This window comes from Bombyx mori, chromosome 6, assembly GCF_030269925.1.
Source record: "Bombyx mori chromosome 6, ASM3026992v2".
Taxonomy (NCBI): domain Eukaryota; kingdom Metazoa; phylum Arthropoda; class Insecta; order Lepidoptera; family Bombycidae; genus Bombyx; species Bombyx mori.
In genome coordinates, this window is record NC_085112.1 from 14,668,840 (window position 1) to 14,813,018 (window position 144,179).

The 144,179-nt window shown below is 42.0% G+C and overlaps 5 protein-coding genes and 1 long non-coding RNA gene across 6 annotated transcripts; 2 read left to right on the forward strand and 4 right to left on the reverse strand.

Annotated features, from left to right (window-relative positions):
* Positions 1 to 2,878: 2,878 nt before the first annotated feature.
* On the reverse strand, positions 2,879 to 9,813 carry LOC100862798 (acyl-CoA Delta-9 desaturase). Its single transcript, XM_004933762.5, has 5 exons — positions 9,649 to 9,813; positions 7,734 to 7,864; positions 6,406 to 6,611; positions 4,926 to 5,111; positions 2,879 to 3,342 (listed from the first exon to the last, which is right to left on the reverse strand). Exons 1-5 carry the CDS (start codon positions 9,782 to 9,784, stop codon positions 3,093 to 3,095), a joined length of 909 nt encoding a protein of 302 aa, XP_004933819.2. The 5' UTR covers positions 9,785 to 9,813; the 3' UTR covers positions 2,879 to 3,092.
* A 13,179-nt stretch (positions 9,814 to 22,992) lies between these two features.
* On the forward strand, positions 22,993 to 34,062 carry LOC101741037 (acyl-CoA Delta(11) desaturase). Its single transcript, XM_062669222.1, has 5 exons — positions 22,993 to 23,129; positions 24,343 to 24,473; positions 25,884 to 26,089; positions 26,422 to 26,607; positions 33,593 to 34,062. Exons 1-5 carry the CDS (start codon positions 22,994 to 22,996, stop codon positions 33,840 to 33,842), a joined length of 909 nt encoding a protein of 302 aa, XP_062525206.1. The 5' UTR covers position 22,993; the 3' UTR covers positions 33,843 to 34,062.
* Positions 34,063 to 39,076: 5,014 nt separating this feature from the next.
* On the reverse strand, positions 39,077 to 45,034 carry LOC101743669 (acyl-CoA Delta-9 desaturase). The gene is made up of 5 exons (XM_004923511.5): positions 44,874 to 45,034; positions 43,043 to 43,173; positions 40,713 to 40,918; positions 40,192 to 40,377; positions 39,077 to 39,536 (listed from the first exon to the last, which is right to left on the reverse strand). The coding sequence occupies exons 1-5, from the start codon at positions 45,007 to 45,009 to the stop codon at positions 39,287 to 39,289; spliced, it is 909 nt and encodes a 302-aa protein (XP_004923568.5). The 5' UTR covers positions 45,010 to 45,034; the 3' UTR covers positions 39,077 to 39,286.
* A 3,695-nt stretch (positions 45,035 to 48,729) lies between these two features.
* Positions 48,730 to 50,962, forward strand: LOC105843006 (uncharacterized). The gene is made up of 2 exons (XM_012697834.1): positions 48,730 to 49,201; positions 50,601 to 50,962. The coding sequence occupies exons 1-2, from the start codon at positions 48,730 to 48,732 to the stop codon at positions 50,960 to 50,962; spliced, it is 834 nt and encodes a 277-aa protein (XP_012553288.1).
* Positions 50,963 to 59,645: 8,683 nt separating this feature from the next.
* On the reverse strand, positions 59,646 to 72,073 carry LOC101743818 (acyl-CoA Delta(11) desaturase). Its single transcript, XM_038011744.2, has 5 exons — positions 71,921 to 72,073; positions 63,976 to 64,106; positions 62,670 to 62,875; positions 61,390 to 61,575; positions 59,646 to 60,128 (listed from the first exon to the last, which is right to left on the reverse strand). The coding sequence occupies exons 1-5, from the start codon at positions 72,054 to 72,056 to the stop codon at positions 59,879 to 59,881; spliced, it is 909 nt and encodes a 302-aa protein (XP_037867672.1). The 5' UTR covers positions 72,057 to 72,073; the 3' UTR covers positions 59,646 to 59,878.
* Positions 72,074 to 94,849: 22,776 nt separating this feature from the next.
* On the reverse strand, positions 94,850 to 96,195 carry LOC134199073 (uncharacterized). The gene is made up of 2 exons (XR_009973428.1): positions 95,800 to 96,195; positions 94,850 to 95,150 (listed from the first exon to the last, which is right to left on the reverse strand). It is a non-coding gene; the product is annotated as an uncharacterized LOC134199073 (long non-coding RNA).
* Between the last annotated feature and the right edge of the window lie 47,984 nt (positions 96,196 to 144,179).

Below are 144,179 nucleotides of genomic sequence, written 5' to 3' on the forward strand. Positions count from 1 at the left end.
CTCAGTAAAATGGTGGTCATTTACTGAAACTTTTTCAGTGGACTTTTTGGAGGATCACGAGAAGTTACGTCCAGCGGCTTTGTTTCATTTTCCCACATTTGTGCACTTTCACAGATATTAAACAGTTAATAAACCACCATTATTACACATTTAAACCCGAAGAAACACTAAATAGACAAAATAAAACAAATCACACAACTTCACCCCTCGCGTTCCCGCCAAAAAGCCCTTCTTGACATCTGTTGTCAAATTGAAAATAGATTAAATATTGTTTGTCTTTATTAATATTTTCTATAGAGTAGTCTATGCGAAATTTGTGATTATAGAAGTATAAAATACAATAATAATAGTGTACAAACATACAATTCCAATTAATTATAGTCGAATTTCGACTACTGCGGGACCTCTAGTCATTTTAAATACACTATGGTATCACCCGTCTATCCGTCATATCTGATCCCTTTGTACATGCGTCCACCATCGATGCAATAAAAATTAAAACACCTCTCTTTGTGTTTCCACTTTACATGCAACATTTCTTGTGAACATTCCATCCGAGTCTGAAGAGAGCTGCCTATCCAGTGCTTCCTGAAATTCCCCTGCGGTCAGTGGCCTCTTAGCTATGCCACATTCATGTGTGATGCTAACCACATATTACCACCTGGGCTGAACGTTTTCAATAACAGCATTATTTGGATTCTCAAAACCACGGGAATCCGTAAAGTTATACTGAATGCACCATCATTCGCTGACTAAAGTAAGAAACGATATAATTGTATATAATTGATTGATTACATCGCTGACTCTGCGTACTATGAGTCGAATACAAAATAATTGGAACAGCAGGCTTCATATTCGTCATTGTGCCTGGTACAAAGTACTAACTCAATTCGAAGATACGTAACTGATTGACGTCGCCTACCAAACATCAAGTTTGAATTCTTTCATCGCCTTCATATGCGACAACCGTGTACAGTAGCCGTAGCCACGAGAACATCTAACAAACTAAAAAAAACGACTAAATATCAAAATAAGAAACAAACCACAAATAATTAATCCCATAGCATCGGGGCAAGTACTTGTAAAAAATTGTACAAAGATTAGATAAACTTTTTGTGATGTGTCCAAACATGACGCTGTACAATTTCATTATTTGTTTTTCTTTTATTGTTCTAATAAAATATTCTGTTTTTTATTATTATTGTATAACCGTATAAATAAAATATAAACCTGTAGTAGTAACATGTCTGAAAATAATGCTACAATCTATAAGAAATAATTTATTTGTGGAGCATAGCCGAATAAATCATATCCTCTGACTTAAATATAAACAGTCATCAGTATCATCAAATGGGACAAAGATTTATTTTGAAAAGCAAAGAGTAACCACAATATTTCGTGATACAGACCCGGCTACAAGAATCAGAGCAATCAAGTTTTATTTTAAAAGTTCAAAGAAACATTTTCGGAATTGCATTTATCATACTGTTTGAATTTAGAAAATTATTGTTTTTTTTATTTATTGCTTAGATGGGTGGACGAGCTCACAGCCCACCTAGTGTTAAGTGGTTACTAGAGCCCATAGACGTTTACGACGTAAATGCATCACCCACCTAGAGATATAAGTTCTAAGATCTCATTATAGTTACAATGGCTGCCTCACCTTTCAAACCGAATCGTACCACTGCTTCACGGCAGAAATACGCAGTGTGGTAGCACCTACCCGCGCGGACTCACAAGAGGTCCAACCACCATGCTCCATGAAGCTAAAACAAGCTAGAGGACAGATGGGGTTCTTTAGAAATTTGGCTATAGTATTTATGTGGAATCTTAGGCATGTAGTGTGGGCAGAACACCAGCCAGATGGTCAGATCTAGTAAAGAAAGCGATTGGTGGTAGTCTATGCCATGCGGTCCATGCCACACATGGCCGAACACTATGGAGGTAAGTTCACATGCGGTCGCGATTCTCAAAAGTGCTGGGAAAGATTGGATACGGAAGGCGGAGGATCGTTCATTGTGGCGGACTATGGAAGAGGCATACATCCAGCAGTGGAGAGATACAGGCTGATGATGATGATGATTATGGTTTCTCTACTATACTCATGGGAAGGGATTGAGCACTGTCTTTAAATGAAGTAAATGTTATATCAAATTAATTGTAAGAATACTGGTAGTGATTCCATTTAATAACTAGCAGATCAATACTATCACTCCTGGAAATACCATGCGGTAGCACTGGCATGACCAAATTTGTCCGGCTTATGATGCAAAAACGATCATATGATAAATTTATAGCTAATTTGACTTTATAATGAGTTTCAGTAACTGAAATTTAAAATATCTTTTATTTTATTTTTTTAAGTTATAAATAACTAGCTAACCCGGCAGACTTCGTAGTGCCTCAATCGATAAATAAAAGACCTAAGCTTTTATATAAAGTAAACTCAAAACAAACAAAAGGAGAGGAATATTTTTATTTAATTCCTAGCATTTTCATATTTGTATACCTTTTAAATCTTCTCTGGACTTCCACAAATAATTTAAGACCAAAATTAGCCAAATCGGTCCAGCCGTTCTCGAGTTTTAGCGAGACTAACGAACAGCTATTCATTTTTATATATAAGTATATAGATGTATGATGTAAATATAATAACACCACTTAAGCTTAATAATAGAAAATTTACAATTCGTCCCTGGATACAGAATTAATATAAGATTTGTACTGTATTTCTATACTTCGTTATGCTTCTACCGTAGCTACAGGAAGTCGGATATTCGAAAGATATTTTTTTTGGCTCCAACAATTTTATTATTTTTTATATTAATAATTTTCAACAAAAATGAAATAAAAGGTTTTGAAAAAAAAAATTCAAAGGTGAACCGGCTCAATGCTTTATTAAATAATAAATAGATACCATTAAATATTATTATTTCTGCTTTTTTTTCCTACCTAAGCTGATAGATAGCCTTGAGAGGCTATGTATGTTGTTTGCTTAGTCATCAGTTGCTACGAAGAATCTTCTGCGCAAGTTAGAAATATTTTAAAATGACATACGTAATTTTGAAAATCACACAAAAATCGGTCAAAGTTTAATTGTGAGCTTTAGACCCATCACCCCCTAGCTTGTCACGAGCCGCCTCGATCATTTCTGGACTGGCTTGCTTGAGGTCATACGTCCAACCAATCTTCTCGAATGTACTGATTATCTTTGTGGATAGACTGAAGAAATCCATAGTTTCTGCTGCACGAAAGTCGAATGGGAAGACATGATGAAAGTTGTGATAGCCCTCGCCGTACGTCAGGACCGAAACTAGAATATTCTCTGATGCTTCAATGTTTCTGAGGAAAAGTAATATAATAAAAATACTGCTGAATCAGTCTTATCGTACGATTTTTATCTAAATCATTAATGTAGCTATTTTACATTGAAATGATTCAGATTTTTTCTTTAATTATATGAAAACTAACTGAGGTGTAACTATACGGGTAGATACCATCCCGCCTGCCGCAATTTAATCGTGCATTGAGAGGTCTGAATGGTTTTTCAGAAAATCGACTTTATCTCAAGCTGAGTGGCGGATTTCACGTGTTTATGTCTATGGGCTCCGACAATCAGTTTGTATCAGGTGGGTCGTGAGCCCGATCACCCTTCTCCTCCACCAATTGTGTTCCTCGTATCTGAGGTTCCGGACCGCTTCCATGCGTCGCTTTCGTCCTCACGATATGCTGCCTTCTCATCCTGTCGTTTGTCACTCGGAGAGTATCGCGGACGGTGGAATCAAGCTGCTTTCAGACTACGCTTTACTATAGTGCCATGAAAACTATCTGCGGAGTAACTAAACGGATAGATATCATCCTGCCTGCCGCAATGAAATCGTGTCTGGAGAAGCGTGATGAGTGCCATCGCAGCGGTTGTTCAGTAAGTCGACTTAATGTCATAATGTGACTGGCGGTTTTCACGTGGTGATATCTATGGGCTCCGATAATCACTGTGTATCAAGTGGGCCATGAGCTCGGTCACCTTTCTCCTCCACCAATTGTGTCCCTCATATCGGATGGTCCTGACCGCCTCCATCCGTGGCTTTCGTCCTCACGAAGTTCTGGCATCTCATCCTGTCATTGGTGGACGTGGACGTGGATGAGCTCAGGGCCCACCTGATGTTAAGTGGTTACCGGAGACATCTACATCGTAAATCCGCCACCCACCTTGAGACATGAATTGTAAAGTCTCACTTCTATCAGTACAACGGCTGCCCCACCCTTCAAACCTAAACGCATTACTGCCGAAATAGGCAGGGTATTTGTACCTGCCCGTGCGAACTTACAAGACGTCTTGAGTCTTGAGTAAATACGCAAATTTTAATTTTGCAAGTTTGATTTTTGTTACACGATTTTATTCCTTCACCGTGGAAGTCAATCGTGAAAATCGAGTACGTGTTTCATTTGAAAAATTTGTATCTACCGGCGGGATTCGAAAACCGATGCATCGCTACATACGAATGCACCGGACATCTCATCCTTTATGCCACGGCGACTTCAAAATTACAACGAATAAATATTTGGTTAAAGGTAGGTTTACTCACACGTTGGGGTGGGAGCCGGCGAAGGCGGGCCTATGGCGCGCACATGGTGGTACCTGGGTCCCCGCCCAGCCGGAGTGGAGGAGCTCGTTGGGGTTTAGTCGGTAGTCGTTAAGCTGGGCGGGTTTGGCGAGAGCTGAACTTAGCCCAGCGCGCCTTTCTAAAGGCGTAGTCTCCGTGGACCAATTGGTTGAGGGCGCGGACCTCGGTTCGCGACTTCTTCCTCTTTCTTCCACCGGAGGCGCGGAGTCCGACATAACCCGGTCCGACCCCCGTCGGCAGGGTATCCGTAAAGACTAGGATTCCCCATCGATACCAAAAAAAAAAAAAAGGTTTACTCACACGTTATAAGGTTTATAGCCGTACATATGAGCCAAACTGTTAACAGTCAGTTCACAATGCAGCACGTAGAGATACCGTATGAAGCATTGCCAGGCAACAGCGCACTTCCAATCTTCCCCGATCAAGAAGATGTTCATTAATGTTGGTATTAGAAAACAGAATAGGATTGTTAATTGATTGTGGTATCTAAAAAGAAAGAAACACCTTTATCACATTTGTGTTTCTGTAGGGAAAATCTTTTAAGGTACTTTCCCCCTAAACAATGCACAATGTTATCTGTACTTAAGGCTTTTGCGTGAAATTCATAAAATATTTTTGAATGGTGTCTTCTTCATCCCTCATTTTTTGAATAAAACATGTCTACTATGCCGGTATGTATTTTTTTACATAAAAAAATAAGTAATGCAACTTCGGCTACTCCCATATAGTGCATGTTCATAGTGTATAGTGTAATATTCAAAATAGTTTTAAATAAAAATCTCGTTATCGTGTTGTAGAAGTACCGTGTTATATGAGGGTTTGGGGAGTTTTTTTTTTTTGCGGTGTTGGCAGACGAGCTTACGGCCCACCTGATGGTGAATGGTTACCGTCGCTCATGTACTCAGCAATGTCAGGGGCAGAGCCAAGCCGTTTCCTACTGTTTAATACTCTCCACAAGCCTCGTTTGAAGAAGGACATGTCATAGCGCTCGGAAAACACCGTGGAGGGGAGCTCATTCCATAGCGGGATGGTACGTGGCAAAAAAGACCTCTGGAAATGCACTGTGGATGACGTAGTGGCTCCAGGTAGTATGGATGAACTCTACTCCGGAGGCGGGCGGTACGATGGTAAAAGCGAGATGTCGGTATCATCCCAAACAACTCCTCAGAGCACTCCCCATGGAACATACGGTACAGAATACACAGGGAACCGAAGTCTCTCCGCAGACCCAGAGGTTCCAAACGATCCGTAAGAATGGGATTATCGACAATCCGAACGGCTCTTTTCTGTATGGAGTCAAATGGAAGTAGCAGGTATTTGGGAGCCCCAGCCCAGAGGTGGAAGCAGTACTCAGTACTCCACGCGAGGCCGGACCTGTGCTTTGTAAAGCAAAAGTCTTTGTCCAGGCATGAAGTACCGCTTCGCTCTATTGAGGACTGCCAGCATTTACCCCTTACTTTTCGTGTTAGAGTGGAACTGTGTTGTAAAATATCGTGTTAAAGGAGGGCTACCTGTATTTTGGAATATTCAAACTAAACTTAAAGCAGGCTTTCGCATTAATTTGTGTAACGCAAAAAACCATTTGTGTGTCTTCTTTCATCAAATGAGATATTTAGGAATATTCAAAGCCAACATTGGCTTGACTCTCGATCTTTTTACTGGAAAATTCTCCTAATTTCTATCTATCTTTTAGGTTTATTGGCAAACATATTCCTTATTATTATTATAACATCCAAGACACAGCTTAAATATAAATTCAAAGGTAAAAGTAATATCATACTTATGTTCAAACATCAAATGAGAATCGCTTTCTATGTCACTCATGTCAATCAGCTTTCCCTTCGTAAGGACACTTTCGTTCTTCTTCACCATCAGCCATCCTATGTGGGAGAAGAAGAAGCCTCGTTTCACGTTGTGAGGGTCGGCATCGGTGTCAGCAAACTTGTGATGGAGTCTGTGATCCCTCACCCAGTTGTATATTGAATTCTACGGTGGGAGACAAAATTGAATCTTACTTACTTACTTTTAGCATACATATACGAAGTCCAACTGTAATTAAATGGAATTAGGAGTCATGGCTATCGAGTTTAGGTTCATTACAATTATTTATTTGCAGTCCATTGTACACACAATCACATTAATTATCAACATGAAAAAACACAGTTCTCTTGTCACTTTCACAGAACTGCTGATGAAAAGGATATTAGAAAATATCTATTAAAATCTATATGCATAGAGATCCACTAAAAGAAAGGTCTGCAAAATTATAAAACAGCATAAGATATATCAAGAATTATGCTACTGTAATGAGTTGTAATAATACTTATTCATCTGAAGGATTGTGGGCATACCAGACGAGTAGCACACGAGTTTCCAAATCATTTAACAACTATATAGCCACTGAAAGAGCTCGTCTAGCTTATATTATTCTTGTTACAATAACTTCAACAATTGATTTTGAAAATCAATAAACAAAAATTGCTACCCGAGTAAAAGGATGCCGTAGTAAAAATCAATTAATCTTATTTTCAATTTGGTGATCGCGGTTAGAATATGAACTGAAGAAAACACTAAAATTATATTTTTTCGATTCTTTTTTCTATCAGCCCACAGACGTCCACTACTGAACATAGGCCTCCCCCAAGCCTCGCCACAAAGACCGGTCCTGCGCTGCTTGCATCCAGTGGATCCCCGCGAACCTCAATAGATCGTCGGTCTATCTTGTGGGAGGCCTATCCGTGCTACGTCTTCCCGTACGCGGTCGCTACTCCGTATCGGACGGCTTAATGTTAGAAGATTCTATACCTCTTCTTCATTGTTCCCTCACTGTTGAGGATCGCGACCGAATGTGACTTTCCTCCATTAATATTTGGTCATGTGTGGCATGGACCGCATGGCATAGACTACACTAATCCTTTCTTTACCAGATCTAACGATCTGGCTGGTGTTCTGCCCACACCACATGCCTTAGATTCCATTACATAAACACTATAGCCAAATTCCTAAGGAATCCCATCTGTCCTCTAACCTGTTTTAGCTTCATGAGTCAGGTTTCAGCTTAGGCACTCTATTATGGTTCAAATAAGATAAAAACTAGATGGCAGTTACCTGGCCACTGCTGCAGAAGCAAGCCATCAAGAGCAACTTCATGGGTGCTTTGGCTTTGTATGATCGATGCGTCCACAACCTATGCACACCGCAAGTAATACCTGCTCCAGAGACAATTATCATAGAGTAGGCTGAAACAAAAAAAATACGTTTGTTGCTGTGAAAATTAAATCTTTGGGAGAAAGAAAAATAGTCTATAAGGCATTACAGAGAAATTAAGACTTTATGCTTATAATATTTTTTTGTAAGAAATTTCTTAATATTAATATTATTATTGAAGGTTTAAAAATCATAAAAGTTTTTTATTTGAACTTTAAAAAAAGCAAGGATGCCGGTCTTGAATCACGAAATATTGTGGGCTAAGAGTACCTTTTTAAATTAAAACTTTGATGATACTGATAAAAGATGTCTGTTTATATTTATATATAACTAGTCAGGTCATAAGTATTGTCACACAGTAAAAACTTTTCTTTTAGAATGCTGGCCACAAAAATGTTTATTGAATTCGAAATTCGAATTGTTCATGAAAATAAAAATGTATACTTTTAGAATTTTACTCATTTTTAAATATGGAGTGGACGCTTAAAGAAGACCGTGTTGCAGGTATTGCGTTGCATCGTTGCGGTTACGCGCCAATTCAAATTTTTCAGTATGTTAAAAATTTGAATTGGCGCGTAACCGCCTTTTTAACATTCTGAAAAATTTGAATATAACCAAAAGATTCGTTTATCGTACCATCAAACGATACAATGAAGACTCTAGTGTAGATGACAGGTCAAGAAGTGATCGCCCTCGGTCTGTTAGGACTCCAGCAGTGATAAAAGCTGTGAAGGCGCGAATTCAAAGAAATCCCAAACGTAAGCAGAAACTGTTGGCCCTTCAGATGGGGTTAAGCAGAACCACGGTGAAAAGGGTGTTAAATGAAGACTTAGGGCTTCGGGCATATCGAAGAAAAACAGGAAATCGTTTGAATGCTCGTCTAATGGACCTGAGACTGAAGAGATACCGCGCTTTGTTGAAGCGGTACGCGGGAAAAAAATATCGGGAAATTCTTTTTTCGGATGAAATAATTTTTACCGTAGAAGAGAGCTACAACAAACAAAATGATAAGGTGCACGCACACAGTAGTGAAGAAGCGAGCAACCGTATTCCGCGTATCCAACGAGGCCATTTTCCATCCTCGCTCATGGTATGGTTGGGAGTTTCTTATTGGGGCTTAACAGAGGTACATTTTTGTGAGAAAGGTGTAAAAACGAATGCAGTTGTGTATCAAAATACAGTCCTGACGAACCTTGTGGAACCTGTTTCTCATACCATGTTCAATAACAGGCACTGGGTATTCCAACAAGATTCGGCGCCAGCTCATAGAGCGAAGAGCACACAAGACTGGCTGGCGGCGCGTGAAATCGACTTCATCCGGCACGAAGACTGGCCCTCCTCCAGTCCAGATTTGAATCTGTTAGATTACAAGATATGGCAACACTTAATAAGGCAGCCGCTGATATTGACATGGACCTCGTTCGTGCTGCGATAGACGACTGGCCGCGCAGATTGAAGGCCTGTATTCAAAATCACGGAGGTCATTTTGAATAAACTTTAGTGTCATAAGAATCTATGTTTTGTTAAATTCATTTTGGTATATGAATGAATTGTTACATAATGAATAAACTTGTTTCAATTATTTTACATTAAACATGTGACAGAATTTATGACCTGACTAGGTATATACAATAACAATAAAAAAAAACTTAATAAATAAAAGTGTTTTTTTTTTCGTATTTTCAAAATGACGACTGAACAGTCTCTTCTAAGAAAAACAAATAACGAAATCGTACAGCGACATCAGCCGAATTTGCACATTGTGTTGCCCAATCCACAAACGAATTGGCTAAAAAATAAATCAAGAAACACTTACCAAATAAAAATGTTCCTAATTTTAGGGGAAATGCATATTTGCTACACCAATATAAACCAAAAATATGATAGAACGAAATCACTAATAATGAATCCCATTTAATTTTATTTTTGAAGACAAACATTTTCGTGAACATTTTGCTCAAAAATTCTCATTCTGCGTTTTGTTTCACGCATTTTATACATAATTTAACTTGAGCTCGCATTAGGGTTCCACAGTGCGAAAATACTAAACCGTCTAACACGTACGTGAAACATTACACACTGCATATAATCCATTAAAGCATTCACAGCACGCTACAATGTACATATCTGTCAATTGTTTCTATTAAATCCATTAGTTTGTATTTAGCGGTACTGATTCTAAAGCATCCTAAAAACATAATCATCATCATAGTCGGTTGCTCTTGGCAGAGCAGTCGTGGTCATATGTAATTCTTGTTTATTAAAGCCTTGACAGATGTTATCCATAGTTTGGGAACTGAGGCTTGCCGCACGCACTCGTTAGGTGGGGTTTCAGTAAGGTCTTTCACCTGATCAGTCCAGCGCATGGGGATTCGTCCACGAGATCTCTTAGAAATCTAGTCTTTAAAATACAGAATAATAATAATAATAAACTTGACAGAATGAATTTGACTCACTCGTTGGTGCAGTATTTAGCGGCCCTGAATATTGTGCCGAGGATAGCGGATTCGAGCAAATATTGTGTACTGAAAAAGCTTGTTTGCTCTTTGTTTGGAAGTTTATTATCTATGTATATATCGGCGCAACCCTGCTATTATAGTAAAGAAAGCGATTGGTGGTAGTCTATGCCATGCGGCACATGCCACACATGACCGAACACTATGGAGGAAAGTCACATGCGGTCGCGATCCTTAACAGTGAGGGAAAAATGAAGATGAAGTATAGAATCTTCCAACATTAACAGGTCCGATACGGAGTAGCGACCGCGTACGGGTAGACGTAGCACGGGTAGGCCTCCCACAAGATAGACCGACAATCTATTGAGGTTCGCGGGGATCCGCTGGATGCAAGCAGCGCAGGACCGGTCTTTATGGCGAGCTATGTCCAGTAGTGGACGTCTGTGGGCAGATAAAAAAAAGTATCGAAAAAATAACTAGACCAAATTAAGGACCTCGGGTTCGGGAACCAAGTGAGTACAGTAGTTAGTTAAATTTGTATTTATTTAAATTAATATAGGTAGTGTAAATAGTCAAATTATTTAATAACCACTCAGTCAAATTTCTATAAATAATTTAAATAAATTAGCGTCGTAATTGTATCAGCCAATTGGAGTTGTGTAATACAGATTATAGTTGTGGACACTACCACCCGTATCTTTAGTCGTTTACACGAGCTTAACTCGACTCGACTCAACCTCCAACGCGCGTTTTGGTATGATTAGTCATAAAAATTAACTTCACTCAAACGTCCTTGGAAAAATTTCCTAACCGGAGTGAAGTAAGCGAACTGTCAAGTCAAGGTACGTCGCGACGTACCTTGAACGTTCCTCAAGGCTGGTTTTCTATCAATGTCCAAATAGTATGTGGACCGCAAATGGAAATATATGATATTGTTGTGCAATGGCCTGGATCTGTGCATGATTCCCGCATATTTTGATAATTAAATTTTGATAATATTTATTAATAAAGTAAATAGTTCGAAGTTAGACATTTGAAACTCTTTATTTTATTTACCTACATAAGAGTCATATTTTGCTTACTACCTGATAAATAAAGTCAATGCGATTATAAGTTTTAAGTATTTATATAATAATAAACTGGTGGTTGTGGAAAAGTACTTCAACAACACGATGCAATCAAAATCACACAAAAGCGGCGAATAAAAATACAAGCCGGGTCCGAAATCTAAAATAATAATGGGTTAGAAAATAAATAATTCACTTTCAGATTTACCGCACGCACACATATTTACGAATAACTCAGCAATCAAAACATCAAACAAGTTCATCTAGTGTCAAACAGACAACGGCAGCTTGACTTTGACATTAAACAATGACCATAGACTACAGAACTCTATGGGTTTGATGCTAGCTTGATCAAATTTTCATCATTATTACCTCACTCGAGGACTGTTGAGGAATATTGTAATGGTCGACTAAAAATACCAAACTCGAGTAAGTTTGGAGGGAATTCTCGAGCATCATCGGATGAGTTAAGAGTGGAGGACTATTTTACGAAACGTCTAAAGATACGGGCATAAGTCCATGTTTAATTACCTCACTCATAGGATTAAATCCTTTTAACTCAATTAATTATAACAGATTAAGTAAAAAGATTAGATAATTCATTATTTTTGTATTATAGTGTGGAAAATCCTTAATTTATTTTATTTTTCCTCTTACAATAGTTTAGAACCATATTTTTATTTAGTTATAATACCAAGCCATTACGAATGATTCGACTAGTAATGCTACAACATTTTATAATGTACATTTTATTTTTGACATTTTATAATTTAGAGTTAATGTAATAAAATACCTTGTAAATTTAAACACACTTTATATTTGCACAATTGGACAAATACCCACCAAGGTCGGTTGTGTCGCCTACGGTAGAAGCCGATAGAGCACAATCATCGTCATGATAATCGCCTTATCGTTGCCGCCGCTGACTACTCCCCGAATCCTGATCACGCAGGAGCCAGTCACCGTCGACGCCCTAGACACGTCCTTACGGATCCATCAGATCCAATAACCTTTGCATTAGACGCCTTCAGCTCTAACACTAGGAGCAGGCTTAGGGACCTCGGTAACCGTACTCGTCGAACTCGACAAAGAGTTCGCCGTGCAACCTAACCCATGAATCAGCTCGCTGAGTTTCTCGCCGGATCTTCTCAGTGGGTCGCGATTCCGATCCGGTAGTAGATTCATTCGCGAAGCAGCTACTCTTGAGCTGTTAGGTCTCCTTCGGAGGCGCTCGGGTAGCTGTTAGCAAATCCCACCCCTCCTGGCTGAGCCTTTGCTCGCCCACCTGTCCTGGTGAAACTGGAAAGGCCTCCGGGCCAGCAGTAATCCTTCAATTATAAAAAAAAAAGCACAATCACGTAACTGCTAGTCAAACATCCGAATCCGAAACTGAGTTCGACGCATTATATTCCTTCGGTTCCTCCTCCTCGAGAGCGGAGGTCTTAACCCTTATGATCACGGTGACATCATAAATATGTGTCGCGTATTCGCTTAAATCTATTTCATCTCTAGTCTTTCCGTCTGGGCTTTGCCAGGTCCATTTTCTAAGGAGTCCTTTCCTGAAGAACGAATTAATCAAGAAAAGTCCCCGCGACTTGAGAAAATTTACTAGCATTCGCCCTCGGGTATTTCTAGAGCCAACATCATGGGGTCCTAATACAGGTTCTCTGCATTCTCGTATTCCTACTTTCACGTTGAAATCCCCCTTCACTACGGCATAATGGGTCTTGGTAGTCCGTTCAATGGATTTTACGATATCGTCGTAAAGACCCGTAGAACACCTGGTGAATCGCTCAACACGAATGCACCGGACGACTTGTGCTGTGTCGAACTATTGTTTTAATTTTTTGAATATAATTCGTATAACGGTTCGCGCGTTGAAGATTTCAAATAAAGTATTAAAATCAGGTATTATAACACAAAGATATATGTTAAGTGGTTACTGGAGCCCATAGACATCTACGACGTAAATGCTGCCACCCACCTTGAGATATAAGTTCTAAGGTCTCAAGTATAGTTACAACGGCTGCCCTACCCTTCAAACCGAAACGCATTACTGCTTCACGACAGAAATAGGCAGGGTGGTGGTACCTAACCGCGCGGACTCACAAGAGTCCTACCACCAGTAACTACGCAAATTATAATTTTGCGGGTTTCTTTTGTATTACACGATGTTATTCCTTGACAATAACACAACTTATTAAGAACATACAAGCTACTCGTATGGTATGTTTCTGTGCGACGCTAAAAGAGTTGTTTTCTGCCAAGTAGTTTTGACGAATAAAACAGACAATATTCTAACACAATTGAGTTTTCAACTTCACTGTTCAAGAGGGATGTAGTATTTATGATTTGACAGCTGCATAAGACAGATAGGTCATGAGACGATCTATCCATCAGCATTAAGATAGCACTTGAACTATAAACAAAATAGTCCCTATTATTACAAAGAGTACCTACTGGTATAATGATAAAAGATCAACTGACAATCCTTATTGAAAGTTTTTTTTTTTGTTGCCTTTGTAGGCAGACGAGCATACGGCCCACCTGATGGTGAGTGGTTACCGTCGCCCATGGACTTCAGCAATGCCAAGGGCAGAGCCAAGCCGCTGCCTACCGCTTAATACTCTCCACAAGCCTCGTTTGAAGAAGGACATGTCATAGCGCTCGGGTGATCGTTTCAAACACAGCTACTTACAAACAAAAGAGTCACATTTGTAGCTATTAAGAATTCGCGTCACAACCCTAACCACAACATAGATATCATAATAAAAGTATGCGGTATGTGGACGTGTGTTTGTTTCGTGTACACGATCTTTATACGTAGATGCGTAGACATTTTTACGGTTTACTTGGCATTTAGCGTTTGCTAAAACCTTGAGAATATTTTTCAAACATTCATTGTCTCAGCACAAATTACTCGTAACAGACTAACAAAGAAAAAAATTTAAATAAAAATATTTTTTTCGATTTAATAAAATATGAAGATATAAGTATGGCCTGGAATTGTTTTGAGAAAAGAAAACTGAAAAGGAGAGAAAAAGAAACTAATATCAGTTGTTCTAGTTACGTAACACGGATAATATGGAAGATTAGGAAAAAATGAGAAGATGATATACCTATATTATGTTGAACTGTTTCAAAAATGTATAATGTAAAAAACATAGGGAAAGACAACCAGTGTACTGTGTAGAACACAACAATCTTATAAGGTTAATATTATAAATAGCACAGTCCAACATTAGACGCAAGAAAATATATTTCCTTTGATTATCTTCGAGCTATAATAAAATCTTTCGACCAATATTTAAAGAGAATACATAAATGAAGCCGTTCAATGTATTGCGCAATTATACTCATGTGTCATAACCGAATATCAGGTAGGTAGATCGTGGGCTCATCTGCACAGGACATGGGCCATTCTTCATACATTGCACGGCCCACTAAACGAAGTTCAAGGACAGTAATGAAATTAAGTTTAAATAACAGACTATATATCCCTTTTATTATAAACAAATTAAAATCAATATTGTTCATGGGAAAACAGAGATATTTAAAAAATAAGATACGACCGATAATAATATTAATACAATATAAATTATTTATTATAATCTTTTTCTATTTGAAGTCGGTTTTTTTTTTTTTTTTTTTTTTTTTTTTTTTTTTTTTTTTTTTTTTTTTTTTTCCTACCTATGCTGATAGCCTTGAGAGGCTATTTCAGCTTCACCCTAACGTTTGTAGGTGAGCTCGCGGGGCTCAACCGGAGAGTTGCTAACACTGACCATAGCAAGAGCAGTGCTTCGCAGAATCTACCACCGGATCGGAAACGCGACCCACTGAGAAGATCCGGCGAGAAACTCAGTGGGCTGTGTCTGTGGGTTAGTTCGCTCGTCGAGCCCTTCGTCGCAAGCGACGGGTTCGACGAGGACGGTGACCGGTGCTTGTGGTGCCTAAGAGCACCGTTAATGGATCAGGAGGATCCGTAATGACGTGCTTTGGGCGACGTCGACGGTTTACCATTCGGTCTACTGGGTCGGGTATGTAATTTCCAGCGGCTACGATGAGAGGGTTCTCATGTCGTGCCGCCTTCTCAAAATGGCGCAGCGATGCCGACTGTAGATACTTACTAAAAGAGTCGAGCTCCAGGTCGTCGTGGAGATCCACATTCCTAAGGAACCAAGGCGCTCCGACGGCTATCCTGCAGAATCGTGATTGAATAACCTGAAGGGATTTCAAGTTGGTGCGGGCTGCGTGAGCGAACACTACGCTTGCATACGTCATGACGGGGCGTATACAAGTTTTGTAGAGAGTTACCTTATTACGGAGGGACAGTTTGCTTCGACTACAAAGCATTGGATAGAGTCGTCCTAGAATAAACGCGGCGCGGTCGCGTACCGTTTTTATATGGGGACGGAATGTCATCCCTCTGTCGAGGGTGACGCCTAGATATTTGACCTTCGAGACCCACGGTATGGGCTGGCCAAAGAGAGTGATGGGACTAACGGCGGAGGTGTTTGCGCGCCTACTACGGAGTGGGATGCTCGAAGTGATGTTCGGAGGGCGACCCCTTTTGAAGAGCACCGCTGCGCTTTTCGTGGGGTTGATGTCAATTCGCCACTTCCGGAACCACTGTCCCATGGTGGCTACTGCGATCTGGAGTCGCCGATGAAGCAGCGACATCTTCCTACACGAGTAGTAGATAGCCGTGTCATCGGCGAAGAGCGCTAGATGGGTCTCCGGAGACCGGGGTATATCATTGATATACAAACTAAATAATAACGGGGAGAGCGCGGAGCCTTGCGGGACTCCGGCGGTCAGTTGACGGGGACGAGAACGAGTTCCCTCTACTCGATATCGAAACGAACGGTTCGACAAGAAGTCTCGTATGATGAGCACAAGTCTGTCTGGCACTCCCATGTTGTACAGTTTGTAAATTAAACCGTTGTGCCAGACTTTGTCGAACGCCTTCGCGATGTCGAAGAAGAGGGCGCCGGTCGGGATTTGTTTACGCCTATTTAGTCCTGTCAGGATGTGCTCCGTGAGGCGGTGCACTTGTTGTACGCACGAGTGTTTAGAGCGGAATCCGAACTGTTCGTCTATGAGAATTTTGTTCGCGGTAACAAAATCCCAGAGGCGTTTCCTAAGGAGCCGTTCGTAAATTTTTCCTATCGTCGGGAGGAGACTAATCGGACGGTAACTAGATGTTTCGTTTGTCGGTTTGCTCGGCTTATGTATACCGATAACATCCGCTTCTTTCCACACCGCGGGAAAGATGCAGTGCGTCATAGCGGCATTTAAAACTGTAGCCAACATTGCTATCAGTTGGACTGGCAAGAGTTTTAGCGCGCGGTTGCGAATGCCGTCGGAGCCGGATGCCTTCCTAGGTTGGAGATTGTGGATCGCGTCTCTAACTTCGTCAGTGGTAATGGGGGGTAACGCGTCCGAGGGCGGCAGGGAAGCTCTGCGCTCGACCTCCCTGTCGACTAACTCGGTGTGTTCGGGGTCCGCGTGTTGAGTGCTGGTGGTGCACTGCTCTTGTAGTGCATCGGCCAGCAGCTCAGCCTTGTCGTCGTCATCGAATGCCGGTGGTTGGCCTGAAGGGCGTACGAGGGGAGGCATAGTAGCGGTAGTTTCGGATTTGAGAGTCCTAGCTAGTCGCCAGTATGCTTGGTGGGAGGGCGCGAGTTGTTCTAAATAACTATGCCAATTATCGTTACGCGCGTCGCTTAGGCGGGAGTGGACTTCGCGTTGTAGACGACGCATCCGAATCCGGTTTGAATGCGTGGGAAGCCGATCGTAGGCCCGGATTGCCGCGTTCCTAACTCTTAAGAGATTCCTAAGTTCGGAGGATAGTCTGATGCGGTGGAAGCTGTCCTCCACATCGACTTCTTTTGAAGATCTAATGATCGCGGAAGAGATGTGATCGGTAATGATGTTTATGGATTCGACGGTGTCCTCGGGGGATAGATTCGAATCCAGGCCGTAAGGGAGGATTGGCGGAGCGGCTTCGGCTAGGCACGTGCCCAGCTTATTCCAATCCACCATGGTCCTCGTAACAGTGACTGGGTTGTGAGGGCGACCGAGCTGCATAAGGACAGGTCGGTGGTCTGAGTCGAGCTCTGACAGTGCTTCGATGGAACGTAAGCGCAGAGTTACGTTCCTAAGCAATGCCAGGTCTATAGTGCTCGGACGGAGCGCGATGTTATACGGATAACATGTTGGAGTTGGGGGACCGACTACTTCAAAAGTGAGGTCGTCTATAAACGCGTCGAGACGCCTACCGTTAACGTTCGTACGATGGCAGTTCCACCTAGTGTGGTGGCAATTTAAATCGCCTGCCAGGATGACGGAGTCTCCCATGCCGAACAGTGACTCGATGTCACTGCTCAGGAGGGGCTTGTCCGGGGGGAGATAAACGGATGCGATGACGATCGGCTGGTGTCCCGTCAGCGAGATACGGCACACTGACGCCTCGATATGTAAGAGCGAGGGAGTATCGAGAGGGACAACGTGCAGGGCCCGCCTATAGTAAATGGCAGTCCCGCCTTTGGAGGCGGTGAGTCTGTCATTCCTAACCATGACGTAATTCGCGACTTTCGGGTCACGACGCGAGGGCTTCAGACAGGTCTCCTGCACTAACAAAATATCTACAAGATTGTCGCGGAGGAATTCGAAAATTTGATCGCGTTGCCGCGTGAGTCCGTTAGCATTGTAGAATGCTAACGTAAGGGAATACGGTTTTTCTCTACCTTTTTGCGCCATTGATTACCGGTAAAGAATTTTTATAACGTGCGAGACACGGACTCGTAGACGTCCATGTGATCGAAAGCGGCCGCGAGTCGCTGTTCGGGGGTTACCGACCTACGGATAGCATCTGCGAACGATCGCAGACGGTCAAAGTTTACCGCGGTGACAAAGTCGCGCACGAGCGCGAAGTCGTTGACGACTGAGGGTTGCGGGGGGCGGTACGCGGGCGCGGGGCGAGGTGCGAGCAGGGGCTGAGGCGCGTGACGTGTCGCAGGCGGGAGCTGGGGTACGTTTTGTGTTCCCTCCTTCGTATACGGCAGCGGTTTTTTCCACGCCGAGACGGTGGGAACCGCAGCCGGTACGAAGGCTGGTTTCGGCACTGAAGGCGCCGAAGTCTTTGGGTCGACGGTTCGGGGGGCTGGGTGGTTCGGGCGTTTACGCGGAGCCCTAGGACATCCGCGGTAGTTTGCCGGGTGCCCTTGCTTAAGGCATAGGACACAGCTTGGGGGTTCCGTCGCGGTTTCCCTAACACGCGAACATTCTGTGGTTGCGTGATCGCCGAGGCATTTCACGCAGCGAGGGCGCGCGTGGCAATTACGCGCTGAGTGGCCATAGAGCTGGCACCTGTGGCACTGCCCGGGAGTACCACGTTTATGGGGGGCTTCGATGGTGACCCCGGAGAGGCCGCATATCGTTTTGAGACATGAGATTCTTTTCTTTGCCTCCGGGGTTGATTCTAGCGCGACGAGAATCATATTGTACGGCTGTCTGCCGCGTCCGCTGTGCATCCGGTGCACACTAATTATTGGGAGGGACTGACCGATCAGATCCTCCTTTACGTAGTCTATGTCGAGTTCCTTGGGGACTCCACGTATCACTACGCGGAGTTCGCGGTCCTCCTGAAGAGCATAGGTGTGATAACCTATGTTCTCCTTTCGGAGGTAAGCAGAGAGGGCCCTATGGTCGCCCGGCGTTGCGACCTTAATCTGAATCCCATGCGCGACGTTACGCGCATGGGTATAATTAATTTTGTTGGCCTGAAGGGCCTGGGATACGCGATTCCACGCTGACTTCTCCTGAAGTATCAGCGGGGGCGGGACAACTGTTTTAGGCGCGGGCGCGGTTTTTGGGCGCGGCGGTGGGATTACGCGGCGGGCGGAGTCCGACTCCGGCGTTACGACTACCTGCGGTCGGGAGGCGGTCGCGGACTTGGTTTGCTTCGTCATGGAGCTCCGGGACTCCACGACGCGAGTACGCTTTTTACCGCGCGTTACAGTTTGGAACCCATCCGAGGTTCCGGGTTGAGGGCTAGTCGCGGACTCGAAGTCCATCTCCGATTCGGTATCGGAGCCTGAACTAGACGCTATTGAGGTCGCGACGGACGAAACTGACGCGATTGACGCGGGCGCGGGGGTAGCGGGGGCGGGGGCGTTAGACGCTACGGCGGCGGCGTGCGTACGTGCGCTTGAACACGGACCGGCGGCGGGGCACGCGAGGCATGTCTGCGAGGCATGTTTGGCGACGGCGGCGAGAGATGCGGGGGGAGAATATTTACCAAATGAAGCCCTATAGGCTTCGAATTCGGGCGCGATTGACGGATATTTTTCCCGAATGAAATCGATGAAAAGTTTTTCCTCCATCTTTACGTGATTTTAGCCCGGGGGGGGGCGGACCCGGGACTTAAACACGCGCTCGCCTTGCGGCGAGGCCCCTGCGTCGGTAACACTAAATTGGCCGAAGCGATTCTAGGAATTTTAGAAATTTTAGTGACTAGAATAAATAGAATAGAATTAGAGTGAATAGAACCACTGCACAGTTCCCGGGCGGCAATGCCTTGCAATTAGGCGCAGGTGCAAATTCCGAGAAACACTTGGGCCACAGATGTGCCACGAACAATGATCTATTATCACCGGTAGTCACTTCCGACAAAACACTTGGACGCCAGATGTGCCACGAACCGAGGTCGGGCAATCGAACGAACAATGAGCACGTCCACGCGCGTCGGTTGCTTAAATCGGAATGGTTTTTGTTAAAGCATGTTTATTTATATAAGGTAGAATCATTATAAAAATTTAAAAAACAAGGCTGAGAAGCCGCAGCTTCGACATGTTTTAGGCAATTAAACGTGGGAATTGAAGATAAAGAAACAGATGGCGAACTACGATAAGGGAAAAAAAACTGTTTGTCTTGAGACGAAAACAAGATTATGATTCTTATAGAGTTGAAATTAAATTAAGGCAATCAACTATGTGAAATAATACACATTAGATGAACTAAAATTGGATTAAGATTGAGTAAAAAATAGCGGGTGCGCAGCACCAAAACAACCCACCACTCGTTATTCCTTTGAATTGCCAATTTGGAATAATAAGCAGCCCCGCCAACCCCTAAGGACTGCAGAGGTAGGTACTGGGAAAAGACATCAGTGACCAGACTCAATGGCCCGAATGTACGGTCTGACTTTTATTAATCAACTAGAAGCGGGCACACAGGTAACAGAGGTCGCGCGACGCCGTCCCGTAATTAAGTAGGTTAAGGATAGAAATGTCTCTCACTTACTTGTTGCTGGCTTCCGAATTATCGACAGCATGCCGATACAAAAATTCGCAATGAAGCATAGCCGCAACGAGGAAAGAAATTGGTCAGCACTATCACAATACACACGCCTGTCGCCGGCATTCGTCATTTGTGTTGTGATCTGACGGGTCGTCGCTTCCCCTTGCGGGATGGGCCTCGGAGCGACCCCCTCTACCCGGGCTTGAGACTCCCTGCCTAACGAGGCAGTGGTGAAGAATTTACTGGTGTGGGTCCATACGTGCAGGTTTGAGTAGTGGACGGGTCGATTTCTTCTTCAGTCTTCCGTCTTCTTTCTTCTGTCTTGAATCTTCATCTTCATCGGATTCCGCACAGCACGAACACGCTAAGATTCACGAAGCACTAGTGAACCGGGCTCGTGTGTTGTGCGGGTCAGGTTGGGTCGTCGCGTCCCCTTACGAGAGCGCGGAATGGGCCTCGGGGCAACCCCCTCTGCCCGGGCTTGAACTCCCTGCTAACGAGGCAGGGGTGATAAGTTGCAGGTTTGGATGTATAAAAGGATCGGTAATAGTTTGACGGGTCGATAAACTCTTCTCTTCAGTTCTTCTTTTTTCTATTCTCTTCATTTTTTCCTCCTCCGGCCTTTTTCCTTGATGCACAAAAGTAGCTCGTTTTTATAAGTAGTAGAACAGCGGGGAAGTTTGTTCATTAATTTTCTTGAATACCGTCTTAAACAAGTGTTGACTTGCGTTGGACTTATAACCTTTCAACAACAATCTTAACATTGAGAAAACAGTTCACTTTATTTATTATGTATATATAATATATATACAGATAATAAAACGAACTGATAACAGAGTTGGATGAAATTTCTGAAACATAGAAGAGCTACTGTCAATTGTTATTCCAGTATTTACAGAAGACGCTTAAATCAGAACGGAACGGCCTCGGTACGCTCGGATGACGTTCTCTCTGGTAACTTCTATCCAAGTGCTGGGGTTCGACAAGGTTGCATTGTATAGCAGCTCTTATTCAATGCCTACACAGAGATCATAATGCGCATCACTTTGGAGGATGCGACAGATGGTGTAAGGACTCGACAGATGGTGTAGCAATTGGGGGGTATAGGATTGCAAACTTGCATTACGCGGATGATACCACATTGTTTGCAACTAATGCGCAATGCATGAGGGAGCTACTGTTGAGAACGGTACGTGTGAGCCTTGAGTTTGGATTGAGGATTAACCGCAGTAAGACCAAGGTGATGATTGTCGAACTCGCCGTACCTGACTCAAATGGCGGGTTGCGATGTGGTCCAGTCCTACATATATCTTGTGGCTTTAATCTCAAATAATGGCGGATGCGTGGACGAAATCAAAAGGCATGGCTGTCACGAGGTGGGCGATGGACGGGCTGAGGAAACTATGGAGAAATAGAAACATAAATAAAACCACAAAGATCGGGCTCGTTAGAACACTAATATTCTCAATATTTCTATATGCTGCTGAGACGTGGACCGTGCCAGATATGGAAAGGAAGAAAATAGACGCTCTGGAAATTTAGTGTTGGAGAAGAATGCTTGGAGTTTCATGGACCGACTTTCGTACAGATGTCTCGATACTTCCGGAACTCGGCATCAAGTAGCGTCTATTTGCTATAGTACAGTCTCGAATGGTAGATTTCTTCGGACACGTTTCGCGACGAGATGGCCGGTCCATAGAACGCCTAGTTATACAGGGAAGGGTTGATGGTACAAGACCACGCCGGAAGACACCAATGCCGACCAAATTAAAACTGCAGTGGAAGCTCCCCTAAATGAGTGCAATAGAGTGGCCTCAAGCAGGGAGAGATGGCGGGACATCGTGAGATGCATCAAGTCTGCCCCTTCCAGCACTGCATGACGATCACGACCACTCTGTCAAGAGTGACACGATTGAGAAGAAGAAAATAGATAATAAGCTCCTAAACAAAGAGCAAACAAATCTTCTCATCACACAATGTTTGCTCGATGTAGGAATAGAACCCACGACCCTCGGCTCAACCGTCAGAGCTGCTAACTACAGCACCACCGAGTGATTCAAATTCATTCTGTCAAGTTTATTATTATTATTCTTTATTTTGGGATGCTTTAGAATGACTACCGCTAAATACAAACTAATGAATTTAAAAGAAACAATTGACAGATATGTACATTGTAGCGTGCTGTGAATGACTTAATGGATTATATACATTGTGTAATGTTTCACGTACGTGTTAGAAGGCTTAGTACGTTCGCACTGTGGAACCCTAATGCGAGCTCAAGTTAATATGTATAAAATGCGTGAGATCAAACGCAGAATGAGAAATTCAGAGCAAAATGTTCAAGAAAATGTTTGTCTTCAAAAATAAAATTAAATGGGATTCATTATTAGTGATTTCGTTCTTTCATATTTTTGGTTTTTATTGGTGTAGCAAATATGCATTTCCCCTAAAATTAGGAACATTTTTATTTGGTAAGTGTTTCTTGATTTATTTTTTAGCCAATTCGTTTGTGGATTGGGCAACGCAATGTGCAAAACGGCTGATGTCCCTGTACGATTCCGTTATTTGTTTTTCCTAGAAGAGGTTGTTCAATCGTCATTTTGAAAATATGAAAAAAAAAAACTTTTATTCAGATGAGAATTACAGTTCTCAAATTATAATGTATTTTTTTTATTATTATTGTAATTGTATAAATAAAATATAAACCCACTGAACTGCACGGGTATCTGGACAGCATTGTTCAATATTGATACCTGTCTGAATTTTTATATAGTACATCAGATAGTAGTAACATGTCTAAAAGTACTGCTACAATGTATAAGAAATAGTTTATTTCTGGATCATACCTGGATAAATCATATCCTCTGACTTAAATAAAAACAGTCCTCTCTCATTATCAACAGTGATAAAGTTTCTTTTGAAAAAAGAAAGAGTGACCACAATATTTCATGATACAAGTCACAGGCGTTGTTTATTTTAAATATTCAAAGAAAAAATGGTGTGCGGAAAAGAAGTGAAACTTCTTCCCCACTCTCTATGGTCGAGTGGTTCGCAAGACGCTTTGTCTATTTTTTCACCCTCGTTCTTCCTAAATTGTATCTTTTCTTTTTAGCCGTAACGAATCTGTCTGAATTAAATTTTACTCTCAACGCACCTAAAAAATTTCACTTCAAAAACATCAGAAGTGCATTTCTTATTCTCCTACAGAAGAAAAAAAAAAAACATAATTTTTAAATATTTGAATAGTATTAAAAAAATCTTTCAAAATAATATAATAATCTATATAAATAAAAATGAATTGCTGTTCGTTAGTCTCGCTAAAACTCGAGAACGGCTGGACCGATTTGGCTAATTTTGGTCTTGAATTATTCGCGGAAGTCCAGAGAAGGTTTAAAAGGTAGATAAATATGAAAATGCTCGGATTTAAATAAAAATAACAATTTTGTTTTCCCTTTGATGTGTCCCCCGTCGGACGGATTCCTTTTGTTTGTTTGACGTTTATTTTATATAAAAGTTTAGATATTTTATTTATCGATTGAGGCACTACGAAGTCTGCCGGGTCAGCTAGTATCTTATAAAAATTTGTTCTCGTAATGTCTTTCTTTCTCTGTGATGCTTAAAAGCCTATTTTCCTTTCTCCTAGAGATTTCATTTGCCAGCAACAAACTTTTTTTTTTGTTTCAGCCTACGCTATGTTTATTTTCTCTGGATTAGGTATTACTTGCGGTGTGCATAGGTTGTGGACGCATCGATCGTACAAAGTCAAAGCACCCGTAAAGTTTCTCTTGATGGCTTTCTTCTGCAGCAGTGGCCAGGTAACTGACACCTTGTTTTTTTTTTTATTTATTTGGATCATAATATGCTTCGACTCATGAAGCTGAAACAGATAGGAAAGCAGAGGAGAGATGGGGTTCCTTAGAAATTTGGCTATGTTATTTATGTAATGGAATCTTCCAACATAATTTTAGACAAACATAACATTTTTGAAGTAGTCGTGGCCTAAAGGATAAGACGTCCGGTGCATTCGTATCTAACGATGCAACGGTGTTCGAATCCCGCAAGCGGGTACCAATTTTTCTAATGAAATACGTACTAAGCAAATGTCCACGATTGACTTCCACGGTGAAGGAATAACATCGTTTAATAAAAATCAAACCCACGAAATTATGATTTGTGTTATTACTGGTGGTAGGACCTCTTGTAAATCCGCGCGGGTGGGTCCCACCACCCCGCCTATTTTTCCGTAAAGCAGTAATGCGTTTCGGTTTGAAGGGTAGGGCAGCCGTTGTAAGTAAAGTGAGATCTTAAAACTTATATCTCAAGGGTGGCGCATTTACGTTGTAGATGTCTATGGGCTCGAATAACCACTTAACACCAGGTGGACTGTGAGCTCGTCCACCCAGCTGTCTTATTTATATTGCTTAATAAAAAAAATAAAATAAAAAATCTTAAGACGCCCGATAAACTTAGAAATTTGCATTTGATCACATGTCAAGGACCGATGACAAACTCATAATAACTATATTATAATACGTTTAGTGCTTTCTTCAGTTTTTATTCGTAGCAATAATCAAAGAGTCTAAAATAATAGGATGGCAATAAAAAAAACCCGATATTAAATCGTAAAATTATTTTTAGTTGTTTTATTACACTTTCCTCTTATATTCTAATCAAGATCACCAAAATGAGAATAAGATCAATTGATTTTTACTTCGGCACCCCTTTACTTGGGTAACAATAAAGTGTGTTTTTTTGTTTATTGATTTTCAAAATCAATTGTTGAAATTATTGCAACAAGAATAATTTAAGCTAGACGAGCTTTTTCAATGGTTTAATAGCTGTTTAATGAATGATTTGGACGCTCGTGTGCTCTGTCTAACATCCTTGAGATAAAGCAGTATTATTACAACTCACTACAATAGCATAATTCTTGATATGTCTTATGCTGTTAATTTTGTAGACCTGGCTTTTAGTGGATCTCTATGCAGATTTTAATAGATATTTTCTAATGTCCTTTCCATCAGCAGCTGCTTGTCTGGAAGTGACACAATAACTGGGTCGTTTCATATTGATAATTAATGTGATTATGGATGGACTGCAAATAAATAATTCTAATGAACCTAAACTCGATAGCCATGACTCCTAATTCCATTTAATTACAGTTGGACTACGTATATGTATGCTAGAAGTAAGTAAGTAAGATTCAATTTTGTCTCCCACCGTAGAATTCAATATACAACTGGGTGAGGGATCACAGACTCCATCACAAGTTCGCCGACACCGATGCCGACCCTCACAACGTGAACCGAGGCTTCTTCTTCTCCCACATAGGATGGCTGATGATGAAGAAAAACGAAAGCGTCCTTACGAAAGGAAAGCTGATTGACATGAGTGACATAGAGAGCGATTCCCATTTGATGTTTCAACATAAGTATGATGTTACTTTTACCTTCGACCTTAGATTTAAGTTGTATCTTGGATGTAATAATAATAATAAGGAATATGTTTGCCAATAAACCTGCAAGATAGATAGAAATTAGGAGAATTTTCCAGTAAAATGATCAAGAGTCATGCCAATGTTGGCTTTGGATATTCCAAAATAGGTCACTTGATGAAAGAAGACACCATTCAAAAAGATTTTGTGAATTTCACGCGAAAGCCTGCCTTAAGTACAAATACATAATGCATTATTTTGGGGAAAAGTAGCTTAAAGATTTTCCCTACATAAACGCAAATATGATAAAGGTGTTTCTTTCTTTTTAGATACCACAATCAATTAAAAATCCTATTCTGTTTTCTAATACCAACATTGGTGAACATCTTCTTGATCGGGGAAGATTGGAAGTGCGCTGTTGCCTGGCAATGCTTCATACGGTTCCTTTGCGTGCTACACTCTGAACTGACTGTTAATAGTTTGGCTCATATGTACGGCTATAAACCTTACAACGTGTGAGTAAAGCTATTTTTATTCGTTACATTTTGAACAAAACGATTTTAATATAATAATATTGCATATATGAGTGAAGAAACTATTGCCAAAGCGGAAGGAAAAACATCGCGGGGCCGTTTTAAGACTACGCTATAATATAATAGCATATAGTATATAGCTCATAACACAACAATATCGCACACCATACATTGTAATGAACACGTTTACATTGTAGTGTACTATATATTATTGGCTAAGTATTATATAAAATACCGAATACAACAACTGAAATAGAAATAGACTAGACATTTAATTCGAGATAAAACAGAAAAATGACCCAAAGGAGTGACAGAATGGTATCCAAGATATAAAAAGCGAAATAGAGGAAGACAGCAACGTAGATGTGAAGATGACATCAAAAAAGTGGCAGGAACGACTTGGATGAGAAAAACGCAGGATAGAATATTATGGAGAACCCTTGGATAGACCTATGCTGTACAGCAAGACGATCAAGAAACCGGTGTCGAATAATAAAACTAGAGAATAAGTGTATTAAACATGTAACTTATAGCAATGCTACATTTTACCTACAACGCTGCACTGTGACGCGCTCACTCACACAACAATAACCACGAGTAATCTACTATCGCCACCCCACTACAACGTCAACGATCACTATTTAAGAGGCCACAGCGCGCCAGTTATGTAGCCCATTCCGATAGAGGCACCCGTCACGTGCGGACGTGCTCATCGACCACTCGATCGCCCGGCCATTGTTCGCGCGGCCTGTGTTCGTGGTACATCTGTCGACTACGTGCTCTTCCTGGAAGTTTTTATTTGTTTCGTTTCCTTTTGTTGTTTCTGTGTTCGTGGTACATCTGCCGACAAACTGTTTTCCTGGAAGTGTTTAATTGTTCTGTTTCTTTTTGTTATTTCCGTTTTGTTGTGTTTTTTCTTTGTCCTGTAGTAATCGTGCCGCATCGCCACCTGTGTTCAATAGAACCGCTCAGGTCCGAGAAGTTGGGGCCTCGCCGCAAGGCGAGTGTTTTCAAGACCCGGGGCCGCCCCACCTGGGCACTCAGCGATCATGGACGCTGTATTCGCGGAATTCCTCCGACTTCGCCACCCACAGCTCGCCTCAGAGTTTCTGGCCTTCAAGGCCGATCACACCGCGAGCCCTCTCGTGGACTCCGCCGCGCTCGCTGCTCCTGCGTCGCCTGTACCTGCGTGCAAAGCTTCTGCATCGAGCACCGCAGCCTCCGTCGTGCCTGCCGTTCCCGCGTCGCCTATACTGGCGAGTAAAACTGCTGCGTCGTCCGCCGTGGCCACCGTTCCAGCAGCGCGATCATCCGCAGCCTCCGTCGTGCCCTCCAAAACACCTGCTCGTAGGTCACCTGCGCCCGCCTCCTCGTCCTCCGACTCTGACTCGGAGATGGAGGTCGACCTCGCTCCCGCCTCATCGACGGATGGATTCACCCTGGTACAAAAGGGTAAGAAGCGTGCCGCGGAGTCTCGAGCTCCCGCGGCCGCTAAAGTTAGTAAAGCCGCGAACGCGTCGCGCCCCCGCCCTCAGACTCCCGTTGCGCCTCCAGCCCGTGCCACTCCGTCGCCGCGTCCGGTGGCACAAAATAAAACCCAGACCCCTCCCCGGTTATCCTTCAAGAGAAGGCAGCTTGGGATCGAGTTTCTCTGGCCCTTAAGGCCAAAAATATCAACTTCACGAATGCCCGTAACCTCGCGAACGGCATTCAAATTAAGGTTCGAACACCCGACGACCATAGGGCCCTCTCTTCTTACCTCCGTAAGGAACGTATAAGTTTCCACACGTATACGCTCCAGGAGGAGCGCGAACTCCGTGCCGTCATACGTGGCATCCCTAAAGAGTTGAATGCCGAGCTAGTCAAGGCCGACCTTCTCGAACAAGGCCTACCGGTTAACTCCGTACACCGCATGCACACAGGTCGCGGAAGGGAGCCATATAACATGGTTCTCGTCGCCCTCCAGCCTACCCCCGAGGGTAAGCAAATATTCAACATCCGAACGGTCTGTAGCCTTTCCGGAATCGCCGTCGAAACCCCACACAAGAAAGGCACACCTAGCCAGTGCCATAACTGCCAATTATACGGGCATTCTTCCCGTAACTGTCACGCGCGCCCCCGATGCGTCAAGTGTTTAGGAGATCACGCCACGGCCCTCTGCACTCGCGATCAAAAAACCGCGACGGAACCGCCTAGCTGCGTCCTGTGTCGTACACAGGGTCACCCCGCAAATTACCGCGGATGCCCCCGAGCCCCGAAAATAAATCGCCGCGTCGCCCGCCAAAACCGCCTCCGAGCTTCCGGCCCCGACATCAAAGCCTCGGCACCCTCTGTGTCGCAGGCTAAGCCAGCGTTCGATCCGGCGCCGGTGCCCAGTGTCTCGGCTTGGGCGAAACCGCTGCCGTACACGAACACGGTTACAACTCCCTCCTCCGCGATTCGTCCCGCCCCCGCAACTCGTCCCTCTCCCGCGACTTGCCCTCCGACCGCGTCCGACAATCTCGCTTTAGCGATCGACTTCTTTCAGTCGATCAACTTTGAGCGCGTTAACGCTTTGGGCGACGCCATTCGCGCTGCCTCCACTGCACAACACTTTATCGCCGTTGTGCAAGAATACGCCGACGTATACGCGTCATTAAATACGTACGTCCTCCCCTCACTCCGCCGGTAATCAATGGCGTATATAAGTAGAATAAAGCCCCTATCCGTAACGATAGGATTTTTTAACGCTTACGGTCTCGCAAATCAACGTGATCAGGTTTCTGACTTTTTGCGTGACCATCAAATTGATATCTTTTTAGTGCAGGAGACCCTACTTAAGCCCGCGCGCCGTGACCCTAAAATCGCGAACTATAACATGGTCAGGAACGACAGGCTCTCTGCTCGTGGTGGTGGTACCGTCATTTACTATAGAAGAGCCCTGCATTGCGTCCCGCTCGATCCTCCCGCGCTCGCTAATATCGAAGCATCAGTGTGCCGAATCTCACTGACGGGACACGCGCCGATCGTTATCGCGTCCGTTTATCTTCCACCGGATAAGATCGTTCTAAGCAGTGATATCGAGGTGCTGCTCGGCATGGGGAGCTCTGTCATTCTGGCGGGCGACCTAAATTGTAAATACATCAGGTGGAACTCACACACCACAACCCCGAATGGCAGGCGGCTTGACGCGTTAGTCGATGATCTCGCCTTCGATATCGTCGCTCCGCTAACACCGACTCACTACCCGCTAAATATCGCGCATCGCCCGGATATACTCGACATAGCGTTATTAAAAAACGTAACTCTGAGCTTACACTCGATCGAAGTAGTTTCAGAGTTAGATTCAGACCACCGTCCCGTCGTTATGAAGCTCGGTCGCGCTCCCGACTCCGTTCCCGTCACGAGGACTGTGGTGGATTGGCACACGCTGGGCATCAGCCTGGCTGAATCTGATCCACCATCGCTCCCGTTTAACCCGGACTCTACCCCGTCTCCTCAGGATACCGCTGAAGCCATAGACATCTTAACGTCACACATCACGTCGACATTAGATAGGTCATCGAAACAAGTTGTAGCGGAGGACTTCCTTCACCGCTTCAAATTGTCCGACGATATTAGGGAACTCCTTAGAGCTAAGAACGCCTCGATACGCGCCTACGACAGGTATCCTACCGCGGAAAATCGTATTCGAATGCGTGCCCTACAACGCGACGTAAAGTCTCGCATCGCCGAAGTCCGAGATGCCAGATGGTCTGATTTCTTAGAAGGACTCGCGCCCTCCCAAAGGTCTTACTACCGCTTAGCTCGTACTCTCAAATCGGATACGGTAGTAACTATGCCCCCCCTCGTAGGCCCCTCAGGCCGACTCGCCGCGTTCGATGATGACGAAAAAGCAGAGCTGCTGGCCGATACATTGCAAACCCAGTGCACGCCCAGCACTCAATCCGTGGACCCTGTTCATGTAGAATTAGTAGACAGTGAGGTAGAACGCAGAGCCTCCTTGCCACCCTCGGATGCGTTACCACCCGTCACCCCGATGGAAGTTAAAGACTTGATCAAAGACCTACGTCCTCGCAAGGCTCCCGGTTCCGACGGTATATCTAACCGCGTTATTAAACTTCTACCCGTCCAACTCATTGTGATGTTGGCATCTATTTTCAATGCCGCTATGGCGAACTGTATCTTTCCCGCGGTGTGGAAAGAAGCGGACGTTATCGGCATACATAAACCCGGTAAACCAAAAAATCATCCGACGAGCTACCGCCCGATTAGCCTCCTCATGTCTCTAGGCAAACTGTATGAGCGTCTGCTCTACAAACGCCTCAGAGACTTCGTCTCATCTAAGGGCATTCTCATCGATGAACAATTCGGATTCCGTACAAATCACTCATGCGTTCAACAGGTGCACCGCCTCACGGAGCACATTCTTGTGGGGCTTAATCGACCAAAACCGTTATACACAGGAGCTCTCTTCTTCCACGTCGCAAAAGCGTTCGACAAAGTCTGGCACAATGGTTTGATTTTCAAACTATTCAACATGGGCGTGCCGGATAGTCTCGTGCTCATCATACGGGACTTCTTGTCGAACCGCTCTTTTCGATATCGAGTCGAGGGAACCCGCTCCTCCCCACGACCTCTCACAGCTGGAGTCCCGCAAGGCTCTGTCCTCTCACCCCTCCTATTTAGCTTATTCGTCAACGATATTCCCCGGTCGCCGCCGACCCATTTAGCTTTATTCGCCGACGACACGACTGTTTACTATTCTAGTAGAAATAAGTCCCTAATCGCGAAGAAGCTTCAGAGCGCAGCCCTAGCCCTAGGACAGTGGTTCCGAAAATGGCGCATAGACATCAACCCATCGAAAAGTACTGCGGTGCCATTTCAGAGGGGAAGCTCCACACGGATTTCCTCCCGGATTAGGAGGAGGAATCTCACACCCCCGATTACTCTCTTTAGACAACCCATACCCTGGGCCAGGAAGGTCAAGTACCTGGGCGTTACCCTGGATGCATCGATGACATTCCGCTCGCATATAAAATCAGTCCGTGACCGTGCCGCGTTTATTCTCGGTAGACTCTACCCCATGATCTGTAAGCGGAGTAAAATGTCCCTTCGGAACAAGGTGACACTTTACAAAACTTGCATAAGGCCCGTCATGACTTACGCGAGTGTGGTGTTCGCTCACGCGGCCCGCACACACATAGACACCCTCCAATCCCTACAATCCCGCTTTTGCAGGTTAGCTGTCGGGGCTCCGTGGTTCGTGAGGAACGTTGACCTACACGACGACCTGGGCCTCGAATCAATTCGGAAATACATGAAGTCAGCGTCGGAACGATACTTCGATAAGGCTATGCGTCATGATAATCGCCTTATCGTTGCCGCCGCGGACTACTCCCCGAATCCTGATCATGCAGGAGCCAGTCACCGTCGACGCCCTAGACACGTCCTTACGGATCCATCAGATCCAATAACCTTTGCATTAGATGCCTTCAGCTCTAATACTAGGGGCAGGCTTAGGGACCCCGGTAACCGTACTCGTCGAACTCGACAAAGAGGTCGACGTGCAACCTAACCCATGCATCAGCCCGCTGAGTTTCTCGCCGGATCTTCTCAGCGGGTCGCGATTCCGATCCGGTAGTAGATTCATTCGCGAAACAATTGCTCTTGAGTTGTTAGGTCTCCTTCGGAGGCGCTCGGGCAGTTGTTAGCAAATCCCACCCCTCTTGGCTGAGCCTTTGCTCGCCCACCTGTCCTGGTGAAACTGGAAAGGCCTTCGGGCCACCAGTAAACTTTCAATCATAAAAAAAAAAAAAAAAAAGTTATGTAGCCCACTGAGTTTCTCGCCGGATCTTCTCAGTGGGTCGCGTTTACGATCCGGTGGTAGATTCTGCGAAGCACTGCTCTTGCTAGGTTCAGTGTTAGCAACTCTCCGGTTGAGCCCCGTGAGCTCACCTACAAACGTTAGGGTGAAGCTGAAATAGCCTCTCAAGGCTATCAGCATAGGTATGAAGAAAAAAAAAGTACGCCGTTTTTCCAGAAGCTTCGATGTTTGGTACCAATTTCGGAACCCCTCAATATAGTTTGCTATCTTCGTTCTAATTGCTATTTGGTTATTTTTTATTGCCCTTGAAGGCAGACACCAGCATACGGCCCACCTGACGGAGTGCGATAGTCCCGCAGTCCACTCGTCTGCCCAAGTTTGATCTGAGCGGTAGCCCCGCAGCCGTCAGAAAAAGCATCAGCTAGGAGGTTAAGGAACGCGGTAGCCCCGCAACCCGTTCCAAGAACCACCCTTAGGAATTTGTACGTTCACCTTAATATCTACGTATCCGTGTGTTTTGTATAATTTGTTACATGAACGAATAAAGTTCCTGTTTACTCAGGCATCAGTTATTTTAATTCATCTGGCAACATCATAAACTTAAATTAGATCGTTAATAAAGGCTTATCTTATCTTATCTTATCTTATTATAGGCTGCTATACTATATGGCACTATAGAATAGCGTAGTCTGAAAGCAGCTTGATTCCACCGTCCGCGATACTCTCCGAGTGACAAACGACAGGATGAGAAGGCAGAATATCGTGAGGACGAAAGCGACGCATGGAAGCGGTCCGGAACCTCAGATACGATGAACACAATTGGTGGAGGAGAAGGGTGATCGGGCTCACGACCCACCTGATACAAACTGATTATCGGAGCCCATAGACATAAACACGTGAAATCCGCCACTCAGCTTGAGACAAAGTCGATTTTCTGAAAAACCATTCAGACCTCTCAAGGCACGATTAAATTGCGGCAGGCGGGATGGTATCTACCCGTATAGTTACACCTCAGTTAGTTTTCATATAATTAAAGAAAAAGCCTGAATATTTATAATGTAAAATGACTTTGTGTGACTTTTTTTAATGTAAAGTGTTTTAGATGAAAATCGTACGATAAGACCGATTCAGCAGTATTTTTATCATATTCTTTTTCCTCAGAAACATTGAAGCATCAGAGAATATTCTAGTTTCGATCCTGACGTGCGGCGAGGGCTATCATAACTTTCATCATGTCTTCCCATTCGACTTTCGTGCAGCAGAGACTATGGATTTCTTCAGTCTATCCACAAAAATAATCAGAACATTCGAGAAGATTGGTTGGACGTATGACCTCAAGCAAGCCAGTCCAGAAATGATCGATGCGGCTCGTGACAAGCTAGGGGGTGATGGGTCTAAAGCTCACAATTAAACTTTGACCGATTTTTGTGTGATTTTCAAAATTATATATGGCATTTTTAGATATTTCTAACTTGCGCAGAACATCCTTCGTAGCAACTTGTGACTAGGCAAACAACATAGCCTCTCAAGGCTATTAGCTTAGGTAAGAAAATAAAGCAGACATAATAATATTTAGTGGTCTATATCTATTTATTATTTAATTAAGCATTGAGACACTTCAAGTTTTAAAAGTTTTTTTCAAAATCTTTTTATTTTATTTTTGTTGAAAATAATTAATAATTATAGAAAAAAAAAATTGTTGAAGCTTAAAAAAGATTCTTTCGAATATCCGACTTCTTGTAGTAACGGTAGAAGCATAAAGAAGTATAGAAATTCAGTACAAATCCTACATCGATTCTGTGTCCAGGGACGAATTGTAAATTTTCTATTATTAAGTTTATCTGATGTAGGTAACTATAATAAATTATACATTATTTACAACTTAAAAAAATAAAATAAAATAAATTTAAGATTAGAGTTACTGAAACTCATTATATGGTCAAATTAGCTAGTTATCATATGATCGTTTTTGCATCAATTTCGGTCTTCCCAGTGCTACCGCATGGTATTTCTAGGAGTGATAGTACTGATCTGCTAGTTATTAAATGGAATCACTACCAGTATTCTTACAAATAATTTGATTTAACATCTACTTAATTTAAAGACAATGTTCACTCCCTTCCCATGAGGAGAGTAGAGAAAGCATACTTTTTGTAAAATAATTATTCACTAGTGGTCGCCCTGTGGTCGAAATTCGACCTAATTAATTTAAATGCTAAGTTTGAATATGATTATGGTTCTATTGTCACATTTCTATAATCATCATTGTTCTACAATTACAGCTTTCGCCAAGGCTACACTTTAGACATATAATATTAAAGACAAACAATATTAATCTATTCTCAATTTGACCACAGAAATTAGATTATACAATAAACAAAAGAGTATAATATATGCGTGTGTGTAATGTTTATTTATTTATTTAATGTATTTTTCTGCCCAATTTAAAAAAAATTATAGCATTGTGCACTCCTCTATATTATTTATTATTCTCTGTAAGTGTGGGAAATTTCATTGTCCTTTGTCCGCAAATTTTTCGTAAAAAGTATGCAAAACTTTTGCTTCACGTATTAATATATTGGGGGCTACGCCCACATAAACACTTACACACAACTGGTACGCATTTACATACACCACATTACATTTTATTCCGACATGAATTTCAGCCGTGTCGATGCGCACCAGTCGACTACATTGGACACACGCACCCAAAACCGGTTTGCTGTGACGTCGGACCGATGCGTCGTCGTCCGCACACAGCACCGCGACTTCAGTCAGAGCCTATCTGCATCGACTAACGCCCGCTTACGTTTCGTTCCGACAAATTTGTGTGTGTGCCTACGACAATTACAAGATAAGTCTTCGGATATACAAGTTCCGATTAACAACATTCGGACCGTCGGTCTACCGAGCAAATATCACCCGCTCGGTGGAAGATCATTCCGCCGTTGTTAAACATCTCCAAAATATTATTCATATCTGTCGGCGCAACTTCAGTATTTAGTTAACTAAAATTTTTATGGTTGACTATTTCTATAATCTTATGCATGTCAACACCATTTAAGACGGTATTCAAGAGAATTTATGACTAAGCTACCCCCACTTTCTACTATAAACACGAGTGACTATTGCCGCACACATTCCGACTCGAGCAGTCGAACGGAGCGGATCTCGGTTCATATCATAGTCCACTTGAAATATAATGAACGGAATTCGTTGGAAAATTGAGTCTTAATTACTATCACTAGGGAAGACAATAATGTTGAAGAGAGTGTCGTCAGCGTCATCTATATATTAATACGTGAAACAAAAACTTTGTATCCCTTTTTACGAAAATTGCGCGGACGAAGGAGTATGAAATTTTCCACACTTATAAATAATATAGAGAAGAAGTGCACAAAGCGATTTTTTTTTTAAATAATGCATAAAGGATACATTAAATCAATAAAGAAAACATTACACATACTATATACCATGTATTTGACGCACACACGCGTGCATACTATTTATTGTCAAACTTTTGTTCTTGACATCTTTTTTTTTTTTAATGGATTTTATGACCTGATAACTAAGACCTTTAGGTCAAGTCTTCTTTTAATTTTAATGACGTAACTTTTTTATATGAAAATGATATTATGAAATGAAATGAAGTTGATTATTATGAAACATGGCATGAAGAGAAATGAAAACGAAATGAAATGACATGAGATGAGATGATATGGGATGAAGTATAATCTCAGTAAAATGGTGGTCATTTACTGAAACTTTTTCAGTGGACTTTTTGGAGGATCACGAGAAGTTACGTCCAGCGGCTTTGTTTCATTTTCCCACATTTGTGCACTTTCACAGATATTAAACAGTTAATAAACCACCATTATTACACATTTAAACCCGAAGAAACACTAAATAGACAAAATAAAACAAATCACACAACTTCACCCCTCGCGTTCCCGCCAAAAAGCCCTTCTTGACATCTGTTGTCAAATTGAAAATAGATTAAATATTGTTTGTCTTTATTAATATTTTCTATAGAGTAGTCTATGCGAAATTTGTGATTATAGAAGTATAAAATACAATAATAATAGTGTACAAACATACAATTCCAATTAATTATAGTCGAATTTCGACTACTGCGGGACCTCTAGTCATTTTAAATACACTATGGTATCACCCGTCTATCCGTCATATCTGATCCCTTTGTACATGCGTCCACCATCGATGCAATAAAAATTAAAACACCTCTCTTTGTGTTTCCACTTTACATGCAACATTTCTTGTGAACATTCCATCCGAGTCTGAAGAGAGCTGCCTATCCAGTGCTTCCTGAAATTCCCCTGCGGTCAGTGGCCTCTTAGCTATGCCACATTCATGTGTGATGCTAACCACATATTACCACCTGGGCTGAACGTTTTCAATAACAGCATTATTTGGATTCTCAAAACCACGGGAATCCGTAAAGTTATACTGAATGCACCATCATTCGCTGACTAAAGTAAGAAACGATATAATTGTATATAATTGATTGATTACATCGCTGACTCTGCGTACTATGAGTCGAATACAAAATAATTGGAACAGCAGGCTTCATATTCGTCATTGTGCCTGGTACAAAGTACTAACTCAATTCGAAGATACGTAACTGATTGACGTCGCCTACCAAACATCGAGTTTGAATTCTTTCATCGCCTTCATATGCGACAACCGTGTACAGTAGCCGTAGCCACGAGAACATCTAACAAACTAAAAAAACGACTAAATATCAAAATAAAAAACAAACCACAAATAATTAATCGCATAGCATCGGGTCAAGTACTTGTAAAAAATTGTACAAAGATTAGATAAACTTTTTGTGATGTGTCCAAACATGACGCTGTACGATTTCATTATTTGTTTTTCTTTTATTGTTCTAATAAAATATTCTGTTTTTTATTATTATTGTATAACCGTATAAATAAAATATAAACCTGTAGTAGTAACATGTCTGAAAATAATGCTACAATCTATAAGAAATAATTTATTTGTGGAGCATAGCCGAATAAATCATATCCTCTGACTTAAATATAAACAGTCATCAGTATCATCAAATGGGACAAAGATTTATTTTGAAAAGCAAAGAGTAACCACAATATTTCGTGATACAGACCCGGCTACAAGAATCAGAGCAATCAAGTTTTATTTTAAAAGTTCAAAGAAACATTTTCGGAATTGCATTTATCATACTGTTTGAATTTAGAAAATTATTGTTTTTTTTTATTTATTGCTTAGATGGGTGGACGAGCTCACAGCCCACCTGGTGTTAAGTGGTTACTAGAGCCCATAGACATTTACGACGTAAATGCATCACCTACCTCGAGATATAAGTTCTAAGATCTCAGTATAGTTACAACGGCTGCCCCACCCTTCAAACCGAATCGTACCACTGCTTCACGGCAGAAATACGCAGTGTGGTGGCACCTACCCGCGCGGAATCACAAGAGGTCCTACCACCATGCTCCATGAGTCCAAGCATAATAGTATGCTTGGACTCATGAAGCTAAAACAAGCTAGAGGACAGAGGGGGTTGCTTAGAAATTTGGCTATAGTATTTATGTAATGGAATCTTAGGCATGTGGTGTGGGCAGAACACCAGCCAGATGGTCAGATCTAGTAAAGAAAGCGATTGGTGGTAGTCTATGCCATGCGGTCCATGCCACACATGGCCGAACACTAATGGAGGTAAGTCACATTCGGTCACGATCCTCGACAGTGCTGGAAAAGATTGGATACGGAAGGCGGAGGATCGTTCATTGTGGCGGACTATGGAAGAGGCATACATCCAGCAGTGGAGAGATACAGACTGATGATGATCATGATGGTTTCTCTACTATACTCATGGGAAGGGATTGAGCACTGTCTTTAAATGAAGTAAATGTTATATCAAATTAATTGTAAGAATACTGGTAGTGATTCCATTTAATAACTAGCAGATCAATACTATCACTCCTGGAAATACCATGCGGTAGCACTGGAATGACCAACATTGTCCGGCTTATGATGCAAAAACGATCATATGATAAATTTATAGCTAATTTGACTTTATAATGAGTTTCAGTAACTGAAATTTCAAATATTTTTATTTTATTTTTTTAAGTTATAAATAACTAGCTAACCCGGCAGACTTCGTAGTGCCTCAATCGATAAATAAAAGACCTAAGCTTTTATATAAAGTAAACTTAAAACAAACAAAAGGAGAGGAATATTTTTATTTAATTCCTAGCATTTTCATATTTGTATACCTTTTAAACCTTCTCTGGACTTCCACAAATAATTTAAGACCAAAATTAGCCAAATCGGTCCAGCCGTTCTCGAGTTTTAGCGAGACTAACGAACAGCTATTCATTTTTATATATAAGTATATAGATGTATGATGTAAATATAATAACACCACTTAAGCTTAATAATAGAAAATTTACAATTCGTCCCTGGATACAGAATTAATATAAGATTTGTACTGTATTTCTATACTTCGTTATGCTTCTACCGTAGCTACAGGAAGTCGGATATTCGAAAGATATTTTTTTTGGCTCCAACAATTTTATTATTTTTTATATTAATTATTTTCAACAAAAATAAAATAAAAAGGTTTTGAAAAAAAATATTCAAAGGTGAACCGGCTCAATGCTTTATTAAATAATAAATAGATACCATTAAATATTATTATGTCTGCTTTTTTTTCCTACTTAAGCTGATAGATAGCCTTGAGAGGCTATGTTGTTTGCTTAGTCATCAGTTGCTACGAAGGATGTTCTGCGCAAGTTAGAAATATTTAAAAATGACATATGTAATTTTGAAAATCACACAAAAATCGGTCAAAGTTTAATTGTGAGCTTTAGACCCATCACTCCCTAGCTTGTCACGAGCCGCCTCGATCATTTCTGGACTGGCTTGCTTGAGGTCATACGTCCAACCAATCTTCTCGAATGTCCTGATTATCTTTGTGGATAGACTGAAGAAATCCATAGTTTCTGCTGCACGAAAGTCGAATGGGAAGACATGATGAAAGTTGTGATAGCCCTCGCCGTATGTCAGGACCGAAACTAGAATATTCTCTGATGCTTCAATGTTTCTGAGGAAAAGTAATATAATAAAAATACTGCTGAATCAGTCTTATCGTACGATTTTTATCTAAATCATTAATGTAGTTATTTTACATTGAAATGATTCAGATTTTTTCTTTAATTATATGAAAACTAACTGAGGTGTAACTATACGGGTAGATACCATCCCGCCTGCCGCAATTTAATCGTGCATTGAGAGGTCTGAATGGTTTTTCAGAAAATCGACTTTGTCTCAAGCTGAGTGGCGGATTTCACGTTGTTATGTCTATGGGTTCTGATAATCAGTTTGTATCAGGTGGGTCGTGAGCCCGATCACCCTTCTCCTCCATCAATTGTGTTCCTCGTATCTGAGGTTCCGGACCGCTTCCATGCGTCGCTTTCGTCCTCACGATATTCTGCCTTCTCATCCTGTCGTTTGTCGCAAATACGCAAATTTTAATTTTGCAGGTTTGATTTTAGTTACACGATTTTATTCCTTCACCGTGGAAGTCAATCGTGAAAATCGAGTACGTGTTTCATTTGAAAAATTGGTATCTACTTACCGGTGGGATTCAAAAACCGATGCATCGCTACTTACGAATGCACCGGACATCTCATCGTTTATGCCACGGCGACTTCAAAACTACAACGAATAAATATTTGGTTAAAGGTAGGTTTACTCACACGTTGTAAGGTTTATAGCCGTACATATGAGCCAAACTGTTAACAGTCAGTTCACAATGCAGCACGTAGAGATACCGTATGAAGCATTGCCAGGCAACAGCGCACTTCCAATCTTCCCCGATCAAGAAGATGTTCATTAATGTTGGTATTAGAAAACAGAATAGGATTTTTAATTGATTGTGGTATCTAAAAAGAAAGAAACACCTTCATGACCTTTGCATTTATGTAGGGAAAGTCTTTTAAGCTACTCTTCCCCGAAAGAGTGGCACTATGTAATCTGTATTTGAGGCAGGCTTCCGCACGAAATCCATAAAATCTTTCCGGATGGTGTCTTCCTTCATCAAAAGACATATTTTGGAATATCCAAAGCCAACATTGGCTTGACTCTTTATCTTTTTACTGGAAAATTCTCCCAATTTCTGTCTATCTTTTAGGTTTATTGGCAAACGTATTCCTTATTATTATTATATTATCCAAGATATAACTTAAATCTAAAGTCGAAGATAAAAGTAACATTATACTTATGTTGAAACATCAAATGGGAATCGCTCTCTATGTCACTCATGTCAATCAGCTTTCCTTTCGTTAGGACGCTTTCGTTCTTCTTCATCATCAACCATCCTATGTGGGAGAAGAAGAAGCCTCGGTTCACGTTGTGAGGGTCGGCATCGGTGTCGGCGAACTTGTGATGGAGTCTGTGATCCCTCACCCAGTCGTATATTGAATTCTACGGTGGGAGACAAAATTGAATCTTACTTACTTACTTCTAGCATACATATACGAAGTACAACTAACTGTAATTAAATGGAATTAGGAGCCATGGCTATTAAGTTCATTAGAATTATCTCTCTCTGTATTGTTACAGCGGCAGCCCCACCCTTCAAACCGAAACGCGTTAACTGCTTCACGGCAGAAATAGGCGAAGTAACGAGTACCTACCCGTGCGGACTCACAAGATGTGCTACCACCAGTAATTACGCAAATTATGATTTTATCTTAGTCGTCGTGGCCTAACGGATAAGACGTCCGGCGCATTCGTGTTGAGCGATGCACCGGTGTTCGAATCTCAGGCGGGTACCAATTTTTCTAATGAAATACGTACTCGACAAATGTTCACGATTGACTTCTACGGTGAAGGAATAACACCGTGTAATCAAAATGAAACCCGCAAAATTATAATTTGCGTAATTACTGGTGGTAAGATATCTTGAGAGTCCGCGCGGATGGGTACCACCACCCTGCCTATTTCTACCGTGAAGCAGTAATGCGTTTCGGTTTGAAGGGTGGGGCAGCCGTTGTAACTATACTTGAGACCTTAGAACTTATATCTCAATGTGGGTGGCGCGTTTACGTTGTGGATGTCTATGGGCTCCAGTAACCACTTAACACCAGGTGAGCTGTGAGCTCATCCACCCATCTAAGCAATAAAAATAATAATATTTGCAGTCCAGTGTACATACAATCACATTAATTATCAACATGAAAAAACACAGTTCTCTTGTCACTTCCAGACAGGCAACTGCTGATGGAAAGGACATTAGAAAATATCTATTAAAATCTACATGCATAGAGAACCACTAAAAGCCAGATATACAAAATTAACAGCATAAGACATAATATCAAGAATAGTGCTATTGTAGTGAGTTGTAATAATACTGCTTTATCTCAAGGATGTTAGACAGAGCACACGAGCGTCCAAATCATTAATTAAACAGCTATTAAACCACTGAAAGAGCTCGTCTAGCTCATATTATTCTTGTTGCAATAATTTCAACAATTGATTTTGAAAATCAATAAACAAAAAACACACTTTATTGTTACCCGAGTAAAAGGGTGCCGTAGTAAAAATCAATTAATCTTATTTTCATTTTGGTGATCTTGATTAGAATATAAGACGAAAGTGTAATAATACAACTAAAAATAATTTTACGATTTAATATCGGGTTTTTTTATTGTCGTCCTATTATTTTAGACTCTTTGATTACTGCTAGGAATAAAAACTGAAGAAAGCACTAAACGTACTATAATATAGTTATTACGAGTTTAATTGTCATCGGTCCTTGACATGTGATCAAATGCAAATTTCTAAGTTTACCGGGCGTCTTAATTTTTTTTTATTGCTTATATGGGTGGGTGGACGAGCTCACAGCCCACCTGGTGATAAGTGGTACATGCGCAACCCACCTTGAGAATTGAGATATAAGTTCTAAGGTCTCTGTATTGTTACAGCGGCAGCCCCACCCTTCAAACCGAAACGCGTTAACTGCTTCACGGCAGAAATAGGCGAGGTGATGGTACCTACCCGTGCGGACTCACAAGAGGTCCTACCACCGGTAATTACGCAAATTATGATTTTGTGGGTTTGATCTTTGATATTTCTTCACCATGGAAGTCAATCTTGGACATTTGTTAAGTACGTAATATATTTCATTAGCAAAATTGGTACCCGCCTGCGGGATTCGAACACCGTTGCATCGTTAGATACGAATGCACCGGACGTCTTATCCTTTAGGCCACGACGACTTCAAAAATGTAACGTGTGACTAAAATGATGCTGGAAGATTCCATTACACAAATAACAGCCAAATTTCTAAGGAACCCCCCATCTGTCCTCTTTCCTATCTGTTTCAGCTTCCATCATCATCATCAGCCTATAACAGTACACTGCTGGACATATGCCTCTCCAATTGCTCGCCACTAAGCACGATTCTCGGCTTCTCTCATCCAGCTCCTGCCAGCCACCCTGCGCAGACCATCACTCCACCGAGGCTGAGGGCGTCCTGCACTGCGTTTTCCAGTACGCAGAAGCATATTATGATCCAAATAAATAAAAAAACAAGACGGCAGTTACCTGGCCAGTGCTGCAGAAGCAAGCCATCAAGAGAAACTTCACGGGTGCTTTAACTTTGTACGATCGATGCGTCCACAACCTGTGCGCACCGCAAGTAATACCTAATGCACAGAAAACAGTCATAGCGTAGGCTGAAACAAAAAAAAAAGTAAGTTTGCTACTGCCAATTCAAATCTCTAGGAGAAAGGAAAATAGGCTGTTAGACATTACAGAGAAAGAAAGACATTGCGTGAGCCAAATTTTATAACATATATTTTGTAAGAAATTTCTTAATATTATTCAAAACATAAAAATTATGAAATCTTTTTTCTTCTGTAGGAGAATAAGAAATGCAGTTCCGATGTTTTTGAAGTGAATTATTTTTAGGTGCGTTGAAAGTAAAATTTTACTCGCGACAGATTATTTACGGCTAGAGAGAAAAGATAAAATTTAGGAAGAACGAGGGTGAGAAAATTTACAAAGCGTCATGTGAACCACTGGACCATAGAGAGAGGGGAAGGAAAGGGATGAAAAATGAAAAAAACCACAATACTAAATACCGCAAAAGAAGTTTCACTTCTTTCACGTACACCAAGTAGCATTTTTTCTTTGAACTTTTAAAATAAACAAGGATTGTTGTAGACTGTGGCCTGTATCATGAAATATTATTGCCACTCTTTCTTTTTTCAAAAAAACTTTGTCCCTTTTGATGATGTTGATGAGAGATGACTGTTTTTATTTAAGTCAGAGGATAAGGAGGATATTCTGAAGTCGTCGTAGCCTAACGGATAAGACGTCCGGTGCATTCGTGTTGAGCGATGCACCGGTGTTCGAATCCCGCAGGCGGGTACCAATTTTTCTAATGAAATACGTACTCAACAAATGTTCACGATTGATTTCCACGGTGAAGGAATAACATCGTGTAATAAAAATGAAACCCGCAAAAATTATAATTTGCGTAATTACTGGTGGTAGGACCTCATGTGAGTCCGCACGGGTAGGTACCACCACCCTGCCTATTTCTGCCGTGAAGCAGTAATGCGTTTCGGTTTGAAGGGTGGGGCAGCCGTTGTAACTATAATTGAGACCTTAGAACTTATATCTCAAGGTGGGTGGCGCATTTACGTTGTAGATGTCTATGGGCTCCAGTAACCACTTAACACCAGGTGGGCTGTGAGCTCGTCCACTCATCTAAGCAATAAAAAAAAAAAAAAAAAAAATGATTTATCCGGCTGTGATCCAGAAATAAATTATTTCTTATACATTGTAGCAGTACTTTCAGACATGTTACTACTACCTAATGTACTATATAAAAATTCAGATAGATATCAATCTTGGACAATGTTGGACAGATACGTGCAGTTCAGTATAAAATTACAATAATAATTTTTAAAAAATACATTATAATTTGAGACCCGTAATTCTCATCTGAATAAAAGAGTCTTTTTTTTTACAGCTTAGAGGGGTGGACCAGCTCACCGCCTACCTACTGTTAAGTGGTTACTGGAGCCCATAGACATTTACAACGTAAATACGCCACCCACCTTGAGATATAAGTTCTAAGGTCTCAAGTATAGTTAGTTACAGCGGCTGCCCCACCATTCAAACCCAAACGCATTACTGCTTCACGGCAGAAATAGGCAGGGTCGTGGTACCTACCCGCGCGGACTCACAAGAGGTCCTACCACCAGTAATTACGCAAATTATAATTTTGCGTAATTATAAATTAAAATAGTCTTTTTTTCGTATTTTCAAAATAACGACTGAACGACCTCTTCTAAGAAAAACAAATAACGAAATCGTACAGGGACATCAAAGGAATTGGCTAAAAAATAAATCAAGAAACACTTACCAAATAAAAATGTTCCTAATTTTAGGGGAATTGCGTATTTGCTACACCAATAAAAACCAAAAATATGAAAGAACGAAATCACTAATAATGAATCCCATTTAATTTTATTTTTGAAGACAAACATTTTCTTGAACATTTTGCTCAACAATTCTCATTCTGCGTTTGGTCTCACGCATTTTATACATATTAACTTGAGCTCGCATTAGGGTTCCACAGTGCGAACATACTAAACCATCTAACACGTACGTGAAACATTACACACTCTACATGTTGGAGGTTGGTGCTTCCGTAGGTTCCGTAGCTTCCTTATGTTTAACCCGCGATTCCCTACAAGTGAGCCTTGGGTGGTGCTAAACGGGAGCCGAAAACATAAGCGGTGGTAGGACATAGTCCGACTGGCTGGCGACCACCCTCCAACTAGAGTCCGTCGCCAAATAGCCTAGCTGTGTGGGTTGGAGAGCCAGTTCTATTCCTTCCCTTTCCCCTTCCTGGTTGCGGGTGAGTCTTGGTGACGCCTGGAACATGCGGAGCAGACGTGCGTGCGAGCTGACAGGCGTGATTGTTTGACGGGGGTACAGGGAGACCCAGTGAAACGGTATCCGCTGCCGCCCGCCGGTCAGTAGGGGACCTAAACCCGGGTGTCTCTACTAAGCTCCGCCCCGGTAAGCTGTCCCGCCAACCGGTGTAAAATCCTGTCGTGCGGTCGTCGTGCCGGACTTGGAGTGGATCCCGGTGATCGTACGCAGGGTGGACTGGGGGCCCTTCCAGGCCCTGCGTCGACTATTCACGCAATCCGTGGTCGAGCACGCACTATGTTCCGCGCTTCATTCAGGTGTTGCCTCGATCTCACCTCCAACATCCTACCTCTCCTAACCCTATTCTCCGAGAAGTATACAATGGTCTCTGCAAGTGGATCGCTAGCTTATGGATGGGCGGAGCATCACGGTCGCTTTAGACGGTGATTGTTCTGATACCATGACCATTAACGCTGGCGTTCCACAAGGGTCGGTGCCCTACTCCACGCTTTTCATCCTGTATATCAATGATATGCTGTCTATTGATGGCATGTATTGCTATGCGGATGACAGCACGGGGGATGCGCGATATATCGGCCATCAGAGTCTCTCTCGAAGCGTGGTGCAAGAGAGACGATCAAAACTTGTGTCTGAAGTGGAGAACTCTCTGGGGCGAGTCTCCAAATGGGGTGAATTGAAATTGGTTCAATTCAACCCGTTAAAGACACAAGTTTGCGCGTTCACTGCGAAGAAGGACCCCTTTGTCATAGCGCCGCAATTCCAAGGAGTATCCCTGCAACCTTCCGAGAGTATTGGGATACTTGGGGTCGACATTTCGAGCGATGTCCAGTTTCGGAGTCATTTGGAAGGCAAAGCCAAGTTGGCGTCCAAAATGCTGGGAGTCCTCAACGGAGCGAAGCGGTACTTCACGCCTGGACAAAGGCTTCTGCTTTATAAAGCACAAGTCCGGCCTCGCGTGGAGTACTGCTCTCATCTCTGGGCCGGGGCTCCCAAATACCAGCTTCTTCCATTTGACTCCATACAGAGGAGGGCCGTTCGGATTGTCGATAATCCCAGTCTCACGGATAGTTTGGAACCTCTGGGTCTGCGGAGGGACTTCGGTTCTCTCTGTATTTTATACCGTATGTTCCATGGGGAGTGCTCTGAGGAATTGTTCGAGATGATACCGGCATCTCGTTTTTACCATAGCACCGCCCGCCACCGGAGTAGAGTTCATCCATACTACCTGGAGCCACTGCGGTCATCCACAGTGCGATTCCAGAGATATTTTTTGCCACGTACCATCCGGCTATGGAATGAGCTCCCCTCCATGGTGTTTCCCGAGCGCTATGACATGTCCTTCTTCAAACGAGGCGGAGAGGTGGAGAGTATTAAGCGGTAAGCAGCGGCTTGGGTCTGCCCCTGGCATTGCTGAAGTCCATGGGGTACGGTAACCACTCACCATCAGGTGGGCCGTATGGTCGTCTACTTACAAGGGCAATATACATATATAATAAAATTATCATTCACAGCACGCTACAATGTACATAATCTGTCAATTGTTTCTATTAAATCCATTAGTTTGTATTTAGCGGTAGTGATTCTAAAGCATCCTAAAAACATCATCATCATCATAGTCGGTTGCTCTTGGCAGAGCAGTCGTGGTCATGTGGAATTCTTGTTTATTAAAGCCTTGACAGATGTTATCCATAGTTTGGGAACTGAGGCTTGGCGCACGCACTCGTTAGGTGGGGTTTTAGTAAGGTCTTTCACCTGATCAGTCCAACACATGGGGCTTCTTCTACGAGATCTCTTACAAATATTATCTTTAAAATACAAAATAATAAACTTGACAGTATGAATTTGACTCACTCGTTAGTGCAGTAATTAGCGGCCCTCAATATTGTGGCGAGGGTCGCGGGCTTTATTTCCCACATCGAGCAAATATTGCGTGATGAAAAGGCTTGTTTGATCTTTACTTGGGAGTTTATTATCTATGTATGTCGGCGCGTGTTTTTATAAACCATTAGTTCATGACTAATAAAGATGGGACGACAAACAACAGGTGCAAACATTAATCGAAAACAACACGTGCAAGATAAGAATCGTAAACAACATCGTCCTACCACGATACCTTGCTATTAAAACGCTCCGTTGTTGTCTCTCGAGCTCAGAAGCGAGCGAGTCGCCGTATCGGACGGAGCGCTCCTGCGTAATATACGCTCTGAGTTTATTTCTGGTTTTATTGACTTACGAAGACCGCCCGCTTACCATGTCGCTACCCGAAAATGGAAATACTCCAACATGTATACATCGGCGCAACCCTGCTATTATAGTAAAGAAAGCGATTGGTGGTAGTCTATGCCATGCGGCACATGTCACACATTCCCGAACCCTATGGAGGAAAGTCACATGCGGTCGCGATCCTCAACAGTGAGGGAACAATGAAGAAAAAGTATAGAATCTGCCAACATTAAGAGGTTCGATACGGAGTGGCGACCGCGTACGGGAAGACGTAGCACGGGTAGGCCTCCCACAAGATGGACCGACGAGCTGTTGAGGTTCGTGGGAATCCGCTGGATGCAGCAGCGCAGGACCGCTCTTTATGGCGAGGCTTGGGGGATGCCTATGTCCAGTAGTGGACGTCTGTGGGCTGATAGAAAAAGAATCGAAAAAATAACTAGGCTAAATTAAGGACCTCGGGGTCGGGAACCAGATGACTACGGTAGTTAGAACAATTTCTATTTATTTAAATTAATATAGGTAGTGTAAATAGTCAAATTATTTTATAATCAATCGGTCAACTTTCTATAAATAATTTAAATATCGTGATTGTACCAGTCAATTGGAGATGTGTACTACAGGAGTTCAGGACTCCAAAATCACACTTTTTTAAGGATTTTTATGACCTGGTAGCTAAGACCTGTCATGTCTTATTTTAATTTATATTCTTATTTTTTATAAAAAAATGATAATATGGAGTGAATGAAATGAAGATGATTAATTTGAGACATTAATCAACTGGGATTAAATTAAATGAAATGAAATGAGAACTGTAGATATGGGATGAAATATAATCTCATTGGTGGTCATTGGTGAGATTTTTTCAGTGGACTTTTTGGAGGATCTCGAAAAGCTACATCCAGCGGCTTTGTTTCATTTTCCCATATTTGTGCACTTTCACAGATATTAAAAAGTGAATAAACCACCGTTACACATTTAAACACATGCCAAAAATACAGGCAGAGCAAGGGAGTATGTGGCAGGACGAGTATATGGAAGCTTAAAGAAAGACCAGACAAGTTATAAGAACAGCCACGCGAGAGCACATGAATGACATAATGAAGAATATGGAAAACCTAATAAGTACGAATCAGGCTCGAAAATTCTACCAGGAAATAAGATCAGTAAAGAAGGCATACCAACCAATTGCACAATTTCTTGAAGACGAAGACGGAAACCTTGTGACTAACATTCGTGAGCTCAATGTAATGTGGAGTCAGTACTTTCAAAACCTTCTGAATTGCCCGCCGCCGACGGAAGATTTAGATGACAACCTCCAAGGTCCTGCGGAGGAAGAAGTGGAGCCACTGAACTTCAAAGAAATCAAAAATGCTATTATGAGGCTTAAGAATAACAAAGCGTCAGGTATTGACAACCTACCATCTGAACTGTGGAAATACGGCGGAGAAGCCTTGCAGTCCAGATTTTACAATCTTATTAAAATGATATGGGAATCTGAACAACAACCTGTCGAGTGGTATTCGGGGGTCATCTGCCCCATACACAAAAAAGGCAGCCGGAAAAAATGCAGTAACTACAGAAGAATTGCTTTACTACCTACAGCGTACAAAATACTGTCTTATAGTAACCGGCAAACTTCTTGAGCAAATGACCTTGACTGCGCAGAACCGAATTTTAGATCACTTTGGTGGTGAGGGTGAGGCGCGACGGCAGGGGAAATCGTATCGAGCGCGTTATTGGTAGATCAGTCGAACCTTGCGTCCCGCACCGCGCCCGTGTACCGCTTGCTCCCAAAAGTACGCTTGCGTACAGTGAAAAGTCTGTCGTTATTAACTGTTACGTTATTTGTATTATTTGCTTGTTGCCTTTGTTGCCATTGCTAAATGTTGAGTGTTTGTTGATTTTTTATAAAAAATACACTATGCCGCGACAAACTGGTGTAGTATTCAAAATAAAGGGTAGAAAAATTGTGTACGACGTATATTGCTTCATTATAAAACAGGGGAAGAATGATATGGAAAAAGTAAAACAGACTTCGGAAGCAACAAAAACATCAGTGAGTACTGTTAAGTGCATTATTAACGAAGCTAAAGGCTCTCGCCGTGTTTCGGACTCCGGGTAAGAAAAGATCAGGGAAGAAGAAAGTTACCAGAATGGATAGTTTCGTTCAATCTGTAATAAAAAGATGTAATAATAATAACTACATAACAAGCAGCGAAACTCCGTATCGTAGAAAGGCTTCGAAAAATTTAATGAAAATTTTTATGAAAGAGTTAGGCTTCAGATGGAAAAAAAAAATAGAAAGTAATCGGAAGCTGCTAATTGAAAAAAGTAACATTCGATTACTACGAATCGAATATCTTCAAAAAATAATTAATTATAGACAAAAAAGAAGACCGAACCGACCGAGTTGTAAACTACACCGATGAGCCCTATGTCGACTCATCACGATGATAGCGACTCGGGTGATGAAAACAGTGATGATGATGATGGTCAAGATCATGATAACGAAAAAAAAATTACAAATACCAGCTTCGCTTCAACTGAACGAAGACCTGGCAATAGCTCTAGTTTTGACTTAATAGAAGGAATATCTATTTTACCCCAAGATTAAATTATTACAATTATTAACCTATATTTTTTGTTGATGTTCTAATAAATATATAAATAAATACATAATATTTTGATTTTAATAATTTAATAGCATTATGACGCAGAGTAAATAATGTTTTTGCACGTTAGTGTACCATGCGCAAACTTACCCCCACTACGTCGACAAATGCTCAAGAAGTTTGCCGGCTATTATACCTTTTACTAAGCAGACTAAAGCCGTATTTAGACAAAATCATTGGGGATTATCAGTGCGGCTTCAGACGTAATCGTAATACAGTCGACCAAATCTTTACTCTGAAACAGTTAATAGAAAAAAGATGGGAGTATGCACAAAGTATTTATTCGCTCTTTGTAGATTTTGCTAAGGCCTATGACAGCATAGATAGATCGACTCTATATAGAATCCTCACGCACTTTAAAATCCCACAGAAGCTTGTGAGAGTGGTGGAGGTTGCTACTAGGGAAAGTAGAATGACGGTACGAGTTGGCGCTACTCTCACTGATAAGTTTGACGTTGTGAGTGGACTCAGGCAAGGGGACGCTCTGTCACCAATGCTGTTCAATCTGGCACTTGGACACGCCATAATATGGAAAGTGAACACACTTAATGGCGGAGTGTGGCTCAATGGACAGCACAGGGTGATAGGATATGCCGCTGACCTCGCTCTACTAGGAGAAAGAAATCAGCACGTAATAAACGCACTCAACTGCCTCTAACAAGAAGCCTCTCGGATTGGCCTTCGTGTGAGCCACGAGAAGACAGAGTATCTTCACATGCGTCGATACAAAAATATAAGACGGAAGCGAGAAGACCTAGTTGTGGGAAATACGAGGTACAAAGGAGTGGCCGAATTCCGGTACATTGGCTGCACTGTGACATACATCAATGACAGGGAAGACGAGATAGAAATACGTGTACAAAATACCCTACGATGCAATGCAGCCCTACACCCGGTTCTCTCTTCGAAGCTACTAAGCAGGCGCACCAAGATTCGGATATACAAGACTGTAGTCAGACCGATCTTATTGTATGGATGCGAATTATGGACGCTTACACAGAAAGAAGAGGCACAACTTCTCGTGACGGAGCGAAAGGTATTGAGAAAAATACTAGAACCAGTTCAGAAAGAAGACGGTTCTTGGCACGTCCGGAAAAACAAGGATGTGGAGAGGCTTTTTGATGAGCCAAATATTCTGGGGGAGATGAAGGCACGGAGGCTCGGATGGCTTGGGCATGTAGTGCGTATGGAGCAGGATCGGGCTGTGAAACGGGTGTACGCGGGTGTACCGTAGGGACTCCGCCCCATAGGGAGGCCCGAGTACCGCTGGTGACGCTGTGGAAGGAAATTTACGTGAGCTCCAAGTGTCGGACTGGCAAGATGTTGCGCTGCGCCGGGATGAATGGCAAAGTTTATTGTCGGAGGCCAAAACCCACTTCGGGGTCATAGCGCCAGTTCAGTAGTAGTAGTAGTAGTAGTTACACATTTAAACCCGAAGAAACACTAAATAGACAAAATAAAACAAATCACACAACTTCACTCTTCGCATTCCCGCCAAAAAGTCCTCAAAATCACACTAAGAATTTTTCTCCAACTACCCTCCTAAATATTATTTTTCTTTACAGTTCCTTTCAAGTTTAGTTTTAATACCAAGATTTCCTTTTATTCGTCGTACCGACTGACAACCCATACTTTCATAAGTCTTCATATATTAGTAACCTCACCCACACTTAATTAGTTTACTAGTCTTAATCTATCATTCTCCTTTTAATATTATTGTATCAATACTGGGCGAAGTAGCTACTTAGTTTATAGTCATTTTACCGTTATTAGGATTAGTCCCACTTTACTTATATTTTTATCTTCTATTATAGTTGTGGACACTAAATCCATGTTCAATTACCTCACCCATTCCTTTTAACACAAGTAATTAGATTAAGTAGAAAGATTAGATAATTCATTATTTTTGTAGTAATATTGTGGAAAATACTAAATTTATTTTATTTTTCCTGTTACAATGGTTTAGAACCATATTTTTATTTAGTTATTATACGTAGCCATTACGAATGATTCGACTAGTAATGTTACAACATTTTATAATGTACATTTAATTTTTATATTTTACAATTAACAAGATAATGTAAAAAAACCTTGTAAATATAAACACACTTTATCTTTGCACAATTGGAAAAATAACCACAAGGTCGGTTGTGTCGCCTACGATCGAAGCCGTTATTGTAGTACAATCACGTAAGTACCTCTAGTTAGCTTGTCTAAACTGCTAGAATTAAAAATAAAAAGTCACTAGTGGTCGCTCTGTGGTCGAAATTCGACCATAATTAATTTTATAAATTCTAAGTTTGAACATTATTATGGTTCTATTGTCACATTTCTATAATCATCATTTCTATTATAATCATTGTTTTACAATCATAGCCAAAGCTACACTATAGACATATAATATTAAAGACAAACAATTTTTATTTATTTATTTATGTACACACAGAAAAAAAGACATAGTACAGAGTAATAGGAAAATTATGTACAAAGGCACTGCTTATTTCTTTAAGAAATCTCTTCCAGCAGACCTGCGAGAGGATAATGAGAATAATAATAAAAAGTGATGAGTGTGTGTAGAACAAATAACACATATCTAAAATAACAAATACAACATGAGAATTATAGTAATGCCCATACACATACCAAATATTGTTAAACTTGAGTACAAAATATTATAAGTAACACAGTAACACTTGTATATACGAAGAGTATAGAACAATGATCATTCGGTTCATGAGAAATAAAATTGTTTGACCTTGTATTTAAAAACAGAAACAGACTTGCAAAAAAACAATATTACTCTATTCTCAATTTGACCACAGAAATTATACAATAAATAAAAGCGTATGTTTTTATTATTGACTAGCCGACCCGGCAGACTTCGTAGTGCCTCAATCGATAAATAAAAGACCTAAACTTTTGTATAAACTTAAACCAAACAAAAGGAATCCGTCCTACGGGGGACCCATCAAAGGAAAAACAAAATTGTTATTTTTATTTAATTCCGAACATTTTCATATTTATCTACCTTTTAAACCTTCTCTGGACTTTCACAAATAATTCAATACCAAAATTAGCCAAATCGGTCCAACCGTTCTCGAGTTTTAGCGAGACTAACGAACAGCAATTCATTTTTATATATTTATTTATTTATTTTTATTTATTTATACTTTATGCACAAAACAAAACTTGTACACAGGCGGGCTTAATGCCATGGGCATTCTCTTCCAGTCGACCATAGGGTGGTGCAGAGATAATGCATGGTAGGTGCATTGACAAAAGAATAACAAACAACAACAAAACAAAAAAAAGAACAAACTCAAAACAAAAATCTTCCTTAAAATAACATCTCAGTATTATAGAATACACATACTACAGTTTAATATACCTATCTATAAAATAGTAAAATACATACATACACATAATAACACACAATATAATATACATGTAAAGTAATAATATATAAATACACATGAAAATACACAATTTAGTATTATAGTTAAGAATGGCTAAAAGTAAATATATATATATTAATAATAATAATAATAATTGAAAAATAAAATAAATTACTTTGGAGATGATTCTTCCAGTTTTTTGTGGATGTATTCGCGAACTTTGAGTTTAAAGGTAAAGCGATTGCTGATCATCCTGATTTCTTTGGGAAGTGAATTCCATAATATTATGGACTGTACAAAGAAAGAAGAATGTAAAAAATCTGAGCGATGGATAGGACATTGTAAGAGACGATTATGTGAAGAGCGTAGACTTTTCTCATGGCTTGCGTTCAAGTATCTAAAATGCGATTTTAAGTAAGAGGGTGAGGAGGCAGAGTCCAAAATAGAAAACAAGGTAGTAAGCGCTCTCTCCTCTCTACGCTGACGGATCGGTAACCATTTCAGACGAGTTCGATGCACGGACACATGGTCATATTTTCTAAGATTGAAAACGAATCGAATGCAATTATTGAGAAGGCGGTCTAGTTTGTTGAGGAGATCTGCATTCAGGTCATAGTAGCACACATCACCGTAGTCTATCATAGGGAAAATTAAAGTCTGCACAAGCATGGCCTTTACATTCGATGGTAGCATATTTTTTAGCCGATAGAGAGATCGCAAGGTCCTGATGACTTTTTGACTAATGGATGTTATTTGCGCTCTCCAACCAAGTGTAGTGTCAATGTGTAATCCAAGATTTTTCACGTTTCGGCTAAAGGGGATGATTATGTCATTGAAAACAACAGGCGGCAACTTAAAATTACTGATCTTACTCATATTTCGATGGCTACCAACAATTATCGCCTGGCATTTGGTAGGATTCACCGCCAGACCAAACCTATCGGACCAATTTTTGATTGATTTTAAATCATTGTTTAGTTTGGTAATATTGTCCGATATGTGATCAACATCGGTTTGTGCGTACAGTTGTAGATCATCGGCGTAAAGATGAAATGCACACCGTAGCTCAGGGGTGAGAAAATTTATAAAAATTGAAAACAAGAGAGGAGAGAGGACACCGCCTTGTGGGACGCCAGATTCAAGACTACACCAGTTTGATGAGAGTTCGTCATTACGAACAGATTGCTGACGTCCCTGAAGATAGGAAGAGAACCAATCCAACGCCCCTTTTGAGACGTTGAGATGAGAGAGGATGGAAAGAAGGATATCGTGACAAACGGTGTTAAACGCGTTTGAGAAATCAACCAAAACTAGTATAGTGATTTTGGATTCTTCCAAGCCCACCCTGATATCACCTGTCACTTTCAGAAGCGCGGAAATGGTACTGTGGCCTGGTCTAAACCCAGATTGAAAAGGGCTAATTAGGGAATTATTAAATATAAATCGAGAAAGCTGCTTATGGACACAGATCTCGAGCACTTTGGATAGGAAGGGTAAGATTGAAATTGGGCGAAAGTGATTAGGAACAGAAGGGTCAGGAATTTTAGGTAGGGCACGAACATAAGCTCTGCGCCATAGGAAAGGAAACTCTCCAGAGTCAAGAGAGAAGTTAATAATATGATAAATTGCAGGTAGGAGACAGTCTAGGATAGTTATAATCATGCGGCGAGATATGTTGTCATATCCCACCGCATTAGATTTAATGGAAAGTATCACCTTTCTTATCTCAGAGGGGTTAACTGGGAAGAGCTGAAAGGGGGCAACATCTGGACGCTTTAGGCCAGACAAATAAGCTAACGTTTGATTTTTAGTTAAGGAATCTATCACGGAAGATGTGGAGAAGTGTCGGTTGAGATCATCTAATTGAATAATATTTGGAATGTCCAAACGTCGCGATCTGCCGATACCCAAAGTTCCGAGAAATTTCCAAACATCGGCAGGAGAAGAAGAAGCGATATTATCCAGAATGTGGCGGCGCTTGGCATTGCGTATCATTTGATTACACCTATTCCTAGCAGACTTAAAAAGGACCTAATTATCTTCTATGCGATTCTTTTTGTATTTTCGAAAAGCGCGATCCCTGCGAGGCATGGCCATCTTAACTCCTTCAGTCATCCATGGTGCAGGCGTTCGTTTCAGTTTTACTTTTCTAATTGGGGCATGAATATCGTATAATTTGATTACGATATTATTGAAAATTTCGACTTTGTGATCAACTGATGCAGCATCTACTAGGGGATCCCAGTTTATCTCGGCTGCATCATTTCTGAGTTTTTCAAGATCCATGCGAGCAAAGCAGCGCCTGTGCAGGGTCTTGGGAATAGGTTTTGGGGATTTAAGGATATAGGTAAGAAAAATTAGGTCATGATGAGAGAACCCTGGAGCAGAATGTTGACCATGAGAGGAAACTAAAGAAGGATTCGAGGTAAGGATTAAATCGAGCCAGGTGTCTTCACCGACGGTATTCAGGTGCGTAGCTTGTAGTTGCATTAGATGAAGAGTAGCTGATTCAATGATTTGAAGGAGTTTCTGGGATCTAGAGGAATTACCAGAAAGGATATTTGTGTTGAAGTCACCCATGATGATAAGATGTGCGTACTCAGAGCCCAAAGATTCTAATACTGTTTCGAACTCAGTAAAGTAATCAATATTAGGGGGACAATAGGTGACACCAATTACAGTTTTTACTCTCCTAACACAAACCTCTAGAAAAAGAAACTCCGCACTAGAGTTGGTAGAAGAAGAAGACAATATTTTATATGGAAACGTGCTGCGAAGATAAATGGCCACACCACCTCCTCTGCCGACCGTTCTATCATTACGGATAAGAATAAAACCTGGGAGAGAGAAAGAGGTCGACAGAAGAGTAGGCTTGAGCCACGTTTCAGATATCAGAATGACGTCGACGTTGGTATTGTAAAATGTATGATACAGTTCGCTATAATGACTGGCTACACTCTGTGCATTGATGTGGCATACGTTGAACTGGCAGCCAGATCTGTGGTCAAAAGTATGTCGTAAGAAGTCACCCAGGGTGTCGGTGGCTGAACCAAAACTTTCCTCTCCAGAAGACGTACTGGATTCATTTGCAGAAAAAAAAGAATCATCATCAGTATCTGATACACCTGATAAAAAAGACATAAATAATAAAATTAGAAAAAAAACAAATGTGTCTATGTGTAAAAAAAAAAAAAACCTAATCTATATAAATAAACTAATCTATATAAATATATACTAATCTGTATTAATATATACTAATCTATAAAAAAAAAAAAAAAAAACTGTCTATAAATAATAAATAAAAATAACAATTTGGTAAGATACAATCTATATGCATTAAAAACCAAAGAGAGAAAAAAATAATTAATAACAAACAAAAAGATTAAAGCGTATATCTCAACACCACCTGCCAGCTAACACCAATATAAAATATAGAAGATGTAAATTGAATTCAGTGAACATCAAGAAACATTTAGAAAGCATTATTAAATATAATCAAAATCCAAAACACAAAACAATAGAATAACTACACTACGTCTGGTACGTTTAAGTAATCTGTAACTGATTTTATACCAAAATACGAATGTTTTAAACTGTGTCATGAACCACCAACTTCATTGGACTGAGTGAAAAACAAAACAAATAACAATAAAATTATTGGAATAGAACTTAATTTATACAAACTTAAAACTACTTACCTAACAGTAATATATAGATACTACAGAAAAAAGAGAAACAAAAAAAAAAGATGAAATAAATGACATAATAAAAATACATACACACTTTTACTACATCAGTATGGTAATTTTCGAGTTGCCTATCTAAAGAACATTAAAGCACCATTACTTCCGAATTTTATGTTTTAGATTTCCCGCCTCATCACTCTTTCCACTCACATGAGATGCCACTGAAGCTTTTGGAAACTTCAACAGCAAAGGGCTCAGCTCTTCCATAGCTGTTACCTTATGACGTGTTCCATTACTTGTCTTGATAACTATGATTCCATCCTGGGTCCAGCAGGATCGCATTCCGAAGTGAGCTCTTGCCTTGATAAATATGGACTGCCTGGGCTTCGTCAAAAACTCCTTCAATGAAATTGAACAACCCTTTAGGTTAGACTTTGCTCTCCAAACATTGGATTTAATGTTTTCATTAGTGAACCTCACAAGAATGGGCCTGTTATACTCCTGACTTCGCGCACCAAGTCTGTGGCATACTTTTATGGATGAAGAAGAGACGTTTTTCAAGGCCAGCTTATTATTTAGCACATTTAAGATGACTGAAGTGCAATCCTCTCCGTCAACCTCAGTACATCCCTGGAAAAGCAAAGTCTTGCGTCGCTGCCGAGTCTCCAGACTATCAATCTGCTTCATGCACTCTCCGATTTGTGTCCGGAGCAGCCCAAGTATGCTAAAGACCAACTCTCTGAACGTACGGAACTCTTCAGCAACTTTATTTACAGTTTCCTTTGCAGGTCCCGCAGATTGAATCTGTGTTTCAAGTTCACCCATCTTCCGTGTGAAGTTTTCTTCTAAGTTCTTTTGAATAGTTAATATTTCAGCAAGTTGAGACATGATGGGCTTGAGTGTGAGGAACAAGATGTCACTTAAATGGTTGAAGGTGTGCTGGCTGGCGCTTTGCAGCTTTATTTATGACACATAAGCTGCTGCAAACGTTAGTACCAAATCACAAATACTTGGTACAAACTGGATGTTAAAAAATATTGATAAAAGATTATGTTTCTAATTTTCAATAAAATATTATGTTTAAAACACGTCTACACTTTTTTCACACCTACCCACTTATATAGATTTAATGTATTTTTATGCGTAATTTAAAAGAATTTGCATGACTCATGAAGCTAAAACAAGCTAGAGGACAGAGGGGGTTCTTTAGAAATTTGGCTATAGTATTTATGTGGAATCTTAGGCATGTGGTGTGGGCAGAACACCAGCCAGATGGTCAGATCTAGTAAAGAAAGCGATTGGTGTTAGTCTATGCCATGCGGTCCATGCCACACATGGCCGAACACTAATGGAGGTAAGTCACATTCGGTCGCGATCCTCGACAGTGCTGGAAAAGATTGGATACGGAAGGCGGAGGATCGTTCATTGTGGCGGACTATGGAAGAGGCATACATCCAACAGTGGAGAGATACAGGCTGATGATGATCATGATGGTTTCTCTACTATACTCATGGGAAGGGATTGAGCACTGTCTTTAAATGAAGTAAATGTTATATCAAATTAATTGTAAGAATACTGGTAGTGATTCCATTTAATAACTAGCAGATCAATACTATCACTCCTGGAAATACCATGCGGTAGCACTGGAATGACCAAATTTGTCCGGCTTATGATGCAAAAACGATCATATGATAAATTTATAGCTAATTTGACTTTATAATGAGTTTCAGTAACTGAAATTTCAAATATTTTTATTTTATTTTTTTAAGTTATAAATAACTAGCTAACCCGGCAGACTTCGTAGTGCCTCAATCGATAAATAAAAGACCTAAGCTTTTATATAAAATAAACTTAAAACAAACAAAAGGAAAGGAATATTTTTATTTCATTCCTAGCATTTTCATATTTGTATACCTTTTAAATCTTCTCTGGACTTCCACAAATATTTTAAGACCAAAATTAGCCAAATCGGTCCAGCCGTTCTCGAGTTTTAGCGAGACTAACGAACAGCAATTCATTTTTATATAGAAATATAGATGTATGATGTAAATATAATAACACCACTTAAGCTTAATAATAGAAAATTTACAATTCGTCCCTGGATACAGAATTAATGTAAGATTTGTACTGAATTTCTATACTTCGTTATGCTTCTACCGTAACTACAGGAAGTCTGATATTAGAAAGATATTTTTTTTTGGCTCCAACAATTTTATTATTTTTTATATTAATTATTTTCAACAAAAATAAAATAAAAAGGTTTTGAAAAAATTTCAAAGGTGAACCGGCTCAATGCTTTATTAAATAATAAATAGATACCATTAAATATTATTATGTCTGCTTTTTTTCCTACCTAAGCTGATAGATAGCCTTGAGAGGCTATGTATGTTGTTTGCTTAGTCATCAGTTGCTATGAAGGATGTTCTGCGCAAGTTAGATATATTTAAAAATGACATATGTAATTTTGAAAATCACACAAAAATCGGTCAAAGTTTAATTGTTAGCTTTAGACCCATCACCCCCTAGCTTGTTACGAGCCGCCTCGATCATTTCTGGACTGGCTTGCTTGAGGTCATACGTCCAACCAATCTTCTCGAATGTTCTGATTATCTTTGTGGATAGACTGAAGAAATCCATAGTTTCTGCTGCACGAAAGTCAAATGGGAAGACATGATGAAAGTTGTGATAGCCCTCGCCGTACGTCAGGACCGAAACTAGAATATTCTCTGATGCTTCAATGTTTCTGAGGAAAAGTAATATAATAAAAATACTGCTGAATCAGTCTTATCGTACGATTTTTATCTAAATCATTAATGTAGTTATTTTACATTGAAATGATTCAGATTTTTTCTTTAATTATATGAAAACTAACTGAGGTGTAACTATACGGGTAGATACCATCCCGCCTGCCGCAATTTAATCGTGCATTGAGAGGTCTGAAGGGTTTTTCAGAAAATCGACTTTGTCTCAAGCTGAGTGGCGGATTTCATGTGTTTATGTCTATGGGCTCCGATAATCAGTTTGTATCAGGTGGGTCGTGAGCCCGATCGCCCTTCTCCTCCATCAATTGTGTTCCTCATATCTGAGGGTCCGGACCGCTTCCATGCGTCGCTTTCGTCCTCAAGATATTCTGCCTTCCCATCCTGTCGTTGATCACTCGGAGAGTATCGCGGACGGTGGAATCAAGCTGCTTTCAGACTACGCTATACTATAGTGTCATGAAAACTATCTGCGGAGTAACTAAACGGATAGATATCATCCTGCCTGCCGCAATGAAATCGTGTCTGGAGAAGCGTGATGAGTGCCATCGCAGCGGTTGTTCAGTAAGTCGACTTAATGTCATAAGGTGACTGGCGGTGACTTAATGTCATAAGGTTTCACGTGGTGATATCTATGGGCTCCGATAATCACTGTGTAGCAAGTGGGCCATGAGCTCGGTCACCTTTCTCCTCCACCAATTGTGTCCCTCATATCGGATGGTCCTGACCGCCTCCATCCGTGGCTTTCGTCCTCACGATGTTCTGGCATCTCATCCTGTCATTGGTGGACGTGAACGTGGATGAGCTCAGGGCCCACCTGATGTTAAGTGGTTACCGGAGACATCTACAGCGTAAATTCGCCGCCCACCTTGAGACATGAGTTGTAAAGTCTCACTTCTATCAGTACAACGGCTGCCCCACCCTTCAAACCTAAGCGCATTACTGCCGAAATAGGCAGGGTATTTGTACCTGCCCGTGCGAACTTACAAGACGTCGTGAGTCTTGAGTAAATACGCAAATTTTAATTTTGCAAGTTTGATTTTTGTTACACGATTTTATTCTTTCACCGTGGAAGTCAATCGTGAAAATCGAGTACGTGTTTCATTTGAAAAATTGGTATCTACCGGCGGGATTCGAAAACCGATGCATCGCTGCATACGAATGCACCGGACATCTCATCCTTTATGCCACGGCGACTTCAAAACTACAACGAATAAATATTTGGTTAAAGGTAGGCTTACTCACTCGTTGTAAGGTTTATAGCCGTACATATGAGCCAAACTGTTAACAGTCAGTTCACAATGCAGCACGTAGAGATACCGTATGAAGCATTGCCAGGCAATAGCGCATTTCCAATCTTCCCCGATCAAGAAGATGTTCATTAATGTTGGTATTAGAAAACAGAATAGGATTGTTAATTGATTGTGGTATCTAAAAAGAAAGAAACACCTTTATCACATTTGTGTTTCTGTAGGGAAAATCTTTTAAGGTACTTTCCCCCTAAACAATGCACAATGTTATCTGTACTTAAGGCTTTTGCGTGAAATTCATAAAATATTTTTGAATGGTGTCTTCTTCATCCCTCATTTTTTGAATAAAACATGTCTACTATGCCGGTATGTATTTTTTTACATAAAAAAATAAGTAATTCAACTTCGGCTACTCCCATATAGTGCATGTTCATAGTGTATAGTGTAATATTCAAAATAGTTTTAAATAAAAATCTCGTTATCGTGTTGTAGAAGTACCGTGTTATATGAGGGTTTGGGGAGTTTTTTTTTTTTGCGGTGTTGGCAGACGAGCTTACGGCCCACCTGATGGTGAGTGGTTACCGTCGCTCATGTACTCAGCAATGTCAGGGGCAGAGCCAAGCCGTTTCCTACTGTTTAATACTCTCCACAAGCCTCGTTTGAAGAAGGACATGTCATAGCGCTCGGAAAACACCGTGGAGGGGAGCTCATTCCATAGCGGGATGGTACGTGGCAAAAAAGACCTCTGGAAATGCACTGTGGATGACGTAGTGGCTCCAGGTAGTATGGATGAACTCTACTCCGGAGGCGGGCGGTACGATGGTAAAAGCGAGATGTCGGTATCATCCCAAACAACTCCTCAGAGCACTCCCCATGGAACATACGGTACAGAATACACAGGGAACCGAAGTCTCTCCGCAGACCCAGAGGTTCCAAACGATCCGTAAGAATGGGATTATCGACAATCCGAACGGCTCTTTTCTGTATGGAGTCAAATGGAAGTAGCAGGTATTTGGGAGCCCCAGCCCAGAGGTGGAAGCAGTACTCAGTACTCCACGCGAGGCCGGACCTGTGCTTTGTAAAGCAAAAGTCTTTGTCCAGGCATGAAGTACCGCTTCGCTCTATTGAGGACTGCCAGCATTTACCCCTTACTTTTCGTGTTAGAGTGGAACTGTGTGTGTCTTTTAGGTTTATTGGCAAACATATTCCTTATTATTATTATAACATCCAAGACACAGCTTAAATATAAATTCAAAGGTAAAAGTAATATCATACTTATGTTCAAACATCAAATGAGAATCGCTTTCTATGTCACTCATGTCAATCAGCTTTCCCTTCGTAAGGACACTTTCGTTCTTCTTCACCATCAGCCATCCTATGTGGGAGAAGAAGAAGCCTCGTTTCACGTTGTGAGGGTCGGCATCGGTGTCAGCAAACTTGTGATGGAGTCTGTGATCCCTCACCCAGTTGTATATTGAATTCTACGGTGGGAGACAAAATTGAATCTTACTTACTTACTTTTAGCATACATATACGAAGTCCAACTGTAATTAAATGGAATTAGGAGTCATGGCTATCGAGTTTAGGTTCATTACAATTATTTATTTGCAGTCCATTGTACACACAATCACATTAATTATCAACATGAAAAAACACAGTTCTCTTGTCACTTCCAGACAAGCAACTGCTGGTGGAAAGGACATTAGAAAATATCTATTAAAATCCATATGCATAGAGATCTACTAAAAGAAAGGTCTGCAAAATTATAAAACAGCATAAGATATATCAAGAATTATGCTACTGTAATGAGTTGTAATAATACTTATTTATCTGAAGGATTGTGGGCATACCAGACGAGTAGCACACGAGTTTCCAAATCATTTAACAACTATTTAGCCACTGAAAGAGCTCGTCTAGCTTATATTATTCTTGTTACAATAACTTCAACAATTGATTTTGAAAACCAATAAACAAAAAAACACACTATATTGCTACCCGAGTAAAAGGATGCCGTAGTAAAAATCAATTAATCTTATTTTCAATTTGGTGATCGCGGTTAGAATATGAACTGAAGAAAACACTAAAATTATATTTTTTCGATTCTTTTTCTACCAGCCCAAAGACGTCCACTACTGGACATAAGCCTCGCCATAAAAACCGGTTCTGCGCTGCTGCATCCAGCGGATACCTAAGTTCATCTTGTGGGAGGCCTACCCGTGCTACGTCTTCCCGTACGCGGTCGTCATTCCGTATCGGACGTCTTAATGTTAGAAGATTCTATACCTCTTCTTCATTGTTCCCTCACTATTGAGGATCGCGAATGCATGTGACTTTACTCCATAGTGTTCGGTCATGTATGGCATGGACCGCATGGCATAGACTACCAACAATCGCTTTCTTTACCAGATCTGACCATCTGGCTGGTATGCTGCCCACACCACATGCTTAAGATTCCATTACATAAATACTATAGCCAAATTCCTAAGGAATCCCATTTGACCTCTAACCTGTTTTAGCTTCATGAGTCAGGTTTAGGCATTCTATTATGGTTCAAATAAAATAAAAACAAGATGGCAGTTACCTGGCCACTGCTGCAGAAGAGAGCCATCAAGAGAAACTTCATAGGTGCTTTGACTTTGTAAGATCGATGCGTCCACAGCCTATGCACTCCGCAAGTAATACCTATTCCAGAGAAAATAGTCATAGCGTAAGCTGAAACAAAAAAAAAAGTTTGTTGCTGGCAAATCAAATCTTTAGGAGAAAGAAAAATGGTCTGTGGGGTATTATAGAGAAATTAAGACATTATGTTTATAATAATTTTTTTTAAGAAATTTCTTAATATTATTGAAAGTTTAAAAATCATGAATCATGAACTTTGAACTTTAAAAATAAGCAAGGATGCCGGTCCTGAATCACAAAATATTGTGGTTACTGTTACCTTTTTAAATTAAAAAATTGTCCCATTTGATGATACTGATGAGAGTTGACTGTTTATATTTATAAATGTTACGGTAAAAGTAGATATTGCGGCAAATGTACACATTTTCCGGTAAATGTGCATATTTGCCCCCTTATTTGGGTAATGTGCATTCAACTAACATTTACAATTTCAAAGAAGGTAAATGTAGATTGAATTCACAATGACCATGTCGTTTTGGTAAATGTGAGCGTGGCATACAAAATATGAAATCGCAAGTGCTGGTTGTAGTGGTGCGCATGCGCACCACATTACTAGCTTACCTTTTTTTTTTTTTTTTTTTGGTATCGATGGGGAATCCCAGTCTTTACGGATACCCGGCCGACGGGGGTCGGACCGGGTTATGTCGGACTCCGCGCCTCCGGTGGAACAAAGAGGAAGAAGTCGCGAACCGAGGTCCGCGCCCTCGACCAATTAGTCCACGGAGACTACGCCTTGAGAAAGGCGCGCTGGGCTAAGTTCAGCTCGCGCCGAACCCGCCCAGCTTAACGACTACCGACTAAAACCCAACGAGCTCCTTCCTTTCCGGCATAGGGGGAACCCACGATACCGCAGGGAAACGCGCCCCGCAGGCCCCCACACCGGCTCCCAGCCTGACGAACGGCGGGATCAACGTCGGCCATTGCTGACCGCAACTTCTTCGTGAGGTAGGCACCGGAGCCACAGCGCCCTATACCCTCACCACCACAACTGGACTATCGTGTCGAGCATCAGGCGCCCCCGCGCCCGACGCCCGACGGTCCCTACGGGAGCTGAGCGGGGGCCCTTCGCCCGCGCCGCCCACCCCGTCTCTTTCGCCTGAGTGCAACTGAGTTTGGGTCGCACTCTCTGTCTCGCTCCTCCGTTTCGCGGAGCGTCATGACCAGGTCCGCATAGTCGGCCATCGCTCTCCAGCAACGCTCGTCCTCGACCATGCGGGACACTACGACCGGCAAACTTAAGTCTGCCCCGAGCACCGCGACGAGTGACTGCCGCGGATACTCCCACCTCGGGCACGCTTCGAGGGCGTGCTGCGCGTCGTCGTCTGGATGCCCGCATTGGTGGCATCCGGGATGCGGCTCTCTCCCGACCCGCCACAAGTACCTCCCGAAGCAGCCATGCCCCGAGAGGACCTGCGTGAGCCGGAAGTCGAGCACGCCGTGACGCCTGTCAATCCAGGCCTCCAACACGGGCACCAGGGCTGCGAGGGTGCGCCGCCGGGTTCGAGAACCACGGTGGATCTCCTCTGCAGCCAGCCTCTCTTTCCACTTCAACGTTGCCACGCGACGCGCAGCACGCCTCCATCGGGCGACGACAGACAGACGGGGCACACTTCCCCGACCCAAAGATTGCGCCCTGCGCCGGTACACCGCGGCCAGGACCTCGGCCTCGTACTCCCACGGAAGGGAACCGGCGAGGGCGCAAGCGACCTCCGTCGAAATGGTGCGGTAGCCCCGCACGACCCTCACCGCCAGCACCCTCTGAACCCTCTGCAAGAGGGCCGCGTTGCGAGCGGAGAGCGTGGGCGACCAGACGGGAGCGCCGTACAGGGCCATGCTCCGCACCACTCCCAGGTAAAGACGCCGGACCGACTTTCCTCCTCCTCCAATGTTCGGGAGCAAGCGGGCTAAGGCACCCGCCGCCCCGAGCAATTTCGGGACCAGCACATCAAAATGCCGGTCAAAACTCCACCTGCTGTCCAGCACGAGCCCCAGATATTTAAGTTGGGACCGGACAGCGATCGCAGTCCCTCCGATGGTTATGCTCGCGCCGGGAGGAGGCCCCTTCCGAGCCGGGTGAAAACACACGGCCTCGGACTTGTGCAGGGCGACCTCCAGGCCGAGCTTCCTTATTCTGGCTACGACTGTTGCCACCGCAGCCGCAGCCAGGATCGACGCCGAACGGTAGTCGTCTCCGCGGGCCGTCACCAGCGTGTCGTCGGCGTAGCAGATGACCTGCACGCCACGCAGGTTAGCCCCGCGGAGGACCCAGTCGAACCCGACGTCCCACAGGAGCGGACCCAGAACCGACCCCTGCGGGACACCACACGAAACCGCTTTGTGTCCCCACCCCCTCCGTTCGGGGAAGACCACAGCCCGCCCTGCGAGGTAATCCTCGATCAGGTTCCGGAGACCGGTGGGGACGCGGTGAAACCTTAACGACTCCAGGATCGTGCTCCAGGGGATCGTATTGAAGGCGTTGGATATGTCTATAGACACCGCCAACAACACGCCTCCCCGGGAGCACGCCTGGTCGGAGAGGTCGCGGACGCGCTGGACCGCGTCCAAGGTCGAGCGACCCCTCCGGAACCCGTACTGAGAGTCGGCCAGATTTGGCCCGACATTTTCAAGGTGCCGCACGAGGCGACCGGCAACGACGCGCTCGAGAAGCTTGCCGGCCTCGCTCAGCACGACTATTGGGCGATACCCCGATGGCTGGTCTCTGGGGCGCCCCTCCTTGGGGATGAGGACCAACCGACCCGTCTTCCATTCTTCCGGGAACCTGCCCTCTCGGAGGCACCTGCTGAGCAGCCCTCGGAGGACAGGTCCCAGACCACCCTCAGTCTGTAATGCCAGCGCCCAGGCCCGATTCGACAGTCCATCGGGACCTGGCGCCGTCCTCCTCGCCTTCATTTTTTCGATGGCCGCACCGAATTCCGCCGGCGACACCTCCTCCTCTTCTGCACCAATCTGAGCTCCGGTTGTCGGTGTTATCATGACGGGGGGAACGAAGGGAGTTCCAGGTGCGTCTGGAAACAGTCCCCCAATCACGTGCCGAACGATGTCAGGCGGCAGGGTGCTCGTCGCGGGCGGGGCCCAAGAGCGCATTGTGCTCCGCGCGAGGCGATACGGTCGCCCCCACGGGTCGCGGTCCAGCGTCTCCAAAAGCTCCTTCCACGCCGCCTCCTTCGCCTCTCCAATGGCGACGCGCAGGGCCCGCACGTCCTCCCGGTACTCCTCGTACGCCCGGTCCTCTTCTTCCTCGTCCCGGTGCCTCCGACGACGGAGGTGCTGATATTTTCGACGACTACCGGCGCATCGGCGTCGCAGGCCGGCGATCCCCTCGTTCCACCAGTAGACTTGGCGCCTCGGCGCGTACGCTCGGACGCGGGGCATGGCGTAGTCGCAGACTCGCGACATCGCCTCGCGCAGCCGCTCCGCACCCTCGCGCACGTCCGCCGGCTCGCCCAGGGAGTCCAACCGCCAGGCCTGGACGACGGCCGCCTCCTGCAGCCGCTCCGTGTCGAGGCGCTTCAGGGCCCAGCGCGGGCCCTCCACGCCGCCACCAAAGGGCAAAGTCGTTACCGAAGAAGACTCCGGGGCCGCGGCCACACGGAAACCAATGTAGCGGTGGTCGGAGAGCGTCTCCACGTCGACCAACACCTCCCAACCGCAGACGCGGCGCGCGACGTCGGGGGTCCCAAAAGACACATCCACCACGGACCCACCCGAACGACGGACGCATGTGTTCTCGGCGCCGCGGTTGAGGACAACGAGACCGCTCCCGACCAACCACTCCTCCGTCTCCCGTCCCCTGGGACAGGTGACCGGGGAACCCCAAGCGGACGACTTCGCGTTGAGGTCCCCGAGAACGAGCGCGCGCCTTGAGCGCGACCTCCCCACGACCTGACCGAGTTCGTCGAGAAAAGACTCGAATTCGGCGAGCGGCCGGTTGGGGGAGAAGTACACCCCGACGACGAGCAAGCCCGCCCAGAAGACTGCGACGAAGCCCCGACCCCTCTGCACGACGTCGAATTCGGGCGGAGCGCCCACCGCTGACCGACGCTGGATCACGGCCACCAGGCCGTCAATATCTCCCGCCCAGTCGGGAACCGAAGGGACCCGGTAGGGCTCGGCGACGACCGCCAGATGGGTCAACCGCTCCGCCATGCTCTGGATCAGCAGGTCCTGAGCTCTGGCGGAGCGATTGAGGTTGCCCTGTAAGATATGATACGGGCTGCCGGTCATTATTCGTCGTCCATTGGTGTCGCCGCAGCCGTACCGGGCTGACTCCGCCGTTTCTCTTCGGCGGCGCTGCTCCTCTGTTGCCTTTGTTTCGGGGGCTTGGCGCAAGCCTTGCCCCCGGAGACGTGCGCTGCAGGCCTACCGGCGCCGGCGCAGATTGTACAATGCGGGGTGAGCGCGCAGCCCGCGGACTTGTGGCCGGTCTGGCCGCAGCGGTAGCACTCACCACTGCGGTCCACCGACGATGGGCAACGGGCACTCACGTGGCCCAGTGCGTGGCAGCGGTAGCACTGCAGGCGCCTCGCCTCGAGGAGTTGCGCGCGAAGGACGCTCCACCCGATCCGCAGCTTGTTGACGGCCAATATTTTTTTGACACCCGCTATGGGGCATCTGACCAAGACCTGGCCAGTGCCTCCGGGGCCCATTTTTATTTCCCCAACCTTCACAATGTCGGGGGGGCACTCTCCAATCCTGGCGACCTCGGCAACAAGCTCCTCCCGGGATATGGATTCGTCGAGGCCGCTCAGTCTGACAGCGGCCGTTATTGTCGGCCTCGAGACGACAATGCTGTCCGAGGGCAAAACCTCCCGTAATTTCTCCGCCAGCAAATCAGCTTTTTCGTTCTGGTCGGCGCCTTCTACGACCAATACCTTTGCTCCCGTCACCGCCGAGCGTATCCGCTGGATAGGGATCCCCAGCTCTGCCGGATCGATTTTAGCCCTGGCCTCGGCGAGGACTGCCCGATAGGTGACTCCGCGCTCGACGGCCTCCGGCTGCAGCTTGACAATAACTGCCTGCGAGCGGGGTGGCCGGAGTCTCTTCTTCTTTTCCTTCAGGGGCGGTGGAGCGGGCACGGTGCCGGTCGCCGTCGCCGTCCTCGGCTTGGCGCCTCTTCGGGCTACCGTCGTCCAGGCTTCCGTCAGAGCAGCTGGGGCGGGGGGGAATGTCCGTGGTTCTGGTTGAGCCGGCTGCTGCCTGCTTTTCGGCGCCTTCTTTTTCTGCGGGCCACCACCGTTGGGTGCCGCCGTCGCGACTGCAGTTGTTGGTCCGGGCGTCGGCATTGATTCTGCTGCCGTTGGTGGTGTCGGCGTCTTTTCTTGACCGCGGCTTCTCCTGTGGTCTGCGGCCAGGGGTGGTCTCATCCTGGGCTCTGGAGGCAGTCGCGCTTCCAGCCCAGAGAGGCGCGCATCCAGCATGGTGCCGACCGCACGCATGATGCGCTGGAGGCGCCGCTCCTCCTCGTCGTCGCTCCGTTGGATCGGGGCGGGGGCGGGTACGGGGGCGGGGACGGCTGCTGGCGATCCCACGGCCTGGGCCAGGCGCGCCATCTCCGACCTCATGTCGGCGATCGCATTCTTGAGGTGCAGGATCTCGGCCTCCTGCCTCCTGCAGAGCTCCTGCAGTCTCTTCGTCTCACCGTCGGTAGTCCTTGCTGCCATATCTTCCTTGGCCTCCCGAATGGCGGCAGCCATCTCCTTCAGGGCACGTACGTATGTGCCCTTCAGGTTCCCAGACTTGGCCGCGATTGCTACGGCCAGCTTCGCGGACTCGTCTAGTCGACGTTCGGGGTCGAGTGCTGGTTCCCCCGTGCTGCCCGCGACGGCGTCTTCCCTCACTCGCAGCTTTCGGACACTCTCGGTGACCTCTCTCTCGGCGCGCAGCGCCAGCTCCTCTCGTTGGGCCTTCACATACGCCTCCTTGGCGGCGGCGAGGCCAACGTACTGCCCGGTTGTGGGCGGTCTTCCTCTGCCCCTCTTTGACGGGGTCTTGGAGGCGGCTCTTCCGGCTGAGCACGCCGTCTCTTCACCGGAGCTGCTCTCTGAGCACTCCGTGCTGGAGCCCTTCAGCCTCTTTCTTCGGCTTCCAGTCAGTGACGAACGGCCCGAGCTGGCCGTCGCCATGCTATCGTCCGACAAGACGTTTGCTGCTTCGTTGTCCTTCACGGACCCTCCTCGACGTTCTTTGTTTTCTCCGTCCTTCGCGGACACCCTACCACCGTCCTTCACGGACCTCTTCGAACAGTTATTGCCCCCCCCAGAAGACGAGGGGCAGCGTGCGGCCGATCGCTCGGCCGCACGGAGGGATTCTCCCCCCGCGGAGCGGGAGGTACCCTCCTGGGGTAATTCTTCTTTATAACTGGACATTTTTTCATTATGTTAGTTCCTGTTTTTATTAGCCAGGGGTACGGTCCCCTGGGACGCCCTCGCGACTGGTCTCCCACCAGCCATGCATCCCATCGCCGGGCGCCAGAGCTTAAGATTGGGGTATTTTTTATAGAGGTTTACGTCCTCGCAGCCCCGTACCTCGCGGCAGCGGCCCCCGTCCCCCACACGGTGAGGATTACGGGTTGGCCGGCAGTCCATCGAGTGCAACGAGCAGCACGACAGACCACCGCCCTACGCTCGAGTGAGCACCAATCCACGCAGCCACGCCGGTATACCGGTACCCCCCTCTGGAGGGCGTTCCCCTGTAGCTGTGCAGCCGGGGACATGGCGACCAGCGGCCGGAAGAAGCGCAAACAACGCCGGCTCGCTTTCTCAACGACAAAGGCAGACCAAGAGCGGCCCGCCACCTCCGGTGGGTCACGCCGAAAATAGTTCGGACGTGGCCCCAAAACAAAAAGATGAAAAAAGAAAAAGTAAAACCAATAAGACAAATAAAACAAAAGAAGGCAATACAAACAGAAAATAAAACAAAATAACATAAAGGGCAAGATAAAACGAAGGGGGAAAATGGGAACGAGGAGGCCCGGGCATCCCCAGAAGAAACACCCTTCAGCCAGTGAAGGGCGTGGAGAGCCCGGAACCCCCCGTGCTGGTTTTGGTCCGCGTCGCTCAATCTCCCCCGCCGTGACACGACGAGAAAGAAGGAGCGATACCCCTGGGAGTGTGACTGCTCCCAGAAGCCCGTTATCCGCCACCTACGGACGCGCCCGGTGGAAGTCCAGCAAAACTCCCCCACAGACGGAGCCCCCGGCCACGCTGAGTGCGCGCCGGGGGGCCCGCCCAGGTCCCGGGATTACTAGCTTACCTAACCTAACCTAACCTAACCTACGACATATTGTATAATATGCAAAGAAAAGTATATTTTGTTTGTCATTTACATTTTTTAATTAAAATTATTTTCGTTAGTAAAGCCTCTTGTATTATGTTTATTTAAATAAATATTTTTTTACTGCAACTACATTATTAATTTATTTGTATACCACCTTTTCTTAAAACATGAAGGTAAGAGTATTCATTTACCAAAACGTGAAGTCAAGAGTACACATTTGCCGAGAAATGTACATATTATTATACATTATATTCAGTTCACATATACCTGACTTTTTGGCAAATTTGCACATTTACCGGTAAAAGTGTACATTTCCCAAGAGTGTACATTTACCGTAACAATAACAATTAAAAAAAAAATACTTTATAAATTGAGACCTGTAATCTCTCATCTGAATAAAAGAGTCTTTTTTTCATATATTTTCTCTCTCCGCCTCTTCTATGAAAAACAAAGAAAAACAATGAAATTGTACAGGGACATCAGCCGTTTTGCACATTGCTTTGCCCAATCCACAAAATAATTAGCTAGAAAGTAAATCAAGAAACACTTACCAAATAAAAAGGTTCCTAATTGTAGGGGAAATGCGTATTTGCAACACCAATAAAAACCAAAAATATGAAATAACGAAATCACTAATAATGATTCCCATTTAATTTTATTTTTGAAGACAAACATTTTCTTGAACATTTATCTCAAAAATTCGCATTCTGCATTTGGTTGCATGCATTTTATACATATTAACTTAACTTGCATTAGGGTTCCACAGTGCGAACATACTAAACCTTCTAACACGTACGTGAAACATTACACACTGTATAATATAATCCATTAAGTCATTCACAATGTAAATATCTGTTAATTGTCCCTTTTAGATCCACTAGTTTCTATTAGCGGTATGTAGTGATTCTAAAGCATCCTAAAATACAGAATCTAGATATATATTAACTAGCGGCCCACTCCGGCTCCGCTCGGGTCTTTAACAAAAATTTCAACGATATTCGACGTTGTTTTATTTTTTTAAATAAAAGAATGCTTACTGCGGCATAACTATAACAGTTAGACATATGCTGTCGCGACACTTTTTGTAAATAATAATTTGTTCTACAAAGTCGTAGTACATTATTTTATTCTATCATCAATAGTTTTTGCAGGGCACACGATGTAAAGAATATTTTAGGTAAATTTTTTACACCTTAGGTTACATTACTGAAATTTTAGTAAGGATCCCTAATTTTTTTCAAAAAAGATTATACCCTATGTCACTCGGGAATAGTGTAGCTTCCAAACAGTGACAGAATTTTTCAAATCCGTTCAGTAGTTTCGGAGCCTATTCAATACAAACAAACAAACAAATCTTTCCTCTTTATAATGTTAGTATAGATACGTGAAGCAAAAATTTGTATCCCTTTTTACGAAAATTGCGCGGACGGAGGACTATGAAATTTTTTAAACTTACAGAGAATATAGAGAAGGAGTGCAGAATGTTAATATTAAAAAAAATTATGCGTTAATAATACATTAAATCAATAAAAAAAACATTACACACACTACCTACCATGTATTTGACACACACACATATAACAATATATTATACTCTTTTTTATTGTTAAACTTTTGTTATTGCTTGAAGTCTGTGGTGAAATTGAGAATAGGTTAATATTGTTTATCTTTAATATTATTTGTCTATAGGCGAAATCTGTGAAGCGTGTGCGAAATCTTGGCGAAATCTGTGATTATAGAAGTATATAATAGTCTTTGACAATAGAACCATAATGATGTTCAAGTTTATAATTTCAATTAATTATAGTCAAATTTCGACTACTGTGGGATAACTAGTAATAATAATAATAAACTTGACAGCATTCTGTTAATTCATTAATTTAAATCACTCGGTGGTGCGGTAATTAGCGGCCTTGAATATTGCGCCGAGGGTCGCGGGTTCGATTCCCACATCCAGCAAATATTGTGTGATGATAAACACTTGGTTGCTCTTTGTTTGGCAGTTGATTATCTATATATATTTATAGTAAGGAATACCCTACAAAAAGGGTATAAAACCGGCACGCAGCTCCGTCACCGGCGCATTTGTCGGTTGACATTCGTCGAGAGAACATCGTTCAAAGACTTTAAGTGTTAATTTAGGAAACACGAATTTTATAATAATGTTGAGGGTACAGTGCCTATAAATAGCAACGCCTTTGCTCGAAACATTCATTCCATCGGCGGCGTTCGTGAGAGAAGGTAGTCGTGGACATGGTGTGCGTGAGTCATTGTTTTAAGTCTCTGTAAATGTGTGCTAATTGTTATTTTTTTAAATGATTTTTCTTCTGATTCCTAATATCAGAAGTGGGATAAAGGACTCAAATAGCCCACAGTAGCGTAAAACTCTGAACTTTGTTTTGTTTTACAGTGACTGCTTACTTTGATGCTTTCATACTTTATTTGTTATTTTTATTGTGTGATTGCAAATTTTAACTGTGATAATGAGACATACTGAAACTCCTAGTACACGGAGGCGACCGTCTCGAGATGATTCTCGTAATCGAAAACGACATGCTTTCGCGATCACAGATATGATAGACAGAATCGCGATACGAACGATAGAGGTCGTACTTCACGGGATGGCTTGCGGGTCCGAGACCAGCGTGATTCTCGCAGTACTGATGTGCGTCGGTCACGTGCTCGGGTTAGGCGCGGATCGCATAGTAGGGACCGCTCTCATAGTGCCCGTCGCGAGAGGTCGAGATCGCGCTCGCGCACGATTGAACCTGTCGCGACACGTTCTAACGATAAGGCGCGCGCTGAACAGACCACTGATATTCTACGGACAGTTACGACTCCCATGTCGAATACCGTTGGTTTGCAACAAGGTCGCGTAGAATCTAGTATCCCTGGTTCTGAGGCGTCTACCCTCGCCAGTGCTTTAATAGAACTTTAATAGTGATATGGGGCATAACGGGGCCCTCCGGTTAGAGCCGCGAACACTAATCTACTCACGATTTGATTTCATTTTTGGTGGAGGTCAGGTTAGGCAGAGTCCTTGTAGGTTTCAGGCATTAGTGGTCACCAGTGACGCGTAATATCAAACAAGTAGACGGGATTGTGTTGGCAAAATGGTCAATTAAACTTTTGAGATTACAGCTCATTCTGAACATCACAAAACGCAAGACAACAGACATCCGCCCTGTAGCTTCTGGTAGAAAAGACGCCACCACACCTGTGGTGAGGACTCTAATTAATGATGTCACGACTGAGGTGTTTCGGAGCCGTGAAGCTCGTCGAGAACTAGGTCAAGGTAGAGCTTATCAATTGGTACCACGGAGTGTAAAGCGACATGATGCTCGCAGGGACGGGCACCGACGAGCAGCAGCCGTTTTTAATGTCGATAATCTTGTTTGGGTAATAACTCAGTCTACAGGAAATGTAGATCCGGCAATCCGTGGACCTTACCGAATGGTGAGGATGGTTCCTCACGAGCATTGCCGCCAGCTCGGGCCCTTCGATGGTTCCTGCGGCAGTAGCACGCAAGCGACGTGCCGGTAGCTGCGTAATATCGGTCGGCAGGTAAACTTGATTCCGGCATGCGTGGCCCGTATAAGGTTGTCGAAATTCTACCCAGTGGACGCTATACCCTACGGCTGCTCAACGGCAGTTATGGCAAAACTACACCATATATTGTGCAGCTGCACAATATATGGTGTCGTGGCGGGGCGAGTGGACCCCTGAGACATGTGCTGCCTTCTTTGAGAGTCAGTAAAGTTAATAATGATCATTGTTCACAAATATACGTATTCCTATGGTGAACCTGAAGGGTGAGCTATAGATGATTGCTCTCTAGTTACGTATCCCTCACTCGGAGTCACGGTGAGATGCCTCAATACGATTGGTCTAGGCTGGCGTATTGAGAAGCCTCGGCACGTTTGAGTATGGTCGGCGTGTCGGGAAGCTTCACACGTTTGAATACGCTCTGCGTGTGGAATGCACTCGTACGTTTTTAATACGATCTTCGTACGAGTGGGTCTGGGACCATTTTACGTATCCCTCACTCGTGTGATTAATTCTACACGGTGAGATGCCTCAATACAATCGGCCTAGGCTGGCGTATTGAGAAGCCTCGGCACGTTTGAGTATGGTCGGCGTGTCGGGAAGCTTCACACGTTTGAATACGCTCTGCGTGTGGAATGCACTCGTACGTTTTTAATACGATCTTCGTACGAGTGGGTCTGGGACCATTTTACGTATCCCTCACTCGTGTGATTAATTCTACACGGTGAGATGCCTCAATACAATCGGCCAAGGCTTGCGTATTGAGATGCCTCGATTAATCCCAAAAAAGCACAGTCCGACAGAAGCACCCGCCGCCTGCGGACGTGCTCATCGACCACTCGATCGCCCGGCCATTGTTCGCCTGGTTTTATTGTTAGCCCGGCCTTTGTTCACCCGGCTTTTGTTCGTGGCACATCTGCCGACAAAGTGTGTTCCTGGAAGTGTTTGTTTTGTTTTGGTTTATTTTTGTTGTTTCCTTTTTTTGTTGTTCTTTCTTTTTCCTGCAGTAATTGTGCCGCATCGCCACCTGTGTTCAATCGAACCGCTAAGTACCGAGAAGTTGGGGCCTCGCCGCTAGGCGAGTGTGTTTAAGACCCGGGACAGCCCCACCTGGGTCAGACATCATGGAAGCTTTATTTACAGAATTCCTCCGACTTCGCCACCCAAAGCTCACTTCTGAGTTTCTGGCTTTCAAGGCCGATCACGCCGTGAGCCCTCTCGCGGATTCCGCCGTGCTCGTCGCTCCCGCGTCGTACACCGCAGCGTCCGCCATGCCTGCCGCTCCCGCGTCGCCTATACTAGTGGGTAAAACTGCTGCGTCGTCCGCCGTGATCGCCGCTCCCCTGGCGCGATCATCCGCGGGTTCAGTAGGGTCCGACGGACGTCCTGCATCTGCCCGTAGGTCGCCTGCTCCCGAGCCTGCTGCCTCCTCGTCCTCCGACTCTGACTCGGACATGGAGGTCGACCTCGCCGCCGCCTCATCGACGGATGGATTCACCCTGGTACAAAAGGGTAAGAAGCGCGCTGCGGAGTCCCGAGCTCCCGCGGCCGCTAAAATTAGTAAAGCCGCGAACGCGTCGCGCCCTCGCCCTCCGACTCCCGTCGCTCCCCCTGCCCGTGCCACACCGTCGCCGCGTCCAGTGGCACAAAATAAAACTCAGACCCCTCCCCCGGTAATCCTTCAAGAGAAGGCAGCTTGGGACCGAGTTTCCCTGGCCCTTCAGGCCAAAAAAATTAATTTTATCAGCGCCCGTAACCTCGCGAACGGGATTCAAATTAAGGTAACGACACCCGACGACCATAGGGCCCTCTCAAGCTACCTCCGAAAGGAGCGTATAAGTTTCCACACTTATACGCTTCAGGAGGAGCGTGAACTTCGCGCGGTCATACGCGGCATCCCAAAGGAATTAGATGCCGATCTCGTCAAGGCCGACCTTCTAGAACAAGGTCTGCCGGTCAATTCCGTGCACCGCATGCACACAGGACGCGGGAGGGAGCCATACAATATGGTTCTCGTCGCTCTCCAGCCTACCCCCGAGGGCAAGCAAATTTTCAACGTACGAACAGTCTGTAGGCTTTCCGGAATAACCGTCGAAACCCCCCATAAAAAAGGCACTCCGAGCCAGTGCCATAACTGTCAGTTGTACGGGCACTCTTCCCGTAATTGTCACGCGCGCTCCCGATGCGTCAAGTGTTTGGGCGATCACGCCACGAGCCTTTGCACTCGCGATCAAAAAACCGCTACGGAACCGCCTAGCTGCGTCCTGTGCCGAACACAGGGTCACCCCGCGAACTACCGTGGTTGCCCCCGAGCCCCTAAAATAAATCGCCGCGTCGCCCGCCAAAACCGCCTCCGAGCTTTCGGCCCAGACATCAAAGCCACGGCACCCTCTGTGCCGAAGGCTAAGCCTGCTTTTGTGCCGGCGTCGGTGCCCAGCGTCTCGGCCTGGGCTAAACCGTTGCCGTACACGAACACGGCTACAACTCTCTCCCCCGCGACTCGTCCCACCCCCGCGATACGTCCCTCCCCCGCGACTCGTCCCTCCCCCGCGACCTGCCCTCCGACCGCGTCCGACAATCTCGCTCTAGCGATCGACTTTTTTCAGTCGATCAACTTTGATCGCGTTAATGCTTTGGGCGACGCCATTCGCGCCGCCTCCACTGCACAACACTTTATCGCCGTTGTGCAAGAATACGCCGACGTATACGCGTCTTTAAATACGTACGTCCTCCCCTCACTCCGCCGGTAATCAATGGCGTACATAAGTAGAATCAAGCCCCTATCCGTAACGATAGGATTTTTTAACGCTTACGGTCTCGCAAATCAACGTGATCAGGTTTGTGATTTTTTGCGTGACCATCAAATTGACATCTTTTTGGTGCAGGAGACCCTGCTTAAGCCCGCGCGCCGCGACCCTAAAATCGCGAACTACAACATGGTTAGGAACGACAGGCTCACTGCTCGTGGTGGTGGTACCGTCATTTACTATAGAAGAGCCCTGCATTGCGTCCCACTCGACCCCCCCGCGCTTTCTAACATCGAAGCATCAGTATGCCGAATCTCACTGACTGGACACGCGCCGATCGTTATCGCGTCCGTTTATCTTCCACCGGATAAAATTGTTCTAAGTAGTGATATTGAGGCGCTGCTCGGCATGGGAAGCTCTGTCATTCTGGCGGGTGACCTAAATTGTAAACACGTCAGGTGGAACTCTCACACCTCAACCCCTAATGGCAGGCGCCTCGACGCGTTAGTCGATGATCTCGCCTTCGATATCGTCGCTCCGCTGACCCCGACTCACTACCCGCTAAATATCGCGCATCGCCCGGATATACTCGACATAGCGTTATTAAAAAACGTAACTCTGCGCTTACATTCGATTGAAGTAGTTTCAGAGTTAGATTCAGACCATCGTCCCGTCATTATGAAGCTCGGTCGCGTTCCCGATTCCGTTCCCGTCACGAGGACTGTGGTGGATTGGCACACGCTGGGCATCAGCCTGGCTGAATCTGATCCACCATCGCTTCCGTTTAGTCTGGACTCTATCCCGTCTCCTCAGGATACCGCTGAAGCCATAGACATCGTAACGTCACACATCACCTCGACATTAGATAGGTCATCGAAGCAAGTTGTAGCGGAGGACTTCCTTCACCGCTTCAAATTGTCCGACGATATTAGGGAACTCCTTAGAGCTAAGAACGCCTCGATCCGTGCGTACGATAGGTATCCTACCGCGGAAAATCGTATTCGAATGCGTGCCCTACAACGCGACGTAAAGTCTCGCATCACCGAAGTCCGAGATGCTAGATGGTCTGATTTCTTAGAAGGACTCGCGCCCTCTCAAAGGTCTTACTACCGCTTAGCTCGTACTCTCAAATCGGATACGGTAGTAACTATGCCCCCCCTCGTAGGCCCCTCAGGCCGACTCGCGGCGTTCGATGATGACGAAAAAGCAGAGCTGCTGGCCGATACATTGCAAGCCCAGTGCATGCCCAGCATTCAATCCGCGGACCCTGTTCATGTAGAATTAGTAGACAGTGAGGTAGAACGCAGAGCCTCCTTGCCACCCTTGGACGCGTTACCGCCCGTCACCTCAATGGAAGTTAAAGACCTGATCAAAGACCTACGTCCTCGCAAGGCTCCCGGTTCCGACGGTATATCTAACCGCGTTATTAAACTTTTACCCGTCCAACTCATCGTGATGTTGGCATCTATTTTCAATGCCGCTATGGCTAACTGTATCTTTCCCACGGTATGGAAAGAAGCGGACGTTATCGGCATACACAAACCCGGTAAACCAAAAAACAATCCGACCAGTTACCGCCCGATTAGCCTCCTCATGTCTCTAGGCAAACTGTATGAGCGTCTGCTCTACAAACGCCTCAGAGACTTCGTCTCATCCAAGGGCATTCTCATCGATGAACAATTCGGATTCCGTGCAAATCACTCATGCGTACAACAGGTGCACCGCCTCACGGAGCACATTCTTGTGGGACTTAATCGACCAAAACCGTTATACACGGGAGCTCTCTTCTTCGACGTCGCAAAAGCGTTCGACAAAGTCTGGCACAACGGTTTGATTTTCAAACTATTCAACATGGGCGTGCCGGATAGTCTCGTGCTCATCATACGGGACTTCTTGTCGAACCGCTCTTTTCGATATCGAGTAGAGGGAACCCGCTCCTCCCCGCGACCACTCACGGCTGGAGTGCCGCAAGGCTCCGTTCTCTCACCGCTCCTATTTAGTTTATTTATTAATGATATTCCCCGGTCGCCGCCGACCCAGCTAGCCTTATTCGCTGACGACACAACCGTTTACTACTCAAGTAGAAACAAGTCCCTAATCGCGAGTAAACTCCAGAGCGCAGCGTTAGCCCTCGGACAGTGGTTCCGAAAATGGCGCATAGACATCAACCCGGCGAAAAGCACAGCAGTGTTATTTCAAAGGGGAAACTCACCGCTTATTTCCTCCCGCATTAGGAGGAGAAATATCACTCCCCCGATCACCCTCTTCGGCCAACCTATACCCTGGGTCAGGAAGGTTAAGTACCTGGGAGTCACCCTGGATGCATCCATGACATTCCGCCCACACATAAAAACAGTCCGCGACCGTGCCGCATTCATTCTCGGCAGACTCTATCCCATGATCTGTAAGCGGAGTAAAATGTCCCTTCGGAACAAGGTGACACTTTACAAAACTTGCATAAGGCCCATCATGACTTACGCGAGTGTGGTGTTCGCTCACGCGGCCCGCACACACATAGACACCCTCCAATCCCTACAATCCCGCTTTTGCAGGTTAGCCGTCGGGGCTCCGTGGTTCGTGAGGAACGTTGACCTACACGACGACCTGGGCCTTGAATCAATCCAGAAATACATGAAGTCAGCGTCGGAACGGTACTTCGATAAGGCTATGCGTCATGATAATCGCCTTATCGTTGCCGCCGCTGACTACTCACCGAATCCTGATCATGCAGGAGCCAGTCACCGTCGACGCCCTAGACACGTCCTTACGGATCCATCAGATCCAATAACCTTTGCATTAGATGCCTTCAGCTCTAATACTAGGAGCAGGCTTAGGGACCCCAGTAACCGTACTCGTCGAACTCGACAAAGAGGTCGACGTGCAACCTAGCCCATGCATCAGCCCGCTGAGTTTCTCGCCGGATCTTCTCAGCGGGTCGCGATTCCGATCCGGTAGTAGATTCATTCGCGAAGCAATTGCTCTTGAGTTGTTAGGTCTCCTTCGGAGGCGCTCGGGCAGCTGTTAGCAAATCCCACCCCTCCTGGCTGAGCCTTTGCTCGCCCACCTGTCCTGGTGAAACTGGAAAGGCCTTCGGGCCACCAGTAATCTCTCAATCATAAAAAAAAAAAAAAAAAAATAATCCCAAAGAACGAATATTTTCTTCTATAATCAGTTAAATGGTCCTTAGTCACAATGCCCGAATCGAAGCCAAAAAAAGGTTTTGACCCATCAGTTTTTCCATTTTTTGTAATAACTGCAAAAACACATACATTCATATTAATTACCTCTTGTGGTACCGCTGTCTACATTGTATATATTGATGATATTGTCTTCTTTGGTTAAGATAATAATTTACTTACTGAGTTCATAAAGGGAGATAATATATTTCATAATGGGAACTAGTTCCTTATCTTACATTCGCGAGCTATCCTAGCCATTCATTTGGTATTTGGTTATTCTATAATTTGTCAAGACTATACATTGTCTTTGGTTGTTTTTTTTTTGTCAGGAGAAAATCGCCGGACTTCCGCCCTCCACTGGGGATGAAGGGCGGGGCATGTCGTAGTCGAACTGACTAAAATCTTAAAACCTCTTGTCGCTCAACAACCCTCGTCCGAATCTCGCATGAGACAAAAAAGGCAAAGGGGGAAGAGTAGAGCACATCTCTCCCAATTACCCTCCCCGTCGGGTCTCCGGACCGACGGTCGTCGGCGTCACTACCACCAGCCCTCAGGCCGGCAGGCTATCTGGAGCCCGTCTAGATGGCGCCGGTTAGAATGGGTTATCCTACGGAATACCCCGCTGGGTCAGAACCACGATTCACCCAGTCCACAAAGGCTGGGCGAATCGCCTCGACGGTTCTACGACCAACTGAAGGATCGGCCGAAGCCGAAGGAGCCGCCTGGACCATGACTCCAGCACGGACCGCTGAGATTGGGCCCTCCGCGCTCTGGTCACACTGGGACTGGGACGCACCACGCCCCGTCCATGAAGGTCAGCCCGCAACTGGTAGTTAGCTACGAGCGCCTCCGCCTCCAGGACTCAAGGCGGCGTGCCAGCTAGCACACACCGCCTCGAAAGAAATGATGCGATAGCCACGGATTATCCTGACCGCGATGGTGCATTGCGGCCATTGCAGCAACTTAGCTACCCCCTCCGCGAAGGACGGGCCCCACACGGGTGCCCCATATAGGGCCATTGATCAGACCCCCGACGGCTTCGATAAGGCTATGCGTCATGATAATCGCCTTATCGTGGCCGCCGCTGACTACTCAAGCAAGTCACCGTCGTCGCCCTAGACACGTCCTTACGGATCCATCAGATGCAATAACTCTTGCATTAGATACCTTCAGCTCTAACACTAGGAGCAGGCTAAGGAACCCCGGTAACCGTACTCGTCGAACTCGAAAAAGAGGTCGACGTGCAACCTACTTACCTACCTACCTTTTTACTGGTGGTAGGACCTCTTGTGAGTCCGCACGGGTAGGTACCACCGCCCCGACTATTTCTGCCGTGAAGCAGTAGTGCGTTTCGGTTTGAAGGGTGGGGCAGCCGTTGTGACTATACTGAGACCTTAGAACTATATCTCAAGGTGTGTGGCGCATTTACGTTGTAGATGTCTATGGGCTCCAGTAACCACTTAACATCAGGTGGGCTGTGAGCTCGTCCACACATCTAAGCAATAAAAAAAAAAAAAACCTAACCCATGCATCAGCCCGCTGAGTATCTCGCCGGATCTTCTCAGTGGGTCGCGATTCCGATCCGGTAGTAGATTCATTCGCGAAGCAATTGCTCTTGAGTTGTTAGGTCTCCTTCGGAGGCGCTCGGGCAGTTGTTAGCAAATCCCACCCCTCTTGGCTGAGCCTTTGCTCGCCCACCTGTCCTGGTGAAGCTAGAAAGGCCTCCGGGCCACCAGTAATCATTCCATCATAAAAAAAAAACCCCGACGTTTAGCAGAAGCCGGCTTAACGCGCCGGTCTACCCCACCAAAGAGGGACCAGGATCTGAAAGTGAGCACGGAAGGTCCAACGACTGTCAGAATGAGGCCGAGGTACTTCAACTGCACCTCGACTCCAATACGGACGCCTCTAACCACGATATAGGCATCGACAGGTGGCACTCTCCGGGGCCTGTGGAACCACATGGCTTTGGATTTACTGAGCGCTAAGTCGAGGCCCAATCTCCTGATTTTGCCGACGACATGTGCCACCCCGGCGGTAGCAAGACGGACAGACTCAGCAAAACTCCTCCTCCGGGCTACGACCAATGTGTCATCTGCGTAACAGATTACGCTCACGGCCGGGAGGAAGGCACCCCTCAGCACCCAGTCACACCCAATATTCCACAAAAGAGGGCCGAGCACCGACCCCTGCGGAACACCGCGCACGACCGGGAACCGGTGCATAATCCCACTTGAGCTTGTTGTTGCTGAGCTAGATTTAAATTAATTTTAAATTAATTAGTATCTATTAATTTAATATATAATTAAATTTAAATCATACTAGACACACTAAAATAATCGTTTTAACAGAGTAAATGCATATAGTTCGAAATAATATTCTTCGGACTGGCTGCTTACAAAGTACATCAGATTCTAAACAAGTATCTAATATTTTTATTTATTTATTCCTTTCACCTTCCACCTTTTTTGTTTCGTTTACAATGCGGGTTATAGCATTGACCTTATTGTCAACGTTTTCACTGAAATTCAATTTTGGGAGTAAATATTCTGACATTGAAATCTGACGTGGATTTTGCATAAATATATAAAATATTGGGTGGGTTTTAGAAAACTGCTCGGTTTAAAGTTTTGGGGAAACCTGCAGTTTTTGTAGGCTACAAGCGGAAACATTCGTGGTTAGAGGTGTCTACATTGAGGTCCGCGTTGAATTTTCTCAGCCTCATTATAGTCAGTCTTGGAAACTTTCGTGCTTATTTGATTGGTTGGGTTGGTCCCCAGGTTTGTTGTTGGGGACACTCTAGCCCGCCGCCGTGTTACTTTCAACAATGTCAAACAACTATGAGGGGTTGGCGGTGTAACGTGTTTCGGCTGGGCAGGCTGGTCCAGCTAGAGTAGTAGCAGCTCTGCCTGGGCGGTCTGATTGGCCTCTCAATCGAGACGGTCAACGTAAAGTCGAATCGCCTCGACTACTCTGTCGGCCGGTTTTCCTTGGAGTGACTTGCGTGAGTGTTGGCATTTCTGACCGCGGTAGCTCCCTCCTTCTTTCGGATTCTATTTGGGCCTGGATTGGTTGTCTCGAGTCTTGGGGCAAACCTTCACGTCCAGAGCATGGGGCATCCCCGTTCTACAGTTTGTATGAGTGTTGTAAATTTTTAACTTATTTATAACTTAGATGCTTGGCCGAGCTCACAACCCACCTGGTGTTAAGTGGTTACCGGAGCCCATAGACATCTACAACGTAAATATCGTCATCCACCTTGAGACATGAGTTTTTGGGTCTCACTTTTAACAGTACAACGGCGGCCCCGCCCTTAAAAGCGAAACGCATGACTGTTTCACGACAGAAATAGGCAGGGGGTTGGTACCTACCCGTGCAGACTCACAAGACGTCCTACCACCAGAATGGAAGCAGACTCGTCATAGATTCAATTGTACATTGTAACTATACTGAGACCTTAGAACTTATATCTCAAGGTGTGTAACACATTTACGTTGTAGATGACTATGGGATCCAGTAACCACTTAACACCAGGTGGGCTGTGAGCTCGTCCACACATCTAGGCAATAAGAAAAAAAACATGTTTGAACAAAAAAAAACACAAAAGGTCTATCTAATCTTTGTACAATTTTATACAAATACTTGACCTGAAGCGATTAATTATTTGTGGTTTGTGTATTATTTTGATATTTAATCGATTTTTTTTAGTTTGTTCGATGTTCTAGTGGCTACGGCTACTGTACACGAATTCAAATTCAAATTCAAAATCATTTATTTCAACTTAGGTGTCAGTATGACACACTTGTTGAATGTCAAAATACAAATAACAATGTTAACTCTACCACCGGTTCCAAAAAAAAGCCACAGTCCTGAGAAGAACCGGCGAAACAAACTCAGCGGCCCTTTTTTTTCTCAAATAATTACTTTTTTTTAAATAAATAAAAATATTTACAATAAAGGAAAAACCAAGTCAAAAAATACAATTAAAAAAAGATAATAATAATGAAAAATGAAAAGGCCAGGAGCGAACGCCTCATTCCCACGTAGTGCCATCTAGTAAATAATCCTTAACTTTATAATATGCCTTGTTGCACAAACGTTCCTTAACAGTTTTCTTAAATCTATGAACAGGTAGTAATTGAACGTTTAGTGGGATATTGTTGAAAAGATGTACACCCAGCCCCCTAAAAGAGTTGCTTATTTTCTTAATTCGAGCCGCCGGCCACGCAAGACTATGTTTGTTCCTAGTGTTCACATTGTGCAAATCGCAGAATCTGGGGAATTCTTCAATGTTTTTACACACGTACAATAAATTTTCAAAAATGTATTGGGACGCTAAAGCTAGAATTTGGATTTCATTAAACTTGTCCTTCAAGGATTCCCTCGGGTGCATATTATAAATAGCACGAATAGCCCTCTTCTGCAGGATGAAAATCGTTTCGACATCGGCAGCATTGCCCCATAGCAATGCCATAGGACATAACACTATGAAAATAACTAAAATAAACCAGACGTGCCGTATCTTCATTAGTATACGTTCGTTTTTTTTTACCGCAAACGCTGCAGAACTAAGTCTACTCGCTAACTTGCATATGTGAAGACCCCACTGCAGCTTGGAATCAACTGTTATACCAAGAAAAATTGTCGAATCCACAAGCTCCAGTGTCTCTCCACTTACAGTAATATTAGTGTCTACTTGTCTAACATTAGGTGTGGTAAATTTTATACATTTTGTTTTTTTGTTATTTAATAACAGATTATTAACACTAAACCAATGTACCACGCGCGAGATAGCATCATTCACATCGTCATAATCTTCCAAATGTCGTTTAATTTTAAACGATAATGATGTATCGTCAGCGAATAATACGACCTCGTAACGGGTTTCAATAAACTTTGGTAAATCATTGATATATACAAGAAATAAGAAGGGACCCAATATGGAACCCTGAGGAACACCCATATTAAGTAAGACACCGGAAGATCTCTTTCCTTTAACGTCTACCTTTTGGATTCTTCCGGATAAATAAGATTTAATAAGTTCTAATAAAACGCCCCTAATACCATAATGGTGTAATTTCTTCAACAATGTATTATGCTCAACACAATCAAAAGCTTTAGATAAGTCGCAGCATATCCCAAGGGCATTATGCGACTCCTCCCAAGCCTGAAAAATATTTTAATAAGATCTACACCTGCATCAATAGTTGACCGACCTCTAGTGAATCCATATTGTTTGTTATGAAGTAGGTTATTGGAATTGAAATGGTTCAAAAGTTGTTCCAAAATATTTTTTTCAAAAATTTTACTCAATGTAGGTAGTACTGAAATGGGCCTAAAGTTAGAGGGGTCAAAAGTACTAGCAGATTTAAACAAAGGTATTATTTTACTATATTTCATTAGATCAGAAAACACACCACAATCAATACAGTCATTAAATATTGTAGCAAGGTAAGGTGCGATTATATCAATAATGGATTTTATAACCTTAATTGAAATTCCCCATAAATCACCAGTTTTCTTAATATTGATGAGCTTGAAATTATCAATTATGTCCTTTATAGCAATATTTGTGAACTTAAAGTTAACACTGCATTTATCAACATGATCTTGCAGTAATGATTCGGCGACGGTAGGAGATGAAATTAAAGATTTTGTAGTAGAAGCTGGGATATCAGCAAAGTAGTGCTCAAAGGCACTGGCCACTTCTTGATGAGAAGTTATTATTCGATCATTGATTTTCAAAGTTAATTCAGCATTGCTGTTTCTGACATTCCCAGTCTCCCTATTAATGATATTCCAAGTCATTTTAATTTTGTCAGGTGCATTTTTTATAAGATTGCCTAAGTGCAATAACTTGGCCAATGTACATACTTTTTTAAACAGCTTGGAATATTTAGAGACATACTCATGAAATGACTTATTATGATTATATGATTTTTCATGATAGAGATCATAATATAATCTCTGCCTACTTTTGTGAACGCCAACAGTCGCCCATTAATTGAATGATCTTTTATTATGTAAGATCAGAGTTTTAGAAGTAAAGATGGCACTAAATTCAGAATTAATAACATTAAATAAATCCATGTAATGAACATTAGGATCTTCACTATAACAAACATTCGGAATTTTTGCCAAAACTTTACCTCTAAGCTTCTCCAAACGTCTAATATTAATAGGAACAAACGGTAGGTTTCTTGTACTATTAACATCTGAAACAGATTTAATTTTTAAAGATAAGAATTGTCCACTGTTGTCTGAACTTAAATGATTAATAACGCATTTATGTAAAGGTTTTACATTTGTGAAAATATTATCTATACAGGTTGCCGATGTGCTAGTTATTCTTGTGGGCTCTGAAAATAAATTGCTAAGGTTATATGATTTTAACAATGTTCTGAATCTAATAGTGGCATTTGTATTTTCTAATAAATTTATATTAAAATCACCACAGATAAAAACATGTTTATTAGAAACAGAAAGCTTTAATAAAACACGTTCCATTATATTTTCAAAAGAATCATATCGAGGGGTGAAAGGCTATTTGGTTTAAGCGACATCTAGGGTGATATTGAGTTATATACATATACGGAATCAGCGAATTTTTCTCCGTCGAATGATGCCGGATTTATTAAAATCAGAGCACTTTTTTGGCGTTTGAAACAATACTATTTTTGGGTTGTATCCAAAGTGGCAGTGTATTATCCAACGTTGATTTTGAATATTTTTTTTAGTAATGTACTTAAACCATACAATGATATTAAGAGACGAGACATAAACCAGTTACCTTTTCTCAGAAAAATAATCCAATAAGAGTTAAAGCGTGTTTCCTGTTTCAATTTTTTATTAAGCAGTAACTTAAATCATTTTGACTTCTACCAATTACATGGTGTGATGTCTCTTAAACCATTTGTCCGTCACCCAAATACGACATGGAGTGTCGCTTAAGCTCTTTCAGCTGCATCTATTTTCCATGCAGGGTGCTACTTAAATCAAGTAGTTCTTTTGTTTCAGATATTTTACTTAGCCGTTAAAACATTTTGGTCCTATTATTTTATTAAATGCATGTCGCTTAATACAGACAATAAAATGAATTAATGCAATATGAAACTTTTTTCGGTACAAATAAAAATACGGGTCGGTCTTTCAATCATTAAATTTTAATATGATACATTTCATTCATGTCGCATGATACCATATTTATTTCATCTCCCGGGAGTTAAAAATCGTGATCTTTCAACCGGACTGCCGCGCGCAGGCGCTTCAGTCGAACTCCAGAGTGCATCGAGGAGTGACGTGAAGAAATATGAAACCGAATCCTTGCTTAGAAAAAAACTGTCGCTACAAGTGTCAAGAAATAACCTCAGAAAAAATGAGTGCCATATTTAAACATTTTTGGGAATTATCTCTGGAAAGAAAAAAGCAGTGGATAATATCTATGTCCTCTAAGCAATCCATAAAAAGGAAGAGATCCAAAGACTCTAATTACAGGAATAACACATTCTGTTATTTCATAAATGATGGAGAGGGTCGGCGACAAGTTTGTTTAAAGTTACTCATGAATACGCTTGATGTCACTCAAAGATACATTTATTATACATTAACAACACAGGAACTTGGTATGGCGAAAGAAAATGGAAGAGGAAAATGCATTCCCCCCAACAAAACATCTAACGCAATCAAAGAATCAGTAAAATCTTTTATCAAAAGGTTACCTGCAATACCATTGCACTACTGCCGAAAGGATAGCACAAAACTATATCTGCCTGTTGAATTTAAAAATATAAAAAATTTATACCGCTGTTATAAAGAAGACCTCATTAGTAAAGGAGTCGATGTTGTAAGTGAAAAAGTATTCCGTCAAATATTCACTACTGATTTTAACATTGGGTTTCATGTGTCTAAGAAGGATAAATGCATAAAATGCCTACGTTTTGAAGGACAGAAGCCAGAGGATTGTGCCGAATTTCAAGATCATTTAGAGGAAAAGAAGGCATCAAAGAAGCGGTTAGAATGTCATCGACAGTTAGGTAAAGAAAATCCTTCCATTCTGTGCACATCTTTTGACCTCCAGAAAGTTCTCGATACGCCTCATGGCAATAACATGTTACTATTTTATTCTAGAAAGTATGCTGTTTATAATTTATGTTTTTATGAAAGCATCACAAGGAATGGTTTTTGTTTTATCTGGAGAGAATCTGAAGCAAAGAGGGGCGCAAATGAAATTGCTACTATTATACAGAAATACATAGAGAATGTGGATTCTCGAGGTATCATTACATCTTTGATCTTGTATTCAGATTCTTGCCCTGGACAAAACAAAAATAAAATAGTCCTTGCAACAATACATAATGCTTTGTTGCAATCGAACAATTTACAAGCAATTCAAATGAATTACCTTCTCCCTGGCCACACGGAAATGTCGGTAGACAGCATACACTCTACAATCGAACAATCCGTAAGAAATATTACTGTATGGGCCCCTTCGCAATGGGCTACAATAAGCCAGCTAGCAAGAAAAGAACCAGCACCTTATAATGTTGAAAATCTGACACACGAGGATTTCTTAAATTTTGATGATATGTCAGAAAAATATTTTAAGGGTAACCTTGTAGGTAAAATTAGTAAAATCCGTACAGCAACATTTAAAAAATCTCATCCAAATCAAATGAAAGTAAAATTTTCAATGAAAGATAATGCATCCGAAGAGATTATACAAATTATTGCGAAACCTAGAGCTATCAATCGTAGATATAATTCAAGTTTGCCGATTACCAAAGCCAAATACCAACAGCCAAAACCTAAAGAAATTATGTGACACTGGGGTTATACCCAAGATATTTCATAAAGAATACATAAATCTATAACACTGCAATTCCAAAGATGTTCTACTGGATACTGATGTAGAAGATACAGTCGAAGAAAATGATTTTTAAATACGTTCTTTCTTATTGCATTATGATTATTATCAAGCATTGGCTGTATTTTATAATTACTACAAGTTTTGTTTATTGATTTGATATTTTTTATTTTGTTTTTATTAGTTTAAGTTATAATTAAACAATATTGGTTGTGATTAATTATACTCTTAGTAAGTTTTATGACAGCCGATCTCAAGTAATATTGAATAAATAATACCTAATTATAGTTGATTTTCCTACATTCAGACTGAATTTACTTGATTAATATCACATCAGTAAAAGTAATAATACTTTATAATGTACAAAATACTAATACATATTATTACTTTTACTGATGTGATAATAATCAAGTAAAATCAGTCTGAATGTAGGAAAATCAACTATAATTATTTACTATAATTATTTATTATATTATTATAATTATAGATGATTTTCCTACAGTCAGACTGATTATACTTGATTATTATACAAAATATTAATAGTTTAACTGATGTTGTTGATTAAGACTAAAAAATAAATAAATATAATTGATGTTCCCACATTGAGACTGATCTACTTAATTATTTTTCTAAATAAATACTTTAACTGTTGTTGTGTTTTGTGTATTTCTTTATTTATTCAATATAAGCACCTGAGATTTTCAGTGATTGCGATATATTTAGGTTGTTTTAACAGCCACTGATAGTATTAGACGTAAAAAAATGTAACATCAAACGGTAAATTTTCAATATTATATGTCACATAAGTAAATTCGCCTGTCAGTCATTTTAATCTAAATTGGTAGTTGAGATAAATAGCTTGCTACTATTAATTTTGGGCTAAGTCACTTCATGCTTTTTGGCTTACTCTGAAAATATATTGCAGCGTCGCTTATTTTTTTTCCCCTGTAGCCAATTGTGGTTATGAAGTCACTTAAATCTTTATTCCATACTCTGAAAAATAAGGGCTTAAGGCAATTTGTATTAAGCGACGTTTATCTTTGTAATTAAAGGTCCGTTTTATTCGGTATTAGCATCAACAACTTGATGTTTTTAATTGAATTTCAATTAAGTTTACTCCATTCAAATTGCTGAAGAAGTTTTTTTGTTATGATTTTTTTTCCAAAATTTTAAACTTTAAATGGCTCTCCTGTAAAGTTGCAAAAATGTCGCTTAAACCAAATAGCCTTTCACCCCTCGATATAACGAATTCGGGGGCCTGTACATACTTACAACAATGAATCGCTCAAGCTCTACACAGGCCATTTCAATAATCCGTTCCACAGAGAGGCTCACAATGTCTCTACGTTCCTTACATTTATAATCTTTATTAACGATGATCAGTGAGCCACCTCGTATAGAACGGCCACGGTTGTCGTATATGAAGGCGATGCAAGAATTGAAACTCGATGTTTGATAGGCGACGTCAATCAATTACGTATCTTCGAATTGAGTTAGGACTTTGTATCAAGCACAATGACAAATCGTCTTCTCACATTGAAACTTTATAATTTAAAAACTTAGGTACTAATTTTACAGGAGAGTGTTTTAAAGGTATAACATGTAATATTTTAAATAATAATCATATTTGCAACATAATTTTTTTATTTTTTACCAGTTACATTATCTGTATTTTAAAGTAAGATAAAAAAATGACGTATTATTAATTTTGTTAATAGTAAACAAAATATAAGTAAACTAAAATAAAAAAAACGTAAAACTGAACTACGCTCTTTTGACATTATTTATGAGAAAAATACTGGTGATACCAAATGTTTACGCATATTAACTCGATTTCGAATATTTTTTGAAAATTGCACACTTTTAATATGAAAAGGCGAAATATGAAGCCTGCTGTACATATTCCAATTATTTTGTATTCGACTGATAGTACGCAGAGTCGGCGCTGTGATCAAAACCGTATATCAACTATCAAAGGAATGTCTTCTACGCGTAGCTGATAGAGTTCGCAACATGCTGTATTGCACTCCTGCAACCCTCTCAACGCCGATCAACTCAAACGATGTCCGTTTCAAATGCCACTCTTTCCAATTCCGGTCCAAGACAAGCGAGATAAGCGTTGGAATTTATTTATTTATTTATTTAGAAAATTATATATAAATAGATACAGCGAATTTAAAAGAAATTCTTAAGTTAATTCATTTCGAGATTCTCGATAACGTTCTATACGTTAATGATAAGGTAAAGAAGCCTTTATTAACAACCTTAATTCATATTTAGGTACATACTATTCATTTTTTGCCTATGCGAAAGCAAAACAATCTTAGCCGATGTCAAATACAAAGAAAAAAAAAATTATAAGGTAATATATTCTTAAATGGCAGTATTTACGCATAAAATCGATGATGAAGTCTGTGTGCTTCCGTAGCTCGTCACGCACTACGAGAACTGGCCTTGAACTACATATCTATGAATCGTGCATAAATAGCCAAATTTGAATTTCATATCTCGTAAAATACCTCCCGTAGTACTCAATGGAACGCCATTGACAAGAGTTTATAAATTTAAATATCTCGGCCATGTGTTGACCCCTGATCTCAAAGATGATGAAGATATTGAACGAGAGCGGAGAGCGTTGTCGGTTAGACATGATAGCTCGCAGGTTTGCACGGTGTTCACTTAAAGTCAAGGTCACCCTCTTTAGGGCCTACAGTACTAACTTTTACACGTGCAGCTTGTGGGCTGGATATACTCAAAGATCGTACAACGCTCTCCGTGTTCAATACAATAACGCGTTTAGGGTGCTGGTGGTGCTGCCCCGCTTTTGTAGCGCATCAGGGATGTTTGCAGACGCGTACATAGATTGTTTTTACGCTACCATGCATAAGAGGTGTGCATCTCTGGTAAACAGAGTGAGGGCCAGCTCCAACAGCATCCTGAGCATGATCGCAAGCAGGCTGGACTGTATATACATGGGTCGCTGTAGTGCCATCTCCCATGGGATGTTACCACAGTAATTCATTGTGATGTAAATATAACTACTAACATAGGTATTATTAACAATTTATATGAGTCATGGATACTTGAAATAAAAACATTATTATTATTTATTTATATTTATTTAAAATCTTATTAATTACATAATATTTTTTAAAAAAGATATTAAAAATACAATTTTTAAAAAACACTATATAAAAATAGATTGCCGCTGATGGCGGTGTCTACGACACAAGCCACCAGTGGTTAGGACTCCAGAGTGAGAAACCTCCTCACAATGCGTGCAGTATCGAGGATAACTGCTTTCTGTATTAGGCCCTTAACCCAGCTGGATAACGAAAGTTTTTTTCTGAAGTCGTCGTGGCCTTAAGGATAAGACGTCCGGTGCATTCGTTGTTGCGATGCACCGGTGTTCGAATCCCGCGGGCGGGGTACCAATTTTTCGAATGAAATATGTACTTAACAAATGTTCACGATTGACTTCCACGGTGAAGGAATAACATCGTGTAATAAAAATCAAACCCGCAAAATTATAATTTGCGTAACCACTGGTGGAAGGACCTACTGTGAGTCCGCACGGGTAGGTACCACCGCCCTGCCTATTTCTGCCGTGAAGCAGTAATGCGTTTCGGTTTGAAGGGTGGGGTAGCCGTTGTAACTATACTGAGACCTTAGAACTGATATCTCAAGGTGGGTGGCGCATTTACGTTGTAGATGTCTATGGGCTCCAGTAACCACTTAACACCAGGTGGGCTGTGAGCTCGTCCACCAATCTAAGCAATAAAAAAAAAAAAAAAAAAAAAAAAAAAAAAAAGTTTCTTAAGATGTTGATCGAAACTTTTCGCTATCAAGCCGTGTACCGATACAACTATTGGAACAATGATGGTTGAATCAACATGCCACATGGCGGTAGTCTCGTGGGCCAGGTCTAAATATTTTATTAATTTGTCCTTTTCTGCCTTCACGAGGTTCTCGTCATGAGGAATGGTGACATCAACCAACACTGCTCGACGCGCAGATCGATCTATTATCACAATATCAGGTTTATTGGCAACAATATACCTATCCGTGATAATAGATCGGTCCCAGTAGAGCGTAACATGACCATTATCAAGAACTGGTTGAGGTTGGTATTGGTAATAAGGTACAGCAGAATCAAGAAAACCATATTTCAGAGCAAGTTGTTGATGGATAATCCTAGCCACTTGGTTATGTCTATGCAAGTACTCGCCGTTAGCAAACCGAGAACAGCCAGAAACAATATGTCTAATAGACTCTCCCGAACGGTGGCATGCCCGACAAATGTCGACCGTCCCATCCTTTAGTATATATTTCCGGTAGTTGTTCGTCATGATAACTTCGTCCATAATTGCAAAGATAAAACCTTCAGTTTCCCCAAAGAGGTTACTGAATCGTAACCAGGCCACGGAAGCTAATTGGTCTACATCAGGCCCTGTGAGAGCCCGGTAGAACCTACCGTGTAACTCCTTGCTCCTCCATACGGTTATGCGATCTGAAATACTCTCTACCTTCAGCCTCTTCCAATTCCCGTTAGCTAAGTATAGCGGAGTTAGCCCCTTATCGACTGCAACGACATCCCGATACATATTCACGTTCATCTTAAGGAAATATTCCCTAAGGTTGTATATCTCTCGGTTATGTAGATCCTTGGCATTCAAAATACCACGACCCCCACATTTCCGAGGAATATACAACCTCATTACAGACGAACGTGGATGATGCATTCTGTATGCCGTTAACAATCGCCTGACTTTTCTGTCCAGTACGTCCAGCTCTGATTGCGTCCACCTTAGTATGCCAAAGGAATATGTTAACATAGGCATGACCCAACCATTAAACGCTCGGATTTTGTTTCCGCCTGATAAATGGCTTTTTAAGACCTTTAATGGCTTTTTAAGACCTTTAATGGCTTATTATTATTATTATTATGACGTAATAGTAAGTACCACTTCTTGTGTGGGTAGGCGAGCAATACACACGCAAATTTTTCGCCCCTGCTAATATTAATTAGATTAAAATTATAAAAAGGATAAAATAGTGATTGTTTAATGCTGTAATTGTGTCTTAATCTTACCTATTCTCGCTGTTTAGTGTTATACAACTTTTAGCAACAATAAAACACACTTGTTTTGGCCGTAAACTTTACTTGCACACATCATGGATCTGAAACTTATAAATAGTCTAGAAAGCCTCGAGAAGCTTTTCCAAACACGTATGAACGACTATGACCTGAAGCTGCAGAAGGCATCTACCGGAGCTGTTCCAGCACATGTCGATATTTCAACTTTATCGCGTGAGTTTAATGATTTTAAAGCTTTTGTGTGGCAAACACTTTCTCAGATGAAGACCCAGATTGAGCTTCTCAGCCTCGGGTTGGATAGGCATGAGACCATGATGAGAAGAAAAGTTCTACTTCTACATGGTATTCCTGAAAATAAAAATGAAAAATTGCACAAATCTATAGTTGAAGTTTTCACTAGAAACATGAAACTCCCTGAAATTTGCATAGAACATATCAACAATTGTCATCGGCTCGGCAATTCTCAGGGCAAAGTCAGACCTGTCCTAGTGCGTTTCTGCAGCATGGAGCATCGCAATGTTGTATGGGATAATAAAACCAATCTGAAAGGCTCTGGAATCACTGTCTCTGAATTTCTCACCAAAACGAGACACAAGATCTTCACTGCTGCCCGACAACATTTTAGCGTCGGTAACTGCTGGTCAGTGGAAGGAAAAATTGTCATTCTAACACCTGACAAAACTCGTCATAAAATTGAGTGTAAGTCTGAACTGGACGCCTTAACATCCCGATACCCTGCTGCTGCGGCCATCCATAATTCTCCACGGACCAATGATGACCGCGAGACTGCCAAATCTCAGCCAAAAGTGACCAAATCAAGTCGGCGCCGCGTTTAGGCACCTATATCGGCGCTTTTTAAAATGCTTTGCTGGACTTCCACACAGCACATCTTAAAATAAATTAATATGTAGTGTGCAATGGTAGTTTGAAACACTATGGAGGTATCTGCTTTATTACGTACAAAATTTATTAAAAATAAAAATAAGAATTGTCATACATGCATGTGTTTTAAATTGTCGGTAGTCAGTGATAATAATATGTTTCATGTATTCTAATTTTTCTTTAATGCTTATATTCATATTGTAATTGTATAGTTACTGTTTGGTTGGTTTATGTATCACGGATCAAATACTAGTTAATGTCGAGAGAAATTGTTTTCTGAATAATATGTTTACATTATTTGACATCGACTTGACATTGACATTTTGCTTTCAACTAAACTGTCTTTTGCGTTTTGTTCTTGCTGTTAGTTGACAAAACATACTTTGTGATTTGCGTTTTATTCGTGTTCTTTGCCAAAAAATCTGTGTGGTGCTGTGTGGTCATAAAACTTTTTTTTTTTTTTTGTAAAACATGTCCTTTTACTATGTACTTTATAATTTAAGGATTTTTTTTTTTTTAAATGCTAATTTCTTTTGTGTCTAGCAAGCATATAATTTAAGTTGTCTTTAATTTTTCTCTGTTCAATCTCTGTCACTAAACCAGCGAGTTGGTAAGGTAATCCACTGGGTAATTGATTAATTTGGTTTTCTTTATTTTTTTATTTAAGTTCCACTTTGGTTCTTCTGCATATACACATACACGTCTTAATTGTGCACGTCTGAAATCTATTAACATATCAATATATGAAACTGATGATTTACTTGATCTCAATGATAGTTTCTTTTCGTGTACCTCTTCATCTGATAGTTTTGTCAGTGTGAATAGTAGCTCTTCCACAGTTCTGACCCTACATGATCGGATCGCCCAATGTTTTTCTACTTATTCCAATAATCTTAATATAGCCCACATTAATGCTCAAAGTGTTCCTAGTCATTATACTGACCTTCTGTCCTCATTTAGCAACTCTCCGCTTGACGTCATACTTATTACTGAATCTTTTTTAAAACCCTCTCTTCCTTCTTCATTTTTTTCACTCCCTGGATTCGTACTGATCAGAAATGACCGAACCGAGAAGGGGGGCGGTGGCGTGGCTATCTACCTGCGTGCTGAAATTCCATTTAAGGTTATAAATGCGTCACCCTCTCCGTATTCCGAATCCGCTGAATTTCTTTTTCTTGAGATCTCCATATTTCACTCTAAACTCCTACTTGGTGTTTTCTATAGCCCTAACCTCAATATTGATTATTTCAATTCTCTTGATTCTGTCTTGCTCGAGCTCTGCTCAAATTACAATCATGTAATCATTATGGGAGACTTCAACACTTGCCTCATCAAAAACAACTACCGATCTCGTCAACTTCTATCTTTACTGTCTTCTTTTAACCTTCAGGTCTTACCATCTTCTGCTACTCATTTTTCTCCTAATTGTACTCCTTCTTTACTTGATCTCATGATAGTATCTTCTCCTGATAATGTTATCACTCATGGTCAACTCTCCGCTTCCTTTTCTTATCATGACTTGATTTATCTCTCCTATCGTGTTCGACCCCCTAAACGTAATTCACAATTTCTCCTACTTCGCAATTACAAGGGTATTGATCTGGGAGCGTTGCGACGGGATGTAAATAATACCGACTGGTCGTGTATTCTTGAACACCATAACATTAACGACATGGTCAATTCTTTTAATTATAAGGTAATCAGTTTGTTTGATCAGCATGCCCCCGTCCGTCGAGTTCGAATTAAACATAAACCTGCACCGTGGTTAACGCCGGATATTAAAACTCTGATGGCTCGCAGGGACAAAGCCAAAAGAAGATACAAACGTTGCCCCACTGAACACAGCCTGGCCATATACAAAGCACTGCGCAACCGGTGCAACCGTTTGTGCAGAGATGCTAAAAGACTTTACTTTCACAAATCACTTGAAAATCGCAGCCCTGCTCATACTTGGAGATTCCTTAAATCTGTCGGCATTGGCAAAACTCCGGTCTCTTCTGTCAAGGATACTGACTTGTGCGCCCTCAATAAGCATTTTTCTCTCCCTCCTGTGTCACTCAGTGATTCGTCAAAGACGGCCACGTTGCTTAAGATTTCAAGTCTATCCGTACCCCGGATCCCTATTTTTGACTTAAGTCCAGTCTCGGTTGCTGATGTCCGTAATTCCTTTTTCTCCATCTCATCCACGGCTGTTGGAATTGATAACGTATGCTCTAAAATGATTGCCCTAATTCTTCCAACGGTAGCACCTATACTTACCCATATTTTCAATTTTTCCTTTACCTCTAGCAACTTTCCTGATTCTTGGAAACAAGCCTACGTTGTTCCTATCCCAAAAAGCCCCAATCCTATTTTGCCATCTCAGTTCCGGCCTATATCTATACTTCCTTTTCTTTCCAAAGTCCTTGAGCACATTGTCCACCGTCAGCTGTCGTCTTTTCTCCTCTCCCACAATCTTCTTAGCTCCTTCCAATCTGGTTTTCGCAAGGGCCACAGCACGGTTACAGCTCTTCTAAAAGTGACCGATGACATTCGCTGGGCCATGGAAAACAAACAACTAACTTTATTAGTGTTGTTAGATTTCAGCAGCGCTTTTAACTCTGTTGACTTCGATGTTCTGCTCGAAATACTCAAATCAAACAATATCTCCTCATCTGCTATTAACTGGTTTGATAGTTACCTTCGGGGGCGCTCGCAATGTGTCCGTCTTGACGAGACTTTCTCGGATTGGCAGAACGTCAGTGCGGGCGTTCCCCAAGGTGGTGTTCTTTCTCCTCTTCTGTTTTCTGTGTTTATAAACTCTGTCACTAGGCTTATATCTTCTAAATTCCACCTCTACGCAGACGATCTCCAGTTATATCGCCACTTCTCGGAGCCTGAAGTTGAATCGGCTATTGCTGCGATGAACAGTGATCTGAAGTCTATCAGTGAATGGGCAAAAGCCTACGGTCTGCACATTAATCCGGGAAAATCACAGGCTATCATTATAGGGGGTAAACAATTGCGCAGTAGACTCAGCGATCCTATACTCCCCCCAATTTATTTGGATGGGACTCAAATAACTCTAACCGATTCAGTTAAAAACCTGGGTGTTATTGTAGATCGACATCTTTCGTGGAGTTCTCACGTTGCTGAGATTAGTAGGAAGGTGCACTTTGCCTTGCACTCGTTGAGATGTCTGCAGGGCTTCTTACCTCAGCATACAAAAATATCTCTCGTCCAAGCTCTCATTCTACCCATAATTGATTACGCCGATGCCTGCTACTTGGATGCCACTGAGGAGCTCTCAAACAAGCTTGAGAGGATGCAAAATCTATGTATCCGTTTTATATACAATCTCAGAAAATTCGATCATGTTTCTCATTTTCGCAAAGAACTTAAATGGCTCCCTATACGCCTTCGTAGGAATACTCGAATATTATGTCTCCTATTCAATATCCTACATAAGCCCACTTCTCCCTTATATTTACGTGAGCGATTCTCTTTCATTCGTTCTCCTGATGCTCCCTGCAGGTCCAACCAACGTTCTGTTTTGTTATTCCCTTCCCACAAAACCAATTTCTATTCTCACTCCTTTACTGTGCACGCGGTCAGACTGTGGAATTCGTTGCCGGCTGACATCCGAGTTTGCAAGTCTGTTTCCGTTTTTAAATACAAGGTCAAACAATTTTATCTATCATCAACCGAATGATCATGGTTCTATACTCTTCGCATATACGAGTGTTACTGTGTTACTTATAATATTTGCTATGTGTATGTGCTATAATTCTCATGTTGTATTTGTTATTTTAGTTATGTGTTCTACACACACTTATCACTTTTTATTATTATTCTCATTATCCTCTCGCAGGTCTGCTGGAAGAGATTTCTCAAAGAAATAAGCAGTGCCTTTGTACATAATTTTCCTATTACTCTGTACTGTGTCTTGTTTTCTGTGTGTACATAAATAAATAAATAAAAAAATAAATAAATAAAATAAGCTGAAGAAAATCTGGTTAAAGTCGCCGTGGCCTAAAGGATAAGACGTCCGGTGCATTCGTGTTGAGCGATGCACCAGTGTTCGAATCCTAGGCGGGTATCAATTTTTCTAATGAAATACGTACTCAACAAATGTTCAATATTGACGGTGAAGGATAATCGTTTAATAAAAATCAAACCCGCAAAATTGTAATTTGCGTAATTACTGGTAGGCAGTATGACCTTCTGTGAGTCCGCGCGGGTAGGTACCACCACCCCGCCTATTGCTGCCGTGAAGCAGTAATGTGTTTCTAACTATACTGAGATCTTAGAACTTATATCTCAAGGTGGGTGGCGCATTTACGTTGTAGATGTCTATGGGCTCGAATAACCACTTAACACTAGGTGGGCTGTGAGCTCGTCCACCCATCTAAGCATTAAAAAAAACAAATAAATAAAGGATCGTTTAATTTTGACAGCTTCTTGTTTCGAAGGCATGTTAAAATGTAAAACCCTTAAAAAACCTTAAAGAAAATTTAAAAATAGATACATTTGGCAGTTGTAATTAAGGGAATGTTGTAATTAAGCTGCTTACTAACGTTTTCATCATTATCACGGCTACCCTGGCGTGAGCCCTCTACTTAAAAGCTTAGATTCTGTATTAAAAATCTTAGAACCTGCAACTCAGACATATGTATAAACCACTGCAGCAATCTATTATTTTAGACATTAGTTCAATAGTCCGACGTATTTTAAATCCAACTACGCTTCCATTAAATAACCCCGAAGCTCAAACCGATGTACAACCAATTTCAATCATTAAACATTTCCCATGTTGTAATTGGCATACGCTCGTACCCAATTCTGTTAAAATCACCAATATGGGCCGATAGCTAAATAACTTGAAAAATAATAATATTGCGATATTATTCTAAAATATTAGATGTTTATAAAATTGACAGTGATAGATTCTATAGGTGTAATAATATAAGAAACACTGAAATAAAATTACAAAATAAGGAAGTTTCACAACACTATTATATACTGGGAAGTAACGCAGCTAATAGTGATCTAGCCCAGCTAATCGGACAAAAACTGGTAATATACTTATATAAGTATAATACACGTAATAGATCGTTGTGTAATACCCGATTGTAATACTATATTTGAAATCTTCAACGCGCGAATCGTTATACGATATTATATTTAAAAAATTAAAACAATAGTTCGACTCAGCACAAGCCGTTTTATGGATGCTGAGAACAGTAGCAAAAAAAATTATAAAATAAAACCACAATAACGTATAAAGCGCCCCAAACAAACAGTTTTAATGGCGATCGGCGGCCATATTTGCTCTGGCGCCCGTGTCAAACATAAACGGGTAAGGATTACGCGAATAACATGTACTGCTTCAAAAATCCATTCGAATTATACTCTGTTTCTCTCTGTGCGTGTTTTTATCAGACAACGATGGTGCGTTCGATATAACTTTACAGATTCCCGTGCTTTTGCGAATCGAAATAATGCTTTTATTGAAAGCGTTCAGTCCAGGTGGTGATATATGGTTAGCATCACACATGAATGTGGCATAGCTAAGAGGCCACTAACCGCAGGGGACTTTCAGGAAGTACTGGATAGGCAGGTCACTTCAGACTCGGATAGGAATGTTCACAAGAATTGTTTTCAGCCTCCCAATCCTGACCACTTCTAGAGATGAAGATTGATTATTAAGTTACATGTGCGTGGAATACCTAGGCGGCACTGAAAATTTCGGGAATTAACGAAGTGACACAACATTACTATTTAAAAATGTATTTATTGCTTTTCGAAGTATTCTCCGCGAAATTTGACACATTTTTCCATACGATGGAACCAATCGTTAAAGCAACCATTCCATTCGGAAGTTGGGGTCTCCATAATGGCCCTTTTGTAGGCGTCCACAGCTTCTTCAGGGGATGAAAATCTCTGTCCACGCAATTTATTCTTTATTTTAAGGAAAGTATAGAAATCATTAGGGCTTAGGTCGGGGCTGTACGGCGGATGGTCTAATAATTCTATGTTTTCTTGCTCTAAAAACTGTTTTGTTCTGTGCGCGGCGTGAGAACTCGCATTGTCGTGATGGAGGATGATGCGGCGGTTGCAGTTCTCTTTACGGAGTTCAGAAACGACCTGTAGCAAAGAAATGCTAGCATACCATTCTGCATTAACCGTTCTTTGTCCTTCAAGAGGAATAGTCGTAACATGGCCGGTTTTGGAGACAAACGTGGCCACCATTTTTTTTGCAACACTCCGTGAACGAACAATTTTTTATGGCTTTAACTCATTTTCGAACACTCAAACTCGTGACTGGTTTTTTATTTCGGGTTCGTACGCGTATAACCAGGATTCGTCACCTGATACAATGTTGTATACAGCATTTGAGGATCCTGCGTGGAATCTTTCGAGAGTTCTGACGCACCAAGTAACGCGAGCCGCTTTTTGCTCTTCACAGAGCGAATGCGGTATCCATCGGGAAAACAACTTTTTTACACCTAATTGTTCATGCAAGATTATTTGTATTTGACTCATGCCAATATCTAAAGTTGTCTGAATTTCGCGGTATGTCACATGTCGATCTTCCTCAATCAGCTTACGCACAGCATCAACGTTTTCTTGGGTGACTGCAGTTTTTGGACGACCTTGACGGGGATCATCACTGAGCTTGACACGTCCACGTTGAAACTCAGCAAACCAACGATAAATTGTGGTTTTGGATGGGGCTTCATCACCAAATGCAGAAATCATCCGGTCAACACACTGTTTTTGTGTTAAACCACTTCGAAAGTCATAATAAATCATCGCTCTTGAATTTTCTCGAGTCAACTCCATTTTCTCAACGACTAAACAAGTTTGACAAAACCTCGTGACAAGACCGAGAATCTTTTTTTAAATAAATAAATGGTATTCGATTTTTAAAACCAATGAGTTTTCAATTAAATGATTTTAATATGACAGGAACAGTGGAAATATTCCATTCCCGATACTTTTAGTGCAGCCCTCGTATACGTTATCTCAAATGAGATCTTAGTATGTTATCCGAGCTTCAACACATCTTCATGTAGATAATATTAGCTTTCATCTTGATATACAAGATAAGTATTTCAATGCTATTGAATTAACGACTTTTCCACTGACTTGAACTGTGAAATACCTTTTTCTTCCGACCTCAATAGCGGTCTATTGAGGAGGTGTCGTGTGAACAAACACTACTAAATGATCATTACCCTGAGTGCTATGATATTATGTGCTAAGTCAAAATGAGAATGAGGTCAATCCTCAGTGGTAGGCAGTGGCTTGGCTACCTGGCAATACTGTCGTCTATGAGCGATCGTGACCACTTACGAATGGTTGATAAAAAAGTCGCAATGAGGCTCAAAATCACTTAGTTCATATGTCGCAATGGAAAAGCTACCGTAACGTATTCGTCGCGCTGGCGATCGATCATATCTTGTCATAACCACATATCAAGCTTTTTTTAACCCGCCATATTGATGTGAATGGCCCAATTTTGTTTTGATGCTAATGTTGATAGCTCTTGCCAGGTAGATTAAGTATCGTTAACTTCCACTATTGCCTCTAATTTGACGTTTTTGACTTTAGTTTTCCGGAAACCATGAGATTGATATTTTAAATCAAAATTTCCATATCGAAAGCTTTCAAACTAAAACTCGAGAACGGCTGGACCGATTTGGCTAATTTTAGTCTTGAATTATTTATGGAAGTCCAGAGAAGGTTTAAAAGGTAGATAAATATGAAAATGCTCGGAATTAAATAAAAATAACAATTTTGTTTTTCCTTTGATGTGTCCACCATCGGTCGGATTCACTTTGTTTGTTTTAAGTTTATTTTATACCAAAGTTTAGGTCTTTTATTTATCGATTGAGGCACTACGAAGTCTGCCGGGTCAACTAGTATTTCTCATAATTATTGTATTTTTATCGTGTCCATATCGACGAAAATAAACACTGATTAATAAATAAATGACTGAAATTGAAACGGCAAACGGCTAAAACGGTAACTTCATAGGTAAAGACCTATTATTACCTATAAACTAATAGAATTCCGTAGTAAGCGAACTGATTAATAAATTTCATAGTCATTAAGTCCGCCAATATTGTACAGTTAACATTTTAAGTATGAACAAATTGAATAAATCATGACATTGTTATGTGCTATTGTAGAAATTTCTCTTGATGACTACTGTACCAATAACCCATAAACGAAATTTGATCATAATGATTAGAAACTGAAGATTTACACTGATGGTAGGACCCCTTGTGAGACCGCACGGGTAGGTACCACCACTCTGCCTATTTCTGCTGTGAAGCAGTAATGCGTTTCGGTTTGAAGGGTGGGGCAGCCGTTGTAACTATACTTGAGACTTTAGAACTTGTATCTCAAGGTGGGTGGCGCATTTATGTTGTAGATGTCTATGGTCTCCAGTAACCACTTAACACCAGGTGGACTGTGAGCTCGTCCACCCATCTAAGCAATAAAAAATAAAAACATTTTATTGTTAGTGACTCTTGAATAAACTGGATTTTTGAAAACAAAAAGATTGTGAATACTACAAAGCAAAGAAAAGGAAAGTCTATTGAGAAAAAAGGAGGAAACCGTACTAATAGTTTTGTCTTTGTTTTGCAGAAAATATTAATTAGGTCCCTACCGCTAAAATCCACTGCTATTTCATATTTCGTAAAAAATGTTGTTTATTTGGAGCAATCGTTCCAAAAATTGCTGTTTCATCAAAGTTAAGTTATAATAAAACTTCGGTTATATTTTTATATTACACGAGGAATTATTTTAAGTTGATGAAAATATTTTATTAAACAAACATCTAGACAAAAGCGTTTATAGTCATGTTTTTATAATGTAAATATTACAAGATCCAAGAACAATAATAAAAAGCTAGTATAGAAATCGGTAAGAAACGATTTTTATTAAAACCCTGCAAATCAAATCAGCCCCCAAAATTCTATATGGCCCTTAATACCCGAGTCCAGTATACTAAGCAGTCGTATATTCCCGATTTAGAGCGAACTAAAACTAGGTCATGAAGAAATCCAATAAGCAAAGGTCCAAGAGTAACTTTGTCAATGATATTACATTAAAGTCGGGCGGGACACGAGTGTGAATGAACTCAATTTGGGAATCACTAGAACGAACTTCAGACAAATGGTCTTAATGATATTCTGGTAGCACACGATCGTGAAGTAGGAAGCTTTTAACGGAATTTTGTACAAGGATGGGTTTCAACCTTTTTTTGCTCCTCTAAATGGGTACACGAGTTTATTTTTTTTATTGCTTAGGTGGCAGGACGATCTCACGGCCCACCTGATGTTAAATGGTTAGCGGAGCCCATAGACATCTACAACGTAAATACCGACACGTACCTTGAGGTATGAGTTCTAAAGTCTTAGTTTTAACAGTGCAATGTCTGCCCCTCCCTACAAAACGAAAAGCGTTACTGCTTCACGGTAGAAATAGGCAGGGTGGTGGTACCTACTACTATTTGGTTACCAAACTTCATTGACATCATGTTAATGCCATATGAACCGTTGAAGAATGCCTTCAGTTGTATTATCAAAATACTTTCCCACCACTTAATGAGGAATGCATATCTATCTGTATTACAGGAGAATTAAACAAAGCAATGAAATCTACCTCATAATATTATGCTCGACCGCCATTTATACAAATTTCATCATGGCATCTTCACCTAGAAAACAAAATAACTAAATAGCATTGGAACTCCAAAGTTAGCCGGTTCCCCGAAAACATGTTTACAAAACGCAAAGCTCGAAACGTTGCGGTTTCCGAATGTTCTGATAACGTATTGCTGCGGTCACACCGCCCATTTCCTTCTCGTGTCCGGAGCATGTAAAGTGGGAGCACTGCAGCCAATAAAACATGCACTACAGCAGGGCACGCACTTAGACAAAAGAGAGATGTTTTAATTTTTGTAGCAATCGCGTTCTTTACTATAATATACCTAGTCAGGTCATAAATTCTGTCACATGTTTAATGTAAAATAATTGAAACAAGTTTATTTATTATGTAACCATTCATATACCAAAATGAACTTAACAAAACATAGATTCTTATGACACTTAACTTTATTCAAAATGACCTCCGTGATTTTGAATACAGGCCTTCAATCTGCGCAGCCAGTCGTCTATCGCAGCACGAACGAGGTCCATGTCAATATCGGCGGCTGCCTAATCAAGGATGTCTTGAGTGACTCCAAATTGGGATGAGGCTTTGAGCACGCCTTTTCCTCCAAGTGTTGCCATATCTTTTAATCTAATGGATTCAAATCTGGACTGGAGGAGGGCCAGTCTTCGTGCTGGATGAAGTCGATTTCACGCGCCGCCAGCCAGTCTTGTGTGCTCTTCGCTCTATGAGCTGGCGCCGAATCTTGTTGGAATACCCAGTGCCTGTTATTGAACATGGTATGAGAAACAGGTTCCACAAGGTTCGTCAGCACTGTATTTTGATACACAACTGCATTCGTTTTTACACCTTTCTCACAAAAATGTACCTCTGTTAAGCCCCAATAAGAAACTCCCAACCATACCATGAGCGAGGATGGAAAATGACCTCGTTGGACACGCGGAATACGGTTGCTCGCTTCTTCACTACTGTGGGCGTACACCTTATCATTTTGTTTGTTGTAGCTCTCTTCTACGGTAAAAATTTTTTCATCCGAAAAAATTATTTCCTGATATTTTTTCTCTTCAGTCTCAGGTCCATTAGACGAGCATTTAAACGATGTCCTGTTTTTCTTCGATATGCCCGAAGCCCTAAGTCTTCATTTAACACCCTTTTCACCGTGGTTCTGCTTAACCCCATCTGAAGGGCCAACAGTTTCTGCTTACGTTTGGGATTTCTTTGAATTCGCGCCTTCATAGCTTTTATCACTGCTGGAGTCCTAACAGACCGAGGGCGATCACTTCTTGACCTGTCATCTACACTAGAGTCTTCATTGTATCGTTTGATGGTACGATAAACGAATCTTTTGGTTATATTCAAATTTTTCAGTATGTTAAAAATTTGAATTGGCGCGTAATCGCAACGATGCAACGCAATAACTGCAACACGGTCTTCTTTAAGCGTCCACTCCATATTTAAAAATGAGTAAAATTCTAAAAGTATACATTTTTATTTTCATGACCAATTCGAATTCAATAAACTTTTTTGTGGCCAGCATTCTAAAAGAAAAGTTTTTACTGTGTGACAATACTTATGACCTGACTAGGTATAGCGGGATGGACGAATGATTATATTAAAATTTATATGGTGTTCTAAAACAACTGTTAATGTCCAGTGAATAAAAAACGAAATTAATTGTTGTTGTTTATATTTTATTGCTTAGATAAATAGACGAAGCTCACAGTCCACCTGATGTTAAGTGGTTACTGGAGCCCATAGACATCTACAACGTAAATGCGCCACCCACCTCGAGATATAAGTTCTAAGGTCTCATTATAGTTATTTGGGGAATATACGACAAAGGGAAGATCTTCCACCGAGGGGTTGATATTTGCTCGGTAGACCAACGGTCCGAATGTTGTTGTTCGGAACTTGTATATATGCGCTTTATCTTGGAAATGTCGTAAGCGAGATTCAGGCATCTGTCAATTATCTTGCGTTGTATGATGGCTACCCGTCACAGTTACAACGGCTACCCCACCCTTCGAACCGAAACGCATTACTGCTTCACGTCAGAAATAGGCGGGGTGGTGGTACCTACCCGTGCGGGCTCCCAAGAGGTCCTACCACCAGTGATTACGCAAATAATAATTTTGCGGGTTTGGTTTTTATTACACGATGTTATTCCTTCACCGTGGAAGTCAATCGTGAACATTTGTTGAGTACGTATTTCATTAGAAAAATTGGTACCCGTCTGCGGGATTCGAACACCGGTGCATCGCTTCATACGAATGCACCGGACGTCTTATCTTTTAGGCCACAACGACTTCGAATTATACACTAGTTAATATACACTAGTAGGATCGTTTGGAACCTCTGGGTCTGCGGAGGGACTTCGGTTCCCTCTGTATTCTGTACCGTATGTTCCATGGGGAGTGCTCTGAGGAATTGTTCGAGATGATACCTTCGTCTCGTTTTTACCATCGCACCGCCCGCCGCCAGAGTAGAGTTCATCCATACTACCTGAAGCCACTGCGTTCATCCACATTGCGTTTCCAGAGATATTTTTTGAAATAATTAAACATACTATTACAACATCTTTATTTCAACTTCCATTACATTGCATCTATTTTCTTTGAGGATACAAGTAAAATATACCTATTAGCTAAACGAATCGAACAGCCAATAACCGAATTTTCGGCCAGTCCTCGATCCTAGCTTATCTCGTTGCGAACGACACAAAGGATTCGAATACCGATAGCTTTCCATATCAAAGACAGCGCACAAACCATTAATGTGTTCAAACTTGACTGTATACAAATTCAATACTAAATACGTAAATTGCTGGGAATCTCCACAATATAATATAGAATACACATAGGTACGGTAAGTGTCAATTTAGCCCACGACGAGGATGACAGCGGAACATACATTGGCGCGTTGCTCTGGACTCGAAGAGAAGGTCGCCGCCCTCGTCGCGGTCACAGAAGAGATCCTGCTGCTGCCGCACGTCGTAGGTAGTGCTCGGTAGGGAAGCGTCCTGGAAGGCGATACTCGACTTCTGTGAGTCCACCATATCGCAGAGGGAGGCGACGGCACGAGAGAGGAAAAGGTCTTCGTTGGCGGCGTATCGCGTCCCGACCAGGCAAGCTGGTTCTGGTCCAGCGGGGTATTCCAGGACACCAGCGGCACCGTCCAGGCAGTCCGATGGGCTGCCGTAACGAGACAGTCGATTTTTCAGAACCTTCGATTCGCCTCTAAGGATCCGTCGGCCGGGAATCCTTGGGGTGAGCCGCGCCGTCTGGTTGGAGTGTTGACTACGGTGGCCCCCTTACCTCATCCGGGTATGACCTCGGAGGGGATCGGAAGCTTGGGCGAAGAGTACAGGAGAGTCGTTTAGTGGGTAGGGTCCTGAAAACATCCTTGGGCCCGCGGTTTGCAGTCACGGACCAGTCCCACATAGCCCGCGCGCCCCTTAGGTGCGGGGACCTTGTAGGAGGTTCGGCACCCAGCCCGGAAAAAAAGTTCTATTTGGTATCAAACTATGCAGGTGGAAAGCTAGGCTAATTTGGACTCATCGAAATAAAGGTACATTTAACAAACTTAAGCTTGGATTGAATGATGTCTCAAAGTGAGTGGTGGCATCTATTGCGACTGCGGTAGCCCCTTAGCACCAGATTGGCCGCACGCTCATTCATTTCAGTGCAACCCTTTTTTTTCGGACCGGAAGCCGAACCTCATACGAAGTGTCTAAAAAAAACAAAAAAAGGGGGCACGCGGGGTATATGGGATTTGACTATCTGCATATATTGGGAGCAGACAACGGGCCTAACGATGTTTTAGTTAAACACCAAACGACTACCCCTGCACTCTCTCATCCGACCAGAGAGAAGACCGTCAGAAGAGTAGTGGAGCTCTCGCAATCATCACTCGCGACGCCACCCGCACTGAGATCAATCCTTAATTGTATTGTACAATGGGTAGTCTACCTATCAAACCAAAACGCATGGAACCCTCGGTACTCCCTACCACCAGGAAAAATCTTCCTTTTATAGAAAACTAAAAAACATATTCCCCGATATTTTCCTGTGCAATTTTTACCCGCTGCTGCTATTTTAATGACGCATTCAATACATCTCACCGACCGACGTAAACCAATGAATACACAGCAAGCATTCCAAGAGTCGTTACCGAGTCTTAAACATAAATCGAGAAGGGTGTTTAAAACAACCATAAAACATTCTCATAAAGGTTATCATAATATATAATCATAAATATAAATATAATGCGCATGTGAAGACTGCGGAATCCAGGAACTCATTAAAAGTAAAGCCTCCAGTCCTCGCAGGCACTCCCGGGCAAATTTATTATATATTTTCTATGGGGTTGTCGAGTAAAATTTTTGAAATTCCGTGGGATAAATCAGCATGTAGAGATCTAAGAATCCTTGGAAATCTCCAATAAATGCGACAGGTTATTTTCTAATTTAAATTTACGTGAAAGCCATATTATGCTCTCCACAAAATCTTTGTTTTCGCACAGATTGCTAAAGGACTAATGAAATATATAAACACAAAGCAGACAGAAAAATAACATAGAATAACATATAAAAAAAACTGCTTGAACGCGATAAAATTACGCAATTAAATCAAACTCGACAATAATACATTTATGTTCAAAATAATCACATAGTACACAAATATAAAAAAAAACTCCCTATTTTCCCGTAAATCCTTAGCTCTGGTATCCCCAATCCCTGTTGTAACGCACCCGTGGGAGCATACGGGAATTACCATGCGTAAGTATGTAATATTTGTTTCCGAAAAAAATATATATTAAGATTTTTTTGCTACAAAATAATAAAGTTGTTTTGATTACATCGTTCCGTTTACTATTAAACAAATATCCTGTGTCAAAATTTATGTTATTCTTTATACGAGAAGGTTCTAGTAAAAGTGTTATTCGTTATCGCCGCAATTTTGTTAGACCTTAATCTTCTCCTTATTCTTGGTTTTTGTAATAATATTTGGTTGTTGCTTTTCAGGATATTATCAAAATAACCCTTCTACTCATATCTGTTCATAAAATATTTATAATCACTGATACCATGCACCCCACGCTTTCTTTTTACAATAAAATATTTTTTTCTTACACTATATTTTATAATTGAAATTTATTTTCTATTTTTTTTGTTGGATTTTCTATAAAAGCGTATTTTGTTAGTTTTTTTAAGCTCTCTGAGAACTCTATAAAGAAGACTTTTAGACATCTATCAGAAACAATTGCTACGGTGGATTAAACTTACAGTACATAAACTTTTACAACGATCGTTAAGATACCTATAAAATTCTCTGATGCGCTACATAAGTGATTGGACTGTGGCGTCTAGTATAAAACTTGTCTATTTATTTATAGATTTGTTCTGGGGGTTAACGTTAATACAATCATGTATTAGAACTATGTGTACTCTATGAAATTTGCACACGACTGATTTTGGGATAGTTGAGATATGGATAGTGAAAGAAAATATTCTTCTATCACTACTTATTGCTTCCATTATTTCGTTTGGGACCTGGTCTAAGTATGAACTGATACTGTATAAGCTACTTCAACTATGACTAAAACAATATATCATTACATTAAGATTAAATTAAAACACTTTGGCAATCCTCAAGGGACTAGCTTTAACGATAATAACTTTGATTATCCGCCGCCACCGTTAAGCCGCAGCGAAATGTGTTCTCAAATTTCCTTCCAACCTTCGATTCAAAGATATTCAACCATATCAGATATCAGTACTGATTTGTAAAAGCTATCAACAATGATAAGCTTAAACCGATTGTGTATAAGACCGGATTATGTGTTTTTGTGTGTGGGCATAAATACCAGATTTTCAAAGCCATTGGTAAATTTATTTCTAAAAAGGTGGACTTGTTTTTGGATAGTGGGTTCACCATTGTCTATGAACGTTAAAAATTAACTTCTTGATATTTCTTATTATTCTTCGCCGCTCCGCTCTTAGTGTAGTTGTCGTGGCAGTCATGCTTTCCGTAAGGAGTTTCACAAACCGGAACCACATCTCCTTTCCGGCTGCGCGTCAGATCCGTCTTGTTATTTAGACTAATTAATATCTAAGTTTTTCTCAGAGTGCCGACTGTCTTTACCTTTAACAATGAATATACTGTGAAACAAGCCCGGGCTTGCCGAATTTTTAATCGCACACCTAAAATTATTTCGCTCCAATTAGAATCAACTTTCAACCACAAAAAAATATATATGACATGTCACTTACACTGGTTTTAATACAGACCTACATGACCATGGTCCCTATTTTGGTTGAACACGAAATTCGCGAACTAGAAATAGGTTATGTCCATCAAATACAACCGCTAACTTTGTTTTCCCTCAGTCTAAAGGGCAGGCCGCTCTAACCTAAATATTTTACTGCTCTGGAATCAGAGGAAAATAGTCTTTGTTATAAACGAATAAGACTTAAAGATTAGCGTGATAATATTGGGTGAGGTTTGGGATCGGTCTCTATTGAAATTGTTAGATTAATTGAATTTACAAAACAAAACAGATTTTGATATCAATGTTTCTTCACAACTATTGTTTGGGATTGAGTAAACTAGGTGATTGAATTCAATGTACTACAAACTCAAGGGCGGTAATTTTGGGAATACTGATAGCATAACGCGCAACCCGACTTTTAGGTAGCATGTCAATAAGGTACGATATTACTTAAGACAGTATGCCAAGCTATTTCTTTGGATAGACTATGGGAGAAGATGTCACAGTCAATTGATTTTAGTTTTTGGTTCGAACTAAATAGTAACATCAGGTCTTGCTCTTCTAATCCTGTGTTCTCACAAAAATATAGCAAAAAATCCGCTGCTTCTCCTGCGGACACTAAAATCTTAATTTCATTGTCTGATCAAGTCCTATTGATAAATGAAGGCGTCAGCGCAAAAGGGGCCTAAGTTTACCATAGTTATTATGAAGCAATGGGGTTTAGTTTTCATGAATTTGAATTTTAGTAGGCAAAAAAACAATACGCACAAAAAGAATGTTTACAAAGCTTATTGTTATCAATGGGTGAAACTATGGATAGACCGGTTTTGCATCAAAATTTATTATATTTTAAATAAATTGCAATATACATAATTATAAGCATGATTGTGAAAAATTGTGTGTCAGGCCACTTTTGCGCTGACGGCCTCAAATAGAAATAATATTCTAAAACCAACGGAAAAAACCCAATGAACAGACCAAAAGCTCCGTTAATATAACGTTTTTTGTCCCAAATTTTAGTATCGATTGGACATGACAACGGAGTAGGGTCGCAGCTAATTGCTTTACAAGAATCAAAAGCTGAATCTTTATTTCGGCCTCGTTAATAATGAACGTGATATTTTGTCTTCGTAGAGGCGCGTTCACAGTGAACGGACAAACGGCGACTGCATGGATAATAGACGTAAATTAGTTATAGATAGGCAACTCAAGCACTCAACAAAAAGTTTTTCGGGCGTCGGCCACTAGATGGCTTCGCTTCGATTAGTTTTTCATTGCTTCTGTAGATAGCAGTAACATATTAACGGCCGTATGGTGTAGTGGTAAGTGACATGGTCACTACACCAGGAGGTCGCGGATTCGAATCCCGCCAAGGGAAGATATTTGTATGATAAAGGGTTATGGATGTATATTATATATGTGTATAGTAAAAATCTTACATTTATTTCCGTAATCTGGTAACCTGTAACACAAGTTCTTTACGAACTTAGCACGGGACCAGTTAACGTGGCGTGATTGTTAGTAAATATATATTTATTTATTTATTTAAAAAAAAACCTATCCTATATTTTGTTTTTAATAAAGGATTCTGTAAATTTTCTACAACAAATAAAGACTTGTATGTTTTTTTTTTATATTCTGTGTTTACTTTACAATAATTAATTGCCTTAACTTTAACAGCATGTAAGTTTAAGGGCATCTGCTACAAGATGTCGCTAGTTTCCATACAAAAAATATTTGTCTTAAAGTATCGCATTTTTAGGGCCCCCGAGCGACTGTTTGAAATTTGCAATTTTGTATCCGCTATTACATCTTTGTTGTCACTGTTGTGGTGGGTCGCCATCATACAACACAAGATATTTGACAAATGCCTGAATCTGGTGGTAGAAATCCTTGTGAGTCCGCACGGGTAGGTACCACCACCCTGGCTATTTCTGCCGTGAAACAGTAATGTGTTTCGGTTTGAAGGGTGGGGCAGCCGTTGTAACTATACTGAGACCTTAAAACTTATATCTCAAGGCGGGTGGCGCATTTACGTTGTAGATCTCTATGGGTTCCAGTAACTACTTAACACCAGGTGGGCTGTGAGCTCGTCCACCCATATAAGAAATAAAATGTTTTTAAAAAAACTGGCTTACGATCGGATAACAAGCAAATTTCGCTTCGTCTTACTTCAAATGATTATATTTTTGAATGCGCATTGGAGTGAAGTCTTCTGTGAAGAGTCACCTTCTAGTTGTCTAAACATCAAAGAAATATTAGCCAGCATTTTATTCGTCGCAGATGTTGTAATACTTCATTATAAATCATTCCTAACAATTAGATTAATATCGTGTTTATTTTTGAGATTTTCCTGTTCCGAGGTCCCCTTTGTTAGATTAAATGGACACTGCTCAGTGGAAATTCTGTCATTTAATGTATCGTAAGATGATAATTATAAATTTGAAGGAACAAATTTGATACGACGATGGAGCGGACGGTTAGCGTCGTATGGACGTGTGATGCGTAGAGAGAAGATGCATGTGACTAGGAGATGTATGGAAATGGTAGTGCAAGGTAGAGGGGGAAAAGGTCGACAGAAGAAGACATGGATGGAGTGTGTGAATGACGATATGACAGAGAGAGGAGTGAGTGTTGAGATGACGGCTGATAGAAGAGAATGGAAGAGAAAAATTTGCTGTGTCGACCCCACCTAGTTGGGATAAGGTGGAGAAAAAGAAGAAGAAATTTGATACGACGATAGGTGATTTGAAAAGCTGATTTACTCAAAATCAGAATGTGTTTATTCGAAAGAGATATTCAGACGCTTTAAAATAACTAAACTAATAAAATAGATTTGCATTACAGTTTCATTACTAAGATGAATCAACAAGTAGTGCAAAACTTGTTTGCTCTTTCCCAAGTAAATGTATCAAAATTGCAGCGCAGAAGTTTTTCTATACGATGATTTGCAGGTGAAGTAAATTGTCCCTTCGAAATAAGGTGACATTCAAAAAAACTTGCATACGTCCGGTCATCAACTATGCAAGTGTGGTGTTCACTCACGCGGCCCGCGCTAACTTGAAACCCCTTCAAATTATTAAATCCGGTTTTTTTTTTGTTTTTATTGCCCTTGTAGGCAGACGAGCATACGGCCCACCTGATGGTGAGTGTTTACCGTCGCCCATGGACTTCAGCAATGCCAGGGGCAGAGCTAAGCCGCTGCCTACCGATTTTTGCAAGATAGCCGTCGGAGCCCCACGGTTTCTCAGGAACATCGACGTACACGACAACCTGGACCTAAAGTCCATCAATAAGTATACGCAGTCGAAATCAGTGCACCATTTCGCGAAAGCGGTACGACACGAGAACCCTCTCATCGTGGACACCGGTACCTACATTCCCGATCCTTCGGACCGAATGGTAAATAGTCGACGACGCCCAAAACACGTCATTTCGGATCCTCCCGATCCACTAACGTTGCTTTTAGGTACCTCAAGCACCGATCATCGTTCTCGTCGAACCCGTCGCTTGCGACGAAGGGCTTGACGAGTAAACCAACCCACCCAGTTTCTCGCCGGGTCTTCTCAGTGGGTAGCGTTTCCAATCTGGTGCTAGAAGCATTGCTCTTGCTCAGTGTTAGTAACTTCGCCAGGTTGAGCCTCGTGAGCTTACCTACTCGTTCGATAACGCTGATATAGCCTCTCAAAGCTATCAGCATAGGTAGGATATAAAACAAACAGCACATATTATGTGAACAATTTCATAAAATCAGAATATTTTATTAATGATAACCTACTTACTATATTCCCGTGGCGCTATAACTCTTACAGAAAGATCTTGAGAAGCCTTTACTGTATTTGGGCCATTGTTAGTAATGTTTGACAATCTGGCATGTGGCTCGTTCGTGTTTGTCTATTGAAAAAAATATTACTACGTTGTACAAAACAGGTTCGCATCGTCGGATTAGTGAAGTAATTAGTGAAGTCTGGACCACGAAAAAGTATGTAGTCCAACGATAAGCGGAAGGGAAAAGCCCTCGAGGCAAATGCCTAAAGAAATGGACTGACCTCGCAAACGGTGGTTTTATATAGCTGTTTATTTGTAAATTATTATTATATATTTTTTATAAATCATTGTTAATACAATAAAGTTGATAACTTTGTAAAGTAGTTTTTTTTTATCAATAAAAAAATCATAATTAAAAATGTATATCCGAATAATTATTTTCTTTATACCTCGAATAGAACTTTAAATTAATATTTTAAATTAATAAGGAGCTTCGTTCCTATCCGGTGTTCCACGACACCACACATCTATTTTTCTATTTTATTGCCCTTGTAGGCAAACGAGCATATGGCCCACCTGATGGTGAGTGGTTACCGTCGCCCATGGACTTCAGCAATGCCGGGGGCAGAGCCAAGCCGCTGCTTACCGTAACTGCGACTACAAGCCCACCCATCACGGGTACCCAGTAAGGTCTTTGTTCAGGCCCGAATCCAATATAGGCTCAACTTCCATGGATATTTTGTTCAGCTTCTTGAGGCAAAAATTGCGCTCTCCGATATTGGTTAGCTTTTGCTGCCTAAGGACCCCGGTCAGACATGATGCTTCTTCAGCAAGGTTTCATCCTCCTCCTCACAATACTTGCACCTGCTTCAAAGCTTATAGTATACCGTGACGGCAGATTACTGCCCCCATACTGAGTATTTTCCGAGTAGATCGGTTATTGAGTCCTTCCAATAGGACCTTTTCGTGAACGTTGACTAGTATCCTTTACTAGATTCTACTTTCAACAGATGACCAGAGTTCAATCTATATTTTGAGTTTCATAGGGCTCAGAGCCGATTCCAGGTGACTCAATCCACTTTTTTTTTTTTTTTATTGAGTAGAAGGGTGGACGAGCTCACATTCGACCTGGTGTTAAGTGGTTACCGGAACCACTAGACACCTACAACGTAAATGCGCTACCCATCTTGAGATATAAGTTCTAAGGTCTCAAGTATAGTTCCAACGACTGCCCTACCCTTCAAACCGAAACGCATTACTGTTTTACGGCAGAAATTGGCAGGGTGGTGGTACCTACCCGCGCGGACTCACAAGAGGTCCTACCACCAGTAACGACAAGTGCTTTTGATGTGGACAGACCCTATCAAAAAGTATACCGAATTTTCTGTTATCCAGTGCTTTGCAACTATAGTACCTCTACATACATACATACATCTCAGCCTATAGCAGATCACTGCTAAACATAGGGCTGTCCAGTCGATCACCAGTGCGGCCGGTTGTTTACCACCTGCATCCAGCGTGGCCTACCTGTTTTCACTAGGTCCGTTTACAGCTGGCAACATAGTACAACAATATATTATCTGGAACCGCTGCGTTCATCGACAGTGCGTTTCCAGAGGTCTTTTTTGTCACGTATCATCCGGCTATGGAATGAGCTCCCCTCCACGGTGTTTCCCGAGCTCTATGACATGTCCTTCTTCAAACGAGGCTTGTAGAGAGTATTAAGCGGTAGGCAGCGGCTTGGCTCTGCCCCTGGCATCGCTGGAGTCCATGGGCGACGGTAACCACTCACCATCCGGTGGGCCATATGCTCGTATGCCTACAAGGGCAATAAAAAAAAGAAGCTACAAATGGCAGGACATCGAGAACCAAAAGAAGAATCTTCTGTGTACAGAACCATCACTGTTAACCACGATTACCCTTTTTTTTTCGGGCCGGGGGCCGAACCTCCTACGAGGTCCCGAGTCTACTACGAAGGTATGTGGGACTCAACGGTCTGCAAAGTGTTATGAGCAGACCGCGGGTCCAAGGAATTTTAGGGCCCACCCACTAAACGACTCAACCACGATCACCCTAACCAGACTGCCGGGAAAGAAGAAGAAAAATAACGGGATCTGGGATTCCCGGTTAAAGTGAATTAAGGATATTTTGGTTTTCGTGCTCTGGATGTACTTCTGATTGTCTCATATGTGTGTTTCCGGGATCCACAACACAAATTAAGCTAAGATCCTGAAGCTCAAGATCGTGAATGTGTAATATTTGTTTATCCTTTTCTAATAATCACTAGTTGTCTACAATCTAATGAGTTTCCAAATAACTTTATTAAAAATAATAAGGGAAAGCGGATTTTCTTACTTTTATTACATACTTCGTAAAAATTGGTATCGACAAAAAACACAGAGGATCATTACGCGCCGAATACGGGATATCGATTCCGTAAAACCTTGCACTAAATCCGTTTTCTTAGCGTCCGGAGGCATGGTAGTGATGCGTTTTGTATTATCGATATTTAGTAATCAGTTCAAGGAAGAGAAGGTTAGAATTTTTTTTTTTTTTTTTTATTGCTTACCTGGTGTTAAGTGGTTACTGGAGCCCATAGACATCTACAACGTAAATGCGCCACCCACCTTGAGACATAAGTTCTAAGGTCTCAATTATAGTTACAACGGCTGCCCCACCCTTCAAACCGAAACGCATTACTGCTTCACGGCAGAAATAGGCAGGGTGGTGGTGCCTACCCGTGCGGACTCACAAGAGGTCCTACCACCAGTAAGCTTACAAAGTGCAGTATTTTCTTCGGTTTTTGCGAATAAAACTACTTTTACAGTTTGAACTTATATTTTTCATAGTATTTACATTATTAACGACGTTTCTAAAAGATTCGTTAACATTTTTTTTTTTTTTATTGCATATGTGGGTGGACGAGCTCACAGCTCACCTGGTGTTAAGTGGTCGCCGGAGCCCATAGACATTTACAACGTAAATGCCGCCACCTACCTAGAGATCCAAGCTCTCAATACAGTTACAACAACTGTTCCATCCTTCAAACCGAAACGCACTGCTGCTTCACGGCAGAAATAGGCAGGGTGGTGGTATCTACAAATGCGGACTCACAAGAGGACCACAGTAATATACCACCTTTAATAAAATTAGATTTAATTAAATTTACTGTTTTTAGCTTTTTCTAAAGATCACATTTATGTGAAGTGTGTTTTTTTTTATATTTTCCGAAATAAAAAGAAACAAATTTGCTCATAATGGCGAAAGAGCTGCTGATAATTAAATCTCACGTCTCAAGGTAGGCTACAATCACGTTGCGACGTCTGCAAGCAAGCTTTAACTTCAGGTACGCCGTGAGCTCGCCCATCCATCTATTACAATAAAAAGAGCCTATTGATAAATAAGTCTAAGAGATTCTAGAACACTAATGACCGACTCAAAAAAGTCCTTTATAAAGATAGTCATGATGCTCTGCCCCTTTTCACATTTTCCGCAGTCCCCAAGGCTCTGTCCCCTTAATTTCCTTCCTTTTGAATAACCTAAGTCACAAAAAACTGAATAAATTAAATGATACGCCTTTGATGTGATGACGCTCGTCGTATTTTTTGTTCTGTTTAACATTTCATTTTGTTGAACATACATAGTTTATTGCGATGTACGCAGCACTTTCTCACTGGTGGCAGGACCTCTTGTGAGTCCGCGCGCGTAGGTACCACCGCCCTGCCTATTTCTGCCGTGAAGCAGTAATGCGTTTCGGTTTGAAGGGTGGGGCAGCCGTTGTAACTATACTAAGATCTTAGAACTTATATCTCAAAGTGGATGGCGCATTTACGTTGTAGATATCCATGGGCTCCATTAACCACTTAACACCAGGTGGGCTGTGAGCTCGTCCACCGATATAAGCAATAAATTAATAAAAAAAAATAGTGAGTAAGAGAGATAAATGAGAATGCTAATATAGATTAGAGTGTACTTGTGGTAGAGTGCTAGTGAAATCTGAGTACGAGCATGCAAGCATGAGCACGTAACAGGATTCAGGCTAAAGTTTGAGGTTTCTGAACCTGGTGTCTTAAGGCAAGTGGTTTCATGTATGTACATGTCTGAGGAGATGACCCACAAGAGGACCCATAAGAGGATCAAAAATCAAAGTCACCAACGCTTTTTAGTAAGACAAGTATTCCTCGAACACAACTATCGATATATCGATATCAGGTTATTTAAGCTACACGGCACAACACTAAAATCCCGGCTAAAGACTTTAATAACGTGAGAAAACATTTTTAGTAGAACTGTTACCAAGCAAATATATTGCGTTCGACTAAGCCTTTATTGGAGAACCGATCGTAAACCGAATTAACTTGTCCGGCTTCACATAAATACGTTATTACGGTAAACAAAAGAGTCGAAGATGATGTTTACAGAAACAAAAAGTCGTTTACACGAATTTTCACTTTAAAATCGAGCCTCTAGGGGTTAGTTTTGCTGAAGGTTGTTATGTCAGTTGACGTGACGAAGGTATGGATCGACTTTGCCGACGAAGCCTTCAGTTACAACAATTGCTTTGATATTTCGTTATAAAAAAAAAAACCTTTTACATTGTAAATATCGATTGGGGAAGGTTTTATGCGAAAAAAATATATTTTATAAAATAGAAAGGAAATAAGAGATTTTTTGATTCAACTTGAGGAAAAAGATACGGTAATGTCATCCATTATTAATGGTATCCATGAGATCTGATACAAATTCACATGAAAACCACAACTAAATAAATGCTGTACAGATAACCTTCCTATAACACGGTATTTTATAACGCGCTTTATAACACTCTAACACGAAAAGAAAATATAACCACATAAACATAACCACATAAGACGGTACTTCTACAAAACGGTAACGAGATTTTTGTTTAAGAATTATTTAGGAAATTACATTACGCACTATGAACACACAATACAATATGGGAATAAATGAAATTTTACTGTTTATTTTTTATGTATACTAAATAATGTACAATGGTAAAAGAATACGGGCATAGTTGAAACGTTTCATTCAAAAAAATTACTCTTCTTTTGCAGTAGCTTCTAGTCTTCTATAATATGGTTTTGCACAAAATTGCACTTTTTAGGAACGTATCTACTGTGTTATATAAAGGAGGGTTACCTGTATTTATTTGAAATAGCACTAAAAGCACTAGCTATTTCCCTTTCGATTCCAGGAGTGGGACGGGATAGTCGTTGAAAAAACAATTTGGAAATTGTTGTCGACCTCATATCTTTTTTATTTATTGCTTATATGAAGTAGGCAAGGTGGTGGTATTCATGCGCGCGGACTCACAAGAGGTCCTACCACCAGTAATTACGCAAATTATAATTTTGCGGGTTTCATTTTTATTACACGATGTTATTCCTTCACCGTGGAAATCAATCGTGAACATTTGTTGAATACGTATTTCTTTAGAAAAATTGGTACCCGTCTGCGGGATTCGAACACCGGTGCATCGCTCAACACGAACGCACCGGACGACTTATACGTTAGGCCACGACGACTTCTTATTACATATTAACTAAATCGTACAAATAGTACCTATATCTGATCTGGATTGCAATCGAAATGATTTATTATGCCTTCAGCAAACCCGCATTAATGTACATAGCTAGCGAGCCTACAAATTGGCTGTTGAAAACAAAATTACAAATTACAAATTAAAATTAAAAATTACAAATTTAAATAAAATTACGAGTTATTAAGTATTTTTTTATATTGCTTTGATGGGTGCACGAGCTCACAGCCCACCTGGTGCTAAGTGGTTACTGGAGCCCATAGACATCTACAATGTAAATACGCCACCCACCTTGAGATATGAGTTCTAAGGTCTCCGTATAGTCACAACGGCTGCCCCACCGAAAACGGCTATCAAACCGAATCGCATCATCATCATGCTTCACGGTAGAAATAAGCAGCGCGGTGGTACCTACCCGTGCGAACTCACAAGAGGTCCTACCACCAGTAATTAATTTACCAGTTATTACCAAACAAAAACACGACAATATCTGTGCCGCATCTTCGCGACATACGCCCGATATTTCAGCTGATCTTTGTGCTCGAGTAGCTTTATGCACAAAATTGTCTCCAATACTCTCTAAGGAGATGGCATTATCCCGTTAGCTGGCAGGACAAAGTGTGCAACTATAAAATATATAAGGTCGACACGTTACACGAAAGCGAGGGAACCAGCGTCGACGGAAACACCCACTATGAATAACGGGGTCTTTATGGCTCTGCTAAATATAAAACTTACTTCTAAAAACGGTTCACACAGCTTGTTTCGCAATTTAATTCTTTTGCTATTTGCATGTGGCTTGACTAGTAGCGATCATCATCGTACATCAACTTCAGGTACATCTGTTAGTCAGAAAGACCATAGCGGATACTGACTTGAAGCTAATCCTTTTTGAAAACGATTGGTTCACTATTACAGTGGATCAAAGGACTGTAAGTTCGGTTATTGTTTGATTGTATTTACTGAAGATGGACGATCTGACGACACACTTCGTACTTAGCAGTCCACAGACATGGCAAACGTTCGAAATTTTTTAAATTCGAAGTCTGAAAATAATAGCGTCTGCCCCACTCTTTATATCTACTTTGGAGCTACAGTATGGCCGTACCCACAATTATCTCTTTCTTTTTTCAGTATGTACATATATGTTTCTATAGTGCACACGCTACCAGCTTAAGGACGAACATATGTGCAATGTACTTGCGATTATTTCAAATACAAGTTGAGAGGAAAAAAGAAAATTCATTTTTCGTACACCACTGCTCACCTCCCCAACAATATGTAACTAAATATTTTCAACCAAAATATTTAGTTGTTCTAATTTCCAACACCCTATATATGAAAGCATCAAGAATTCAGCTCGCGCCACCGGACGTCACAGCCGTATCTCGTCCGAAGCGAGACGCTTTATATTTACAGCCTATTCCAACTGCTAAGTGTTGACCGGTCGTAAATTTGTACAGAGCTTGTATGACAAAAGAATTTAGCCAATTTTATGGGATTTTTTATTTTTTTGCAACAGAATTCGACTACGTATTTTTATTTATTTATTTATTATTAGCATAGAAGGAGAAACACAATCATAATGTGCATCTGTGCTTGAACTAGGTGATAAAATCTGTATCTCAAACAGCAGTGCTCCTCGTAAAAAGAATACAATAGCTTTACTTGAGATACACAAAAATAGAAAGTTAATAATAGACAAGAATTAAACAGAAATTCATGGATTGCATAAAAGTGACAAAATGTGAGCTCCAAAATATAAAAATTAACAAAAAATATTGTAATGAATGTATTAATGTACCCTCTGTGTACGTATGTATTATTATAGAAGTTTTGGCTTCTGCCATGTGGTATAAGTGGGTTTCTATCGTGTTTACTAAGACTAAAAAACTTAAAGAATTTAAGTGGATGCATAATAATATTTTAAAATTAATATGGCAAAATATTACATAGTTAAAAAAATAGCGTATCATATTTCTGAGTTAATCCCATTAGATAATTAGTAACTCCAACTTCGCACGGGTCAATATATAAAAAGACAATTTAGTTATTTATTTTATTTAACTAATTAGCGGCCCGCTCCGGCTCCACTCGGGTCTTTAACAAAAATTTCAACGACGTTGTTTTATTTTTTTAAATAAAAAAACACTTATTACGGCATAACTATAATAGTTAGACATATGCTGTCGCAACACTTTTTGTAAATAATAATGTGTTCTACAAAGTCGTAGTACATTATATTATTATTATTCTATCATCAATAGTTTTCGCAAGGCACGCGATGTAAAGAATTACACCTTGGGTTTAATTATTGGAGTTTTAGTAAGGATCCCTATTTTTTTTCAAAAAAGATGTCACTCGGGAATAGTGTAGCTTCCAAACAGTGAAAGAATTTTTCAAATCTGTTCAGTAGTTTCGGAGCCTATTCAATACAAACAAATCTTTCCTCTTTATATTAGTATAGATTGTTGAAATTTTAAAATATTATTAGTGGTTTATTTGGATTAGTATAATTTTTATCGTTCGATCTCAGAGATCAACAAAGCCAAACCAAAGTTTATCGCTGAAGAATTTTGCGATTTTTTTAAATGAAAATGCTATACTGCGACAGGGCGATTGGATATATTTATCAGAAGAGGCACACTAAAGTGTAAGTAAGTTAAAAATAATGGCTCACTACAAAACATCCCTCGCCACAGAGTAATATGTCATCTAACACCGGTCTCATTGGGTCGAAATCCTTTTGCGTGCATCTGTTTTGAACAGCCCCTGGCTTACATTAATTACGTAGACCGTCGACACTCATCGTGAGACATAAGGTCCGAGACTCAATCTTGAAGTCATCGTTCATGGAGTACTTATGATTTCCGTTCGATTATAATCTATTGTAAAATGCTGTGCTTATAGAACGCAGGATAAAGACAGATTTTTTATTTTATTGTCATTTATGTGTCAATTGTATTTTTGTTGTCAATTTTAATTTTTGTTGTTTATTTACAACAACTTTATCTATATTAGCTTTTACACTTTCCTTTTACTATACTTTTTTTAAGGATTTGTTTTCAAGTTTTAAATGTCTTTCTGTCAACGCTTTTATAGACACAGGACTATGGGAAGTGACATCCTCTTTGACCAGTCTTCTTGCAATGATTGACCAGAGTCTGAACATAATATTCAGGTGTATTCCCCTAGATCTTCTCAACTCATCAACACAATTACATAAGAGTCCGCGATCTACTTAAGAAATCAGCATTTGTACCATAGCTATGGAGCAACCTGAAGGTATTTATTGGTCCGCTATCTGGTGTTCAACTTTTAATACTCGAAAATCCGAAGTCAGCGATTGTGACTTAAACAATAATATCGCTGCTGTTTAAGGAACTATTAACAAAGGTCCTTGGGGATCACAGTATTTTATATGATATACACCCTGGGTCTGGACAACCAATCGATCCCTGGTCGGGGATGGATACGAAACTTGCTCAGCAAGGTATCCTAGGTCTCCGATGTACGTCTAGGATTCAAACGCACCTGGGACTGCCACACGGAGCTCCTGGACGCGTGCACTGTTCTAGATTCACTAGGCCTTTTTTGTTTTTTTTTAATGCTTAGATGGGTGGACGAGCTCACAGCCCACCTGGTGTTAAGTAGTTACTGGAGCCCATAGATATCTAAAACGTAAATGCGCCACCCACCTTGAGACATAAGTTCTAAGGTCTCAGTTATAGTTACAACGGCTGCCCCACCCTTCAAACCGAAACGCATTACTGCTTCACGGCAGAAATAGGCAGAGTGGTGGTACCTACCCGCGCGGACTCTCAAGAGGTCCTGCCATCGGTTTTGTCCGAGAAAGGTATTTTGAGATTGACATCTTGCTATTGTTCACCAAATGTTAGCTGATAAAATTAAATGTGCTTATCCGCATTTACCAAGGGCATTAAAAACAATTTGAACAAAAAATAACACTCAATTGCCTGCTAATAAAAGATTCGTTTTCAAGTCCTGAAATCAGATTACATGTGTACATACATACATTAGCATAAATGTTTACATTCCAAAAAACATTCCTATGGTACACTTGCATACAGAATGTTTCATTATTGAAAATGGTTCGCGAGCTTTCCCAGTGATAGAAGTACAGGATGGACACATACTAAATGTTTTGCGATTAGAATCGGTTTAATGCTCCTGTATGTGAGACGTTGGTTCCCGGCTCGGTAGTTCTGTTTCAGCCGGTTATCTTCGCGATATACACACTGGGTCTGGACAACCAATCGATTCCTGGTCGGGGATGGATACGAAACTTGCTCAGTAAGGTATCCTAGGTCCCCGATGTACGTCTAGGATTCAAACGCACCTGGGACTGCCACATGGAGCTCCTGGACGCGTGCACTATTCTAGATTCACTAGGCCTTTTTTGTTTTTTTTTTTATTGCTTGGTTCGTTGGACGAGCTCACAGCCCACCTGGTGTTAAGTGGTTACTGGAGCCCATAGACATCTACAACGTAAATGCGCCACCCACCTTGAGATAGGAGTTCTAAGGTCTCAGTATAGTTACATCGGCTGCCCCACCCTTCAAACCGAAACGCATTACTGCTTCACGGCAGAATTAGGCGGGGTGGTGGTACCTACCCATGCGGACTCATAAGAGGTCCAAGAGATACCAGTAATTACGGAAATTGTTAATATAATTAAATTTCACCCACTGTTGTCGAATTCAGTTATGTTTGAATCCTTTAGATTTGGTTGCGCGTTGCTCGGCTCCCGTTCGTAATCGATGTGTTGTGCATGCGATGCAGCTTCACTCTGTCATATGATGGATCCGAACGCGGAGACCGATTGGCGTTGTAAGATGTCACATTTAAAATTTGCCGCGAACACTTACACATAAACCACGTCCGTGATTCCCGAACGAGGTTTTAGCGCTATTTTATCTCCTTCTATGTATTCGGAAACATTTGCGATACACCCTGTATAAGTATTTGTACCGCACACTGTTTCTCGAACATTCTCAGTCTCGAAATAATTAAACTCGTCACCGTGCATTGTACGTTTACGTGTCTCTGACATGTGAATATCTTCTAAAGGCGATAGTGTACTTGCGATTATTATAGACACTTTTAATTCCATATTTAAAAAATGTGTGGTGTCGTGGGACACCGGATAGGAACGAAGTTCCTTATTATAAAAATATTAATTTTAAGTAAATTTTTTGTACGTTACAAAGTTAAGTCATACACTGTGTGCATTACTAATTAAAATGTTACGTTACGGACATTTTTTCCTGGTTAGGTTACCCCTCCGCATCGCCCCATATGGAAATTTGTTCCAAAAAAAAATGGAGAAAAATTAGCGCGTATCGGCAGTGGATCGTTTTTTTTTATGGAGAAACTAATAAATATTTAGTGATGTTAAATTCGATAATATTTTGTTCTTATTGCTGTAGATTGATGAACTAGCTAACGGTTAAGTAAAGCTATCAATACCTCTTAAGTACCTCATAACGATGTTGAAGACTCAATGGTACGACGGTAGGTCTGCCATTGGAACAGCAAAACATAACGGCTTAATAATATCTCAATGGAAGAGACAGAATCGACCCGTAGCCACGACGCGCTACGACGGCACCAGTGCTGGCAGTAATTATGAAAATAGAAGATAAAAAATTAAAAAGAGATCAACATGAGAAAATTTAAAATACAGAGAATATAATATAAGAAATAAGCTGCTGCCATTGCTGAGCATATGCCCCCCAAGCTTCGCCACAAAGACTGGTCCTGCGTAGCCTGCATCCAACGAATCCCCGCAAACCTCAATAGGTCGTCGGTCCATCTTGTGGGAGGCCTACCCACGTTACGTCTTCCGTAAATATAAATATAAATTTCACGAAAAAAAATGGCCTAAGTCGAACGTCTACCGTCAGCCTTATTTGTGGATTATCTAAGCTTATCCAGCGCTGTAAATCGGTGTCTGGCGCATTCAGACAGACAACACGCTAGCACAAACAGTCATTTAACTACGCTTCTATTGTGCACAAGTTTAATTAGTGGAATATCTTGTATTTAGTCTAGGTCCGGTCAACGAAGCCAACCTATGAACATTTAATTTGATAAATAATTTGATAAATTCGCAACGTTACTGGTAGTTCTGTTTCGTGTCAGAGTTTTTTTCTCTACCTGTTCGCTGGCACGAGTGCACAAGAAGAAACGCGGTACGCGAGGAATGGCGACGTCTGGTGAAGCGCACCACTACCCGAAGTGATGACCACGACCACTCTGCCAAGAGTGCATGCGAATGAGAAGAAAATTCGCTAGTACCTTATGGGGCTATTTCAGCTACGCCCGGACGGGTAGGTGAGCTCACGGGCTCAACCTGAGAGAATATGCTAACACTAGCCCTAGCAAGAGCAGTGCTACGCAGAGTCTACCACCGGATCGGAATCGCGACCCGCTAAGAAGATCCGGCGAGAAACTCAATGGGCTGTGTCTATGGGTTAGCTAGCTCGTCGAACTCTCCATCGTATTTGACGAAGAGGGTGACCGGTGGTTATAGTCTAACCAGTCTGTGCAAGTATCAAAATAGAGCTACCCATAAGAGCGACTTGAAGAGTTTCTTCAAATTTTCAACAATGAAACTGTATATTTTTGGCAGAACAAAAAAAGAACGAATGCCCAAAAGCAATTTCATAACCGCGTACAACAAAACTGTAAACAAACGTAACAATAAACAAAGAGTTATGCCCCAGCTGCAAGTTTGTAGCCGGAGATATTTCCAAACTTTGTCGTTCTCTGACTGCATTTCACACCTAAACACTGACTAAGCCAAACAAAAATCAATCTTAAAACCGAATGCATAAGCTTCAAATGTTACACAAAACGTGTTATTGCAACTACTCACATTGTATAGTAAACTTACGCCTGTTTACATTGAGCTCTATTACGACGTGATAAGATTCATTTCTGCATTATTGTTTGGGGACGTACGCGTATTAAACGCTACAAATTGCCATTCAAAATGTCATCACGTTTTGTGGCGTGTGTAATGCTTCGCGTGGTTTATGACGTCATCAAAATATTATGACGTATGAATTGGGCTGAAGTTTTATTCGAATTTATTTAATAAACGGCATTATCTATATTTTGGTAGCGATAAAATAAGCACTCGAAAAGTTGTGACCAGAAACAATATTTTCAATGGAATGGTCATTTTATTACAACAATTATACTTATTTGAAACATAATTTTATATATTATATTATTATAAAGATAAATCTATATATAAAGACGTGAAGCAAAAACTTTGTATCCCTTTTTACGAAAATTGCACGGACGGAGGAGTATGAAATTTTCAACAATTATAGAGAATATAGAGAAGAAGTGCACAATGCTAATTTGTTTTTTTAAATAATGCATATAAGATACATTAAATCAATAAAGAAAACATTACACACACTACATATCATGTATTTGACGCAAACAGGCGTGCATGCTATTTATTGTCAAACTTTTGTTCTTGACGTCTGTTGTCAAATTGAGATTAAATATTGTTTATAGTATAGTCTTGGCGAAATTTGTGATTATAGAAGTATAAAATACAATCATAATAGTGTACAAACTTACAATTCCAATTAATTATAGTCGAATTTCGACTACTGCGGGACCTCTAGTTTTAAATAATTACAAAAATATGACTGTTTGAGAGTTACTACAATAGGAAGATCTTCCACCGAGCGAGTGAAATTGACAATCCGAATTTTGTTGTTCGTAACTTGTTATCTTGAAAATGTCGTTAGCAAGATACACGCTTCTGGCAAATATCTTGTGTTCAATGATAACTGCCTCACTTCTAATTCCCTAATGTGTAGATGTGCGGACAATGTCACAGCCCACTTGGTGTTATGTGGTTATCGGAGCTCTTAGACATCTACAACGTAAAATGCCGCCACCCACCTTGAGATATAAGTTCTAAGGTCTCAGTATAGTTACAACAGCTGCCCCACCCTTCAAACGACACGCATTACTGCTTCACGGCCAAAATAGGGGGGGTGGTGGTACCTGCCCGTGCGGACTCCCAAGAGGTCCTACCACCAGTAACCGACAAGAGATCCTACCTTCAGTTATTATCCAAGCATAGCAAGCCAATGCATGTTTTTCTTCATTCATCCAACAACACTAGTTTTATCCGATACTGTTCACATTCTACAACAGTCTTGGGCCATATCAAACGAAAGAACTCTTTTATTATCTCCAAAATCCCAAAACGCGAATAAATTGACTAGAAAGCCACAAAGCAGATCACTGATCGTAAATTAGACCAATAAAAATATCTCTGGGTGTAATATTCATAAAACCTCTGCATTTGTATCGTAAAAATGACTTTTTTAAGTATGGCAACTTTATTTGTTTTACGAGTTCAAGGGGCGTGTGATTCGATTCGATGTTTTATTGCATGGAAATAATTATTGTTGTTGTTGTTGGTAAAGGACTTGTTGTATTGCGTTAATTGGCTATTGGTTTCTGTTTTTCTGGTAGTACCAGTGCAATAAATGAATGCGATAAGGTTAGCCGGTAATACAAACTTCCACCGTCAAATTTAACGGCACAAGACCAAAGTAACAAAAAAAAAAAAAGTTATTATAGTAACATTACAGTAGTAGTAGTAGTAGTAATAAATAATATAGTAGTAGTAATTTGGGACGAAAAGCACATTTGTCTTCTGAAAGATTAACAAATCGATATTGGTGTCAATAGAGCTACTCGGTGATAGTATGAATTAGAAAATGAACTGATAAATCTTGTGGACCAAACTCAAAAATGTCTAAAAAGCAACTGACCAAAGCACTTTTTTTTTGCCATATTCGCATAAAGCTCGACGAAGTTAGACAATAGGCTACAGAATCGGTATTCGAATAAAAGAAGATCGATTTTTGCGATACAAAGACATATCGACTAAAGCAATAAAAAGTGCCTCGTGCTCTAGATTATCGGTTAAGGGAGAGTTTATGTTACGTTTTCTATATCATACTAGTGGTTCCGCAGTAGTCGAAATTCGACAATAATTAATTGGAATTGTAAGTTTGACTACACTATTATGATTGTATTTTATACTTCTATAATCACAAATTTCGCCAAGACTACATCTATTCTCAATTTGACAACAGACGTCAAGAACAAAAGTTTGACAATAAATAGTATGCATGCGTGTGTGCGTCAAATACATGGTATGTAGTGTGTGAAATGTTTTCTATATTGATTTAATGTATCTTTTATGCATTATTTTAAAAAAATATTAGCATTGTGCACTTCTTCTCTATATTCTCTATAAGTGTGTAAAATTTCATACTCCTCCGTCCGCGCAATTTTCGTAAAAAGGGATACAAAGTTTTTGCTTCACGTATTAATATACAGATAATCGATGAGTTTGAAAACGCACTGTAAATGAAGGCAGTACTTCTATTTGTTTAGAGTTTAGGAGTTATTTTGGTAGAAGCCAATAATGGTTCAGGGCGTTATCGGAAGTGATAATTAGATAATTATAATAATTAAATAACCCAACCGGTTAATCCGAGCTTTTATAAGAGCGACTGGAATTAGAAAGTAATAAGCAACGGAGCTTGCGGGCGCAGTCGCATATTACGACTACGCACACACAGAGCCGAGCCACTGCCTACCGCTTAATACTGTCCACAAGCCTCGTTTGAAGAAGGACATGTCATAGCGCTCGGGAAACACCGTGGAGGGGAGCTCATTCCATAGCCGGATGGTACGTGGCAAAAAAGACCTCTGGAAACGCACTGTGGATGACCGCAGTGGCTCCAGGTAGTATGGATGAACTAACTCTACTCCGGTGGCGGGCGGTGCGATGGTAAAAACGAGATGACGGTATCGAACGGTGAATGACGGTTCGGTATCTCGAACAATTCCTCAGAGCACTCCCCATGGAAGATACGGTACAAAATACAGAGGGAACCGAAGTCCCTCCGCAGACAAAGATCCAGTTGTATGTAGTTGTACAAAATCTCTGGTCATACATAATATGTGTGTTGTATCGTGTACCAAGAGAAATAAAAGGCCTTCTTTCTAAATCATGTTTCATTGAAACTAGCCAGCAACTCAACACAAAATAGAGTTCACTGCCCGAAACACTATTTAGTAGAGATGAAGACTACTTTGGTGGCAGCTTAGACGATATTTAAAGGAAATAACGCAATCATCGCAAACAACTCCTTTAAACACTTTTTTAACATAATAATATGATACAAAACATGTGCTGGAAAATAATTCAAAACCGACTCTCTCAGATTCATAGTTTGGCTTGCTTCGTATCTATAGTTAATATTCAATAATAATATTGTAATCTTAACTTCTAGTGAGACACGACGATGTGTATAAGAAAAACATCCTAGTTCGCTTTCTCTCCCTCCCTCTCTCTAAGGTCGATCGGTTCGCGAGACGCTCTGTCTATTTTCTTAATCTCGCTCGTCCTAAATTGTATCTTTTCTCTCTAGCCGTAACGAATCTGTCGCGAGTCAAATTTTACTCTCAAAGCGCCTAAAGAAGTTTCACTTCAATAAACTCACCTCTCAAAATGTATAATAAACGTTTGAATCACTAATAAAATCAATAAAATTTATTATAAATTGCACTGACCCTTAAATCAACCCGTTTTAGCTTATCGGGGTACATTCGGACCTCCAATCAAAATAATAGCTGCATCTCTACGGATCTATTCGGGATGGACCAGGTCGTTCATTCATTCAATTGTATTTGTTAGACAATACGAAACGCTGACTTATCTCATTTTTTCCCCTACCTATGCTGATAGCTTTGAGAGGCTATTTCAGCTTCGCCCTAACATGTAGTTGAGCTCACAGGGCTCAAACTGGAGTGTTGCTAACACTGGCACTAGCAAGAGCAGTGCTTCGCAGAATCTACCACTGGATCGGAAACGCGACCCACTGAGAAGATCCGGCGAGAAACTCAGCGGGCTGTGTCCGTGGGTTAATTCGCTCGTCGAGCCCTTCGTCACAAGCGACGGGTTCGACGAGGACGGTGACCGGTGCTTATGGTAATTAAAAGCGCCGTTAATGAATCGGGAGGATCCGTAATGACGTGTTAGTTATCTCTATACAGGCAATCCCCTTTATAACACGGTTTCGCTCTGACACGAAAAGAAATTTTCCCCAAAACCCTCTTAAAACACAGTACTTCTACAACACGATAACGAGATTTTTGTTTAAAATTATTTAGAAAATTACATTAAGCACTATGAACACCCAACATATTGGAATAACAGAAATTTAGTGCTTATTTTTAAATACTTCTATACTTATTTATTTATTTTATTTAATATTATAAAGCTAAAGAGTTTGTTTGTTTGAACGCGCTAGTCTCAGGAACTGCTGGTCCGATTCTAAAAATTCTTTCAGTGTTAGGTAGCCCATTTATTCAGGAAGGCTATAGGCTATATAACATCATAAGACCCATACAAGTGGAGCACCAATAAAGAATGTTTCAAAATATTTTCACTTTCTACGTAAATGAAGTGAGGGTTAAAATTTTGCGTTATGCCAAAGTAACTATTCCACGCGGACGGAGTCGCGGGCAAAAACTAGTGTATAATATCAAAGAATAATAGTTACTTAAAGACGTAACTGAGTCGTTTCATTCAGAAAAAATAGTCTTTTTTTTGTGCTGGCTTCTAGCATATAACAAGGTTTTGCACAACACAGTACTTTGTAGGAACATATCTACCATGTTATAGGAAGGCTACATGTACTTGTATTCAAAACCGTTAATTTAATAATCAATTAATAAATCTAATTTGAAAAAAATTATACTAAAATTTCGAAAGTTAAAAATATTAAAAATGTTGTGTACAAGTAATTTAATTTCCGAACAAAAATCCGATGGCAGTATACCTACAATGGATAGACGCCTTATTGAAACTTATCAAAATGTCTACAAAAAAAATTAAGTTATAAAAAAAAAAAATTGAAAAATACAATCTTCTTTTTACGGTATCCTCTAACTCATAAACAACAAAAAAAAAACGATTTATTTTTTGTCGCCCTTTGAACTTATCGCACACCAGCGACCCCTCAACTATCTGAGGTAAAGCATTACATGCATGGTCATAAAATGAAATTGAAAATAAACTTAACGAGGCACTAAGGAGTTAGTGTAATAAAGATTTTCAATAAAATACAAAGTAGTTCGGCCCCCGTGGCCTTATTCAGCATTTACATGGACAACGATACGTTTATTACTGGTAATATAATATCTGGAGCTACGATTCTTCTGAGTCGACTTTAACACGTTAACTGCCGTGTAGGTCACGGGTGTCCTACGTGGCGCACTGAAGTAATTTCAATGTGTTAAGGAAAATGAAGCGAAATGTGTTAATTTGAGCTTAAGATAATTGACAATCTCAACACAATCAAATCTCAACAATGCTGCAAAGAAACTTAGCACGCTGAAACATGTGTTTGTTTCAAAGTAACGTATAATAACGATGATAACTTTGACGTTACTTTGTATTTATCTCTTTTAAATTAATTGAAAATTAAGAATCTTTCTTTATTTTTTCTCCACTTATCCCACTCACTAGGTGGGATCGGCACAGCTAATATTTCTCTTCCATTCTCTTCTATCAGCCGTCATCTCAACACTCACTCCTCTCTCTCTCTCATATCGTTATTCACACACTCAATCCATGTCTTCTTCGGTCGACCTCTTCCCCCTCTACCTTGCACTACCATTTCCATACATCTCCTAGTCACATGCATTTTCTCTCTACGCATCACATGTCCATACCAGGCTAACCGTTCGCTCTTTATATATTTTTATCTTTTTTTTTTATTGCTTAGATGGGCGGACGAGCTCACAGCCCACCTGGTGTTAAGTGGTTACTGAGGCCCATGGACATCTACAACGGGCTGCCCCACCCTTCAAACCGAAACGCATTACTGCTTCACGGCAGAAATAGGCAGGGCGGTGGTACCTACCCGCGCGGACTTACAAGAGGTCCTACCACCAGTAATTACGCAAATTATAATTTTGCGGGTTTCACTTTTATTACACGATGTTATTCCTTCACCGTGGAAGTTAATCGTGAACATTTGTTGTGTACGTAATTGATTAGAAAAATTGGTACCCGCCGGGATTCGAACACAGGTGCATCGCTCAACACGTATGCACCGGGCGTGTTATCCCTTAGGCCACGACGACTTCAAATACTTCAAATAAATCTTTATATAAATATATATATATTTTATGATTGAAGGATTACTGGTGGCCCGGAGGCCTTTTCAGTTTTCACTAGGACAGGTGGGCAAGCAAAGGCTCAGCCAAAAGGGGTGGGATTTGCTAACAGCTGCCCGAGCGCCTCCGAAGGAGACCTAACATCTCAAGAGCAACTGCTTGGCGAATGAATCTACTACCGGATCGGAATCACGACCCGCTGAGAAGATCCGGTGAGAAACTCAGCGAGCTGATGTATGGGTTAGGTTGCACGTCGACCTCTTTGTCGACTTCGACGAGTACGGTTACCGGGGTCCCTAAGCCTGCTTCTTAGAACTGGAGGCGTATAACGCAAGGGTTATTGGATCTGATGGATCCGTAAGGACGTGTCCAGGGCGTCGACGATGACTGGCTCCTGCGTGATCAGGATTCGGGGATTAATCAGTGGCGGCAACGATAAGGCGATTATCATGACCCATAACCTTATCGAAGTACCGTTCCGACGCTGACTTTATATATTTTCGGATTGATTTGTGGCCCAGGTCATCGTGTATATAGGTCAACGTTCCTCACGAACCACGGAGCTCCGACGGCTAACCTGCAAAAGCGGGACTGTAGGGATTAGAGGGTTTTTTATGTGTATGCGGGCCACGTGAGCGAACACCACACTCGCGTAAGTCATGACGGGCCTTATGCAAGTTTTGTAAAGTATCACCTTGTTCCGAAGGGACATTTTACTCCGCTTACAGATCATGGAGTAGAGTCTGCCAAGGATAAATGCGGTATGGTCACGGACTGTTTTTATATGTGAGCGGAATGTCATGGATGGACGGAATGTCATGGATGGGCGGAATGTCATGGATGGCTTTATAATAATTAACCACGAACTATCTTGAACAGAAAGAGAAAGAGATAAAAAAGTGTTTCTTTTCCTAGTTAAATTATTAATCCGGATTATTTTAAGTATCACAGAGTACCATCCCTCAATTCGATCGACCGGCAAAACAATTGGCGTCCCGAAAAGCTGACTTCAACTCACAAAAGGTTTAGTGACATTTGTAACAAAAGGGGTACCTGGTATTCAAAACCACTGATTCAAATCTCGGTGCTACTACGTGATTTAATATTTAATACAAACCTTATAAAACAAACTATAACAGATTTTGTTTCAATTAGCAATTCATTATTGAATGGCCGTCTGGTGTAGTGGTAAGAGACATGGTCACTACACAAGGGGGTCGCGGGTTCGAATCCCGCCAAGGGAAGATATTTCTATGATAAATATAAATGTCTTTTCCAGGGTTATGGATGTATATTAAATATGTGTATGTGTATAATAAAAATCTTACATTTATTTCCGTTATCTGGTACCTGTAACACAAGTTCTTTACGAACTTAGCACGGGACCAAATAACGTGGCGTGACTGTTAGTAAATATTTAATTATTTATTTATTATATCGAGGGGTTAAATGCTATTTCGTGTAACCGACATTTTTGCAAGATTACAAGAGAGCTATTTAAATTTTATGATTTGAAAAAAAATATCGTAGCAAAAAAACTTCTTCACGTATTAGGATGGGGTAAGCTTAATTGAAGTTCAAATTTAAAAAAACCAATTGTAGATGCTAATCTATACATCTCTATACATATATATAAAATTCAAGTGTCTGTTTGTAATATTGAAATAACCACTTTTTACTGCATGCATATTATGTATTTATATACGGTACATACAGCAAAATAACATTTTTTACAATTTTTGTCTGTCTGTCTGTTTGTTCCGGCTAATCTCTCGAACGGCTGGACCGATTTTGACGAGACTTTCACTGATAGGTAGCTGATGATATAAGAAGTAGCTTAGGCTACGTTGTATGGACTAGCTTCGCTCCGTGGCGTCTACCGCGGTACGACAATAAACGCAGGTAGGTAACATCGCGGAACTCAGCTATCAATAATAAAATTTAATGTTTCCGAAGCGAAGCGAGGGCCGGTCGCTAGTACCAAATAAAACGAATCTTTAATTACTAAAATAAATGTAGCGTATTAAGGGAAATGTCGCTTAAACCAAAAAGCCTTTCATCCCTCGATATTCCATAATCATAATCCTAACATTGACAAGGGCAAGAGACAAAACCCAATAACGGTGTTTCTTATTAGGAGATTTGATTTTATTTGATAATAATTTTAAGCAAAAGGATTTCGTTGGCGGCTTCCTCCATGAAAAAGTCGTTTAAGTAAATAAATACCAATTAATTATGTGTTTTATATCACCTCGTTCTTTGTACATTATTTAATTTTGTAGAAATATCAAAGATGATGATGATGATGAAATATCAAATATCAATATCAAATTACGTACTTAACAAATGTCCACGATTGACTTCCACGGTGAAGGAATAACATCGTGTAATAAAAATCAAACCCGCAAAATTATAACTTGCGTAATTACTGATGGTAGGACCTCTTGTGAGTCCGCACGTATAGGAACCAACACTCGGCCTATTTCCACCGAGAAGCAGTAATGCGTTTTGGTTTGAAGGGTGGGACAGCCGTTGTAACTGTACTGAGACCTTAGAACTTATAGGTGGGTGGCGCATTTACGTTGTAGATGTCTGTGGGCTGTAACATTTAACACCAAGTGGGCTGTGAGTTCGTCTATACATCTAAGCAATAAAAATATATTTATGAACGTTGAAAAACAAAAAATAGCCACCTATACAGTAACGAAAACAAATAGTAGTGGTGTTTCATCCCAATGGATATCGTTTCATTATTCAATTGGAAATAAATCACTTTCGCTGGACGACGACGATGTCCATTGGTTACGTAAATATACGATCGCAAAATACAATTTAATTCGTGTATAAATAAACTTTCATTCGTTTCATTTGTTTTTAGACTAACTAGAGGTCCCGCAGTAGTCGAAATTCGACTATAATTAATTGGAATTGTAAGTTTGTACACTATTATGATTATATTTTATACTTCTATAATCACAAAATATTAACAAAGACAAACAATATTTAGTCTATTCTCAATTTGACAACAGACGTCAAGAACAAAAGTTTGACAATAAATAGTAGGTATGCATGCGTGTGTGCGTCAAATACATGGTATGTAGTGTGCGTAATGTTTTCTTTATTGATTTAATGTATCTTTTATGCATTATTAAAAAGAAATATTAGAATTGTGCACATCTTCTCTCTATTCTCTATAAGTGTGGAAAATTTCATACTTCTCCGTCAGCGCAATTTTCGTAAAAAAGGATACAAAGTTTTTGCTTCACGTATTAATATATAGAGATGTACGCTATGTTGAATGAATTAAAATATAGGATAGAAGTCTTTGTTTTATTGCCCTTGTAGGCAGAAGAGAGAGAAGAGCATACGGCCCACCTAATGGTGAGTGGTTACCGTAGCCCATGAACTTCAGCAACGCCAGGGGCAGAGCCAAGCCGTTGCCTACTTTTTATACGGGATCAGCCATTGCCGTTTGATAAAAATATAAACATACATATATTATTACAAAATCCTTTTATGTACGGCCTTCGAAGGCAGACCAATGGCTTACATGACAGTTAGTAATCAGAGTCACTAATGGATTTTAGCAAGGACAAAGCTATGATAGCGCCTACCGGAAGACCTCTCTTCAAACTTCGTCTGAATATTGGCCTTTTAGGGATATACTGTATACTGACGTATATTGTCAGATAACTACGTACAAAATATGTTACAAAAACCTCCTTAATTTTGAAATATTCTAGAATATGTTGTACGTTCCATATATTAATATTTTTTTGGAATATAGTTAAAATAATTTACTTGAAAATAATAATTTTATATACTGTGTTTTTTTTTGTTCGTGAGGAAATCGCCGAACTTTGGCTTTTCTGCCTTCGAAGGCAGACCGATGGCTTACATGACGATTAGTAGTCAGAGTCGCTAATGGACATCAGCAAGGACAAAGCTATGATACCACCTATGGCAAGGCCTCTATTCAAACTTCGTTTGAATATTGTATACTAACATATATCTTGTCAGATAATACGTACAAAATATGTTACAAAAACTTACTTAATTTTGAAATAATCTAGAATTTGTTCTACGTTCTATACATTAATTATTCTTAGGAATACGGTTAAAATAAATTACTTAAAAACAATAATTTTAAATACTGTGTTTAATTGTTTAGGTTATATAACTACGATTTTTATTGTATTAACTTTAGTAACCTTTTAACTCGACTATACTAAAAAAGAAATGTCATTCTTCCTACCTATCCGTTCTTAGTTTATGGGGCTATTCCAACTACGCGCGGATGGATGGGTGGCTCATAGGCTCAACCTGAGAGAATTTGCTAACACTAATTCTAACAAGAGCAATGCTTAGCAGAATCTACCACTGAATCTAAATCGCGACACACGGAGAAGATATGGAAACAGATGTTATGGCTTTGTGAACTTGATAAACTACTCATCACCACCATAACAAAATCCAGACTGTTAATCGAATTATTGCTAGGCAGAGTTCAATGCGCTCTAACGAGACGAGGAACGCTCGCTGCATTGACATCGAGAATCGATAGACTGCGACAAAATAATTGAATAAAATTAAAACAACAATTAATTTCGTTTTTTATTCACTGGACATTAACAGTTGTTTTAGAACACCATATAAATTTTAATATAATCATTCGTCCATCCCGCTATATATGTTTAGAGGGATCCATTATTTCAATGTTGCCACGATAAAAATTATTTTATCTGAGTCGTATTTATTTAATTTATTTTGTACACACAGCTGTTAGACGAAACAAGACAATAAGAATACAGAGAACAAGGGCACTACTTGTTTCATGTTGAAATCTCTTCCAGTAGGCCCGCAGAAGGAAAGAAGAATTAGGAACACAGACCGTAATCGTAATTGTATTCACTGTTGTGTTCTTCCCAAAATGCTCCAAAATTCTTTCATTCTACATTTTTTACGTGACAACGTCTTATAGTTCGATGAAGCACGCACGAAAAAACATCATTCCGATAGAGGCACCCGTCACGTGCGGACGTGCTCATCGTCCACTCGATCGCCCGGTCTTTGTTCGCCCGGCTTTTGTTAGCCCGGCCATTGTTCGCGCGGCCTGTGTTTGTGGTACATCTGCCGACTAAGTGCTCTTTCTGGAAGTTTTTATTTGTTTTGTTTCCTTTTGTTGTTTCTGTGTTCGTGGTACATCTGCCGACAAAGTGGTTTCCTGCAAGTATTTATTTGTTTTGTTTCTTTTCGTAATTTCTGTTTTGTTGTGCTTTTTCTTTGTCCTGTAGTAATCGCGCCGCATTGCCACCTGTGTTCAATAGAACCGCTCAGGTCCGAGAAGTTGGGGCCTCGCCGCAAGGCGAGTGTTTTCAAGACCCGGGGCCGCCCCACCTGGGTACTCAGCGATCATGGACGCTGTATTCGCGGAATTCCTCCGACTTCGCCACCCACAGCTCGCCTCGGAGTTTTTGGCCTTCAAGGCCAATCACACTGCGAGCCCTCTCGAGGACTCCGCCGCGCTCGCTGCTCCTGCGTCGCCTGTACCTGCGTGCAGAGCTTCTGCATTGAGCACCGCAGCCTCTGTCGTGCCTGCCGCTCCCGTGTCGCCTATACTGGCGAGAAAAGCTGCTGCGTCGTCCGCCGTGACCATCGTTTCAGCTGAGCGATCATCCGCGGCCTCCGTCGCGCCCTCTAAAACACCTACACTTGCTCGTAGGTCGCCTGCACCGGCCTCCTCGTGCTCCGACTCTGACTCGGACATGGAGGTCGACCTCGCCCCCGCCTCATCGACGGATGGATTCACCCTGGTACAGAAGGGTAAGAAGCGTGCCGCGGAGTCTCGAGCTCCCGCGGCCGCTAAAATTAGCAAAGCCGTGAACGCGTCGCGCCCCCGCCCTCAGACTCCCGTTGCGCCCCCAGCCCGTGCCACTCCGTCGCCGCGTCCGGTGGCACAAAATAAAACCCAGACCCCTCCCCCGGTTATCCTTCAGGAGAAGGCAGCTTGGGATCGAGTTTGCCTGGCCCTTAAGGCCAAAAATATAAATTTCACGAATGCCCGTAACCTCGCGAACGGCATTCAAATTAAGGTTCAAACACCCGACGACCATAGGGCCCTCTCTTCTTACCTCCGTAAGGAGCGTATAAGTTTCCATACGTATACGCTCCAGGAGGAGCGCGAACTCCGCGTTGTAATACGCGGAATCCCTAAAGAGTTAGATGTAGAGCTCGTAAAAGCCGACCTGTTAGAACAAGGCCTACCAGTGAATTCTGTGCACCGTATGCACACCGGTCGCGGTAGGGAGCCATATAATATGGTTCTAGTCGCTCTCCAGCCTACCCCCGAGGGTAAGAAAATCTTTAACACACAGACCGTCTGTAGGCTCTCTGGTATCGCTGTCGAAGCCCCCCATAAAAAAGGCACTCCTAGCCAGTGCCATAACTGTCAATTGTACGGGCACTCTTCCCGTAACTGTCACGCGCGCCCCCGATGTGTTAAGTGTTTGGGCGATCACGCCACGGCCCTCTGCGCTCGCGACCAAAAAACCGCGACGGAACCGCCTAGCTGCGTCCTGTGTCGAACACAGGGTCACCCCGCGAATTACCGTGGTTGCCCCCGAGCCCCTAAAATAAATCGCCGCGTCGCCCGCCAAAACCGCCTCCGAGCTTCCGGCCCAGACATCAAAGCCTCGGCACCCTCTGCGTCGCAGGCTAAGCCAGCGTTCGTTCCGGCGGCGGTGCCCAGTGTCTCGGCCTGGGCAAAACCGCTGCCGTACACGAACACGGCTACAACTCCCTCCTCCGCGATTCGTCCCGCCCCCGCGACTCGTCCCTCTCCCGCGACTTGCCCTCCGACCGCGTCCGACAATCTCGCTTTAGCGATCGACTTCTTTCAGTCGATCAACTTTGAGCGCGTTAACGCTTTGGGCGACGCCATTCGCGCTGCCTCCACTGCACAACACTTTATCGCCGTTGTGCAGGAATACGCCGACGTATACGCGTCATTAAATACGTACGTCCTCCCCTCACTCCGCCGGTAATCAATGGCGTATATAAGTAGAATAAAGCCCCTATCCGTAACGATAGGATTTTTTAACGCTTACGGTCTCGCAAATCAACGTGATCAGGTTTCTGACTTTTTGCGTGACCACCAAATTGATATCTTTTTAGTGCAGGAGACCCTACTTAAGCCCGCGCGCCGTGACCCTAAAATCGCGAACTATAACATGGTCAGGAACGACAGGCTCTCTGCCCGTGGTGGTGGTACCGTCATTTACTATAGAAGAGCCCTGCATTGCGTCCCGCTCGATCCTCCCGCGCTCGCTAATATCGAAGCATCAGTGTGCCGAATCTCACTGACGGGACACGCGCCGATCGTTATCGCGTCCGTTTATCTTCCACCGGATAAGATCGTTCTAAGCAGTGATATCGAGGCGCTGCTCGGTATGGGGAGCTCTGTCATTCTGGCGGGCGACCTAAATTGTAAACACATCAGGTGGAACTCACACACCACAACCCCGAATGGCAGGCGGCTTGACGCGTTAGTCGATGATCTCGCCTTCGATATCGTCGCTCCGCTAACCCCGACTCACTACCCGCTAAATATCGCGCATCGCCCGGATATACTCGACATAGCGTTATTAAAAAACGTAACTCTGCGCTTACACTCGATCGAAGTAGTTTCAGAGTTAGATTCAGACCACCGTCCCGTCGTTATGAAGCTCGGTCGCGCTCCCGATTCCGTTCCCGTCACGAGGACTGTGGTGGATTGGCACACGCTGGGCATCAGCCTGGCTGAATCTGATCCACCATCGCTTCCGTTTAGTCCGGACTCTATCCCGTCTCCTCAGGATACCGCTGAAGCCATAGACATCGTAACGTCACACATCACCTCGACATTAGATAGGTCATCGAAGCAAGTTGTAGCGGAGGACTTCCTTCACCGCTTCAAATTGCCCGACGATATTAGGGAACTCCTTAGAGCTAAGAACGCCTCGATCCGTGCGTACGATAGGTATCCTACCGCGGAAAATCGTATTCGAATGCGTGCCCTACAACGCGACGTAAAGTCTCGCATCACCGAAGTCCGAGATGCCAGATGGTCTGATTTCTTAGAAGGACTCACGCCCTCTCAAAGGTCTTACTACCGCTTAGCTCGTACTCTCAAATCGGATACGGTAGTAACTATGCCCCCCCTCGTAGGCCCCTCAGGCCGACTCGCGGCGTTCGATGATGACGAAAAAGCAGAGCTGCTGGCCGATACATTGCAAACCCAGTGCACGCCCAGCACTCAATCCGTGGACCCTGTTCATGTAGAATTAGTAGACAGTGAGGTAGAACGCAGAGCCTCCTTGCCACCCTCTGATGCGTTACCACCCGTCACCCCGATGGAAGTTAAAGACTTGATCAAAGACCTACGTCCTCGCAAGGCTCCCGGTTCCGACGGTATATCCAACCGCGTTATTAAACTTCTACCCGTCCAACTCATCGTGATGTTGGCATCTATTTTCAATGCCGCTATGGCGAACTGTATCTTTCCCGCGGTGTGGAAAGAAGCGGACGTTATCGGCATACATAAACCCGGTAAACCAAAAAATCATCCGACGAGCTACCGCCCGATTAGCCTCCTCATGTCTCTAGGCAAACTGTATGAGCGTCTGCTCTACAAACGCCTCAGAGACTTCGTCTCATCCAAGGGCATTCTTATCGATGAACAATTCGGATTCCGTACAAATCACTCATGCGTTCAACAGGTGCACCGCCTCACGGAGCACATTCTTGTGGGGCTTAATCGACCAAAACCGTTATACACGGGAGCTCTCTTCTTCGACGTCGCAAAAGCGTTCGACAAAGTCTGGCACAATGGTTTGATTTTCCAACTATTCAACATGGGCGTGCCGGATAGTCTCGTGCTCATCATACGGGACTTCTTGTCGAACCGCTCTTTTCGATATCGAGTCGAGGGAACCCGCTCCTCCCCACGACCTCTCACAGCTGGAGTCCCGCAAGGCTCTGTCCTCTCACCCCTCCTATTTAGCTTATTCGTCAACGATATTCCCCGGTCGCCGCCGACCCATTTAGCTTTATTCGCCGACGACACGACTGTTTACTATTCTAGTAGAAATAAGTCCCTAATCGCGAAGAAGCTTCAGAGCGCAGCCCTAGCCCTAGGACAGTGGTTCCGAAAATGGCGCATAGACATCAACCCAGCGAAAAGTACTGCGGTGCTATTTCAGAGGGGAAGCTCCACACGGATTTCCTCCCGGATTAGGAGGAGGAATCTCACACCCCCGATTACTCTCTTTAGACAACCCATACCCTGGGCCAGGAAGGTCAAGTACCTGGGCGTTACCCTGGATGCATCGATGACATTCCGCCCGCATATAAAATCAGTCCGTGACCGTGCCGCGTTTATTCTCGGTAGACTCTACCCCATGATCTGTAAGCGGAGTAAAATGTCCCTTCGGAACAAGGTGACACTTTACAAAACTTGCATATGGCCCGTCATGACTTACGCGAGTGTGGTGTTCGCTCACGCGGCCCGCACACACATAGACACCCTCCAATCCCTACAATCCCGCTTTTGCAGGTTAGCTGTCGGGGCTCCGTGGTTCGTGAGGAACGTTGACCTACACGACGACCTGGGCCTCGAATCAATTCGGAAATACATGAAGTCAGCGTCGGAACGATACTTCGATAAGGCTATGCGTCATGATAATCGCCTTATCGTTGCCGCCGCTGACTACTCCCCGAATCCTGATCATGCAGGAGCCAGTCACCGTCGACGCCCTAGACACGTCCTTACGGATCCATCAGATCCAATAACCTTTGCATTAGATGCCTTCAGCTCTAATACTAGGGGCAGGCTTAGGGACCCCGGTAACCGTACTCGTCGAAATCGACAAAGAGGTCGACGTGCAACCTAACCCATGCATCAGCCCGCTGAGTTTCTCGCCGGA

Excerpts from the sequence above, each read along its gene's own strand:
- LOC100862798 (XM_004933762.5), bottom strand. The coding sequence starts at position 9,784 with ATGTTCACGAAAATGTTTGTCTTCAAAAATAAAATTAAATGGGATTCA. Across the intron at positions 7,865-9,648 it reads ATTAGGAACATTTTTATTTG|CCTACTCTATGATAATTGTC; the intron begins GTAAGTGTTTCT and ends TTTTTGTTTCAG. Across the intron at positions 3,343-4,925 it reads GGCTATAAACCTTATAACGT|AAACATTGAAGCATCAGAGA; the intron begins GTGAGTAAACCT and ends ACTTTTCCTCAG.
- LOC101741037 (XM_062669222.1), top strand. The coding sequence starts at position 22,994 with ATGTTCAAGAAAATGTTTGTCTTCAAAAATAAAATTAAATGGGATTCA. Across the intron at positions 24,474-25,883 it reads TCTTCTGCAGCAGTGGCCAG|AATTCAATATACAACTGGGT; the intron begins GTAACTGACACC and ends CTCCCACCGTAG. Across the intron at positions 26,090-26,421 it reads CATTTGATGTTTCAACATAA|ATACCACAATCAATTAAAAA; the intron begins GTATGATGTTAC and ends CTTTCTTTTTAG.
- LOC101743669 (XM_004923511.5), bottom strand. The coding sequence starts at position 45,009 with ATGTTCAAGAAAATGTTTGTCTTCAAAAATAAAATTAAATGGGATTCA. Across the intron at positions 43,174-44,873 it reads ATTAGGAACATTTTTATTTG|CCTACGCTATGACTGTTTTC; the intron begins GTAAGTGTTTCT and ends TTTTTGTTTCAG. Across the intron at positions 40,919-43,042 it reads GCTTCTGCAGCACTGGCCAG|AATTCAATATACGACTGGGT; the intron begins GTAACTGCCGTC and ends CTCCCACCGTAG.
- LOC105843006 (XM_012697834.1), top strand. The coding sequence starts at position 48,730 with ATGAAGAATATGGAAAACCTAATAAGTACGAATCAGGCTCGAAAATTC. Across the intron at positions 49,202-50,600 it reads AGGCAGCCGGAAAAAATGCA|ATTTTGCTAAGGCCTATGAC; the intron begins GTAACTACAGAA and ends CGCTCTTTGTAG.
- LOC101743818 (XM_038011744.2), bottom strand. The coding sequence starts at position 72,056 with ATGTTCAAGAAAATGTTTGTCTTCAAAAATAAAATTAAATGGGAATCA. Across the intron at positions 62,876-63,975 it reads TCTTCTGCAGCAGTGGCCAG|AATTCAATATACAACTGGGT; the intron begins GTAACTGCCATC and ends CTCCCACCGTAG. Across the intron at positions 61,576-62,669 it reads CATTTGATGTTTGAACATAA|ATACCACAATCAATTAACAA; the intron begins GTATGATATTAC and ends CTTTCTTTTTAG.